We start from the raw sequence: 144,179 nt of genomic DNA, 5'->3' as shown, positions 1-144,179 counted from the left end.
AGTCAGCTGTGCGTTCTTCTCATGCCGGTTTAAGTAGTACTTTGCCTGCCGTCTAGCAACAAGCGTCAGACGTGCCAGGGGGTGTGTCAAGCTGTGTGTGTCCGCCCTCCACTCAAGCAGCGTCAGCTGTGGTGGACCGGGGTCTGAGCACACGAGCCTAGATCAAGGTGCCTAGTGCGAGCAATTACAGTGCAACAGAAAGGTAAAGCACAGATTAAAAGATATTTTTTTAAAACAAGTATTAGCGCTAGCAGCACTCACATAAGTCCGCATTGGAGTCGAAATTTTTGTAGTCGATATTTTCTTTTCTTTTCATTTCCATATTCAGAACATAGATGTTTTTAGCATTGATGTTGTGTCAGTGATCCCCTGAAACCTCTTGCCCTCCTCTAATTCATGCCCTGGAAGCCGAGACACTAATATTTGCATGTCATCCGCATATGAAGTAAGATGATAGCGAATGATCTAATCAACAAGGCCAGGGAGGAAACATGCAGATTAAAAAGGATTGGGCTGAGGGACGACCCCCGAGGAATCCCACAGGGTAAAGACAAAGTATTAGAGCAGTATTTGTCCAAGGCCACTATTTGAGTCATATCCGTCAAAAAAGATTTCAATAGCTTCCAGGCCTTACCCTGAATCCCACAGGCTGACAAACGGTCCATCAAAAGATCGTGATGGACTGTATTGAAGGCCGCAGAGAGATCCAGCATAATCAGCACTGCTTTATCTCCCCTATCAAAGGCTTCCCGGATTTCTTCGGTGGATTTAATAAGGGCCATCTCCGTACTGTGACCTTCCCAAAAGCCATATTGGATGGGGTCTAGAATTTGATTCCCCTGAAGGAAAGCATTAAGCTGGCTATTCATAGCCTTCTCCACCATTTTAGCCGGTAGTGGAAGCCGGGAAATTGCCAAACATTATAAGCATTCTTAGGGTCCAAGTTATGTTTTTTCAGCAATGACAGAATGGATGCTATCTTCCATGCTTTAGGGAAATTCCCTGTCACAAACATGGCATTAAAAAGAGGGGTGAGTGTATTTACAATAGGTTCAGGAACTAATGTAATCACCGGCACTGGGCATGGATCATATGGAGAACCTGATCCAATAGAGGGGAGCAGGTTAAAAGTGTCTTCAATAGACAACGCTGAAAAGGTTTCCAAGGTAGGGATTGAGTCTATAATTGTTTTGGCCCCAAGGACTAAACTTCTGGTGCTCTTATCAAGGGAAGGTTAATAGAAGTGAAAATGTGTTCTACCTTCTGCAGAAAGAAAGTGGCTATTTCTTCACATGGTACCTGGCTACTAGGAACTTCCGGTGGGCAGGGAGATGCCAATCTAGACACAGTCCTGAAAAGCTCTTTCGTAGAACATCTGGCCATCTCTATTTGCTTTGCAAAAAACACTCTTTTGGTAGTAAGTAGGAGCCTTCTATAATCAGTAAGACTTTGTTTATACTCCTCTTTCCCTACTTCATTATAGTCCCTTCTCCACTTGTGTTCTAAACGCTTACATCTGTTTTAGTTCCCTTAATTCCTTAGAATACCAAGGAGCAGTAGGCTGAGAGCGTTTAGGACTTGGGTTTTGACTGAGGCTAGTTTCCTACATGCTGTCTCCACCCACTTTGTGTAGCAGGTTGTAGCCTCCTCAACCTCCCAAGGCATCGGCCTCACCGTTTGAGTGAGATACTCATCTAGTACTGTTCCCTTGTATCTATTCCAAGCTCTCAGAGTTATCTGACCTTCAGGGATCTCCTTATAATTGTGTTGATCCGGGAACGTCAGATCAAACTGAATTGCTGCATGTTCCGTCCAGGCAAACGGCAGCGAGCCCGTCCAGGTCAACAATGGATGGTTGGAACAGATCCCTTACAACGTATGACCTGCCGCATGCGTAGGACCGCGCACATGCGTAGGACCGTGCACATGAGTAGGACCGCGCACATGCGTAGGACCGCGCATATGCGTAGGACCACGCACATGCGATGACCTGCCGCATGTGTACGACCGCACACATGCGTAGGACCGCGCACATGCGTAGGACCGCGCACATGCTGAATTAACTCAGCGCTACTCATCATACCCAGAAGGGCAGCTGTGTCAGCCTCAGTAGGCGCTTCAAGATAAAATGTTAAATCGCAAAGCCCAGCTTTAATAAGGTTCCAACCATGGTTAAGACTGTTTTCCTGGGTTCCGGTGGTCTATACTGTAGGATACCCTTAAAAGAAAAATTATGTGACAGGCAAAAACTAAAAGCATGTGCTTCGCCGCCCGGATTTGAGGCTGTCTAAAACGCCGCTTTAATGAGCTGTGGTAGATCACTGCTAATCCACCTTCTTAATGGGCTTATTCTGTGTATAGAATAGAAACCCCAGTGGGGTAGCTTTACCCAAATCGGGCCCTGATGCATCGTCTGCCCGGGACTCAGTGATGAAGGCCAGTTTGATTGTGTGAGCTTCCATGAGTAACGCACATTCCGTTCCATGTTTTACTAGCGCCTAGCATTTAGCAATACACAACGTATCAGCTGAGCTTCGATATTCTCAATATTTGCCCATTTCTGGGGTCGATGGGGCTTTATTGTTCGATATACAATTGTGGGGAGAGGATCCTTACACTCGTGACAAGTAACCAAAGTTATTTTGGGAATATTATAAAACGTTAGACACAGACAAGCACTGCCCTTACCTCTGGTTTTTAAGGCAAATAGTTCAGCCCTGGAGTACCTTAGGATGGACAGAGTGTCTGCCTTGGAAGATACAGGAGGGGAGGCGCTGAGCGCGGTCCGAGCGCGGACGGGAACAGACAGGCTTGCCTTTGGTGCGCCAGCGGTGCGTCTGCTGCGCACTGACGCGCTAACGCCTTGTTTGAAAACTCCCCTATTAAAGGCCACTCGGTCAGCTGGGTGTGAGGTATACATGCTCATCATGTTAACATGTCCTTCTCTGTCTTGACTGGGGAGATTGTTGGACGTTTCTGTAAACTATGCGGAATGCAATGTTTGGGTGATACTGCTACACATTGCTGTAACATTTAACTCACTAAAACACCAGCATTCATACACTAGTAAATCCCTATAGTCTGTGTGGTGCTTTTGATGGGCCCACAGGCACAATTATTTAATTTCATTTACTGCATGCTGTGAGTATTTATGTTTAGGTTTACACTCCTTTAATACCCTTTGTCTTTATGCTCACTTAACTGTTGTAGTTCAGCTATTATAAAAACATATACATGTTATTTTTAAAATATTTAGACATCAAAATTATGCATTTTTATCAAAACATTGTAAGTATTTGTTCACATTTTTTCACCTTTATAATACATTTGTAAATCATTTTCAAATAATTTGTTAAAATATTCTCATCAAACGTGACAGAAATGACACCGCGGGCGGTGTCTCTCTACCAATCTTACTGTTATTCATATTAATAGGAGCAATGTTACGGATAAAGGGTTCTTCATTCAGTGAAGTACTTTCTGTCAATCAATCAATCAGTCAATCAGGGGTTTATAAAGCGCGTTACTCACCAGTGAGGGTCTCAAGGCAGTATGGGGAGGAGGGGCTCCAGCTACGTATCAGTCGAAGAGCCTGGTCTTGAGGCTCTTCCTGAAGGTGTGCAGAGTGGGGGAGCTTCTGATGTTGACTGGGAGCTCGTTCCAGGTCTTTGCTGTGATGTGGGTGAAGGCTCTTCCGCCTGTTCTGGTTCTGTGGATGCGAGGTGTCTCTGTCAGGGCAAGGTTAGCGGAGCAGAGGTTTCTTTTGGGTACATGTAAATGTAAATGTAAATGTGGCATATTTGTATAGCGCGAACAGTGACCCGGAGGCATCCCGGCGCTTGTACTCCTACCACAAGGGAACCCCTCCTGGCTTTTCCTTGTGGGGTGTCCACTCCTGGGCATCCCATGGTGAAACCAGGCATCCCTTGTGCATCGGGGGCCTTTGTGGAGACTAAGCAAGCTTTTGCCAAGAGTTGCAGCGTGGGACCCAAGCTTAGAATCGGCACTGAGGCGAGAATATCCGGTCAGAGGAATTTAAGCCCGAAACCCGCCGAGGCAGGAATCGTACCCTGGTCCCTGGCCAGCGTTCTGCATCAAGGTCTGCCGCTCTAAGCATTGAGCCACACTCCTCCACTACATGGAAGGACACAATAGCATCAGGTATCCCCTGTGCTGACATTGTTGTTTATTAAATACTGACCAACCATGGCAGACGACTGCCTTTTCTGTCCTTGTGGATAAATTAGTAGCCAGTGTTGTACCTACCTTTTCCGGTGAATTATGTCTTCCTTCGGTTAAACTTGTACCTGCCTCTGTTACTCACATTGACGCCAATTCTGTCACATTCTCATACATGTTTTTGAAGCCTATATGGTCACCTGCCTCCCAACCACCATCTTCGCTGTAAAAAAAGACATCTCTACAGAAATGTTGGTCTTTATGAAGAACCATGAACAACAGAGCAATGCAACATTGAAGTGGGTTCTACATACACAGAAATATTCATTCAAATCCAATCCATATCGCGATGAACATAAGGTGCATAGATCTTTTGCTCCAGAGTCCCATCCCTTCCTGACCTCTGCCCCTCCCTCTCCCTCTCCCTTCCCTCATTTTTCTCCCCACCCAGGACTCACATACACCTGCCGTCTGGGGGCTTTTCATCCTATTGACCATTTCTCCTCAAGTTGCTAAGCATCTTCCACTGCCTCACCCCACCCTGTAAGCCTGATGTGTATTTAATCAACTATTGCCCACTCCACCACCACCGGGGTCGTGTTGCCACTCAATGTGTAGCTTTCCGGCACCTTTCCAGCACCACTCCCAGTGCAAACATTCTGGCGTCTATCTTTGTCTGCTGCCAGCTCCGGACAATGCCCAAAGTGGCATTGTTGAACCGAGCTCTCCAGTGCCAGTCCCGTAACCTGTGGTACGTGCAGCACTAGATCTCTCCAGAATCTCACTATATAGGGGCATCCCCAAGTCATGTGGAAGACGGCTCTTGCAATTTGGCAGCATTGGCCACAGATAACTCTGCATATATTTTGGTAAGCTTCTGTGGGATCATGTTGTTCCTCTGTGAATAATGAAAGTGTATAAGCTTGAATCTTGCATTGGGAGACACTTGTTTCACTTGTTGTTGGAAGGGGGTGACCCCAGGGGTCAAGACTGCTCTCCTAACCACCCGAGACCCTCCTCTCCCACAATTCCTGCCGAGTCTTATCGAGGGATGGTCCCCGCCGGGGAGGACTGATCGTACACAGAGACGGCACACCACACTTACGAACGAACACCACACTGTGAATCTTTATCAAGTATGAATTTTATCAAGGTAAAAAGGTAGCAATATACAGTGATCGAGGGATCACAAAAGTCTCGTAACACAAGGGGACGGGGAAGCGGGACAGTCTCAAGGGTCGGCCGGTACGTTGCGTACCCTGTGCAAAGTTCTCAATCCTCGAACTGGTACGGAGGCTGGCGATGGTACTGGCTGTCCTACTCACTTCGGTCCGGAGTGTTTGTGCGGGTAGCGTTGATGGTCTCGCCGGACCAGAGGACTCCTCAAGCCGCGACGAGGTCAGCAGGGCTTGATCCGGAGAGCACCGTAGTGCTCGTAGTTCAGGAGGAGCCGCGACAACGTCAGCAGGGCTCGGGATGGTAGCAAGAGTCTCTTGTTCTTAAGAGTGGGCCGCGACGAGGTCAGCAGGGCTCCGATGGTTCAAGTCTTACTCTTCGAGAGGGAATCGCGACAGCTTCAGCAGGGCTCGGTGGTTCAGTTCCGTAGCTTCGAGGATGAGCCGGGACAGCGCCAGCAGGGCTCGGTGGTTCAGAGTCTGTTCTCCTCAAGGTCAGCCGCGATCAGATCAGCAGGGCTTTCTTGTCCAGGATACAACTGCCGGCTGGGTGGGAGGTAGGCTATTTTATAGTTCCGGGGCCCTTTGATGTCCGGACCCTCATAGGCAGGGGGGCGGTGGTCCGAGGGCCAGGCGGCCGATTGTCTGGGCGGCTGGTTCTTTGATGCTTTGGATCGTGCGTCCAGGGATTCCCAGACGCCCATCGAGGTTTGGAGCCAGCTCGCTAGGAGGCCAAAGGTGTGATCAAAACCAGCCCCCAGGGATAGTTCAGAGGTGTGAGGGGAACCAGTTCCTCGGAAGGGGGCCGGAGGTGCGATTGAAGTCTTGGTTTCGGGTACTTGGTGGGTCTTTCACCCCCCGGGCGTGTCCGGGCGCGCCGGACGCGCATGCCTGTCTGCAGCCAGGAGCGGCCAAAGGCTGCCGAAAGGGAAGAAGGCGGCCGGTCGGCCGGTGTGGCCAAACATGGAGTCTGATGGTCACGTGCACGGGTGCAGGCATGCGGCTTGGAGATCGGCTCAGGTCCGGGGTAGATTCGTCGGGTACAGTTCTGGGCGGACTGGGGTCAGGTCCACCAGTAGTCCTTGGGTTGCGGGGATCAGAGAGGACCACGCCGCGAGGCCGGGTCCAACACTTGTGCACAAGCTGTTCTTAGGGTTCGCCTGCACAGCACTTGCGCTGTGCTCCTGAAATCTATTGTACGCAATATAATCTTAAAAGGGGCTCATATCCCGCTGCCTTGCTTTTCATTGGTTCCTGTGCTTGCTACTTACCTTTCCTCCATTTCTATTGGCTGTAGCATAGTTTCCTGCATTTACCAATGCTTGTTCCTCATGTGCTTCTCTTTTCAGTTTCCCGAACCCGAAGTACTGATTCCTTCCGCTGTTGGGGCACTCAAAATGAGGGGTGAGCACATTTACAATAGGTTCAGGAACTAATTTAATCCCCGGGACTGGGCATGGATCATATGGAGAGCCCGATCTAATGAAGGAAAGCAGGTTAAAAGTGTCTTTAATAGACAATGAAAAAGTGTCTTTAATAGATAATGATGAAAAATTGTCTTAGAAAACAATGAAAAATTGTCTTTAATAGACAACAGTGAAAAAGTTTTAAATGTACAGTACTTGTGCTGTGTTTGTTTACATTATTACGCAAATTCCAGAAAGGGGAGTTAGATGGGGAAGGTAATAAAGGGTATTATTAACAGTAGTTTTTTTATATTTATAACGCTACATTACCCCCTCCTGCAGGTTCTAAATATAGTAAATTATATATTACTATTACCCAATTGATGGTGCTCAGTTTATCAACCTCGGAATGATGGAATATTTTTTTTTTTTTGTTGAAAACCTTTATTGTGCAGTATTAGCATACAGTTATGGGCCTACAACCATCCTGGCCGGCCTCGACATCAATTTGTATCACATACGCAAATTATACGTCAACTCAGCAGTCCACCAATATAAAAACAGCAGATATTCCGTGTAGCACTTAAGGTGAACGTGACCACTGAGATGCAGGAGTAGATAAGGTTCATTTTAAAATTTAAGAATATGAAGGATCAGATGCTATACAATCGAACAAAGACCCCGAGTGGGCAATGCACACATCAGGATGGCGACAAAGCGGATAATCAGAATACCGGTGCTAAAATACACTTAACAGGATAAGGGGGTACATATTCACATGTCGCACCAGTCATTGCCCACCCCATGAACGTGGGACAACCCTAATACCTTTTGCATTACAGCAACGAGCGAAAACAGCAAGAGGCACCACACTGATCCACCATACTGACCCAAAAGAAGAAAGAACAGATAAGGGAAACAAGAGAGAAAGAGAAGGAGAAAAAAGGAGGCCCATAGTAACTAAGAGAGGACGAAACAAAAAGGCCATCCCCCAACCCCCCACCCTGCACCCCTGCAGAGGCTACGGCCTACCCCCCCCCTAGCAGCGGGCCTGTCGCCCATAAAACGAGTACCCGAAATATAGATACAGCAAGAGAAGAAAAGACTTTTAAACTAGATAGAAGGGAAAACCCGTGAAGAAGACAATAACAGAAAAAGAGCACAGCAAAAGAAAGAGGGCCATAGAAATAAGGAATACACAAAACTAAAAACACCACCTCTCCCAACCCCCCACCCTGCACATCTGAAGAGGCTATGGCCTACCCCCCTACCAGCGTGCCTGTCGCCCCCGAAGTGAAAACCCCAAAGAAAGGAAAAAGCGGAGGAGAGCCATCAAAACCGGGCCCCGGCCTTCCCCCGCCCCGCTCGCACTAAGTAGCCCAGGAACGGTCTTAAATAATCCCGGGGAGTGTCAATCGACTATGGCATTATTAAGAACAAAACAATAAAGCACACCCCTCTCAGTCGCTGGCTAGGCATCCGTCCCTTGGCATCTGGAAGAAATTCACACCTGAGTCGCTCTAACCCGTCCATTAGTACACGTCAACTGAACATTCGCCATACAGTACAATCCCACACGATCCGAAGCGCCAGGAAAGCAAAGCAAAACCAACTCCTCGTGAGACTCCAGCAGCAAGGATCCGACAAAACACAACATACGAATGTCCAGGTCTGATAACAAGGTTCCAAGCCACCCTCTCAAATCACGACACAGCCAGGGCCGCAGAGGATAGAGAGCCACATCAACAGGGTGCAAAGGAGGTGCAACTCGGGTGGGCAAAAGCACTGTTCTGTGGAAATGTTCCACCTGCGGTGTAGTTCCAGGCACTCGTGTAATCGGCAGAGTGGAACCCGTCTCTCATACCTGCCAGGGCCCCCCACGTAGCCAACTGTAGTTGTGCAGCAATAACCCTCGGTGCCGGTGCAAAATCGTGAGTGGCATCACTTGTCTGAGGATCATCGGGGCTCCCATTCACCGATGGGACAACAATGGCGTCCAGCTTCTGTCCAAACTCTCTGGCTCCTCTCTCCAGGGCGGCATGGAGGGAGCCAAGAGCAACAAGGAGGTCTTGAACCGTGGGCTCCATTGTGCATGTCTGGGCCAGTCTCCGTCTCTCGTGATGTAGCTCCTCACTCAGTTTAGCACCAAACACCCGGATACCTCTCTCGGGTCAAATCGCCAGACAAAATGCCACTGTCCGAGGCCCCCAAATATGTCGGCGGGGTTCTCTAAGTTCCTAGGAGGGCCACTCCTCCCGGAGGAACTGGAGCAATGGCCGGGCTGAACTATACACCAAAGGTCAATAAACTGTAAAAAGCCCACAGACTTATGGCGCTTAGTCCATTCCCGGAGCGTACCACAGGTCAATCTGAAAGGTCGTTGCTAAGCTCGGGTCGATCGAATCACATTTCCCGGCCGGCCGTCACCTTCCACACTCCAGTGACCGATGTTGACGCTGTGCTGTCCGGCTGTGCTCCGCACGCAGCGCTCCTGTCTCGGCACTAAAAAGGCCGCGTATCTCAGGAGGAGAGTTCTTCGGTGTCCGAGCTCACAGGAATCTCGGGAAACCACCACCAGCGACAGGAAAGCATCGCATTAATAGAAATGCGGTCCTGACTGACTGACTGACTGACTGAAGTACTTGTAAAGCGCTCGAATGCCGCGGCGTCTCGGCGCTGAGTGACTAGAGAGCAGTGTGAGCCAGTCTTAATACGAGGAAAAGAGCCAGGTTTTCAGTGCTTTTCTGAAACAGCTGGCTCAGGATGGGCGTCAGGATGCGGGAGCGGGGCAAGGAGGCCCCCGGAGCCGGGCGTCTAAGCAGCCGTCGCGGTCGCCATCTTGGCTCCTCCTCCGGAATGATGGAATATTGAGCCTGAATTGCAGGATTCATATTCAAACTCCAGAAATCCACATTTTGAAAGCAAGAACCCTTCAGCTCACTGAGCCATCCTGCAGGCATTAGACATGTTCCAGGTATGCCCTGACATCTGATTGACTTTGTCAGGCCCACAGACATTTGTAGGGACTTGTATATAGAAATAAATCAGTGGAGCAGTTGCCTTTCTTTTTCTTCTCATCTTATAATACAAAATCTCTTTTTTCTCCTTCTTCTCCTAAAGTCTTAATGCTAGACACTGTTTTCTCTCTCAGGTTGCCGTGTTGTTTCCCTTCATGGTCTTTTGCTGCTCCTTATTTCTTTCAACTCTTTTTCCCACCGTTTCTTTCTCTCTCTTCTCTCTTCAGAGAACTCTTGTTTACCTTTTTCCCTGCCTCTCCCCTCTCCTTCACCCTTCTCTTATGGCATTTTTTGTTCTTTACCATTGTTCCTTCTAGTTTCCCCTATCACTAGTCCCCCTGTTCTCTCATCTTAGCCTCTTTTCTAATTTCCTTTTCTCACGTCTTCTCCCATCCCTCCCCTCACCGGTTTCCCATCATTACATATGCTGTCTCTATTTTGTGTTTATCTTTACCCCTCTTTCTATCCTTGGCTTGCTCCACATCAATCTCTCCTATGTTCTGTGTAGCTCTCCTTCTTGTCCTTCCTCTTCTCACCTCTACTGGTATCTGACCCTCACTTTCCTTCACTGCCAGAAGCTGACAACCAATGCACTCTCACAGGGGCAGGAGCACCAGGCCTGGTAATAAAATGCCAATGAGGATGGCAAAGGGTGAGTTACATGTTAGCTCAGGCCTTACTCAAGACATAACCTGTGAATGATTCTATTTCTGCACGACAGAACTTTCAGGGACAGGACGGACAGGGCATGGGGTGGGCGAGGAGGGCAGGGGATGTGGGCCAGGTGACTCTGTCTTGGTATAGATCTGCACACTTGACTGTAGCCAGGGAGACATGTGTCATGATGCATGTAAATAATCTCATTATAGGTGCCCCACAGGCTTTAGGGGTCCCCTGAAGAGCACATTACCTGGCAGAGTCATAAAGATGTGGTGGGCGTCCCTGGCGGTCCACTAATGTGTGCCTACTATGCACATGGCTGGATCCGGCCCTAGTATGCACATTTATCTAGTACCGCCCTTGAATGTAGATTTTCATACTGAGAGGCTAGACATAAATAATGCAGCAATATTGTTCCCTGTTAATGAAATATGGATTGCTTTGCAGTACTAGTAAACATTTTTTTTAAACTTGTTTCAATGCTTGACAGACCATATCAAGCATGCAAACTGACAGAACTAATACCTGAAGAGCATCAGTGGCTAAAAACCGCAGTAAACTGTCATGAGGATGATTCCTCTTAAAGAAACACTCTGTGCGAATCTTCACCTGAAAAGAGGCACTTCCTTCCAAGGTATTAATGACTGATTATGATCTCAAAGGTACAAAGGCTGGTTAGAGATGCCAAGTAACACAGAATAGAAGGAATTAAAAGGATAAACGCTAGAAAGGGTATCATTTTTAGGTTTTGCCTGCACAGCGCTTGCACTCTGCTTGTGAAATCTATTGTATGTAATATAATCTTAAAAGGGGCCACATCCTGCCCCCCCCCCTTACTTGTCATTATTTTGTGTGCTTACCACTTATTTTTCCTCATTGCTATTGGAAGTAGCATAGTTTCATACATTTACCAATGCTTACTTCTGTGTTGTTCCTTGTGTGCTTCTCTTATCAGTTTCCTGGTGTCAAAGTACTGTTTTTTTCTGCTGTTGGGGCGCTATTTAAAAAAAAAAAATACAAAATGATTGTCCTCCTGGCTGCACACATTTCAAGTGTCTCCAGTGTGCGCCTCATTGTTTCGTGTCTGTCACTTTCATTTATTCCATGAGACGTGGAACACATGGGTCTCCAAGCCTCGCTTCCAGCCCTGAACCGCGCACCACAAAACAGTAGTTAGCCCCCCTATTTGTGACTTTACTTCGGCAAATCATGTTATTGTGATGTTTGAATGCATCAGCATCCATAGGTGACTTCCTAAAGAATGTGTCACCTCAACATTTTGAAGATGAGCAAGGTAAAGGGGAAAAGGTGACCCCACAAGCCCTTCCCCTCTTCTACATTCTCTTGGAAGATTGTTCCCCAGTTCATCATATGAAGTGTCTTTTGTGTAATGAAAAATAACAAAATGGATGTTGTTCAGCATGAGGCTTGGGAAGCTGGCTCCGATGGAGTGACCAGATGCCCCATTAGTGTGAATTATAAAGGAACCCTGAGGCGTGGGGGGGGGGGGGCCTTCTTGTAATTGCACGCTCAGCTTACAATTCATAAAGGTTTCCTACACCGCATGTCGGCCTGATGTATTGCTGGATGTGGGTGACAAAACCGTCTTCCTGTAGCGGCACTGTGCACGTGAGCTTTAAATATCATATTTATTGAGTAAGGTCTGCAGTGTCTGTGTGCGCTCAGGGGTGAGCGGTTCATTCATGCCACTGGTGTGTGCGGAAATGCCTCATCACAGGTGTGTGCCGAAATGCCTCACCAGAGGTGTGTGCGGAAATGCCTCATTACTGGTGTGTGCGGAAATGCCTCATTACTGGTGTGTGCGGAAATGCCTCATCACTGGTGTGTGTGGAAATGCCTCATCACAGGTGTGTGCGGAAATGCCTCATCACTGGTGTGTGTGGAAATGCCTCATCACAGGTGTGTGCGGAAATGCCTCATCACTGGTGTGTGCGGAAATGCCTCATCACAGGTGTGTGCGGAAATGCCTCATCACAGGTGTGTGCGAAAATGCCTCATCACAGGTGTGTGGGGAAATGCTTCATCACCGGTGTGTGCGGAAATGCCTCATCACAGGTGTGTGCGGAAATGCCTCATCAGTGGTGTGTGAGGAAATGCCTCATCACAGGTGTGTGCGGAACTGCCTCATCACAGGTGTGTGCGGAACTGCCTCATCACAGGTGTGTGCGGAAATGCCTCATCACAGGTGTGTGCGGAAATGCCTCATCACAGGTGTGTGCAGAAATGCCTCATTCCTGGGTCTCTCACAGCAAAACAGTCCTTTCCCATCCCCTCTTCGGTTGGGTGTGTGCAGTGGGGCGGATGTTCTACTGGAAAGTTCGGCAAGTACAGGGCTCGTGTGGTGTCGGGTAGAACACTTTAATGTGGTTTCACGACAGAGAAACATATTTATCAGCATCCAAAGCGCAGTCTGGCTGGGAAAATATGTCAACAATAAACCCTAACGACGGCGAATGATAAGTATGCTTACCAATCAGCATGGCGTGCTAATGATTGTATCCCGGGTGTGGGGAGGCGTCTCTCTCGGAATATTCTGGAAAGGAGTAACCCTGCGCCCTGGAGCGTTGAAGTGTCGCTCACGGTGTTTCTGCGACAAGGGGATCCCTAATTTACAGGCACAAAGTCCCACTTGTTTTCCTCTTGTTTCCTTCTTGCATAGGTTGTCACATTGTTCTTCCTATTCTGCCTGCCTTGTGTAATACAAAAGAGCTGTGATGTATGTGGGTGAAAACAGACATACGATTTCTTGCTCAATTATGTGTATTGTTTTGTTAAAATGATCTGATGTATTTCAGTCATTTCTTAGGACTTGCCTACACTCAGCTGTGTGTGGGCAGACATATTGGGGGAAATATACAAGGCCCTTGCGCCACTTTTGTGTCACTTTTCCCATGATAAAAGTGACGCAAATGTGGTGCAAAGGGCTTCTAAATCATGTTCAAGTTAAAAAAATTTGTATAGCGCACTACTCACCCAGAGGGTCTCAAGGCGCTTGAGGGAGAGGGGGTACTTTACTTATCGAATATCCAAGTTTTTAGTTGCTTTCTGAAGTAGAGGCGGTTCTGTGTAAGGCGGAGGTGGGTGGGGAGAGAATTCCAAGTCTTGGCCGCTAAGAAGGAGAAGGATCTACCCCCCATGGTTGATCTATAGATGCGCGGAATTGCGGCGAGGGCTTGATTGGACGATCGTAGTTGTCGGGTGGGGTTGTAAAAGGACAGGCACGTGTTGAGGCATTCGGGTCCTAGGTCGTAGAGGGCTTTGTGTACGTGGGTGAGGAGACGGAATGTTATTCTCTTGTTGACGGGGAGTCAGTGGAGGTCTCTCAGGTGACCGGAAATGTGACCTTGGCGGGGGATGTCTAGTATGAGTCTGGCTGAGGCGTTTTGGATGCGTTGGAGTTTTTTCTGTAGTTTATCTGTGGTTCCGGCGTATAGGGTGTTTCCGTAATCCAGTCGACTTGTGACCAGTGCGTGGGTGACTGTTTTTCTTGTTTCGGTGGGGATCCAACGGAAGATTTTTTTGAGCATGTGTAGGATGTTGAAGCATGATGATGAGACGGCGTTGACTTGTCTGGTCATCGAGAGGGAGGAGTCCAGGATGAAGCCCAGGTTACGTGCGTGGTCTGTTGGTGTGGGTGCGGTTCCCAGGGCCGGTGGCCACCATGAGTCGTCCCATGCAGAGGGGGATGATCCTAAGATGAGGACTTCCGTTTTGTCCTAGTTCAGTTTTAAACGGCTGTTCTTCATCCACTCGGCTACATCTTTCATTCCTTCGTGTAAGTTAGTTTTGGCGGTGTTTGGGTCTTTGGTGAGTGAGAGGATCAGCTGGGTGTCATCTGCATAGGAGATGATGTTGAGGTTGTGTTGGCGCGCGATGGGACTCATGTATACGTTGAAGAGGGTGGGACTGAGTGATGATCCTTGTGGTACGCCGCCAATGACTTTGGTGGCCTCTGATCTAAAAGGGGGGAGGTGACCCTCTGGGTTCTTCCGGCGAGGAACGAGATGATCCAGTCCAATGCTTTCCCTTGTATTCCGACGTTGCTGAGACATTGTATGAGGGTGCTATGACAGACTGTGTCGAAGGCTGCGGAGAGGTCAAGTAGGATGAGGGCAACTGTTTCTCCATTGGCCAGTAGTGTTCGAATGTCGTCTGTTGCTGCGATGAGGGCGGTTTCGGTGCTGTGTTTGGCTTGGAAGCCGGACTGTGAGGGGTCGAGGGATTTCTTGGATTCGAGGAAGGCGGCGAGCTGATTGTTGACAGCTTTCTCAATGACTTTGGCAGGGAAGGGGAGGAGCGAGATGGGGCGGTAGTTCTTAAGTTCAGTGGGGTCTCCTGTGGGTTTCTTCAGAAGGGCGCTGAGTTCGGCATGTTTCCAGCTTTCCGGGAAGGTAGCGGAGTTGAGGAAGCAGTTGATGACGTCTCGGAGATGGGGTGCGATGATGGAGTCTGCTTTGTTGAAGATGTGGTGGGGACATGGGTCGGTTGGCGATCCTGAGTGGATGGAGTTCATCAGGCGGATAGTGTCTTCAGTGGTGATTGGGTTCCAGGCGCAAAGGTTGTTAGAGGGGGGTTTTGGTTCGGAGGTGGGTGGAGCGGACTGGTCTCCGGACTGATTTTCAAAGCTGTTATGTATGTCGGCGATTTTGTTGTGGAAGAATGAGGCTAGGGAGTCGCAGAGGTCTTGGGAGGGAGTGATGTCGTTGGTGCCGGTGGTGGGGTTTGTAAATTCTTTGACGATGTTGAATAGTTTCTTGCTGTTGTGGGCGTTGTTGTCAAGTCGATCCTTGAATGCTGATTTCTTGGTGGATCGGATCCGTTGGTGGTATTTGCGGGTGGCGTTCTTGAAGGTGGTCAGGTTGTCAGTGGTTGGGTTTTTTCTCCAGGTTTTCTCAAGGGTGCGACAGAACTTCTTGGATTTCTTAAGGTCATTGTTGAACCAGGGGGCTTTTTTGCTACCTTGCTTGATTTGATGGTTTTTCAAGGGTGCTAGTTCGTCGGCGCTGTGGGTGATCCATTGTGTGAGGTTGGTGGCTGCTTGGTTTGGTTCCAATGAATTGGTAGGAGGGTTTTGGTGGAGCGATGCGAAGAGCTGGTCGGTGGTAATTTTGTTCCAGTTTCTTCGGGGAACTGGATGTGTGAGGTTGTGGGTTGTGGTCTTTTTGTAGTTGAAGTGAACGCAGCTGTGGTCCGTCCAATGGAGAGCTGTGGTGTGGTTGAAGGAGATGTAATGCTGGAGGTGAAGATTGGGTCGAGTGTGTGTCTGGCATAGTGGGTGGGGGTATCAACAAGTTGTTCGAGTCCGAGGTTGTCCAGGTTGTCCAGCAGGGTGGTGGTGTTGCTGTTGTTTTTCTTTTCTAGGTGGAAGTTGAGGTCTCCCAGTAGAATGTAGTCCTCGGAGGGGAGGGCGTGTGGGCTGATGAAGTCAGTGATGTCTTCGCTGAATTGTGTGCGTGGTCCTGGTGGCCTGTAGATGAGGGTGCCTCTGAGTGTGGTCTTGGGGTCGGTGTGGATCTGGAAGTGAAGGTGTTCGGCGTTAGCGAGGTTGTCGTCGGAGCTGGCTGTGACGCGGATGGTGTTCTTATGGACGATGGCGATGCCTCCTCCTGTTTGGTTGGTGCGGTCCTTTCGGATGATCTTGTAGCGGTCGGGATGGCTATGGCGATGTCGGGAGCTGATCAGGCGTTCATCAAGGTTTCTGTAAGGAAGGCGACGTCCGGCGATGTAGAGTCGAGTAGGTTCCAAAGGTCAATGGCGTGTCTGTGGACCGAACGCGTGTTGAGTAGGATGCATTTCAGGTGGTTAGTGTTGGAGCTCTGTTTGGAGGTAGTGGATTTGGTGTGGGTCCTGATGCTATCGAACTTGCAGGAGCGGCAGGTGAAGGGTCCATGGATGTGTCCTGGGGCGGCTTGGTAGCAGTTTGGGAATCGGCCAGGGTTAAGTGCTGAGAGGGTAGCGGCGTCGTACGTTATGCGGGTGGAGTGGATTTTGCGGGGAACAGGGGGTCTGGCGCTGGGCGCGGTCCAGGCGCGGACGGGCGTAGACGGGCTTACCTTTGGCGCACCTTTGGCGCGCATGGGGCGCGACCGCTGCGCATGAACGCTGCGCGCAAATGCGTTTGTCATAAGTGGATAGAGGAGGGGGCGGAGCGAGGGAGGAGCAGCTGGGAGGCGGGAGCGGGGTGGAGAGGACGGGCTCCAAGGCACAACAACAACAAAATGGCAGCAAAAGCGAAACCGGAACAGATTGGGGCACAAATATCAATTACGCTGTGGGCAGTGGCACTGGCACAATCAGGCACGATTTATTATTTAAATAAAATCATATAATGCGAGCGCTACTATATAAAACTGGCCCAGACACTCTTTAACCCCTTCCATGCTGATGACGAACCCCAGCCGTCATGCACTACGGTGCTCGTGTGCTGATGACGGCTGGGGTTCGTCACAGCCCGCCCCTGTTCGTGCTGTTTACAGCACACCAGGGGAATTGCGGCCGCATGGAAAGGGTTAAGGCAATTCGGGTGATGTACAGGAAGGCAAAAATACCCCAATGCGAGCAATGCACAAAAGAGAACACAAGCAGGCACTAGTTCTAATTAAGGTAGCAAAGCAAACCAAATACATAGGGGCTTATTTATGAGCACTTGAGTAACTTTTGTGCCACAGATGCATCACTTTTTGTGACGCACCAGCGGCGTACAAAATGCACCTCGTTGCACTATATTTACAAAGTGACGCATCTAGGCAGATTTGTCACTTTGTAAACCCCTTCGCCACATCATACCTGCGTCAGGTATGATGTTTGCAGGGGGGGGGCGTTTCGACGCAAGAAATGGTCATAGAAGTGACGCAGTGCACTACTTCTAGTATGCAAATGCGTCAAGACCGACGCAGGCACATTTAACATGGGACTTACCCATGTTAATGACCCATTGCTGGAGTTGCGTCACACTCCAGCAATGCGTCATTTTTGCGCCTACAGATACGTCCGAAATACAGACGTATCTGTGACTCCGTGCGACATGATGCGTCATACTGTGAATATAACACATCCTTGGTGTCGAAAGGAGGGCGCAATGACAATGACGCATCGCTGTTTCCACGCAGCGATGCGTCACTTTTCATAAATGAGGCCCATAATATGAACTTAGAGTGGGTTTTGGGTCCGCCCCCTGCTCATGAGTGGATGGCGCTTGTTGTCCAGCGCAGGTACGTGCTCTGATCTGCGCCCGCCACCCGAATGACCAGCTGCTCCATTGCCCTCCCCACCCGTTCCCAATGTATTTTTTGTGTGTTGGGGGCGGGTGGGAACCATTCTACTGACGCTCTGTTTGGGGGGGGGGGGGCATAACTGTACTGCATTTTTTTATTCCTGTTGTGGGCAGGGTACTACTTTCGTTTTTAAAAAAAGTTGCTTGTGATTTTAGCCGCTTGATTGTACTTCCTGGATGCTCTTGGCTGAGCTTCCTAGAGGTGCCATTCTATTAAGGCGGCACTCGAATGTTTGCACGTGACATCCCATAAAATAAATGCAGCAGCGACATCAGCGCCATTTACAGTGTCTGGCTGCATGCCCCTGGCTGCCAGGGCCTTATCATCCCTCAAACGTGCCGACAAACGTCCAATGTTTACAGTAGGGATGGCTGGCAGAGATAACCCTCTCTCCTCTCCTAAACAAGGCTGAGCAGAGGCATTTATTGTTTGTTTGCCAAGATGACTTCCTTGTTACACTGCTTAATCTTACCGTGGTACTTCGAGCTCATTTATTGCTGAAGTTAAAACCCTCCTCCAGATGTCATATACTGAATCAATGTTAACAAGGAACCACCTCTGGGTCCCAGAAGTGTAATTTACTGAATGCGTATAAATTGGGCAATGATTCTGTTCTGCCCCTATTGTGTCATTATTTCTGACATGACATAAGGTACGTTGGTGTTTCCGTCACAGGAGGTAAAAGAAGTGTATTTGTATGTACGCAAGCAAAATGCTTTCTAAAAAAAAAGTCATAACACTTTTACGGAGTTTCCTTAACTTATATTGCACAACTGCTCACCAACTTAAAACAACAAAAAAATACTATTGATCACATAGGTGAAACCGAATGCATTTACCAATGCTTACTCTATTCTGTCGATGGTAGGACGCCCGGGCGATCCACGTCCCAGAGCTCCAGTGCAGGTTCCTGCCCCCTCCCTGAACGTCTTCAGGAAGACGCTCAAGACCTGGCTCTTCAGCTGAACGGAGTGGCATTACCTCCCTCTCCCCCTCCGCCCACCCGGCACCTTGAGACAGAGCCTCATGGGTGAGCGCTCATACATTCCCTGATTGATTGATTGGTTGTCTGTCCCCCTCCCTTTACTAAGGGATATCCTCGCCGCCTGCTCGCCAGTTCCAGCATTGTTGCCGTGTGACATATTCCTGAGGTCTGGGACGGGGGCAGGACAGGCAGCTCATGCAGTGGGTGATGTCTGAGCAAACAGCAGCAGTTGTCCCGCAGGGGCGGCTCTAGGCTCATGGCGGCCCTGGGCAGGGAGCATAGGTAGGGGGCCCCTGAAGAGGGGGTCCGCGTGCGGTGGAGCCCCCCGGAGCTATGGAGGGGGGGTCAGGGTGTTAGGCAGTGGAACAGAGCCGGAGGCCGCCAAATCCCAGACAGGGGCTGCCACGCAAATATGTATCCATCCTCAGAGGATTATTATATGAAGGATATATTTTGGCATGGAGACCCCTGGGGTTTGGTGGCCCAGTGCAGTTGCACAGCTTGCACATGCCTAAGGCCACCCCTGTATCCCGGTCCCACTCCATGAAGCTTATGGGAATGGCCACAGGACCGAAATGGTTCATTAAGGGAGAGATTTCATACAACGCCCCTCGCGTTAACACTGCATAACATGTACATATGTTTTTTTTTCATACGAAGGCAGCGATTCCCACAGTGTGAGCCCTCCGGGAAGAACGCTTGGCGGAAGCCCTTGTTCACTACCTTGTAGCACACCTTTGCCAACTGTCAGAAGTCTCTCGCAGCCCCCATTGCCATTAAGACCCCCAAGAGCGTCTAAAGGCAAGGCATGTTTGCTAGAAGGGTTTTTATCAGGATTTGGGGCCATATGTATCAAGGCCAAATGGGTTCGCAAACGCCTTTCGGCGTTTGCGAACTCATTTTCGCAAAATGGTATGTATCAAACAATTTGGGTGCAAAATAAGGAATCGCAAAATTTGCCATTCCTTATTTTGTGATTGCATTTAAGGAATCACAAATTTTGCGATTCCTTAAATGCAATGTATCAAGGAAAAAAAATTCCTAAATGCCCTTAAGGAATCGCAAATTACCACCAACTTCTAGTAGGTGGTAAGTTGCGAATTCTTTTAAAAAAGCATTTTTTTGAAAAACCAATGGTGCCATGTGACGCTCATACATGCCCTTAGGCATGTATGTGCGCCATATGTGCAAACATGTCATTTTCAGGGGTGCAGCAGGGTGTTTTTGAGACACCCCTGCACCCTTGAAATTCTTCTCAATTTGCGATTCGCAAATTGCGAATTGCAAATTTCCCATTCCTTCCAATGGGCCTTCTGGCCCATAGAAATGAATGGGAAAGTATTCCTTAATTGCGAATTCGCGATTTGTGAATTCGCAATTGAGGAATATTAGGAAATCGCAAAAAAAAGCGATTTTCTTGATACATACCAATTTGCGATTCTGAAATAGCGATTTCTTAAAAATCGCTATTACAGAATCGCAAATTGGTACCTTGATACATATGGCCCTTGGTCTTCGTCCAGCCAATGCACCACAGGTTGCAACTGTTTCGCACCGGCGAACAGTGTCTCTCTATTCATTCTTACAGTCAGGGCTTTAAGTGGGCTGGTCCTGCCGGTGTTCTTAAAAGTAGGAGCTGATACGGGTCTCTTTCGGACTCTCCATTTTTGCCCTCACCCTGAGCTATGGAGGGGGGGGCCAGGGTGTTAGGCAGTGGAACAGAGCCGGAGGCCGCCAAATCCCTGACAGGGGCTGCCACGCAAATATGTATCCATCCTCAGAGGATTATTAAATGAAGGATATATTTTGGCATGGAGACCCCTGGGGTTTGGTGGCCCAGTGCAGTTACACAGCTTGCACATGCCTAAGGCCACCCCTGTATCCCGGTCCCACTCCATGAAGCTTATGGGAATGGCCACAGGACCGAAATGGTTCATTAAGGGAGAGATTTCATACAACGCCCCTCGCGTTAACACTGCATAACATGTACATATGTTTTTTTTTCATACGAAGGCAGCGATTCCCACAGTGTGAGCTCTCCGGGAAGAACGTAGGAGATAGGTCTTACATTCTCAGGCTGTTAAGGGTCTAGTTTAAGCTTTTTGAGCAGGGGAAGTACCATGGCGTGCTTCCACCCTTTTGGAACTATGCCAGAGCAAAACGAGAGTTTGAGCAGCTCCGTTAGTACTGGGACAATGTCAGCATTGCCTTTATCCAAGATGGTTGGGGATGTGGGGTTTAGAGGGGTGCCCAATTTGATTCTCAGCATGTGACTGTGCATATCAGCCTCAGCGATGGGTTGTAAATTCTGGAGCTTACCCATAGTGTCTGGCAGGGTATTGGAGAGATACGTATAAAACAAAGAGAGAGTGTCATGCGCAAAAAAGGTCTGTGTATGAGCACAGAGGCAAAGACTGAAAGAAATTCCCTTCTGAGGACACACTGGAACCCTTGTAGGGATTTTTTAGAAGCCCTCACTCACCAACCTGGTTGGTGACATGCTTCATCATCCGGCCCACCAGGAAAAGCCGAATGCCTCCCTGATGTGCTACAACGCCAGATTACTGCAGAGATGGATTTTGTGACAGTGATGTGAAAAAGTGATTTAAAAATGTCTGTAACTGTACCAACCAAAAAATGTATTCACTGGTCAGTCTAGACATGGTTAAAAGATATGTGTGGGAGAACTACCATAAGTTATGATGGACGTTTCCACTTAAAGTGGGGTCGACATGTTTCTGCCCGTTTAAGTGTATGATTTACTGGGCATTCTTCAAGACCGTGTATCGTGTACCTCGGCGGTGTGGGCGCGCTAAGGCCCACCCTAACCAGAGGACGTGAAAGTTAAAATAATGCTATATGTGTAAAAATAAGTGCAAGAAAACAAACCACAAGTTGTGGGAATTACCTCAGTTGTGAGGAACCTGTGAAGTCTGGAAAAACAAAGATACATATGAACATGTAAGACAAACATAAACATTATGCTCATTGAATTAGAATGTTTCTTGCTCGAACAGTCTCTGCGATCCAACTGCTATATATTGGTCAGAAAATGGCCCTTGTGCCATACGTTTTATGTTAGTGCCAGAAACGCTGTATAGTTGCCCAAGGGGCATTACAGGCGTGTGGGCATGCACTATGGCAAAAGAAATGCGGGCCACTTGACAGAGCGGCTGTATTTCTGACATTCGTGAATAGCGATCAATGGGCCATAAATGTATGTCCAAAAAGTACTAAATTCTAAAATAATGCGTGTAACATAAAAGTAAGTATTATGGATCTCACTTGTTTCTTAAAAAATCCACGGTCCATAGGTCTCAGGAGGGGGTGGAGGCGACAATGGCACACCCTGTAGGTAAAGGAAAGGTTGGTAAATTTTACGCGCCAAAATAGTAACTGCTGTTCTCGTGCACCGGCCCACATCCATGGGGTCCGAAGCAGGAGCAGCTAGGTGCCGAGCGGGTGCTAGGCGTTGCGGGCGTAAGGACTCTTCGTGTCATTTACCCAGAGCTAAGTAACCGATCTGTTTGTTACTATTTTGGCCCGTAAAATTTACCAGCCTTTCCTTTACCTACAGGGTGTGCCATTGTCGCATTATTTTAGAATTTAGCACTTTTTGGCCGTACATTTATGGCCCATTGATCACTATTCACGAGTGTCAGACATACAGCCGCTCTGTCAAGTGGCCCGCATTTCTTTTGCCATAGTGCATGCCCACACGCAACCCCAGTTCAGACCCAGCCATATGCAAATCAGCCCCGACATTGTGCCTCATGGGAACAGTCCAGCCTGAACTGCTAAGCCATGTCTTCCCTGGACTGGAAACAAGCATCCTGGAACTGCCCTAAGTTGACAGGTTATGCCCAGACGTGGGTCCCTTGCTCACTTTGCCACTGGGTTCAAGCTAGCCTGCCCCCCCCCCCCAAAAAAAAGAGGATGCTTGTTTCCAGTCCTGGGAGGACCTGGCCTAGCAGTTCTGGTTGGACTGTTCCCATGATGCATAGGGTCAAGACTGATTTGCATATTGCTGGGTCCAAACTGGGGTGGTGATGTGAGCTATACCAATGGATTTAGGCCCAGATCTCTGTACTGGGGTCAATGTATGACATTGTTCTGCATTCTGTCCATCAACTGTTGTTTTTGCATTTGTCATCCTGAGTGAGATGGGTATGCTCAGACGTGAGTCCTGTGCTCTCCATGCCACTGGAATCAAGCTATCCTGGCTGATGAGGGCTGAGAGCCCGAAACCGGTCCCAGGATGCTTGTTTCCAGTCCAGGGAGGACCTGGCTTGGCAGTTCAGACTGGATTGTTCCCATGGGGCACAGGGTCAAGACTGATTTGCATATGGCTGGGTTCAAACTGGAATGGCATGGTGAGCAAAAAAATGATGGGTTTAGGCCCAGATCTCTGTACTGGGGTGAATGTATGACATTGTTCTGCATTCTGTCCATCAACTGTTGTTTTTGCAAGTTACTGTGGTATAAACAGTATTTTTTGTAGCGAGTGATAACCAGGATGCTGTCTTTCATACTGTGTCCTCTGTTGAATGGATGCAGAATTTGGTGCAAGTCTTGGAGCGTCTCTTGGAGCATGACCTGCAATGCTGTTTTTTCATTGGCCTGGGAGCTCTTGTGGCTGGGGCCGCCTGACGATGAGTCTGAGTCTATTCTAGGTTGAGTGTGTGGCTTAAGCTTGATGACTTCATCCGTCCAGATAAACACCTCTTCAGGTTATTCAAGGAAGCTTGTCCACAATTTGTAGGACACCCGCAGCCTGGCCGGGAACAGCAGGGAGTACTGGATTTGTAAATTCTGCAGTCGAGCTTTGTAAAGGATTGTCGACGCTGTCGGACTAGCCTCGTATCGTCCGGAAAAATTATTATAGGATGTGAGGTATAATGGAGGGTCTCCTTAAGCCTGGCTTGCTGCAGGATAACATCCCTCTCTTTATAGTTTAAGAATCTGGCAATTATTATTATATTATAAAGGTTTTTATAGCGCGCTCAATTACTAAAAAATAGTATCCTGGCGCGAATTATAGGCCTGGGGTGGGCACCGGGTGGCGGCTTCTGCAGTAGGGCCCTGTGCACATGCTCGATTATGAAGCAGGAGGACAATGCTCCAGACGGGAGCCAGTCTATCAGCCATTTAGCAAGGAAACCCTCCACATCGACCATTTCCCAACCTTCCGGAAACCCCAGAAATCAGAGGTTATTTCTGCGAGCGCACCCCTCGGCATCCTCAGCTCGTGTCTCCAGACCCTTCATAATTGACTCCAGGGTGGACACTTTCTTTTGAAGGGTAGTCACTGTATCTTCTACCGTCGACATTCTGGTTTCTGCTTCAGTTATTCATTGTACTGCATTGCGAAGATACTGCCTGAGTAACATGACATCTGAGCCAACCCTCCGATTCTGGCCTCTAGTGTTTCTCTGGACTGTGTTATATCTGCTAGTATAGCAGCATTGTCAGGCATGGTTGACATTGAGTCCCCTGGATTAGGTGCCTGTATATTTGTCCATGGTGCTTTGCGGTTGCGCTGGGGAGTTTATCCTTGGTCATGTTGTAAATATTGGAGAAGGAGCAATCCCAATGAGTAAGCCTAATTTGAGATCAATGCGGTTGGGCCAAATCAAATTGGCGGCTCGATCGTGTGGAGCCGTCAGGGCACTGCTGCTACCCCCTTAGGTCACCCGTGAGCCATCTACATCAATTGAGTGAGAGGCCTTGATTAAATGATTGTGAGTTTTAGTGGTGAATTTCAAATATCTGGCCACTTCGGGCACAGTCAACGTAGGAAGTACGCAGGCGCGGTGGCGGGGCCGATATTAGCAGCCCGGCCCCCTCTGTATACCCGAGGGCGCTGGGCATACCCACGGCTGCAACCCACCCCTACAGGTAGACACAAAAGTGGGCCGTCGTTCCACCGTGGGGAGAGGCCCAGGACCCCTTTCCTGTATCGACGCTGTCTCAGCTAGCCTCAATGTAGGGGGGCTGCCTGCCAATGTCCCCAGCCCCCTTATCTTGTTGCAGCCCGCCTCCCGTAACTAGGTGCTGGTTACGCAAGCCGGGAGCCTTGGCCCGCGCAAACACCCATCCAAGGGTGCTGCAGCTGCAGCCTGGATTTCACTCTGGCCACCTGCGCCGATATATGTCCAACCTCGAAGCTAGGTATGGCTGCCGATGTATAGGTGGAGAGCGGTGACCTGCGGTGATAACCGCGTCGCCGTCCTGGCTGCCCACTGCCCGGTTGGAGCGACGGGCTCTACCTGTCAGCGGAGGAGCCCCGAATAAGTTCTCCGAATCGGGTCTCACCTCACTCCTTGTTCATCTGTACAGACTGAGGGCAATTGCACCGCGGCCCACTATAGCTTTATTTAGATGTCAGCTGCTCGCAGCACGACTGCGGCACTCCCTGCGTCTCGGCCACCGGTTGCGTCACCTCAAGGGCATCATTTGCCAGCACCGCGGCCCTCACAGCATCTGAGTCTTGGTCGCTACAGTGCGTCATACGTTCCAATGTCCCCTCTCAGCCGTGGCAGGGTATTTTAGGCCTCAACCGCGCCTCCGCTCTGGGCTGCTTCGCCAGCTCGGGGTGCGACTCCAAGATAGTTTTTGGGGATCATAGGAGTACGGATAATACTCGCATTGGGCAGAGGTGCACTTTAGAGGGCTGATGCAGCAGGATAGACGGACTACGGGAGCTCCTTTATGGCGAGTCCACCATGTTGGACCACGTGGCCATGCCCCCTGCTTGCTTTTTTTTCTGAGTTGACACATTTGCTTCTGATCTTTTCCATTAAGGCTGCTAGGATCCCTAAACTCCAGGCTGGCCATCAGGGCTTTGAGACTGTCCCACATAGGACTGTGTTTCTCTGGGTGTCTCTCCAGCTTGGTTAACTTATTCGCCTTTCCCTCCTTATATCTGAAATGCATTACCGGCTTCAAAGCTCGCCATGTTTCCCCTTCGCCTCCTGCGCTCTGCTTATCAGTCTCCGATGACACCTCAGATTCCCGACCCCAACCACCTACAATGCATCCTGCTCAACACCCGTTCGGTCCACAGGCACGCCTTTGACCTATGGAACCTACTAGACACCATCTCTCCAGACGTCGCCTTCCTAACAGAAACATGGATGAACACCTCCTCCGCCCCAGACATCACCATCGCCATCCCTGAAGACTATAAGATCACACGCAAGGACCGTACCGGCCACACAGGAGGAATCGCTATCGTCCATAAAAAATCAATCCGCATCTCAATCGGCTCTGAACACCTTCACTTCCAGATCCACATCGATCCCAAGACCACACTCAGAGGCACCCTCCTCTACAGACCACCAGGACCCCGCGCAAAATTCAGTGAAGACATCACGGACTTCATCACTCCACACGCGCTCCCCTCCAAAGATTACATCCTTCTGGGAGACCTCAACTTTCACCTTGAAAAGTTCAACGACCGCAACACCACCACCCTCTTGGACAACCTCGCCAACCTCGGACTGAAACAACTGGTCTCTTCCCCCACCCACATCGCAGGTCACACACTCGACCCCATCTTCACCTCCAGCAATCATGTCTCCTTCAGCCACACTACGGATCTCCTCTGGACTGACCACAGCTGCGTTCACTTCACCTACAACAAGCCAAAACCCATCAACCACCTCCAACCAACTCTACAAAGAAACTGGAACAAAATCACCATCGACCAGATCTCCTCATCGCTCCTTCTAAACACCCCAGCCCACTCTTCTAACCCAGACCAAGCCGCCGCCAACTTCACCCTATGGTTATCCAACACCGCCGACACCTTAGCACCACTGAAAAAACGTCAAAGCAAACCTGGCAGCAAGAAGGCCTCATGGTTCAACGATGATCTTAAGAAGTCCAAGAAACTCTGCCGCTCCCTTGAAAAGGCCTGGAAAAAAGACCCAACCACTAACACCAAGGACGCCTTCAAAAACGCCACCCGCACACACCACCAACTAATTCGAAAGGCCAAGAAAACAGCTTTCAAGGATCGACTTGACAACAACGCCCACAACAACAAGGAACTTTTCAACATCGTCAAGGAATTTACCAATCCCTCGGCCAACTCCAACGACATCACCCCCTCTCAAGCCCTCTGCGACTCCCTAGCCTCATTCTTCCACAACAAAATTGCAGACATCCACAACAGCTTCGACAACCAACCCGGTGACCAACCCTCCCAACCATATGCTGAACATTCTCCCCCCCTGAACACCCTCAACGACTGGAACACAATCTCCACTGAAGACACCATTCGCCTGATGAACTCCATCCACTCAGGATCTCCCACAGACCCATGTCCTCACCACATCTTCAACAAAGCAGACTCCATCATAGCACCGCACCTCCGAGATGTCATCAACTGCTCCTTCAACTCCGCCACCTTCCCGGAAAGCTGGAAACACGCTGAACTCACCGCCCTTCTGAAAAAACCCACAGCGGACCCCACCGAACTCAAAAATTACCGCCCCATCTCGCTCCTTCCATTCCCGGCCAAAGTCATCGAAAAAGCTGTCAACAACCAGCTCGCCACTTTCCTCGAAGCCAACAAATCCCTCGACTCCTCACAATCTGGCTTCCGAGCAAAACACAGCACTGAGACCGCCCTCATCGCAGCAACAGACGACATTCGAACTCTACTGGACAATGGAGACACAGTCGCCCTCATCCTCCTCGACCTCTCTGCAGCCTTCGACACAGTCTGCCACAGCACCCTTTTACAACGCCTCAGAAACATCGGAATACAAGGAAAAGCACTTGAATGGATCACCTCGTTCCTCACCGGAAGAACCCAGAGAGTCCGCCTTCCACCATTCAAGTCCGAGGCCACTGAAGTCATCTGTGGCGTACCACAAGGATCCTCACTCAGTCCCACCCTCTTCAACGTATACATGAGCCCCCTCGCGGCCATCGCCCGCCAACACAACCTCAACATCATCTCCTACGCGGATGACACTCAACTGATCCTTTCTCTCACCAATGACCCCAGCACCGCCAAAACTAACCTACACGAAGGAATGAAAGAAGTTGCCGAATGGATGAAACACAGCCGTCTGAAACTGAACTCAGATAAAACAGAAGTCCTCATCTTAGGTACATCCCCCTCTGCATGGGACGACTCTTGGTGGCCGGAAGCCCTTGGAAAAGCACCCATCCCGACAGACCACGCACGGAACCTAGGCGTTATCCTGGATTCTTCACTCTCAATGAACAGACAAGTCAACGCCGTATCCTCATCCTGCTTCAACATTCTCCGCATGCTCAAAAAAACATTTCGCTGGATCCCCACCGAAACCAGAAAAACAGTCACCCATGCTCTTGTCACGAGCCGACTGGACTACGGAAACACCCTCTACGCAGGTACTACCGCTAAACTCCAACGAATCCAAAACGCCTCAGCCAGGATCATATTAGACATCCCGCGCAACGAACACATCTCTGGCCACCTGAAAGACCTCCACTGGCTACCCGTCAATAAGAGGATCACTTTCCGACTGCTAACCCACGCACACAAATCACTCTACGACATCGGGCCAGAATGCCTCAACTCACGACTGTCCTTCTACACCCCCTCCCGCCAACTACTTTCTTCCAGCCAAGCCTTCGCCACTGTACCTCGCATCAACAAGACCACCATGGGAGGCAGATCCTTCTCACACCTGGCGGCTAAAACATGGAACTCACTCCCCACTTACCTTCGCCTCACCCAGAACCACCTAGCATTCAGAAAGCAACTCAAAACGTGGATATTTGACAAGTAATCCCCCTACCCTCCCTAAGCGCCTTGAGACCCTATGGGTATGTAGTGCGCTATATAAATTCTTTGACTTGACTTGACTTGACTTGACTATTTCACTTTTGTGGACTTCACAAGTTTATAGAGCAATGTTTGGGGATGGCGGGGGTTGTCATCTACTTTTTTTGCACTGAACCTCAAAAACACTCTTAAAGAGGGAGTGATCTCAATGCGGTCTGCAGGTTTAGCCACACTCTCCAAATTTTCTTTTATTCTTATACTTTTCACTGGCCGACTTTAAGAAGTCGAGACAGGATTAAGTTCTTTTGTTTGTAGATCAAGGTTCCTTGAGTTTTTGTTAGTGTGGTTAACTTCTCTCCTCTCCCACTGATATTATGTATAGGAGGGGGGAGATAGAGCTAACTGCTGGCTCCTCCCTCCAGTCCTTGCCTCCAAATATATTTTTTATTTCTTAGTGAATACCTTTTTTTGCTCTTCCCAAATCAGCTTCTACAGATCTACAGACCCTCCTACCCCAGGCTACACTGACCATTTTCCTCTTGTTTTCCCTCATGTAGCTGGGGGTACAGGAGACTCTCTGTGTTTCACTCTGCCGCCTGACCCTGCTCATCGTGCTTAGCTCATATGGCGCCTTTCCACATTACACTCTTTCTTCTCTAGCAGGGTCCTCAGAGAGAGATGATAGCCAGCCAGTGCTGACACTTCCTGGAATTACCCAGAAGCAAATCTGTGCTGAGCCTGCCCTATCCCTGCAGAGCCTCCGCACCACCTCTGCCCGGAGACTTGCACCATTGTGCTCGCTGCAGCCATCCTGCTCCGGCAAGAGCCAACTCCGGTCAGCCATCCGAGCACCCCGACCCGCCACAAAAAGTAATCCCCAAAAAGAACCTTGGAATCATGCGGACATTTGCCCCAACACTCGAAGGTAGGAATTAAATTGTTTCCGCATGAAACATTAGAATTGCGTGATTACGACACCAAAGCAAGAGTTCTACCGGCCAGCACTCTCAGCTAGCCACAATGTTCCCCCTCACCCACAGGCTAGCCACGCCCCTAAGGTAGACTACCTGAAGTGAACAGCCAGAGAAGGGTTTCACCATCTTGATTTTTGGTGAAAAAGCGACTTCTGTGTCAGGTTAATCCCCACTCCCCACAGGAAGTGGGCAGGTAGGGGGCATTGTTGCCTTAGTGGTAGGTATACCCTTAAATTGAGTACTAAGGGGTCCTTCAACACCACATCCCTAGATTCGACTTCCAGTGAACTGAAGAGGACAAAGAAGAGCCGACACCACGAGAACCAAGGACCTTCACAGAAGCTGGCACCAAACCCTGCCGCCTTAAGAATTACAGAGCCCTGACTCATCCTGCAAGTGTGCATCCTCCGCAACTCTCATAAGACTATCAAGCACTTTGGCAACCAGCGATCATCTCCCTTGGAGTGGAGGAGCCATCTCTCTGCTTCCGCAGCCACCGACCGTATCTGCCCTGTTCATGGTGTTCCTGGCCATCGGGTCCACTGAGGAAGCATCACTTCAGGAAGAGGACTTTGTGGCTCTAGGAGAACATCCACATCTCTCAGCTGAGGTTCGAGAAGCTAGACCCTCCAGGAGCTTCCCTGCACCAATACCCTGAGTACCGGGTACATGCACCAGACAAGGCTTGCTTCTTGTCCTGCCTGACTCCACCGCCATGTAAGCCTTCTTACATGACAAGGGACATCAGGACAGAAGAGACCGCCGACTAGAGTGGTCCTACTGTCTTGTTTTCTCCCCTCTGAAGATATTCTGACAACCATGAAAGCCTTGAACTCCAGTAGCCAGGCAGCCAAGATCCTCAGCATCCAGGCTCCACAGCCCGGGTCCGAGACGTTTGCTTGTGTTCCCTTGGCCTGGGGCCTCTATGACCTGAACCCCCATTTTGGGTTCACTCTGCCCCAAGTTTCTCTTGACATTGGTGTAGTTTTTGAGGTTACCATCCTGCCCAGCACCTCTGCACCCGGACACACCAGGGCAGGTAAAGGGAAACTGCTGGTTGTATGTTGGCCCCTGGCCCCCTGGCACCTCAAGGTCCAAAGGGCATCTCCGGATTTGGTTTACAAGTGCCTGCTTGCTATGTGTGTTTTTCTCCCATACGATAACATTGTAGTGTTCGAGGCTCATGCCTCAAAAACATTATTCGAGTTATTGTGCCATTTTCATCAAAAATAGATATCTTTGCAAGTACTTGAGTTAGACTAAAGATCTTGTGTCTTTGATTTCTTATTAAGTGTGTGAGCCACTTACTGAATGTGTGTACAACAAATGCTTAACACTCCTCTCTGCTAAGCCTGAGCTGCTCGTCCACACTAAGGTAAGCCCTGTAAACCAATAAGGGTCGTCTGGAATGTGTGCATGGTGTGCCCTTTTATTGGCATCACTACATAAAAAGCCAGCTTTTTATACTTTCAGTTACCATCGCTTACAGGGTGAAGCCCCGTTCCTCTGCTGTGTTTTTTTGTTGGTAATCTCGCTACAGATGGTGTATATTTGCCACCGTTATTTTATTCAAGGAGCTGTTTTGGCATCACAGGTGAAATCACGATCACAATTTTAAATTCAGTCAATGATGAGAGGTTTGATAAGTTTGAAAAACTTTATTCTCAATAAGAGATTAGTACATTTATTTGTATTCAAATAATCAATAAATCTGTAGTAAATTTACAGAAATCTCATAACTCGTCATAATTAGAAGAAATAGTCAAATAATGAATATTTCTAAGCATGTCACATTAAGGTCAAGCTTTCTAGATCGCAGGATGCAGATTTCAGCAACATTCAGTTCACTTTAGTTGAAGAGACGTGTATTTAAGAATTTCTATGGCAGGAACTAATATCTACGACTGCTTAATGCAGGTTGTACACTTTAAATGTGTGTCATTTCAGCTCTACATTTTATGTTATTTGTTGCACATTTAGCTGCTAATCTAAATAATTAGCATTTTAATTACAGGACTTTATCGGTAGCATTTATTGGCAACAGGCTATTTTCATCTTCAGGCTCAAAGTAATTGGACAAAGTGTTTATGGGGCAATTCTCATGGAACAAGCTGACTTCTTGGTTTGTGTATGTGCCTATTTCTGCCTGTAATTGCCCTATAGTGATTGGGTCTACTGTGCCTGTCTTAACATTGTTAGCAATGACGGCCCAGGATTTCACCCCATTCTTTGTGGTAATACAGCAGGCGGCAGCCCAGATCCTGCTGGGGACATTAACCCGTCCATTCGATGTCGTTGTCTTCCCAGGGATGACTCCTACTATGGCGAAAGTCTTTTGGCAATTGTTAGTGTTTTTCTTCATTGTGGCGTCTTCATACTCTTTCCATCGGTGCTGGTTGAGTGTACTGTCCTGTGGCACAATGTTGGTCAAGGTGCAGGTGGACTCGGAGGCGTGTCCATCTTTATGGTGTGAAGTTGGGTTGAGGTGTCCTCGGTCATAACCTGAGTCTTTGTAATCAGCGTCAACAGCCTGGCTAGCCGCAAGCTTGGTTTTATCAATTTCCGTGAGGACATGGTCTTCCATTTCCTTGCTGTACTTGGGGTCCACAAGCTGTAAAATATAGAATGGGGCAAGTGGTCAGAAGTCTTCTCAGATCACTCTTATTTTACATTTTACCAGCTATACACTTAGGGGCAGATTTACAAGCCCCTTGTGCCACTTTTGCGTCACTTTTCCCATGGTAAAAGTGACACAAAAGTGGCGCAAGGGGTTTGTAAATCTGCCCCTTATTATTTTTTGTGAAAAAGAGATCATATGTACAGGCAGTTGTGTGCTTTTCTTTCACATAAAGCATTTGGCAGCTAAGCAGTGAAGCAGGGGACCAGTTGGTGCCTAAACCTGAAATGCTGTTTCCTCCAATGATTACATTTCATACTTGGAGATACTTCCAACTCAGTTCCCTGATTGCACCTGGGCAACCTTGCAGGGCCGGCCTTAGGCATGTGCAAGCTGTGCACCTGCACAGGGCCACCAAACCCCAGGGGCCACCACACCAATATATATCCTTAATATATTTATCCTCTGAGGATGGATACATGTTTGTGTGGCGGCCCCTGGCAGGGATTTGGCGGCCTCTGGCTCTGGTTCCACTTCTAAACACCCTGACCCCCCCTCCCCCCCTCTTTACTGGCCTCCGCGCTCTGCCCCACCCGGACCCCCTCTTCCGGGGCCCCCTACCTACGCTCCCTGCCCAGGGCCACCATGACCCTAGAGCCGCCCCTGAACCTTGCTTCATAAAAGGGCAGTTGTGTTTAAATGTAAATGTATTTGAGCTTATATAGCGCACAGCTACCCACAGTGGGTTTCCCGGCGCTTGCTTATGGAACCCGTCCTGATATTCCCCTGTGAGATAGCCCCGGCAGAGTATCCACAAGGTGAAAGCCAGGCATCCCGCCGCGAGGGGCCGTTGTGGAGATTAAGCAAGCTATTGCCCAGAGTCGCAGAGTGTGAACCCGTGAGTCAAGAAGGCACCGGAGCGAGAATTATCGAGTCCGTGGAATATTTTGAGCCCAAGACCTGCCGAGGCGGGGAATTGAACCCTGGTCCAGGGCCGATCTCAGCTTCCGGGTCTGCCGCCTCTAACCCCTGAGCCACACTTCTCCACTATATATATTATACTCATTGTTTCAAATATGACACAAACCGTATCTTGGAGCAATAAGATGGTTTTATATAGAAGTGCTGTTACATGAAATGTCCTTCTAGTGACCACAGAGAGCCAGTGGTGTGTGCTGATGCTGGTGAGAGACGTGACGTCTTTGCCACCCTCTGCACCTACTACTCCATGTCCTTGAGAAGGGGCAAAAGGCAACGGTGTCAGAGTGTACGTTGTAATGAGGAAATGCCCCTATGAAAGCGGGAGGGCGATGAGGAGCAAAGGTGGCACAACACGCCAGGCAACATAGAGAGTTGCGGACACTGCTTTATCAACTGGTCACCTAGAGATGGTTCAACAAAAACAACTAGAACCCTTCAATTAAGAGCCTATTGAGCAAAATACTCTCTGTAGCTTTTATGTCAGAATATTGTTAGCTAAATATTGTTTAAGAGAAATGTTGTTTACAAAAATATAATACCCCAATGGGTGTAGATTTTTGTCTTATGAATTCCGATGGCACATTATTTTTTAAACACATTTCGGACATTGAATTTTTGTGACAATAGTCTGCTACTATATCCTTTACAGCCAATCAATAAATCAATCAATCAGGTGCTTTAAAGCTTGCTACTCACCCGTGAAGGCCTCAAGGCACTGGGGGTGGGGTGAGAGGGGGTGGAGCTCGGGTTCACCCGAAGACCCAGATCTTAAGGCTCTTCCTGAAGGTGTGCAGAGTGGGGAAGCGTCTGATGGTGACTGAGAGCTCGCTCTGGGCTTTGGCCACGATGTAGGAGAAGGCTCTTCCACCCACTCTGATTCTGCGAATGGGCTGGGTTTCTGCTAGGGCGAGGTCGGCTGAGCGTAGGTTCCTTTTGGGTACGTGGAAGGAGACTCTTTCATTGAGGTATTTGGGTCCGGTGTTGTGGAGGGATTTGTAGGCATGAGTGAGTAGCTTGAAGGTTACTCTCTTCTCGACGGGGAGCCAGTGTAGGTCTTGCAGGAGTTGACTGATGTGCTTATGTCGTGGGATGCTGAGGACAATTCTGCTTGTGGTGTTCTGGATGGTCTGGAGTTTGCGTAGCAGGGATTTGTTGATTACCGCAAAGAGGGCATTTCTGTAGTTCAGTCTGCTTGTTATGAGTGTTTGGGTGATGGTCTTCCTCGCTTCGAGGGATCCACTTAAATTTCTTGCGGAAGATGCTGAGGGTGTTGAAGCAGGTGGAGGTGACGATGTTGATCTGTCGGGTCATGATGAGGGTGTAGTCGAGTATGCTGCTGAGGTTCCGCCCATGGTCCAGGAGCTGATGGGGTGGGCCCAATCATGAGGGCCTCTGTCTGCTCTGAGTTGATTTTCCGACAGCTGCTGCTCATGCAAGCTGCAACGTCTTTCATTCCTTCTTGGAAGAGAAGTCTGATGGTTTTGGGGTCCTGCATGAGGGAGAGGATGAGCTAGGTGTCATCGGTTTAGGATACAATGCTGAGTCTATGCTGTCTGACGATGGCGGCGAGGGAGGACAGGTCGGTGTTGAAGAGCGTGGGGTGAGCGATAATCCTTGTGGCACTCCAGAGTTGATCTCTGTGGGTTCCGAGAGGAATGGAGGGGGTCTGATCCTTTTGGTTCTGCCAGCGAGGAAGGGGTGAAGCCAGTCGAGGGCAGTTCTCTGTATTCCAGCATCATGGAGTCTGGCTGCGTAGAGTGCGGTGTGCGACGGTGTCGAGGGCTGCAGAGAGGTCGAGTAGGATGAGGGCTGAGGTGTGGCTTTGGACTAGGAGCATGGAGCTGTCGTCTGTTGTGCCAAATAGGTCAGTCTCGGTGCTGTGGTTGCTGCGGAATCCGGATTGGGAGGGGTCGAAGATGAAGTTCTCTTTGATGAAGTTTGTTAGCTGGGTGTTGGCGATCTTCTCAGTGACTTTGGCTGCGTAGGGAAGGAGGGAGATGGGTCAGTAGTTCTTCAGGTCTGTCCGGTCTGCAGAGGGTTTCTTGAGATGGGGCTTGACTTCTGCGCGTTTCCAGTCCTCGGGAAAAAGCCAGATTCGAAGGAGGCATTGATGGTGTGTCATAGCTCGGGCACTATGGTGGCGGCAGCTCTGTGGAAGATGTGCGGGGGGCAAGGTCAGTGGGGGCTCCTGATTAAGTGTTCTTAATGGTCTTGGTGGTACCGGGATCCAGGCGGTGATGGTGGGCTGGCTGTTGTCACTGGAGGGAAGGGTGGTTTCTGGAGTCTGCTCGCTGAAGTTGTCATAGAGTGCCTTTATTTTCAGATGGAAGTAGGTGCCAAGCTTTTTGCAGAGGTCCTTGGAGGGAGTGATGTCTGAGGCTTCGCTGAGGGGGTTTGGTGAATTGCAGGAAGATGTTGAAGAGTTCCATTGAGTTGCTGGAGTTGGTGAGGATTTTGTTCCAGATGAAGGCCTTCTTTGTGGATCTTATGAGTTGGATGTATTCTGTCAAAGCATTCTTGTAGGTGGTCAGGAATTCTGAGGTTTAGCTGTTTCTCCATTGTTTTTCGAGTCATCTGCAATAGCGTCTGGCTCCTTGGAGGTCAGAGGTGAACCAGGTGGCCTTCATGGGCATTGTCTGTCGGTGGTGCGGAGTGGTGTGAGCTTATCTGCGCAGTGGTGATCCAGCGGTGTAGTTCCTTGGCTGCAGAGTAGGTGTCGGTCGAGGAAGGGGGTAGGATTGTGGATGAGGGTGAAGTTGAGGTGCTCCTCTGTGACCTCCAGTCAGTACAACATGATCATTTTACCTCTAATATGAAGACTACAACCTTGAAAGTTTACACATGTTTTAAGCCCTGTGCTGAGATCCCTGCTGTAGCTCCTGCTTGATGTCTGCTCTGCCTTCACGATATCTGCGTACGTTACAAAGCTGTGCTCCAGCAACCTCGGGGCTACTTGAAAAACACAGGTGCATTCACATGTGGTATTCCTTCTGTGTTCAGAAAGACATTCTAGGCTGCAGATTGCAAATACCAGAAAACACGAACTGAATCATTTCTCTCTTAGAAATTTTGAAACTGTCTTAATTTCAGTCTGAGATTAGCAACAAATATCACATAATATTCCCCTTCAGAAAATATTCAAGGCGCCATCATTGTCTATGGAGTTTTATTTAAAATGCATTGATTTGAAGGAAAAAAGAGAAAACATTTTTTTCAGGCTACAACTGTCCCACACTGCTGACATGCCAATGAACAGGAAGCTACGTTTTAGCGCTCGGCTCTAGGCAGCGTGCATGCGCTGTCTCAAAAAGAGACATGTTGTATCTCCTCTGTGGGCTTCAGCCCACCCATAGGCTTCCGATTTGCTGACTCCATTTCGCTCAATTATTCGTTATCCTCATTTGTCCATTGCATGCATACGTCATGGCTGTTCTAGAGTTTATCCCTCCCCAAGTGCAGCAACCAACTACTCCTAAACATATGCAGCAGCCATTTTAGGGCATTGTTTCGGGACAATTTTTTTTATTTCTTTAAGAGACTTTTTCACAAGCGCTGCTGTTTTGATTTTTTTTACTCGCATCATTCTCAGTTGCAACTGTTGAGTGATCCACCGCGGTTTGTTTTTCCTTTCTGTTTTCACAGGTGAGTTGGGGGTTCAAACAGGCCCTAGTTCTTTGTTTTGGAGCACTCCATACAGTGCTTTCGTTTTCAGTTCATGCAATTTGTCCTCCGTCTCTTTTTCTTTTTTTAATGAAGTTTTATGTAACAAGAATACCAACCGAATGAATTATTAGAGCGCTTTACGTGAGCACCAGTCATTTTACACAAGGACACTTTCGATTTTGTAGGAACAGAAAGATTAAGGGATATGCCCAACATCACAGGATATTGTGCCGATGCTAAAACTCTAACCCAGTTTCCCAGCTCCATAGTCGGCAGCTCTGGCCATATCATCATATCCTCTCCTCCTGACCCTCCAACTCCCAGGGCTGTTCGCATTTTTTTTAAACGTTTAAAGACTATCACTTTGATCAAGTACCTCTCAGTGGTGTGCCATAATGTGCCATATTAATATCTAAGTTTACAAATGTTAAAGAGATACATTCTTCGAGTATTTGATAAACCCTATGGGTTGCATTATCTACATTGCAAACCCTTTCAGAGCTTTGAGCGGGTGTTGGCTTGCCCATCTCTAACCATGGTAGCTACAGCTCTTGCAGTTTAGAGCCCCAATCTCAGCTGTCACTGGAATTTTATAGGGCAATAGAAGGCACGGGCATCTATTTCTCCATTGGGTACGGCAGAGCAAGCGTGATCTGGAGTAATTAGCCACCGGATCTGAACTCAGGAGCTGGGAGTTAGTGCTTCGGCAAGCATCATTGAGTGCGACACTGAGCATTAATATGCAAGATTTTGAGGAATTCTTTTCCCTCTGGATATGTTTACCATCAGCAGGCAGCAAAGCAGCTGACTGGCCTGCCTATTACATGGGCTGACGGCACTTGATACAAGCCTTATTTATTTATTTGACTTATAAATTCATCTTGGCTTCCCTAGATGGCCTGCTGTAAGGGTTGCCAAGCAATGCTTGCACCTGTCTTTGTCAAACTTGACACTCTGACGTTTTGGGCTTTGTGTGGGCTCTTGTTAAGTGGTTAGATGGCTTCAAAGCAGTAAGTTAAATGAGCCCTGAGAAGCAGACATATGCACCCCATCTTGCCCCATCTTCATTGCTTGAAAGTTGCTGTTTCAGGCTCTTTCTCCTGCAGTCGCTTGCTCCCTCCTGTGTCTTCACATCTGCTTGTCCCTTATCTCTCCCACCATCATGGGGTGTTGTTTGCTACTGCCCTCCTGCAGCCTGTCGTATTGCTTAAAACTGCAATTAGCCGTTTTCCCCCTAATTGTCAGCCAACTGGTGGGACACAGTTCCAGGTTTGTTTTAATAATCTACCACATGAACTGCTGCAAAACAGTATGAAAGTGTGTATTGTAATTTAAAAAATGCTATAGTTATATCAACAAAAACTGCAACTGGAAGGAATTCCAGTAATAAGCACACACGTTTTGGACACCGATGGTCAATTTTATGGAATGTATGGCCTTTTCAAAATGTTTTTCAACTTCACATAATTTCACTCTACTCAATACAAACTAAATACACCCCCACATAAAACCACTCAATGCCACATAGCAACAATCTACATAAATACACTCCACACCATGCAGCATATTTCCTCTTAACATATTTTCACACAGTTCCACACCACATAATTGAACTTCACACATCTCCATTCCACACCACATAATTCCACAACAAACTACATAATTCCATTCCAAAATACAATTCCACTCTACACTACATACATCCAATCCACACTACAGAACTCCACATCATGTCACAATATTCAACATTACACCACTTAATTGCACTCCATTACATGCCATTCCACAGCACACAATACCACTCCACAAAATCACACTCCATAACACATACTACCACTCCACATAATTGTAGTACACTTAATATCACATCATTACTATCCACATATTTCCACTGCAGAAAATACCACATAATTCCACTACATATAACTCCACTCAATACCACACAATTCCACGCCTCACAATTCCACAACAAACAATTCAAATCCAATACACATAGTTCCACTTCATCCCACTTACATCCATAAACATAACACATTGCTGAAAGACATTGTCATTGACAACTCTAATGACTCTCAGATTGCCGAGACCTATTGGCTTTGCAACTGCTTGTTTGGTCTGACTGTAAGGTATAGGGTGCACAGAGTCCAGTGGATCCCCAGAGGCTTTACAGGAGCTAAAGTAGATAATAAGGCACTCTTTTGTGGTTGCGTGGGTGAGCAGTTAGTCTTATCAGATGGCTGTGTTAAACATTTGTTCTATACACTCAGGCAAGAAATGATTACACACACTTAATGACTAAATCCAAGAACAAATATTTTGTAAAAAATATGACTTTGTTAATTTTATTACTAGAACCAAAAAGGCTTTTTTGCAGGTAAGTACAGTTTTTAAACTGGCAATACTCCTAAATACAGTAAATCAATACTTAGTGCAGGATTTCAGTTCAGTAGTTACATACAGTCTTTAAAAACAGCAGTACAGTTCAAGAAAAATACACACTTAGTGCAATGGTTCAAATGAGCAATGTTATTCTATGAGAGGAAAACAGAAATGCAATTTCATAGGTAAGTACTTCACTCACAAAGCCAATCTTCAGGGTTTAGGTCAACACAGGGCAAGGTTCAAGTGAGCACCAAGACTGCACCACCGGTTGACTGGTGTGGAGCAGCCGAAAAAGAAGTCTATTGTAGTCGGAGATGCCCAGAGAAATGGAGCAAGTGGATGGAATACAGGGGGATCTGAAATGGTACATGATACAAATAAAGTAAGGCATGCAGTTAATTGCTAGCCCAAACAGCCCAAACATGGACGACCCGAAATATCTATCCGGGTGGGGGGGGGAAAGGGTCATGAGAACACCGGGGATGACGGGAAGCTAACTCTTTTTGAATTTCTACATGTTATAACTGCTACAGTTGATTGATGATGTATGTAATGCATCTGCAAGGTCAATAAAAAGATTTTTTTAAAATACTGCACCACTAGCGGCACTGAGGCAGCTGGGTACAGAGTTCGGATTCGGACTCGGGTGCCCAGTGTTAACCAATGGAAACAGGGTGCACTCGAAGCCGTGCCAAGTACAGGTATGTAAAGCAGTTTTGGAGGGCAGCCTCCGGGGTCAGGACAAGCACTGGGGAGGCCACGAGGTAGCACCAAACACACACCTTCAGTGGCATAGAGGCAGCCAGGTACGGATATTTAACACTAGTACGACTGTAGGATTCCTTTTCATGCAACATTTAAATAAGTATGTAAAAGTTACATTTGTTTTACTCTGGTCTTAAAATGTGTGTTGTTCTTTCTTGTTTTAATCTGCACTGGTTTTAATGAACTATGCAAAGAAACTGATTTTGCTGAGAGGGACATGATCTGGACAGGGGATTTCAACCTCTTCTGGTGAGGTCTTCAGGACATAGTTCAAGCTCCAGTCCTCCCTGGCATAGATGGAGACAGGACCCCGCTCAGCGGCATCCCAGGGACCACTCGCTCCCCTGAGTTGTATCCTTAAAGCAGCAGGGCGGCTCAGCAAGGGGCTGAAGGAATCCCACCATGTCACCCTTGTGCTAGAGGGTCTTCACCGGCTCTCCTCGCAAGCTTGGGTTTCTTTAACATTTGCTGCAAGACCCTCTGCACCAAGCCCCCTCTCTGCCAAGCTAACAAAAACTGGAGGCGCACACCAGACGAGGAGCTCAGACGGTGCCAGATGTGATGGTGCAGGATCTGTAATGAGGCCCGGCCGCTGTACAATGCCCCATTATTAGCTAACTAGATGCACACTTCAGAAACACCAGCCATACGTGGCACTCTGGTCAGATTGTACACAGGGAGAGGCTTGCTTAAATGCTTTCTTGAAATGTCTTTGGAACCTGTTAACTGTCTTGGGGTTGAGGGACATGTATATCCATAATGGAGAGGCTTTCCAGAACATGTGCCTTGGAAATGCAGAGACTAGGATCCCCTCACTCAGCCTCCTTTGACAAATGGCACGTTTTTTCTCTTATTACATTCACATCGACCCCAGGTATGCAAGACTCGTTTCAATATGGAGTGAACAGTTTTCCATATATTTAAGGTCGCGATCGTATACGCAATAGCAAGAAAGCCATGTTGCTGTGGATAAGGTAGCCCAATATGCTGTCATAGCTGCAAGGAGTTCTACCCAGTAGGGTCTTATGGGTTGGCAGTACAACCATATATGCTTAAATTATCCATAGGTTAAGGTGATAATGCTCCTTGACCATGCCACTGATTTCATGAATTTCTTTAAGAGAGTTAGTTCTCTCATTATGTTATGTGTATTTGTAAAGTGCACAATCACCTGTGATGGTCTCAAGGCACCTCCTCTAACCATGGTGTGCGTGCATCACTTAGTGTGTTATATGTGTGTTATATGCATGTAGTGGAACAGCTTCTCCTCTACCACCCTATAATATATCTTACAGGCTTCCAAGGACCCTTTTACCCTTTTAAACAGGTCAGACATCATGAGACCACATCCTATCATCCATCAGACCTAGCTGGAGCTCATGAAAGAATGATCATTAAAATGAACTAGAGGGGGCGTGGCTTGGCGCCTGACGGGAATGGCGGCGCCTTGGTGAGGCTCTTCGGGGACTTCTGGCGGCTTCACGTTTCCAGCTGCACTTCGGCGCCACGACCATTATATTTCGACATCGGAACACCTCCTCCTCATTCTGCAATGCCTGCGGATGCATTTCACGGCGCAGGGGTGCCTTTTTGGATGCCGTGAGTTTACATTCTTACCGTCGTAGTATCGCGACCGCCATTTTGTTTTTTCCGCGAGCGCTGAGGTGCCGATTTTTGTTGCTTTTTTGTGGAACTGTGGCTCCCTATTATTCCTTGAAGAAATGTGACTTATGATGCTGTTCATTTAATGCTGCAGGCTTGTTTTTTGACATGTTTTTGCACCTCTGAGCCTATTACATGCCATCTGGATCATTGGAAGACTATCTCACAGGCTTTGATCACGCCAGCCATTTTGTGGGTTGATTTTCACCGATATACTGGCTCCTTTTCCTCCTTGACCTTAGAGTGACGTGCCCTTAAACATATTTTCTTGACCTGAATATCTCATGAATGACTATTTTTGCATGCTTTATTTAAATATTTTTTACTGAGGAAGCTTTTACAAGGACCTCTCTGTAGCAACCATTGTGAATGGTCCTGTGAACTCATCTCTAGTGCGCACTGAAGCACGACAATCAGTAAGTGACGCATTTCATCTTGCTTTCCTTGGTCTTTATGGGCAGAATTAAAGGCGTTCATCCTATGAAAGCTTCTGTGAAGCACGTCTTTGTTAAAAACTCCCCAAAATTTTCTGAGTTTTCTAAATTGGAAGAGTCTTCGTCATCCTCTTCTACGGATACTGTGGCGGCTACAGATCCTGCTGCAACATCATCAGGAAAATCTCTCTCCAAACGTCTCAAACAAAACCCTCCATCTCCGCCTAAGGGGACCTCACCTGTATCTATGGAGATACTATAGGAAGAGATTAGGGCACTTCACGGAAGATACCAACGCAAAATTACAAGTCCTTACTGACAATTGGGCACAACTTGATACAAGAATGACTGCAGTTGAACACTCTTTGTCTTCTGTTACAGATACTTGTGCTAAAGTTTCTCCACTTCAATCTCAAGTCACTGTGCTCCAACGACAGGTTGAGGACCTTGAAAATCGTAATTGGCGCAATAATCTTCGCATTTATGGACTAGTGGAAGGTGCAGAAGGGTCTAAACCAATTGCGTTCTTTAAATCCTTCCTTCCCAAAGTCCTCCACTTGCCAGATACTACCGTTCTTAACATCCAAAGAGCACACAGATTGGGTTGCCCCTCTTCTTCTGCTTCTCCTTCCTAGAAACCAAGAGTAGTCATCATATACTTTTTGGAGTATACGGATTTGTTACGAATTTTAGCAGCGGCTAAATCCTCCCAACGCATCACCTGGTCTGGCTCTACTTTATTCTTTGCTCTGCATTACGCCAAAGGTACCACCAACAGAAGGAAAGCTTTCCTTAATATGAGACCGGACCTTAGCGCAATGGGTGCTCGTTTTGGTCTCTTTCATCCGTGCCTCATTAAGGTCACATACAACAACAAAACTACGACTTATGAAGATCCGATACGCCTTCAAAGTTTCATAAATTCTCACAAAACAGATGCCATGGACTCTTCCTCTTCAAATGCTGGTTGATTATGTGAATTCTTCTGCTGATGTTATTTCTCTTTTCTTATTTTTCACTTAACTAGGTTTATTTCCTATGCCTGTTCCATATTTGCTTCATTATTCCCATGTTATTGTTTTTTATTCCCGCAGTTCTTCCCTCTTCCTGACGTGATGCGTCCTGGTACTTCGTTTGGTCCGCCCTGGTTGTATCGTCCATCCTGTGTGGATCTATCCCTCCCCTTGTCTCGTTGAATCTTCCTTGTATAGGTATGTTCTTGTTTCTACGTCATGTTTTGTTTTGGTTTTTCTTGTGTAGTATTCTTTTATTGTTTCCTTTTTTCACTGCTTGCTTTTTCTCCTCTTTTCTTCTTTTTAATTCTTCTAGGTTTGTTTTTCTTCTCTTCTCTATATCCTTTTATCTGCGATCTTCCTATCTCCTGTTACTTTTTGTCTCTTTCATCATTCTACTCATCTTTACTTTCCACAAATCTCTTCCCTATCATTTCTCTATTTTCAAATGTACTCTCTCTTGCACAATGCATAGTTTACTGTTTACAATTGTTCATTACATTGTATGCTTTTTGACTAATGTTCTTATCTTATCTCCGACACATTCAGAGTTACTACATGGAATGTTAAAGATTTAAATAATCCCATTAAAAGACAACGAGTATTATCCCATTTAAATAACTTAAAAACAGACATTGCCTTGTTACAGGAAACCCACTTATCAGATACTGAATCTTCTAAATTAAAAAGATTTTGGGTAGGTAATGTTTATTCTTCCCCAGCTTTGGGGAAAAAGAATGATGTTGTCATCCTTTGTCATAAAAAGTTTAATGTTTCTATTGCCCACCATGAAATTGATTCTGATGGTCGTTGGGTGATTATCAAATTGTTAATAGATAATGTATCATTGGTTGTTTTTAATGTTTATGCTCCTGTTTCAGTTGATAATCAATTTTTGGTACAGATTTCAGACAAATTGCTTTCTTTTGATAATGACTATCTTATTTTTGGTGGAGATTGTAATCAAACTCATGATCCAATATTAGATAGACTCTCCCTAGTTAAATTTGTACACTCTAAAATGCACACCCAATTTACCTCTGCCATTCGTCGTAAATCCTTAGTCGATGTTTGGAGACTTTGTCATCCAGATTTTTTGGAATATAGCCTTTTCTCCCCCCCACATAAAACGCAGTCTCGCATTGATTATCTATTTTTTAGCAGATCCCTTGCTCAACATGTTCTACATTCGGAGATAGGTTCTATCTTAATCTCTGATCATGCCCCGGTTTTTGTTGACTTTGATCTAATTCCCTTTTTTTACCGTCCTCTGGCAGATGGCGTTTTAATAATTCCCTCCTTGCAGATCCTAAATTTTCCACCCAATTTAGTTCTTTTGCTACAGACTTTTTTACGATTAATACCGTCTCAGATTCTTCTCCAACTATGATTTGGGATTCTTTTAAGGCAACTGCGAGAGGTTTCATAATTAATTATGTCTCTCAAAAGAAAAAGAAATTCGAAAAACAGTCTATCCAACTTCTTACTAACATTAAAAAACTTGAGTATGTCTATTACTATTCTTTTTCGGAATCCTCTTTAAAAGATCTTATCTCCGCCAAAGTTACTTTTAATAAATTATCCACTGAAGCTGCAGCTTCTTATCTTCTGATAAGTAGCGCACGATACTATGGAGGTCAGAATAATCTGGAGAAACTCTTAGCTACCTACTTAAAAACCCGCCGCGACAGAACTAGGATCACTTCCATTACCAATCCTGACGGTGCTTCTCTCTTTAAGGACGACGAGATCTTACAAGAATTTGTTACTTTCTACAAACATCTTTACACCCCTGAAATACAACCTCTTCATTCTGATACAACCTCCTACTTTCAATCACTCACTCCTCCTCCCTTCAACAAGGTTAATTTTGATTTGCTGCAGACCTATGTAACCCTGAAAGAAATTTCTCATGCCGTTTCAGTCTTAAAACGCAGTAAAGCTCCTGGACCTGACGGTTTTACCATCGAATATTATGACCATTTTTCGAAACTTCTTCTTCCTCACCTTCTTCTCCTATTTAATTCCTTTGTCACGGCTGGTTCCTCCCAAGGAACTTTTCAAGAAGCTATGATTTGTTTAATCCCCAAAGATGATAAGGACCACTCTTTTTGTAAAAATTATCATCTTATTTTGCTTGTAAATACAGATTATAAGATCTTTGCAAAAATTCTCGCTTTAAGTATCGACCCCATACTACCTGAACTTATTGGACCAGAACAATCCGGTTTCGTTAAAGGACGCTTATCCTCCGATAATTCCAGAGTCGTCTTTAAGGTTCCTAGTAAAGCATCTTCTTTACATTATCCACTTGCCGCTATAACTTTAGACGCTGAAAAAGCATTTGATAGGATGGGTTGGGATTTTATGTTTCACGCTCTCAAATGGATCGGTTTTCCCCAAAAAATTATCTCACTTATATCCCTATTGTATTCGGGCCCTAGGGCTTCTATTTTTGCCAATGGGAAAATCTCAGATTATTTCTCTCTTTCTAGGGGTGTTTGCCAAGGTTGCCCTTTGTCCCCTTTGTTATTTATCGTTGCGTTAGAACCCTTTTTGACTAATATAAGACAGGATAAACTAATTACTGGTTTCCACCTTGGTTCCGATCAAATTAAATTGTATGTATGTATGTATAGGCATTTATATAGCGCACTACTTACCCGTAGGGTCCCAAGGCGCTTCGACCGCTGCGAAACCCTTCCTGGCTTCCCTGAGAGATGGTCCCTTAATGGGTATCTCCAGGGTGAGACCAGGCATCCCCGGCGGTCTGGTGGGGCCGTTAGTGAAGATGAGGCAAGCTAATGCCCAGAGTTGCCGAGTGTGATCGCTGATCAGAGTGGGCACCGAGGCGAGAGAATTATCGAGTCCGCTGACCCTGGTCCAGAAACCTGCCGCGCCGGGAATCGAACCCTGGTCCCGGGCCGTCCTCTGCTCTCGGGTCTGCCGCCTCTAACCAGTGAGCCACACTACTTCACTTTTGTCTGTCTATGCTGATGACATTCTGCTCTACTGCTCTAACCCAGCTACCTCTCTTCCTTCCTTTTTTCATCAGGTTGATACCTTTTCGCAAATTTCAGGCTATTGCCTCAATCTGGATAAATGCGAAGTTCTACCCCTTAACGTTTTATGTCATTGCCACTATTTTACACAAACCAGTTTTTCCTGGCAACCGACTAAATTAAAATATTTGGGATTATGGTTTTCTTCTAATATTTCTGACTCCTTAAAATTTAATTTTGAGTACATTACCAAAAAATTAACTGATTAATGGTGGGGAAGAGTGTATTCTACAAAAATGATGCTAGCTCCCATAATTTTATATTCTCCTTCTATGATACCTGTCCACATCCCTGGATATTATTTTAAAAGAATAGATTCAATCTTGTCGAAATACCTCTGGAAAAATAAGACTCCCCGGATAGCCTTATCTAGTCTCAAAAAAGATAAAATCGACGGCGGTCTTAAATTCCCTGACTTCAAATCTTATCATTTTGCATTTTCGCTTAGACAAGCTTCTCGATGGTTATCTGATTATCCACCAGTTTGGTTATTCATTTAAAAATACTTTGCTTCGCCTTTTAACTTTCTTGAAACTCTTACATTTACTGCTGATACTTCTTTTTTGCATGCTTCCGTTATTGCTCATACTCGTCAAATTTTGACTTCCCTTTTACGTGCCTCATACCCTTCTCTCACTACGCTATCTCAACAACCTATTTAGCATAACAAATCTTTGCTCATTAAAAATCGCTCTTTTTGATGGAAATCTTGGAGGTCCAGAGGATTATCATGGATTTCCCAAGTTCTACTTGATGGCAACCCTTTATCATTTTCCGACCTTCAGTCCCAATTTCTTCTTCCTAATTCTTTTAGAAAACAATACGATCTCCTACTTCCTGCTCTTCAAAGTTATCTTCATTCACTTTCCTCATCTTCTGTTCTGCCCATTTTGTGTTCCACAAATTTTCCTCTCCTGAGTTCCTTTCCTTCTGCCTCTAGTATTTACAAATGTTTTTTATCAATTTTGGAAAAGGTGATGGACAGAGTTTCTGAATGATGCAGAATACTCCTACCCAGTCAAGAGATCAGGGATTGATCCATCACCGTTTTTTAGCTCACTGCACCATCCCAGCTCAGAACCTGACTATATGCAAATTAGTCTGTTCTTGTCCCAGTGCATGATGGGAACAGGGCAAACCAAACTACACAAGCCAATTCTTATACTGGAAAGGAGACAAGCTACCGGGGACCGGTTTCTGGCATTTCAGCCGTCTTCGGCCCGGCTTGCTTGAATCCTGATGGTGCAATGAGCTAGGGACTCACGTCTGAGCATACCCTCCCACACTTAGTGTGGATAAAATCAATTTTGGAAAAGGTGATGGACAGAGTTTCTGAATGATGCAGAATACTCCTACACAGTCAAGAGATCAGGGATTGATCCATCACCGTTTTTTAGCTCACTGCACCATCCCAGCTCAGAACCTGACTATATGCAAATTAGTCTGTTCCTGTCCCAGTGCATGATGGGAACAGGGCAAACCAAACTACACAAGCCAATTCTTATACTGGAAAGGAGACAAGCTACCGGGGACCGGTTTCTGGCATTTCAGCCGTCTTCGGCCCGGCTTGCTTGAATCCTGATGGTGCAATGAGCTAGGGACTCACGTCTGAGCATACCCTCCCACACTTAGTGTGGATAAAATCAATTTTGGAAAAGGTGATGGACAGAGTTTCTGAATGATGCAGAATACTCCTACCCAGTCAAGAGATCAGGGATTGATCCATCACCGTTTTTTAGCTCACTGCACCATCCCAGCTCAGAACCTGACTATATGCAAATTAGTCTGTTCCTGTCCCAGTGCATGATGGGAACAGGGCAAACCAAACTACACAAGCCAATTCTTATACTGGAAAGGAGACAAGCTACCGGGGACCGGTTTCTGGCATTTCAGCCGTCTTCGGCCCGGCTTGCTTGAATCCTGATGGTGCAATGAGCTAGGGACTCACGTCTGAGCATACCCTCCCACACTTAGTGTGGATAAAATCAATTTTGGAAAAGGTGATGGACAGAGTTTCTGAATGATGCAGAATACTCCTACCCAGTCAAGAGATCAGGGATTGATCCATCACCGTTTTTTAGCTCACTGCACCATCCCAGCTCAGAACCTGACTATATGCAAATTAGTCTGTTCCTGTCCCAGTGCATGATGGGAACAGGGCAAACCAAACTACACAAGCCAATTCTTATACTGGAAAGGAGACAAGCTACCGGGGACCGGTTTCTGGCATTTCAGCCGTCTTCGGCCCGGCTTGCTTGAATCCTGATGGTGCAATGAGCTAGGGACTCACGTCTGAGCATTCCCTCCCACACTTAGTGTGGATAAAATCAATTTTGGAAAAGGTGATGGACAGAGTTTCTGAATGATGCAGAATACTCCTACCCAGTCAAGAGATCAGGGATTGATCCATCACCGTTTTTTAGCTCACTGCACCATCCCAGCTCAGAACCTGACTATATGCAAATTAGTCTGTTCCTGTCCCAGTGCATGATGGGAACAGGGCAAACCAAACTACACAAGCCAATTCTTATACTGGAAAGGAGACAAGCTACCGGGGACCGGTTTCTGGCATTTCAGCCGTCTTCGGCCCGGCTTGCTTGAATCCTGATGGTGCAATGAGCTAGGGACTCACGTCTGAGCATACCCTCCCACACTTAGTGTGGATAAAATCAATTTTGGAAAAGGTGATGGACAGAGTTTCTGAATGATGCAGAATACTCCTACCCAGTCAAGAGATCAGGGATTGATCCATCACCGTTTTTTAGCTCACTGCACCATCCCAGCTCAGAACCTGACTATATGCAAATTAGTCTGTTCCTGTCCCAGTGCATGATGGGAACAGGGCAAACCAAACTACACAAGCCAATTCTTATACTGGAAAGGAGACAAGCTACCGGGGACCGGTTTCTGGCATTTCAGCCGTCTTCGGCCCGGCTTGCTTGAATCCTGATGGTGCAATGAGCTAGGGACTCACGTCTGAGCATACCCTCCCCCACTTAGTGTGGATAAAATCAATTTTGGAAAAGGTGATGGACAGAGTTTCTGAATGATGCAGAATACTCCTACCCAGTCAAGAGATCAGGGATTGATCCATCACCGTTTTTTAGCTCACTGCACCATCCCAGCTCAGAACCTGACTATATGCAAATTAGTCTGTCCCTGTCCCAGTGCATGATGGGAACAGGGTAAACCAAACTACACAAGCCAATTCTTATACTGGAAAGGAGACAAGCTACCGGGGACCGGTTTCTGGCATTTCAGCCGTCTTCGGCCCGGCTTGCTTGAATCCTGATGGTGCAATGAGCTAGGGACTCACGTCTGAGCATACCCTCCCACACTTAGTGTGGATAAAATCAATTTTGGAAAAGGTGATGGACAGAGTTTCTGAATGATGCAGAATACTCCTACCCAGTCAAGAGATCAGGGATTGATCCATCACCGTTTTTTAGCTCACTGCACCATCCCAGCTCAGAACCTGACTATATGCAAATTAGTCTGTTCCTGTCCCAGTGCATGATGGGAACAGGGCAAACCAAACTACACAAGCCAATTCTTATACTGGAAAGGAGACAAGCTACCGGGGACCGGTTTCTGGCATTTCAGCCGTCTTCGGCCCGGCTTGCTTGAATCCTGATGGTGCAATGAGCTAGGGACTCACGTCTGAGCATACCCTCCCACACTTAGTGTGGATAAAATCAATTTTGGAAAAGGTGATGGACAGAGTTTCTGAATGATGCAGAATACTCCTACCCAGTCAAGAGATCAGGGATTGATCCATCACCGTTTTTTAGCTCACTGCACCATCCCAGCTCAGAACCTGACTATATGCAAATGAGTCTGTTCCTGTCCCAGTGCATGATGGGAACAGGGCAAACCAAACTACACAAGCCAATTCTTATACTGGAAAGGAGACAAGCTACCGGGGACCGGTTTCTGGCATTTCAGCCGTCTTCGGCCCGGCTTGCTTGAATCCTGATGGTGCAATGATGGAAATCTTGGAGGTCCAGAGGATTATCATGGATTTCCCAAGTTCTACTTGATGGCAACCCTTTATCATTTTCCGACCTTCAGTCCCAATTTCTTCTTCCTAATTCTTTTAGAAAACAATACGATCTCCTACTTCCTGCTCTTCAAAGTTATCTTCATTCACTTTCCTCATCTTCTGTTCTGCCCATTTCGTGTTCCACAAATTTTCCTCTCCTGAGTTCCTTTCCTTCTGCCTCTAGTATTTACAAATGTTTTTTATCTCCATCAGAAAGGCATAAAACAAAGACTGAATTGGCTTGGGGACATGATCTGTTGCTCTCCTGGCCCATTTCCTTATGGGATAACTTATGGTTAAAGATTCATAAAACCTCAGGAGCAGCCAATGCTACTCAAACCCTTTATTTTATTTATCATCGCCTGCTATACTCTGCAGCACGATTGGCATCCTTATCCCGGGACATTTCGTCCAATTGTTGGTCTTGCCCCTGCACAAGTGCTGATTTAACCCCTATGCTTTTTCATTGCCCTAATATCCACACCTTCTGGCAATCCACTAGGTCACGTATAAACACCATCTTTAACATAAAAGTCCACTTCTCTCCCTCAGTTATTTTCCTAGGTTCACTATCCCCTTCTCTGCCTCCAACCCCTTCACACTTTCAGTTGCTTGACTTACTACTGGCTGTTGCACTGCACTTGATAACCTCCAACTAGAAAGATGCGTCAAAAGTTACTTACTCAGCTTGGTGGAATGCCATATGCTTTCACCATAGACTCGATACTAATTATGTTTCTCCCATCTCCCTAGAAATTAAGAGACTTATTGTGGATCCCTCTTACTACTTATTTATCCACCTTATCTTCCCCAATTCCCTCCACTGTTTCTCATGCAAACAAATCAGATGATGTTCGCAAACCACCATGATTAATCCCTGTTGTCTTTTTTCTCTAGTTATTGCCAAATATTATTGTTACATTTATATTCACATTTGCTTATACGTTTACCTCTTAGGCACTTATCTGCATACAGTGTTTATACTTAAATCTATTTTTACTCTGTTTATTGCTGAAATTCCATATACCATTTTTCTTTTATCTCCCTTTTCTTTTTTCCCTTCCCCCTTTCAGATTTTATTGTTTATTGAATCCTATTTTTTAAGCATCTTTTGTATGTATTTTAAAATTTCCTGTATACTCTATATTGTTTGGATGCCTTGCTTTTTTATTTCTTGTTATACTTGGTTTCAATAAACTTGAACTTAAAAAAATGAACTGGAGTGCGCAGGGAGGGGAAGCCATCAGTCTTGGCTGTTGTACTATCATGGCCACTATTTGCATAAAAACTGCAAGTCAACCAACCTAATATATCTCATTGAGTGTTTTTGTAAACACAGGTACGTAGGCATGACAACCCGGAAAGTGAGGACAAGAATTGTAGAGCACCGAAGCACCATTCGCTGCAAGAAGACGCAAAGCAAACTTATGGACCAATACCTACAAGAAGGACATACCCCCAACGATATGTCCTGGACAGTGATTGAACATATGCCTTATCACACCAACAATAATGACAAAATCCTATTGGCTAAAGAACAGCGTTGGATATACTGCCTCTCGACCCACACCCAAGGGTTAAATGATAATATACCTTAGAACAGTCTCAGTCGTTGAAACTTCAAACCCCCTGGGGATGAACACATACACATCATGAGCTAAATACGGTTCATGATAGTGCCCCGTATAACACCTACACAACCTCCAAGACCCACTAACACAGGCCTTTATGATGCCAATATGTCGCTCACCACCACCCACCTAGTTTTTCTGATCTGCATCCCATTACCGCCCTTGAGCAGTGGCCTTGAATGCCACACCCCGCTATGATCTCAAACAAAAGAGCATATGTCCACATATGATAATCTGGGAACCCACTGATTATACGGCACTTTAAGCAGACGCATTTGTTGCTTAATATGTGGTTAAAACGCTCACCTAAATTGACTCCAAAAATGGCCCTAAAACACATCTTAATGTTAACTGCCCCAAGTTGCATTTAAATATATTCTTTTAGTTCATCCCAATGCTCTTAACACCCGAAAATATAAGCTTTGCCACAATTGTCTAGTCTTCGGCATAAACATTATCCGATGAATACCGATTCAAAACAGGCATTCACACACGATGACTCTACATGGTGGTAGTCTGTTGTTTGTGTTCCTTTTTTCTGTAGATGCTACTCATGCCACAGAGACATGCCTTCCGCTGAACTCGCTACAGCTGCAGCGTCTAGTTGCTATTTAAACACCAACAGAAACACCGCAAAACCATCAACGGAGTTCCTGTTTAGCCGAAGTAGGTTGAGAAGTGGGTCCTGATCAAGCACCAAGTAAGTGATACCCGGGAGACCGCTGGACATTGGATATGCCCCCATGAAATGCCCCGAACGAGCCAGACCGGGTGGCTCTTACTGATTTTAGAATGCATACGGCGCCCACTTTAAGGCACAGGGTGACGCCTCATTTTTTTTAAACTCTCTGTTCTCCACCGGAGTGCTACCTTCAAATTAGACACCCTCCAGGGACTCATGTAGTTTGTCCTCCGGAATATAAGAGTAAGCACATTATTCGACCATTGTTGTGGTCAAAACCTTAGTCACAATTAGGTTATTTTCATTCCGCCTCTAAACTATAGCACAGTACCGCACAGTTGCGCGACTCAGCAGTTTAATTCACACGCCGACACAAACCACAAAACGCCTCCGGTTTTCTTCCGATTAACACTTAGACCCAACACAATGGAGTCACTGATAAAACCGTACCTGAGATGGTCCTCATTTATATGTGTGTGTCTTTGTTGTTTTGTCCACTTTTCCTTACAGGTATAAACTTAGAGGAAACCTGACGCAAGCCAGATTTAACACAAGGCCTGGCTGAAACTAGTTGACCACACCGGATGTGGGAGCCCATAAGTCTCTCCAACCACATCCACTAGCCTTGCTTTTAATACTGCCAAGGGCCCACAAATAAATTATCCTGTGGATACTGGGACCGTTAGGACAGGTTTTACGTACACCCTCAACACCTACACTGCACACTCGCTTGACACTTTCTGCTCCGCTGTAAACAGATGTCGCATCACACCCGAGGCACACTCGAAGCCTTGGGTGGGGCCCGATGATGAAGCATGCCATCAACTTGGTTGGTGGGTGAGGACCTTCATAAAAACGAATATGTTTTTCTGACGCGCACTACATGAGCATTACTAGTATAGCTAGCTATTTTTGATTATCGCTAATATCATACGGGGAAGTGAACTAGCTACCTCCGTTCCTCACTCTCCTTTTTTTGATACATAATATTACTTTTTGATAGTTAAAATGTTCTTGTCCTAACCATTTGAGCCTTCTGTCAGTGAATGGCTCTGCTCTTGAGGTTTGTATAATCCTGCCAGACAGTAAGACAACAGTGACTGGATGTAAGCAGGATGGCTAGGAGCAGAGCTGTGCCCTGCCCCATTTGTACTTCAAAAGACTTGCTTCAAGCACCCTCAAAAGGCTCTGACACTGGAAACAACCTTTACACCGCGGTCATCACATCGTGTTACCTTTACAATGCAGTACCATTACAACGCAAGTAGATGGTATTAGATGGTATTCTAAACTAAGGAATAGTATACTGTAGTATTCGAACACCTTCCCTACTGTTGCACACACGGGAGCTGGAATAGTAACTTATGCTATTAAGTCCAGCGCGCCATATAGAGCAAGCCGTTGTAATGACTTGCGTTGTAATGGTACTGCGATGTAATACCTCACGCGCGTTGTAATGAGACATATTCCTCTGACACCCACCTATTGTCGCCCTAGACAGGGTGGAGCCTGTACATGGGGAAGAAAGAACTTTCCAGAATCCGATCTGATGATAGGACAGGGTGTTCGCCCCACACACAAAGTCTGGGACCAGGTATAAATAGTGGATCACCTGAACAACTCTTCAGTACACTCCTGAAACTAAAGACATTACAGAAGATGGACTGCCTTTCCTACTAAGGACTGCTTTGTTCCCCAGAGGCCTGTCCTGCTGCTTGCGGCCTGCCTTGTTCCTCAGAGGCCTGCCCTGCTGCTTGCGGCCTGCCTTGTTCTCCGGAGGCCTGCCCTGCTGCTTGCGGCCTGCCTTTTTCCCCAGAGGTCTGCTTTGTTCCCCAGAGGCCTGTCCTGCTGCTTGCGCTCTGCCTTGTTCCCCAGACGCCTGCCCCGCTGCTTGCGGCCTGCCTTTTTCTCCAGAGGCCTGCCCTGCTGCTTGCAGCCTGCCTTGTTCCCCAGAGGCCTGTCCTGCTGCTTGCACCCTGCCCTGCTCCCCAGAGGCCTGCCCTGCTGCTTGCGGCCTGCTTTGTTCCTCAGAGGCCCTCCCTGCTGCTTGCGGCCTGCCTTGTTCCCCAGAGGTCTGCTTTGTTCCCCAGAGGCCTGTCCTGCTGCTTGCGCTTTGCCTTGTTCCCCAGAGGCCTGCCCTTCTGCTTGTGGCCTGCCTTGATCCCCAGGGGCCTGCCCTGCTGCTTGCAGCCTGCCTTGTTCCCCGGAGGACTGCTCTCTGAGATGAAAGACTGGACCTGCTCCCTTCTTCCCAGGGTACCAGAGTGACTCCAATAGTCAGCTGGCAGACCTCCTGTCTGAGCTATAGGGACATAACAAGCTCTAGAGGCCTCCCTGCAACTGCCCAGCTGACCTGCTGCAACTGGACCTGCAACTGGATATGCCTGAGGCCTACTGGCCTCTGTTGAAATGGATTCCTGATCCCCAAGAGGTGCCAACCCAGGTCATGACCCTTGGCTGGCATCAGTTGACCTCCTCCTGTAAAGGAAAGTAGAAAGCTTGAAGTTGTGGGTGTTTCACGATCACACACTGGCCCATCCGCACACTGACTGCCCACACGAAGCTCTGATGAACCCAAGTTTTTGCAATAAAGTGCAAGATCTGCACTATGAATTACAGCAGTGACAACCCACGGTGCCCACCAAGGAAAACCTCTAGTGAATACCGTTCGCGGCTCCCGATCAGCTCCTCTCTTTGCAGCGGGGATCCGCCGCCATTCCTCTCCCTGCTCCTTGCGGTTGCTCCAGCGCCCACAGAACTCTGTGTCAGACTTTGAGAACATTACCTAGTCCCTGTATCTGGCCTGCGCGGCATCAAGGTCGACCTGAACCTGTGACTTTCCCCCAGTCTCGCACGACCAGATGACTCTGAGTGGCTTTTAGGTGCTGTTTTAACCTGAAACTTTGACAATGCATATCTTCAGTTCTACTAATTGGATTTTTGTAGTTCTAATGTCATTTTGTTTCTTAAAATGTACTATAGTTTTGTAAATTAGCATGGGATTTTAATTGGGTTGTGTTTTCACTTTATTTATTACTGTTTGTGTGCTTCATAAATACTTTACACTTGCTTTTAAGTTAAGCTGGACTGCATTTGAGCCAGTCTACCAGGGGGTTAAGCTTAGGTGAATTTATTGACTTTTCAGGGTCACCCAGACAAGAATTGCGGTTGTTGCTTGAGAAGGGTTTCCACCCCCAAGCTCCAATCAATAACCCCATTTTGTAAAAATGTTTTTCAATGTGAATGCCTGCATCAATCTATTTATCAGATGTATTGGTTTTAACTGGAGTTTTATGAAAGGGACAGGTTCTGTTGTATAGCATTTTAGGACCCTTCTGTAATTGTCCCGATTCATGCCCTTATATAGGTATAAATCACCATATCCTAATAGGCATAGCAATCATAACCATATTTAGACATAGCTCATGCAGCCCAAATACAGCAGGGCTACTTCCACCAGTTCCGAAAATCCACAACGATTTCTTGAAAAACTCGACTTCAGCAGCTAGGGACTTCCCCTTGCTTGAATACTGACTTGTCCAAGAACTCGTGGAGTTTTCAAAGAACTGATACTCTTTGATGATGTTATTATGTCCACCTTTACGTCAAACTCAGCACCTTCAAGGTATAAATATGCCCACACTTGCCATAGCAAACACACAGTGGTTTGGAGCGGTTCAACTATCTACTTGCCCGACGCATCCTGCTACAGCAAGTGCCGAAGGAAGCCGACCCTCCAGCAGACGCACTGAGAGAGACGCTGTCTTTTCTCTCACCGAGAAATCCAGCTTCAGTGTTTCCAAGCTACCCTTGTGGGTTGTTGGGAAATCGAGTGCTGAGCCTGACCTTCTTCATTCTAAACCAAGGTACGGAGCTGATTAGACCCTTAGATAAATCTTGGATAGATTCTTGGCAAAGAATACTAAATTTATGCTACACCTCACTTACTTCTTCCCTCGTACTAGACTTAAGTTAGGTACATCGGGGTAGGCGTATTTTAGAAGCACCAGTTGAGTACATTTCAGCCTTTGTTATTTATGTATGTATTTATCTATGGTCTAGGAACCATACAATGCTCTTACAGTATTATTTTATCCTACTCTTTTTACTGTACGCATTATACTTTGCAACCAGTATTACGATTGTAGAAGTTCATTTCTTATGCATGAGAAAGAAGACTGTTCAGTAAATACATTTTATTGAAAACGCCCGTTTATCTACTTCTCTGAAAACTCTGGTGAAACGAAACATGCATGAATGACTGAGTAAAATATATATCTATTGTTTCCATGACTCTGAAGATCAGTTTTATCTTGGGGAAACAAAGTTGTCATGTTTATGCAGTTGTCTGAAACTAAATCTCTTCTTGTGAACTCGAGAAAGTTTCTAGTGAACTCTGAGCTAGCTGGCACTCACAATTAAGTCTAACACATTCAATAGAGACCTAGTACACGTAAGTCCTAAGTCACATCTATAGGATATATTATTCCAATGCGCAGAGCGTATTGGGAATATAGGAACTACACTACAGTTCCTTCATGCTGTGTGGGATGAGGTAGAGGTTACTGTGACTTAGGGTTTGTCTTATTAAGAATCTGTAGCAATCATTCCAACCATTCTACTAAAATGATTAATCCTAGTTTGTAGTAACTTCCTAAAAAGTTAGAGAAACAATTTAAAACAAATATGTGTAATTAAAAAACCTGGTGTAAAATCAAGGCCAAATATTTTTTAGAGGTTGTCAACACTGATTTTTAATTGTGATTATTGTTTAGGCATTATAAATCAATTATCAAATGAAATTTTACTACCAGAGTATCGAGATTTAAATGCTAGAATACTGTGAAGGCAAGTATGTAGAAGTAAGGAAAGGTTTACTATAATTGCCTCTACATGTATGTACCTTGACGGTATGCACATGTTCTAGGTACATTGATGCAGAATTGAGAACAGCACATCTACACCTACATACTATTACCTACACAATATTGTGATAGTCGATATTTGGCAGGGGAGATACAACTCAAGTTAAACACTACAGTGTGCTTATGTCCTGGAGGTGAAGGGCTGCAAGGATTCACACAACGCCCATTGAATCTCCTGTATCAAAGGAGCTACCAGAGTCTGGCTCAGCAAACCGCCCAGATAGATAATCAGAGACACATACCTACGGCTCCATCATCCAGTCCAGTCCTCTCCTCCCCTCCTCATTCTTCATCGCTCCTCCCCGTCCCATATGTTCCATACCCTCCCATCTCCTTACACTCCCCAGAGATGGTCCACACCAGCGGCTCCATCAACCGTTCACTCCTACCCCCTCCTCCCCTCATCTTCCATTACCTCTCCACCCCTCCCTTCAGCATCTGCCCCCTCCCCAGAGATGGCACATACCTGGGGCTCTATCATCCAGTCTGTCCTCTCTACTCCTCTCCTCATCTTTTATCATCTGTCCGCCCCTTCCTTTAGCATCATCCCCCTCCCCAGAGATGGTTGATACCAGCGGCTCTATCATCCAGTCTGTCCTCTCCACCCCTCCCCTCATCTTTTATCACCTGTCCGCCCCTCCCTTTAGCATCCACCCCCTCCCCAGAGATGGCACATACCTGCGGCTCTATCATCTAGTCAGTCCTCTCCACTCCTCCCCTCATCTGTCCACCTCTCCCTTTAGCATCATTCCCCCTCCCCAGAGATGGCACATACCTGAGGCTCTATCATCCAGTCTGTCCTCTTCACTCCTCCCCTCATCTGTCCACCCCTCCCTTTAGCATCATTCCCCCTCCCCAGAGATGGCACATACCTGCGGCTCTATCATCCAGTCTGTCCTCTCCACTTCTCCCCTCACCTGTCTGCCCCTCCCTTTAGAATCATCCCCCCTCCCCAGAGATGGCACATACCTGCGGCTCGATCATCCAGTCACTCCTCTCCACCCCTCCCCTAATCTTTTATCATCTGTCTGCCCCTCCCTTTAGCATCCACCCCCCCTCCCGAGAGATGGCACATACCTGGGGCTCTATCATCCAGTCTGTCCTCTCAACCCCTCCGCTCATCTTTTACCACCTGTCCGCCCCTCCCTTTAGCATCATCCCCCCTCCACACAGATGGCACATACCTGCGGCTCTATCATCCATTCAGTCCTCGCCAACACTCCCCTCCCCTCATCTTTTATCACCTGTCCGGCCCTCCCTTTAGCATCATCCCCCCTTCCTAGAGATGGCACATACCCAAAGCTCTATCATCCATTCAGTCCTCTCCTCCCCTCCCCTCATCTTTTATCATCTGTCCGCCCTCCCTTTAGCATCCAGCCCCGCCCAGAGATGGCACATACCTGCGGCTCTATCATCCATTCAGTCCTCTCCACCCCTTCCCTCCCCTCATCTTATATCATCTGTCTGCCCTCCCTTTAGCATCCAGCCCCACCCCCCCAGAGATGGCACATACCTGCTGCTCTATCATCCAGTCAGTACTCTCCACCCCTCCCCTCATCTGTCCGCCCCTTCATTTAGCATCATCCCCACCTCCCCAGAGATGTCACATACCTGCGGCTCTATCATCCAGTCAATCCTCTCCACTCCTCCCCGCTCCTGTCCGCCCCTCCCTTTAGCATCATCCCCCCTCCCCAGACATGGCACCTACCTGGGACTCTATCATCCAGTCTGTCCTCTCCACTCCTCCCCTCATCTTTTATCATCTGTCCGCCCCTCCCTTTAGCATCATCCCCCTTCCCAGAGATGGATGATACCTGCGGCTCTATCATCCAGTCTGTCTTCTCCACCCCTCCCCTCCCCTCATTTTTTATCACCTGTCCACCCCTCCCTTTAGATTCATCCCCACCTCCCCAGAGATGGCACATACCTGCGGCTCGATCATCCAGTCACTCCTCTCCACCCCTCCCCTAATCTTTTATCATCTGTCTGCCCCTCCCTTTAGCATCCACCCCCCCTCCTGAGAGATGGCACATACCTGGGGCTCTATCATCCAGTCTGTCCTCTCAACCCCTCCGCTCATCTTTTACCACCTGTCCGCCCCTCCCTTTAGCATCATCCCCCCTCCACAGAGATGGCACATACCTGCGGCTCTATCATCCATTCAGTCCTCTCCAACACTCCCCTCCCCTCATCTTTTATCATCGGTTCTCCCCTCCCTTTAGCATTCATCTTCCCTCCACAGAGATGGCACATACCTGAGGCTCTATCATCCAGTCCCCTCCCCTCCTCTCCACTCCTCCCTTCATCTGACCGCCCCTCCCTTTAGCATCCCCCCTCCCCAGAGATGGCACATACCTGGGGCTCTATCATACAGTCAGTCCTCTCCACCCCTCCCCTCCCCTCATCTGGTATCATCTGTCTGCCCCTCCCTTTAGCATCATCCCCCCTCCCCAGAGATGGCCCATACCTGCGGCTCTATCATCCAGTCTTTCCTCCCCACTCCTCCCCTCATCTTTCCGCCCCTCCCTTTAGCATCCATCCTCCCTCCCCAGAGATGGCACATACCTGTGGCTCTATCATCCAGTCCCCTCCCCTCCTCTCCACTCCTCCCTTCATCTGACCGCCCCTCCCTTTAGCATCCCCCCTCCCCAGAGATGGCACATACCTGGGGCTCTATCATACAGTCAGTCCTCTCCACCCCTCCCCTCCCCTCATCTGTTATCATCTGTCTGCCCCTCCCTTTAGCATCATCCCCCCTCCCCAGAGATGGCCCATACCTGCGGCTCTATCATCCAGTCTTTCCTCCCCACTCCTCCCCTCATCTTTCCGCCCCTCCCCTTAAGCATCCATCCTCCCTCCCCAGAGATGGCACATACCTGAGGCTCTATCATCCAGTCCCCTCCCCTCCTCTCCACTCCTCCCTTCATCTGACCGCCCCTCCCTTCAGCATCCCCCCTCCCCAGAGATGGCACATACCTGGGGCTCTATCATCCAGTCTGTCCTCTCCACTCCTACCCTCATCTTTTATCACCTGTCTGCCCCTCCATTTACCATCCATCCTCCCTCCCCAGAGATGGCACATACCTGCGGCTCTATCATCCATTCAGTCCTCTCCACCCCTCCCCTCCCATCATCTTTTATCACCTGTACTCCCCTCCCTTTAGCATCCACCCCCCTCCCCAGAGATGGCGCATACCTGCGGCTCTATCATCCAGTCAATCCTCTCTACCCCTCCCCTCCTCATGTCTTTTATCATCTGTCCGCCCCTCCCTTTAGCATCCATCCTCCCTCCCTCCCTCCCCAGAGATGGCACATACATGCGGCTCTGTCATCCAGTCAGTCCTCTCCACCCCTCCCCTCATCTGTCCGCCCCTCCCTTTAGCATCATCCCCCCTCCCCAGAGATGGCACATACCTGAGGCTCTATCATCCAGTCTGTCCTCTTCACTCCTCCCCTCATCTGTCCACCCCTCCCTTTAGCATCATTCCCCCTCCCCAGAGATGGCACATACCTGCGGCTCTATCATCCAGTCTGTCCTCTCCACTTCTCCCCTCACCTGTCTGCCCCTCCCTTTAGAATCATCCCCCCTCCCCAGAGATGGCACATACCTGCGGCTCTATCATCTAGTCAGTCCTCTCCACTCCTCCCCTCATCTGTCCACCTCTCCCTTTAGCATCATTCCCCCTCCCCAGAGATGGCACATACCTGAGGCTCTATCATCCAGTCTGTCCTCTTCACTCCTCCCCTCATCTGTCCACCCCTCCCTTTAGCATCATTCCCCCTCCCCAGAGATGGCACATACCTGCGGCTCTATCATCCAGTCTGTCCTCTCCACTTCTCCCCTCACCTGTCTGCCCCTCCCTTTAGAATCATCCCCCCTCCCCAGAGATGGCACATACCTGCGGCTCGATCATCCAGTCACTCCTCTCCACCCCTCCCCTAATCTTTTATCATCTGTCTGCCCCTCCCTTTAGCATCCACCCCCCCTCCCGAGAGATGGCACATACCTGGGGCTCTATCATCCAGTCTGTCCTCTCAACCCCTCCGCTCATCTTTTACCACCTGTCCGCCCCTCCCTTTAGCATCATCCCCCCTCCACACAGATGGCACATACCTGCGGCTCTATCATCCATTCAGTCCTCGCCAACACTCCCCTCCCCTCATCTTTTATCACCTGTCCGGCCCTCCCTTTAGCATCATCCCCCCTTCCTAGAGATGGCACATACCCAAAGCTCTATCATCCATTCAGTCCTCTCCTCCCCTCCCCTCATCTTTTATCATCTGTCCTCCCTCCCTTTAGCATCCAGCCCCGCCCAGAGATGGCACATACCTGCGGCTCTATCATCCATTCAGTCCTCTCCACCCCTTCCCTCCCCTCATCTTATATCATCTGTCTGCCCTCCCTTTAGCATCCAGCCCCACCCCCCCAGAGATGGCACATACCTGCTGCTCTATCATCCATTCAGTACTCTCCACCCCTCCCCTCATCTGTCCGCCCCTTCATTTAGCATCATCCCCACCTCCCCAGAGATGTCACATACCTGCGGCTCTATCATCCAGTCAATCCTCTCCACTCCTCCCCGCTCCTGTCCGCCCCTCCCTTTAGCATCATCCCCCCTCCCCAGACATGGCACCTACCTGGGACTCTATCATCCAGTCTGTCCTCTCCACTCCTCCCCTCATCTTTTATCATCTGTCCGCCCCTCCCTTTAGCATCATCCCCCTTCCCAGAGATGGATGATACCTGCGGCTCTATCATCCAGTCTGTCTTCTCCACCCCTCCCCTCCCCTCATTTTTTATCACCTGTCCACCCCTCCCTTTAGATTCATCCCCACCTCCCCAGAGATGGCACATACCTGCGGCTCGATCATCCAGTCACTCCTCTCCACCCCTCCCCTAATCTTTTATCATCTGTCTGCCCCTCCCTTTAGCATCCACCCCCCCTCCCGAGAGATGGCACATACCTGGGGCTCTATCATCCAGTCTGTCCTCTCAACCCCTCCGCTCATCTTTTACCACCTGTCCGCCCCTCCCTTTAGCATCATCCCCCCTCCACAGAGATGGCACATACCTGCGGCTCTATCATCCATTCAGTCCTCTCCAACACTCCCCTCCCCTCATCTTTTATCATCGGTTCTCCCCTCCCTTTAGCATTCATCTTCCCTCCACAGAGATGGCACATACCTGAGGCTCTATCATCCAGTCCCCTCCCCTCCTCTCCACTCCTCCCTTCATCTGACCGCCCCTCCCTTTAGCATCCCCCCTCCCCAGAGATGGCACATACCTGGGGCTCTATCATACAGTCAGTCCTCTCCACCCCTCCCCTCCCCTCATCTGGTATCATCTGTCTGCCCCTCCCTTTAGCATCATCCCCCCTCCCCAGAGATGGCCCATACCTGCGGCTCTATCATCCAGTCTTTCCTCCCCACTCCTCCCCTCATCTTTCCGCCCCTCCCTTTAGCATCCATCCTCCCTCCCCAGAGATGGCACATACCTGTGGCTCTATCATCCAGTCCCCTCCCCTCCTCTCCACTCCTCCCTTCATCTGACCGCCCCTCCCTTTAGCATCCCCCCTCCCCAGAGATGGCACATACCTGGGGCTCTATCATACAGTCAGTCCTCTCCACCCCTCCCCTCCCCTCATCTGTTATCATCTGTCTGCCCCTCCCTTTAGCATCATCCCCCCTCCCCAGAGATGGCCCATACCTGCGGCTCTATCATCCAGTCTTTCCTCCCCACTCCTCCCCTCATCTTTCCGCCCCTCCCCTTAAGCATCCATCCTCCCTCCCCAGAGATGGCACATACCTGAGGCTCTATCATCCAGTCCCCTCCCCTCCTCTCCACTCCTCCCTTCATCTGACCGCCCCTCCCTTTAGCATCCCCCCTCCCCAGAGATGGCACATACCTGGGGCTCTATCATCCAGTCTGTCCTCTCCACTCCTACCCTCATCTTTTATCACCTGTCTGCCCCTCCATTTACCATCCATCCTCCCTCCCCAGAGATGGCACATACCTGCGGCTCTATCATCCATTCAGTCCTCTCCACCCCTCCCCTCCCATCATCTTTTATCACCTGTACTCCCCTCCCTTTAGCATCCACCCCCCTCCCCAGAGATGGCGCATACCTGCGGCTCTATCATCCAGTCAATCCTCTCTACCCCTCTCCTCCTCATGTCTTTTATCATCTGTCCGCCCCTCCCTTTAGCATCCATCCTCCCTCCCTCCCTCCCCAGAGATGGCACATACATGCGGCTCTGTCATCCAGTCAGTCCTCTCCACCCCTCCCCTCATCTGTCCGCCCCTCCCTTTAGCATCATCCCCCCTCCCCAGAGATGGTACATACCTGCGGCTCTATCATCCAGTCAGTCCTCTCCACCCCTCCCCTCCCCATGTCTTTTATCATCTGTCCACCCTCCCTTTAGCATCATCCCCCCTCCCCAGAGATGGCACATACCTGCAGCTCTATCATCCAGTCACTCCTCTCCACCCCTCCCATCCCCAAGAGAGCCTCAGCTAAGAGTGCGCTGAAAACTCTGCACTGGCTGCCAATTAAGGAACTTGTGACTTTTAAAGCCCTCTGCGTAGGCCATCGTATCCTACAGGAAAAGGGCCCCATGTACCTACATAACCTACTCCATTCATACCGACCTACCCGACAGTTACGTTCAAGTGGGACCGGGCAGGTTCATGTCCCAAAGTTCAACTGAGTGAGAATGGGCGGGCGCTCCTTTAGAGTCATGACTGCCAAGAAGTGGAACAGACTGCCTTGCCTAGGAGGCTCCGCCTGGAGACATCAGAGGCAGTCTTCCGGAAAGAGCTGAAATCCATCCTGTTCCCCAAAGATTAAGATGAGGACTTTGGGTAGCCAGAACTTAAGAGCTTCAGGAATTAGCCAGGTTGGATCTAATCATCGCGGGGACACACTAGCTAGTGTAACCAGGCGCTTTACAAGCTTCATAATAAATAAATAAATAAATGTCTTTTATCATCTGTCCGCCCCTCCCTTTAGCATCATCCCCCCTCCCCAGAGATAGCACATACATGCGGCTCTATCATCCAGTCACTCCTCTCCACCCCTCCCCATGTCTTTTATCATCTGTCCGCTCCTCCCTGTAGCATCCACCACCCCTCCCCAGAGATGGCACATACCTGCGGCTCTATCATCCAGTCACTCCTCTCCACCCCCCTCATCTTTTATCACCTGTCCGCCCCTCCCTTTAGCATCATCCCCCCCTCCCCAGAGATGGCACATACCTGCGGCTCTATCATCCAGTCAGTCCTCTCCACCCCTCCCCTTTCCAGGTCTTTTATCATCTGTCCGCCCCTCCCTTTAACATCCACCCCCTCCCCAGAAATGGAACATACCTGCGGCTCTATCATCCAGTCAGTTCTCTCCACCCCTCCCCTCATCTGTCCGCCCCTTCCTTTAGCATCATCCCCACGTCCCCAGAGATGGCACATACCTGCGGCTCTATCATCCAGTCAATCCTCTCCACTCCTCCCCGCTTCTGTCCGCCCCTCCCTTTAGCATCATCCCCCCTCCCCAGAGATGGTTGATACCTGGGACTCTATCATCCAGTCAGTCCTCTCCTCCCCTCTCCTCATCTTTTATCATCTGTCCGCCCCTCCCTTTAGCATCATCCCCCTCCCCAGAGATGGTTGATACCTGCGGCTCTATCATCCAGTCTGTCTTCTCCACCCCTCCCCTCCCCTCATTTTTTATCACCTTTCCACCCCTCCCTTTAGATTCATCCCCACCTCCCCAGAGATGGCACATACCTGCGGCTCTATCATCTAGTCAGACCTCTCCACTCCTCCCTTTATCTGTCCACCCCTCCCTTTAGCATCATCCTCCCTCACCAGAGATGGCACATACCTGCGGCTCTATGTCACTGTCAATGTCATAAGTTTTTATAGAGCGCCATTATCACCGCAAGGTCTCAAGGCGCTTGCAGCATAAGAACCGGGTAAGAAAAGACAAAAACAGAAATGGCATCACAACAAAGAACAGGGGCCCCCTGCTAAAGAAAAAGCCATCTATCATCCATTCTGTCCTCTCCACCCCTCCCCTCCCCTCATCTTTTATCACCTGTTAGCCCCTCCCTTTAGCATCCACCCCCTCCCTAGAGATGGCACCTACCTGGGACTCTATCATCCAGTCTGTCCTCTCCACTCCTCCCTTCATCTTTTATCACCTGTCCGCCCCTCCCTTTAGCATCCACCCCCTCTACAGAGATGGTTGATACCTGCGGCTCTATCATCCAGTCAGTCCTCTCCACTCCTCCCCTCATCTGATCACCACTCCCTTTAGCATCATCCCCCTCCGCAGAGATGGCACATACCTGCGGCTCTATCATCCATTCAGTCCTCTCCACCACTCCCGTCCCCTCATCGTTTATCACCTGTCAGCCCCTCCCTTTAGCATCCACCCCCTCTCCCCAGCGATGGCACATACCTGCAGCTCTATCATCCATTCAGTCCTCTCCACCCCTCCCATCATCTGTCCGCCCCTCCCTTTAGCATCATCCCCCCTCCACAGAGATGGCACATACCTGAGGCTCTATCATCCAGTCTGTCCTCTTCACTCCTCCCCTCATCTGTCCACCCCTCCCTTTAGCATCATCCCCCTCCCTAGAGATGGCACATACCAGGGGCTCTATCATCCATTCAGTCCTCTCCACCACTCCCCTCCCCTCATCTTTTATCACCTGTCCGCCCCTCCCTTTAGCATCATCCCCCCTCCCTAGAGATGGCACATACCCGAGGCTCTATCATCCATTCAGTCCTCTCCACCCCTCCCCTCCCCTCATCTTTTATCATCTGTCCGCCCTCCCTTCAGCATCCAGCCCCCCAGAGATGGCACATACCTGCGGCTCTATCTTCCATTCAGTCCTCTCTTCCCCTCCCCTCATCTTTTATCATCGGTCTGCCCTCCCTTTAGCATCCAGCCCCACCCCCCCAGAGATGGCACATTACTGCGGCTCTATCATTATCATCCAGTCAGTCCTCTCCACCCCTCCCCTCCTCATGTCTTTTATCATCTGTCCGCCCCTCCCTTTAGCATCATCCCCCCTCCCCAGAGATGGCACATACCTGCGGCTCTATCATCCAGCCACTCCTCTCCACCCCTCCCATCCCCAAGAGAGCCTCAGCTAAGAGTGCGCTCAAAACTCTGCACTGGCTGCCAATTAAGGAACGTGTGACTTTTAAAGCCCTCTGCGTAGGCCATCGTATCCTACAGGGAAAGGGCCCCATGTACCTACATAACCTACTCCGTTCATACCGACCTACCCGACAGTTACGTTCAAGTGGGACGGGCAGGTTCATGTCCCAAAGTTCAACAGAGTGAGAATGGGCGGGCGCTCCTTCAGAGTCATGACTGCCAAGAAGTGGAACAGACTGCCTTGCCTAGGAGGCTCCGCCTGGAGACATCAGAGGCAGTCTTCCGGAAAGAGCTGAAAAACATCCTGTTCCCCAAAGATTAACATGGGGACTTTGGGTAGCCAGAACTTAAGAGCTTCAGGAATTAGCCAGGTTGGGTCTAATCAGCGCGGGGACACACTAGCTAGTGTAACCAGGCGCTTTACAAGCTTCATAATAAATAAATAAATAAATGTCTTTTATCATCTGTCAGCCCCTCCCTTTAGCATCATCCGCCCCTCCCCAGAGATGACATATACCTGAGGCTCTATCATCCAGTCACTCCTCTCCACCCCTCCCCTCTTCTTTTATCATCTGTCCGCCCCTCCCTTGAGCATCTCCCCCCTCCCCAGAGATGGCACATACCTGCGGCTCTATCATCCAGTCACTCCTCTCCACTCCTCCCCTCATCTTTTACCATCTGTCCTCCCCTCTCTTTAGCATCCACCCCCCCTCCCCAGAGATGGCACATACCTGCGCCTCTATCATCCAGTCACTCCTCTCCACCCCCCTCATCTTTTATCACCTGTCCGCCTCTCCCTGTAGCATCAACCCCCCCGCCCCAGAAATGGATCATACCTGCCGCCCTATCATCCAGTCAGTCCTCTCCACCCCTCCCCTCAGCTGTCCGCCCCTCCCTTTAGCATCACCCCCCCCTCCCCAGAGATGGCACATACCTGCGGCTCTATCATCCATTCAGTCCTCTCCACCCCTCCCCTCCCCTCAACTTTTATCATCTGTCCGCCCTCCCTTTAGCATCCAGCCCCCCCCAGAGATGTCACATACCTGCGGCTCTATCATCTAGTCTGTCCTCTCCACTCCTCCCCTCATTTGTCCACCCCTCCCTTTAGATTCATCCCCCCTCCCCAGAGATGGCACCTACCTGGGGCTCTGTCATCCAGTCTGTCCTCTCCACTCCTCCCCTCATCTGTCAGCCCTTCCCTTTAGCATCCACCCCCTCTCCCCAGCGATGGCACATACCTGCAGCGCTATCATCCATTCAGTCCTCTCCACCCCTCCCCTCATCTGTCCGCCCCTCCCTTTAGCATCATCCCCCCTCCACAGAGATGGCACATACCTGAGGCTCTATCATCCAGTCTGTCCTCTTCACTCCTCCCCTCATCTGTCCACCCATCCCTTTAGCATCATCCCCCCTCCCGAGAGATGGCACATACCTGGGGCTCTATCATCCAGTCTGTCCTCTCAACCCCTCCGCTCATCTTTTACCACCTGTCCGCCCCTCCCTTTAGCATCATCCCCCCTCCACAGAGATGGCACATACCTGGGGCTCTATCATCCAGTCTGTCCTCTCAACCCCTCCGCTCATCTTTTACCACCTGTCCGCCCCTCCCTTTAGCATCATCCCCCCTCCACAGAGATGGCACATACCTCCGGCTCTATCATCCATTCAGTCCTCTCCACCCCTCCCCTCCCCTCATCTTTTATCATCTGTGCGCCCTCCCTTTAGTATCCAGCCTCGCCCAGAGATGGCACCTACCTGCGGCTCTATCATCCAGTCAGCTCTATCAGTCTTCCCTGGTTCGTAGATGTAAGCGGAGTAGAGTGGAATGCGGAGAGCACGGTCATACATGGTGGCAAACTGATACTTATTCTCATAGACTTGGCAAATCCGAGCTGCATTTGTAGGTTCAATTCCAGAGGGCTCTGTTCCTTCGTAGAAAAACTGAGGGCAGCCATCTTTAAATGCGTTCTGTATAACCTCTGCATTCCCCAGGATGAGGCTGCACAAGATCACAGGGAGCACAAGAGGCAGATGCATGATGAAGTCGTCTCTCACTAAAAAACATTAAAAAAATGAACTGGTTAATTTTGAGAAGAAATTATTGCCATTGAGCTGTTCATGGATGTGTGAGTAGGAGGAACTATTGCTTAGAGCATTGCTGGCATAATTTTAAAAAGCATTGGAGACCACCAGGAGCTACATTACAGCAGAGTGGCACCAACACCTGGCACTGTATTATACAAAGGGCACTGCAGGCGGGTGCCTCAGAGAGAGTACAAGGAACTGCCGAGAATACACTCAACTTCTCTGCATATGAACCAAGAACACATCAACACAGGTGTTCAACAAACAGTGGCTACTGAGAGTCAAACTTTATAACTATAAATACCCACCAACATATCTTTCTCCTTAACAAGAGGGACACTTTTATCATTTTCTAATAGGAAAAGAAATTGATGTCTTAAATAAGAGAAGAATACAATATGTAGATGTTAAATCTGCATATTGTTTAGTTTAACACTAGCTCTTCAAAAACTCAGTCATATTATAGCTTTGCATAAGTATGAAGTAGGATTTTCAGTATCATTAGAACCTTATTCCTCATTAAGCAACATATTAAACTAATTTGCTTCATTCAAATTCATCAATCCAGTCATAGTCACAGTGCAGAGTACATTCCATGACATCTTTCTAAATCTAGGACCAAGAGGAAACGTGGATACACTATCTAATCTACTTGAATCCCATACATCACCAGCACTCCACAATGCGGAATTGCAAAGAGCCTATCACTCTTATAGCTGTGAGTGTACCTACAATCACCCGACATGCCATCTTGTCATTCTTAACTCTCACAAAATCACCAACCTTTTACCCCCTTTTTGTTGTCACACCAGGATTTGTAAACCTCTGGTGCTTACATTTATTGATTTCAACTGTATGGCGTTTGTTCTCTAAAGTTTTCAAAACATCTTGAAGCTTCTAGCATAGTTTTACCCCATGGCTGAGATGTCATCCTAAAAAAGCATCATTTCACTCACACCTTCCGACAAATTAATCATAAGTAATTGGAACATTGATGACACCCAAGCACGGCCGAAGAACACGCCCCGAAACTGGAAACATCTGACAGACATAATGAAAGTTGTCAACCTCTTACTACCAGCAAGCAGTGGTACCTGATGGTAAGCAGACTAGTGGAAAACCATTGAACTCCTTTCGTGAGAGACGTTTCATGTGTTACTGGTAATGGGCATTGACCTACCAGAATGTTTTTAGTCAACTCTCTAAAATCAATACACAGTCTAACACTGCTTTTGGCACTTCTTCCCACAAGAGGAGACACCCATTCCGTAGGCTCCACAGGTTCTATGACACCATTCTTTGCCGAAGATTTTTTATTCTGCTATAGCATCTTCCCTGATAACAATGGATTATGCCTCACATTATGTACACATAGGTCAGCATCCGATTTCAAAAAGATTTTGTAAAAAAGAAGGATTACCAGGCCTATCTTTCCAGAAAAAGCCTTAGGAAATTCCCCTAGTAGAACACATATTTATTTCACTTCCTTCGTGCCATAAATCCATTAAAATTAACAGCTTCTAAGTATTTGCATGATAAATGTACTGTAAAAATCCACAAGAAGTTCAGAATAATTACATTGTCAAAGTTGTTGCAAATTTCAAAGAGAGCAACTCCATTTACGTAGATCCAGGTGAAATGCCAATTAACACAAAATAATGCCTTGTCTAATCTATACCAAAACGTTCCTCTTTTGTGTACAAATACCTCATCAAATCCTATAACCTGATGTTCCTGTGGTGTGCAGAAAATCCTTATTTTACTCTTTGACTTTAAACACTGTAAAAAACCATCCATGATGCATTTCATACAGTGACTGTACGTTGAAAAAAAGATGACGTGACAGAAGTGTCATGTGGAGTAATGGTGAATTAGATTCCACAATTCTTACGCTCAAGACGGTGGAGATAGAAGCAGTGCGGGCCCTGGGAAGAGAAGCAAACCCTAGGAGAGACCACAATGAATCAACACTGAGGGGCAGGAGCACGGAAAATCACACACCGAATTGGCCGTTGTGGTTTAAAGTAACCAAAAGGGCAGAAGGGGTGGAGCCTTGTCATGCACAAAGGCTTGAAGTAGCAAGCAGCATACGCTGTTGCCTGAATCCTCGTGCTGAATCATTTTGTTGTGTCTTCTGGCCTGGATCACCGCCGTTGAGCCCGGAGCATCTCAGCGAAGGATTGTTGCAGCCAGAGCATCTTGGGAGCTGAACGGGAGTACAGTTTTGCCACCACCAGTACACAGCCTTCTCCAGGGTCCACGAACGCCATGCTGCAGCTGCCCTGGAAGCTCGGCATAGTCACATCAGGGCCACATGAACCCCCGCCCCACATGCCCAAACCCGCAAATAACACAAAGACACAAGTGTTAGGTTTGGGTAAAAATTGCTGCAGGTTTATTCCTTTCAACATATGTAATGACGGTGGGTTAGCTTACGGGCGATCCTAGGGCAGGCCGCATTCTCGCCACCTGCCCGCCTGTTGAGCCAAACAACACAGTGGCGAACCACCCAACTGTTGTACAATTACCATAATTATACTGACACGCCCATTGCGGGGCGTGACTAGGCAAACCCCCGGTTGCACAGGCCCACAACCGCCCGAAGGACTACTGGGGCGCCGACACGAATTCCTGCACCTCCCATGAGGTTACAGGTTAGGCTCTGAGGTTATGCTCTGGCACCCCTATGTGCCCGCTGACGTCCAGCGTTTGCACCTCTCTTCTTCCGGATCGCCCAGTAACTCCGCCACAGCCCGTGAGGTGGTTCCCGCTGCCGCACGGGCCCCCCCACCACTGCTACTGCTCTTTTACCTGCAACCTTCACCTATAATTGCTTCCTTCAGATAGAGGAGGAACAGGGCAACGCCCAAAGGCGTGGGGTGACACCATTAATCCCTGTCCAACAAAACTAGCTCGGTCAAATTCCTCGTCAGTCCCAGGAACACGACCACGCCAGTTGCGGGCACCCTATCCTCCAAGAAGAGCCCAAGGCCGCTGACATGACCATGCATGCCCGAAGGAAAGAAAGGTCCCTTCTGCCCCCAATCTGCCGGCCCCCCCGGGTCCTTTCACCAAATCAGAGAAACCAAAGGGATAGTAGGGGCCCCTACTTCTGAAAGCCCTTTGTATCAAGAAATAGGCTGTCCAGCACATGTCGCTGGGACGCCAACATATCCCTTCGCACAAGCGTGACGGAACTACCAAGGTGAAGTCACAGCTACTGCTGCAACGGCGACTTCTGCACCATCATAAAGGAAGTGTGCTTTCATGACGCTTGTGCTGCCAACCTCCAAGGAGGACCGGGGAATTCGGGGACTCACTGCATCTTATCAACTTGGGCAATACCCAGATTAAGCTAAAGGGTATACAGGAAAATCCAGCCTCTTGGGTTTTCGTCTGGAAGCGGCATAGCCATGCTACCATTAAGTTAGCTAGTCTGTAAAACGACTTACGACCACCTCCACGGGCAGCTGGGACTGCAACCCAGAGCCCCCAAGCTCCAGACCTGCACAGAGACTCGCCTGTGGAAACCAGCACAACTCCGACACCAACGGTGCAACCACCCGGGTACAAACCCTCTACAGCAATAGTGTAGACTATCCCAGGCAAGAGACCAGGTGATGAGGAGGGCTTCCCCTGCTTATATCCCTCCCTAACATACAAGCGCAGTTCACTTTGTAACTGCAAGTTTACGCTTGTGCAACTAAACCCCCAAAGGATACAGAGGTCTACTGCAGAGCGCAAATGCATATATATTGTGGAAACCTGTGACGTGGACTTACATGTAAATACGGAATGCCACGGTGCCCGCCGGAATCACATGCCCCCTAGTTAGCCAGTAGACTGCAAGTCTATGCTACCACAGGGATAGCTTGTCTTAAAGGTTAACATAGGACCCCCCCTGGCAAAGGGAGCTCCTCCAAAGAAAACAAGATAGAGGGGCCGAGTGTGGGGCCACCCCATAGGGATTAATGGCAAACCATGCTCGAGTTGTGGGAGCCACAGATGCTCTACTGACACCTGACTTGAGTGTTACACTGCGGGCTGCAGACCGCAGGTGGGCTGCCTACGGATACCCAAGCCTTGGATGAACAGACAGACCCCAAGATCATGAAGGAAGGGGAGCAATAACTATTGACATGTGACCTTCCCTACTCCAAAGTGGAATAACCCATGTACCGATACCAGGGGTGGAAGGTAACAGGGCTAGCTGTACCTCAAGGTTGAGGTCCCAGGAGAAGAAATGCACCAGGGGCAAACCTATAGTTTAGGGCTGGGCCTGGAGCTTGCTAACAATCCTAATTTGGCACATCCACGACTGTCTTCCATGTAGCCAAGCCTAACCCGCAGTCAGATAAGACCCCCAGGTGTGAAGGTCCTACCCAAATGAGCGTCACAGAAGACAGCAGCGAAACTGTAATGTGAAGGAAAATAAGGTGCCACACAAATTTCCCACAGCCAGAAAAAGTTGACATGACGTGGCTCAGGGCTTCCCCCATAGCACCCAGGACATGAGAATCTATGTAGTGCCTATACTACCGTGTTAGACAGACCAAATTACGTAGAATGCATGCTAGGTGACTAAGAATTAGCACCTAATGCACACTGATACCCCACTGTAGAGATTTACATACCTGCTGATCTGCCCGTCACAACACCATCATGTTTGAGATAACGATAAATGGAGTCCTGACAACTCTCCCAATGGCCAACTCCCCCCCCACATAAAAGTATGCGTTCCTGTGATGGGACAAGGCCCTAAGTGCCGCACACAACCAAGATAGAGTCTGATGGCAGTGACAAAAACAGGTCGACCACCACGTTCGCAAAATAAGGGGGGGCAGGTGGCAATTGAATTACATGTTCTAAGAGTAAGTGAGAAGGACTGCTGCATTGTTATTTCACTTACGAATTAACCTGCCCCTGCTATTGTCTAAAAGGAGCCTGTTATTGTAGGATATTAAATTCCCTGGCTCAGGGGGTCCTCCCAGGGAGTACAAATGGAATGAAAGTCTGCCCCACAATCTGCTAATCAGCTTGTCACCTTCTCTCAGAGCTAGGGCCACTACAGAAACCGCGCACTTCACTCTCAAAATACCCCACTACCTGCACATAGTCTACTCTTGCAGCGTGCTAACCAGGCCCTTTCCTCCTGATAGGGCCCAAAACACACTCCTGATGTATGCTCAGGGAAATGGGTCCAGATATAGCGCGACACAGCGGCCCAATCTGGTGGACTTTAGAATAGTGGGTACAGGGTATCCGAATCCTCAAGTGACTGTACAGGACGCACAACTTGGCAGTGCCTACCCCCACCTGTGGAGCAAAATGCCCCGCCGCCCTACACATGTATGAGAGGAACCATCAAACAAATACATACCATTGAGAGAAGGGCTATGGATAGGAGGAGGGGGGGGGGGCACTGCACTGTTTGTTTATGATAGTGGGAGGGGGAGCAACACGGAACCCCCACCTGGCCGTCCAGTCCTTCCTACACAAAACAGTCAACTTAAATTAGATACACCAGCAACTTCTTGACCCGATGCACAATTGTGAATGAAAAGGTGGGAACCATAAATGTCCCTGGACTTAGTGTCACTTTAAACCAGAATAAAACACTGGGATGGAAAAGGGGCACTGGAGTATTTTCTTAGCAAAGGCACACTGAGGCTTTATCCACATTAACACAGCAGGGAAACCTTCCCTAACACAAATAATAGGACAGGCGATAGTCGCAGAAAAATTTCGAAATCAGGAGGTTCTACTTATACCAAGGGGGGGGGGGGGCATAAGATGATGGGCATAAGGTCTGAATAAGTGACGCTGAGATGAGGAGAGAAGTGGTCGGGTAAAGAAAAATATCTTCAGAGGTAAATTACGATCCCCCAAGGGAACACTTGTTCGAATATTGTGGCTTACCCATTTCCGTTAAGGTTGGAGTGTTACAATATTCAGGGTACCAGCTAGGACATGGACACATAAAGTAATAGATTATTAGAACTAGGAGCAGGGCTTCGAAGAATCAGTCTATAATGAAGCACTCGCACCCCCCAACGCAGACAGAGAAATTATTCCGCTAAACTCCTGATGAAGCCGACAGAATATCCAATATTTATCTTGGATAATATGATCGTGAGCATGTCATTTGTCACCTTACGAGCCTCACATTGCAGTGTAATGATTGGACAACTTATAACAAGATACCATTGGGACAGGATGTTGCACATTCAACGTCGAATTCCCACTGAGCCGTGCTCCCAAACATAAGCAAATTGGGGAACCGGGGACAATGAAGTGGAAAAATCATAACGGCACATCCCACAAGATGAACCATACTGTTGACGTTTTAAGGCTTGTGCCCTCGCACCTGTTCCTGGAGGCATCACCAACAAAGCAACACCATCTCAGTGTCAGGAGACGGGCCACACAAAGAAACACAGTGCACTGCATCAGAGGCACCGGGCCTCACTGCAGCACAGCGGCATCGCCAACAGAGTGATGTGATTTCACTGGCAGGAGCCGAGCCACACAAAGAAACATAGTGCATCACTAGAAGAACAATGACCGTCCCACGCCACACAAGGAGATACATTGCATCACTGGCAGAGCGATGACCATCCCATGCCACACAAGGAAACACACTGCATCACTGGGAGAGCAATGACCATCCCACACCACACAAGGAAACACACTGCATCACTGGCATAGCGATGACCGTCCTATGCCACACAAGGAAACACACTGCATCACTGGTGGAGCGATGACCGTCCGACGCCACACAAGGAAACATACTGCATCACTGGTGGAGCGATGACCGTCCCACGCCACACAAGGAAACATACTGCATCACTGGGAGAGCAATGACCATCCCACACCACACAAGGAAACACACTTCACCACTGGCAGAGTGATGAGCGTCCCACGCCACACAAGGAAACACACTGCATCACTGGCAGAGCGATGACCGTCCCACGCCACACAAGGAGACACACTGCATCACTGGCATAGCGATGACTGTCCCACGCTACACAAGGAAACACACTGCATCACTGTCAGAGCGATGAGCATCCCACACCACACAAAGAAACACACTGCATCACTGGGAGAGCGATGACCATCCCACACCACTGAGAGAGCGATGACCATCCCACACCACACAAAGAAACGCCCCGCATCACTGGCAGAGCGATGACCGTCCTATGCCACACAAGGAAACACACTGCATCACTGGTGGAGCGAATACCGTCCCATGCCACACAAGGAAACATACTGCATCACTGGCAGAGCGATGACCATCCCACTCCACACATTGAAACACACCGAACCACTGGCAGAGCGATGACCATCCCACTCCACACATTGAAACACACCGCATCACTGGCAGAGCGATGACCGTCCCATGCCACACAAGGAAACACACTGAATCACTGGCAGAGCGATGACCATCCCACGCCACACAAGGAAACACACTGAATCACTGGCAGAGTGATGACCATCCCACTCCACACAAGGAAACACACTGCATCACTGGCAGAGCGATGACCGTCCCATGCCACACAAGGAAACACACTGCATCACTGGCATAGCGATGCCCATCCCACACTACTGAGAGAGCGATGACCATCCCACACCACACAAGGAAACGCCCGCATCACTGGCAGAGTGATGACCATCCCACTCCACACAAGGAAACGCCCTGCATCACTGGCAGAGTGATGACCATCCCACTCAACACAAGGGAACGCCCTGCATCACTGGAAGAGCGATGACCATCCCACACCACAGAAGGCTATACACTGCACCACTGGCAGAGCGATGACCGTTCCCTGCCACACAAGGAAACACGCTGCACCACTGGCAGAGCGATGACCGTCCTACGCCACACAAGGAAACACACTGCAACACTGGCAGAGAGATGACCATCCCACTCCACACAAGGAAACACACCGCATCACTGGCAGAGCGATGACCATCCCACACCACACAAGGAAACACACAGCATCACTGGGAGAGCGATGACTGTCCTACGCCGCATAAGGAAACATACTGCATCACTGGTGGAGCGATGACCGTCCCACGCCACACAAGGAAACATACTGCATCACTGGCATAGCGATGACCGTCCCATGCCACACAAGGGAACACACTGCATCACTGACAGAGCGATGACCGTTCAACGCCACACAAGGAAGCACACTGCAACACTGGTAATTTCCCTTGTATCCCAGTAGTGGCACTGTTACGTGTTGGCTCACTGAGTTAAGAACTCAATCATTTGAATTAGTTTGTGGGTCATTTTTGGTAGAAATCAACTCCAAAAAACAACGAAACCTAGGCTGCTCCTATATTGGTTGCGGTTCAAATTGAGGTGGACTTTTTTGTATAAACAAAGTGATTAATTAATCACCTTTAGTTTTTTTGTATATATTTTCCAATGTTCTTTCTGTGTATTGATTTTTCTAATGATGCTTGTAAATGGAATTTTGAAATGATTCAATTGAAGAAGGATATTGATCTAAAAATAAGAAATACTTGAAAAAGAAATACATTGATGTACATTATAACATGGTGGTGATCTCATGAGGTAATTATTTTATGAAAAGATATCAGTATTGTAGTTTTCTTTATTATTAGGGCCTAGCCTTACTGATTATGGGCCAGACCTTGAGTAGGTCTATTGATTTATACCAAACAGAAAGAGGCAGGAGTTCAGCTCACCTACAAACTGTGAAGGGAGCGATAGGGAGGTTGAGGAGCAGGACTTCAATTTAAATCACAGGTCTCCTGGTCCCAACTCAGCGGTGCCCAGTAGAAGTGGCCCTGCAGGCCGCCGGACTCTTCAGGGTCACTGGTACCCAGAGCCTACACAGCAGTGTCTGGCAATGAGTGCCTGGGCAGAAGGCCCACACCTCGAGCTCACACAGCAGGCACGACCACAGCAATTGAACAGACCCCTCAGGTCGCTCCCCACGCTGCTCCCTGATCATCCATTTGGTATTGTAGCGCTCACTGCCAGACTGCTAATTTCCATCTATTCCGCATTGCTCGCACTGCTTGGCAAAACTGTATATTACCGATTTTCTGTTATCGTAGCGCTATACTGCCAGACCGTTGCTTGATAATTTTTGCCCCATTGTGTATCGCTCGTTTTGCCTGCTCTGATTATTGTGCTGGTGCCACTGCCCATTCATAGCGTTTTACAAAGTTGTGCCCCAATATCGTCCTGTTTAGCTTCTGGCTTGCTGCCATTTTGTTGTTTGTTGTGCCTCCCAGCCCGGCTCTCCACCCCGCTCCCGCCTCCCAGCTGCTCCTCCCTCGCTCCGTCCCCCTCCACTATCCACTTATGACAGACGCGTTTCCGCGCAGCGTTCACGCACTGCGGACACCCCATATACGCGCCGAAGGTGCGCCAAAGGTAAGCCCGTCTACGCCCGTCCGCGCCTGGCCCGCGCCCAGCGCCAGACCCCCTGGTCCCCACAAAATCCACTCCACCCGCATAACGTACGACGCCGCAACCCTCTCAGCACTTAACCCCGGCCGACTCCCAAACTGCTACCAAGCCGCCCCAGGACACACCCATGGACCCTTCACCTGTCAATCCTGCAAGCTCGACTGCATCAGAACCCACACCAAATCCACAAACTCCAAACAGAGCACCGACACTAACCACCTAAAGTGCATCCTGCTCAACACCCGCTCGGTCCACAGACACGCCATTGAACTCTGGAACCTACTCGACACCACATCGCCGGACGTCGCCTTCCTAACAGAAACCTGGATGAACGCCTCATCATCGCCCGACATCGCCATAGCCATCCCGAACGGCTACAAGATCATCCGAAAGGACCGCATCAACCAAACAGGAGGAGGCATCGCCATCGTCCATAAGAACACCATCCGCATCATGACCAGTTCCGACGATAACCTCGCAGCCTCTGAACACCTTCACTTCCAGATCCACACCGTCCCCAAGACCACACTCAGAGGCACCCTCATCTACAGGCCACCAGGACCCTGCACACAATTCAGCGAAGACATCACGGACTTCATCAGCCCACACGCCCTCCCCTCGGAGGACTACATTCTACTGGGAGTCCTCAACTTCCACCTGGAAAAGAACAACAACAGCAACACCACCACCCTTCTGGACAACCTCGCCAATCTCGGACTCAAACAACTTGTTGATACCCCCACCCACTATGCCGGGCACACACTCGACCCAATCTTCACCTCTAGCAAGCACATCTCCTTCAATCACACCACAGCTCTCTATTGGACGGACCACAGCTGCGTTCACTTCAACTACAAAAAGACTACGACCCACAACCACCCACAACCAATTCCCCGCAGAAACTGGAACAAAATCACCACCGACCAGCTCTTCACATCGCTTCACCAAAACCCTCCTGCCAAATCATCGGACCCAAACCAAGCAGCCACCAACCTCACACAATGGATCACCCACAGCGCTGACGAATTAACACCCTTGAAAAACCATCAAATCAAGCAAGGTAGCAAAAAAGCCCCCTGGTTCAATGATGAACTTAAGAAATCCAAGAAGATCTGTCGCACCCTCGAGAAAGTCTGGCGAAAAAACCCAACCACTGACAACCTGGTAACCTTCAAAAACGCCACCCGAAAACACCACCAACTGATCCGATCCACCAAGAAATCAGCTTTCAAGGATCGACTCGACAACAACGCCCACAACAGCAAGAAACTATTCAACATCGTCAAAGAATTTACCAACCCCACTGCCGACACCAACGACATCACTCCCTCCCAAAACCTCTGCGACTCTCTAGCCTCGTTCTTCCACAACAAAATAGCTGACATACATAACAGCTTTGGTGACCAGTCCACCCCCCACCTCTGAACTAAAACCACCCTCCAACAACCTCTGCGCCTGGAACCCAATCACCACTGAAGACACCATCCGCCTGATGAACTCCATCCACTCAGGATCGCCAACCGACCCATGTCCCCACCACACTTTCAACACAGCAAACTCCATTATCGCACCCCATCTCCGAGACGTCATCAACTGCTCCCTCAACTCCGCTACCTTCCCGGAAAGCTGGAAACATGCCGAACTCAGCGCCCTCCTGAAGAAACCCACAGCAGACCCCACTGAACTTAAGAACTACCGCCCCATTTCGCTCCTCCCTTTCCCTGCCAAAGTCATTGAGAAAGCCGTCAACAGTCAGCTCGCCTCCTTCGTCGAATCCAACAAATCCCTCGACCCTTCACAGTCTGGCTTCCGAGCCAAACACAGCACCGAGACCGCCCTCATCGCAGCGACAGACGACATTCGAACTCTACTGGACAACGGAGAAACAGCTGCCCTCATCCTACTGGACCTCTCCGCAGCCTTCGACACAGTCTGTCATAACACCCTTATTCAACGCCTCAGCAACGTCGGAATACAAGGAAAAGCATTGGACTGGATCATCTCGTTCCTCGCCGGAAGAACCCAGAGAGTCCGCCTCCCCCCTTTTAGATCAGAGGCCACCGAAGTCATCTGCGGCGTACCACAAGGATCATCACTCAGTCCCACCCTCTTCAACGTATACATGAGTCCCCTCGCATCCATCGCGCGCCAACACAACCTCAACATCATCTCCTACGCAGACGACACCCAGCTGATCCTCTCCCTCACCAAAGACCCAAACACCGCCAAAACCAACCTACACGAAGGGATGAAAGAAGTAGCCGAGTGGATGAAGAACAGCCGTTTAAAACTGAACTCGGACAAAACGGAAGTCCTCATCTTAGGATCATCCCCCTCCGCCTGGGACGACTCATGGTGGCCACCGGCCCTGGGAAACACACCCATACCAACAGACCACGCACGTAACCTGGGCTTCATCCTGGACGTCAACGCCGTCTCATCATCATGCTTCAACATCCTAGGAATGCTCAAAAAAATCTTCCGCTGGATCCCCACCGAAACAAGAAAGACAGTCACTCATGCACTGGTCACTAGCAGACTGGACTATGGTAACACCCTTTACACCGGAACCACAGCCAAACTACAGAAAAAACTCCAACCCATCCAAAACGCCTCAGCCAGACTCATCCTAGACATCCCCCGCCAAGCTCACATTTCCGGTCACCTGAAAGACCTCCACTGGCTTCCCGTCAACAAGAGAATAACGTTCCGTCTTCTCACCCACGCACACAAAGCCCTCTACGACCTAGGACCCGAATACCTCAACACGCGCCTGTCCTTTTACACCCCCACCGCCAGCTACGTTTGTCCAATCTAGCCCTCGCCGCGATCCCACGCATCCAAAGATCCTCCATGGGGGGAAGATCCTTCTCCTACTTAGCAGCCAAGACCTGGAACTCTCTCCCAACCCGCCTCCGCCTCACAAAGAACCACCTCTCATTCAGAAAACAACTACAAACTTGGATATTCGATAAGTAAAGTACCCCCCCTCCCTCAAGCGCCTTGAGACCCTCTGGGTGAGTAGTGCGCTATACAAATTTTAAACTTGAACTTGAACTTGAACTTGAGCATCAAGGGCAGGTCATGGCAGGTAGGGCCAGTGGGGTGGAACCAAAGGCACATGAGGGGGCATGATCGAGGGCAGGTGCATCAAGGGCATAATAAACTACAGTACGCATGTGGAGCTTAGGATTTCTACATGGTAGTCCCCCTAGGATTTTCCACATCAATTGGACCAGGGCCATTAAGGACAGACGCGTGGGCAGTATAGTGAGCCTTACCGCAGGAAGCAGCCACGTTCAGTGGCAGGCATGGCTAGCCAAGGCCCTGAAGGGGGCGTGTCACTTCCACATTGCACTCATCAACATGGTGGCCATGGCAACGGATGGTGGGAAAACCTACAGCAGGCATGCCACCATTCGCATGGCCAATGGCAGGATGTTGGCCTAGGACATGGACAATGCAAGGGGTGAAAGGACCCCACAATACTCAATACAAAGAGCCAAGATCACAGTGCAGCCAACAAAGCTGTGGAGCATTCTGCACTAGAAAAGGAAGGACAGGCCAGCAGTGTGGGCTGGTAGGGAGCCTAAAGACACTCCTGCACCGGAGCTTTAGGCAGATGGTGCAAGTTAGGCAGACCAAACCAAGGCATGGGGGGAGGCACATCACAGGGCACAGCCAGTGCCAAAGCTGTAAGCAAATACATTAGACCTCTCGCAGTCGGTCCTCCCTTAATAGCGCGCAGAACTGGGCAAGCCAGCATGCCCTTGAAAAACACTCTGGGTTCAAGTGAGATGGTTCGGTTCTTCCTCAGCAGGGCAGAGGGTAGCAGGCAGCATGGCAGCCCAGCAGAAAAGCAGTTCTTTCAGAGCAGCAGTCTAGGAGAGTGGCAGTCCTTGTAGCAGCACAGCAGTCCTTCCTCCTGGCAGAGTTCTTCACAGGTCTAGTAGTGCCTGATGTGGTGGGGTCGGAAACCCAGTACTTATACCCAGTTGTGCCTTTGAAGTGGGGCTGACTTCAAAGAGATGTCTTTTAAGTGCACAGAGTCCCTTTCATTCCCGACTTGGCTCCAGAATCACTACAGGGGGTATGCAGCCCTTTGTGTGTGGACAGGACAATGCCTATGCAGGTGTAAGTGAGGCAGTGCTCAGCTCCAACTCTCCATCACGCCAGTTAATGGTCCATTAAGGACCAACAAGTCACACCTAAGCTTCCGTTGTTTGTGGCTGTCTAGAGAGAATGCACAAATCTCAGATGTCACCCACCCCAGACATGGAATGCAGACAGGCGCAGGAAAACAGGGCTAAGAGCAAAAAAATGCCATCTTTCTAAAAGTGGCATTTTTCGAGGGTAATTGTTGGACATGACCTTTCTTAAGCGGCTTCCATAAAACTTTATATTTTTTTTCCTCCTAATTCTTGCTGATTCTCTTTTGGTGGCCTTAGGAATCTTGGCCTTTTCCCACTTTAATGCACTGTGAAAGCATGTGCGCCCTTCCAACATACGCTGGGAAGTCGTATTTACCTGATTGATTTAGGTGTTGTACTTGTGATTGCCCTGTAAAAAGGTATACCACATACTCAGGGCAGGAGCTGCACTGGCTATTAGTGGGCCACAGCGCTGATTGTGCCACCGACCAGAATAGCCTTTCAAACATGTCTCAGGCCTACTATTGCCAGGCCTAGGTGCACGTACTTGCAGTTGTGCTCAAGTTGGCATTTTAAACCATGAGCCAACCCTGAGTGTGCCTTTTACCACACCTCTGCCACCCATAGGGTAAGCCCTGAGGGGTAGGTAAAAGGCAGTGCAGGTACATAAATGTGTTCCCTGCCTCGGTAGAGAAAACTCCCCATGTGGGTTTTCCCTACCAAGGAGGACTGCTCTTCCCTTGGGTCAAATTGGGGGAATGGCTATGTTAATATTGATAAATTTGATGTCGATGTATGTCATGATATATGTACTATACTATAACAACGAACTTGCATATCTGTTGTCATATCCACCCAAAATGAGCTTCCCATCAACTCCGAGTCAGAAATACGGGGTCAGGTAGGTCCTGTGACCTTGGCAGCGACACCATAAAGGCCAGAGAGATTGGCCCCACCAATAAAACATGTTTTCACCGGAGAGGTGCACGTTCAAAAAACACCATAAAATCAGTTGCCAAACTAAGTTAGGAAAGCTGAGCCAATCAGAACACAGCATATACACTACACACAATGAACACGTGCTCCCCATGCCGGACATCTGGACACGTATCCACTAACCCCATATTGTGTCAACACAAGGTTGAGACCCACTGGTAGTCAAATTATCCGGCCTGTGACCAGAATTCCATTTCTAAAATAATGTACAAATTCCTTTATGACGTTTTGTGGACTATATACAATTACGGCCCAAACCAATGTACTTTGAGACACTCTTCAGACCCTGACTCTGTTGGCTGTTCTTGTTGTGTGTTTCCATTAGGGCCCACTTAGTTTTCATGTATTTTAGTTAGCTTGCACATTAAGGCTGCTTTGCCTTGCACGCATTAAGCTTGACATGTTTATTTTTATGCCACATTATTTTGGAAAAGCACTGCACAGGTTTTTGTTAATGTTTCAGACTGTCTGAACATCTTTTCCAAGGTCAAACAACACTGTTCCCGCTCTTCCTGTGATCGGTTAACAAACGTAACTTGGCACTTAGACACAACATACATTCACATCTACTGTTTTCAAGAAGATACCTCCTAACATGTACACCGAGACGGGCCATTTTAAAAGCGGAGAGAAGACAGTCTAGCAGAGCAAAGGTCTTGACTAGAGAGAGATCTACTATTTGAGATGTAAAACAACTACCTAAGCTTAGCAGGTTTGAGGTTCACCACTAAACCCAACGATCTGTAATAGTGAGGGTAGGTTGAGTCAGATAAATAATGCACCATGGTAGGGATTCTTAATGTTTATAGGTTACTTGTAACACTCCTCACTCTGTTGGGATGCGTATGTTTTCTAGCTGCAGCGCAGATGTTTTATAATAGACCACAAAAGTTTTCAATAAATATTGTAAACTGTTCTTGTGTCTTTTTTGTTTATTATGGCATGCGTGAGAGAGAAAAAGAAAGATTGACCATCTTTCCATGGTTCCTGAGGGGACTAGAGTGTTGTGTTCTGGGGTGTTAACTCGCCTGTCACTCTGGGAAGGTTAGTAGGACAGGTAAAGCACTATGAGCTGGTCATGATTGGAGCTCATAGGTACTGATGTGGTATGGTGACTCAGTCCCTACATACTGAAGTATTGTGGTCCCAGGCATAGTTCTGATGCATAGAATTCTGCACCATTCTCCCAGTTGCTGTGTTTAATTAGACCAGCTGTTCCTTGTTTTGCCAAACGCCTCTTGTCTTTCCTTTTTTCAAGGTAATTTCATATTCGAGCATCCTAAATGGTCAACATGTCTCTGCCCATAGGTGACTTAATGAGGTTCAAGGGCACTCATCAGGACCAAAAGGTGTAATGTCACTCTGCAAATATAATAAAATGTCTATTACTAGTCATACATTAGACTTGGTAGATATCAAGATGGCCCTTCACGGACGTCAGTGTCTACCTAGAACACAAGAGCGTGTATCTAAACTTCACTCTCAAGCATCAGATCCCACCTACACTGCAGAGCTTATGTGCTTCTGCTTGCCGAATATGTTTGTAATTGGCGCTGATAAGTATAGTACTGTGAGAAGACAAGCAATTTTTCTCCACCTTCTTGATGTTGAAGGGCAGTAGCTGTATGAAGATTTGCCTGAAATTTCTTTGGGAATGGAAGATGGGCAGCCTACTAATGCATATGAGATGTCTTTGCAAATAATGGATTCACGCTTTACGGCAAAAGTAAACACTGCATTAGAGCATCATGCATTTTTTTCTAGGGTTCAGAGATCAGATGAGGACATTGCATCTTTTCTATCAGCATTGTGAGGGTTATCATTGATGTGACAGTTTGAAAACTTGAGCAATTCCTTGATTAGGGATCAAATAGTGCGATGCAAAAACAATAAAAGAGTAAGGGAAAAACTGTTAACACTTAAATGTGGATAAAGAAAATGTATACCAAGGGAAATGATGGACGGAGCATTTGAGCAAATCAAACATTCACTCCCAGTCAACTGATCTGGGTTTAATCCATCATCATTCTTTAGCTCACTCCACCACCCCAGTTCAGACATGGCCATATGCAAATCGGTCTGACCCTGTGCCTCATGGGAACAGTCCAGCCCGAACTACCAAGCCATGTCTTCCCTGGACCAGAATCAAGCATCCTGGGACCGGTTTCTGGCTAATCAGCCGTCATCAGCCAGGCTAGCTTGATTCCAGTGGCAAAGTGAGTAGGGACCCACGTCTGGGCATACCCTGCCAACTTAGGGCAAAAAAAGCGATACCAAAGGGGATGATGGACGGAGCGTTTGAGCAAATCAAACACTCACCCCTAGTCGACACTGATCTGGGTTTAATCCAACACCATTCTTTAGCTCACTCCACCACCCCAGTTCAGACATGGCAATATGCAAATCAGTCTGATCCTGTGCCTCATGGGAACAGTCCAGCCCGAACTGCCAAGCCATGTCTTCCCTGGACCGGAAACAAGCATCCTGGGACCGGTTTCTTTCTAATTAGCCGTCATCAGCCAGGCTAGCTTGATTTGGGTGGCAAAGTGAGCAAGGGACCCACGTCTGGGCATACCCTGCTAACTTAAGACGAACAAAGCGATACCAAAGGGGATGATAGACGGAGTGTTTGAGCAAATTGCACACTCACCCCCAGTCAACTGATCTGGGTTTAATCCATCATCATTCTTTAGCTCACCCCAACTCCCCAGTTCAGACATAGCCATATGCAAATCAGTCTGACCGTGTGCCTCATGCGAGCAGTCCAGCCCGAACTGCCAATCCATGTCTTCCCTGGACCAGAAACAAGCATCCTTGGACCGGTTTCTGGCTAATCAGCCGTCATCAGCCAGGCTAGCTTGATTCCAGCGGCAAAGTGAGTAGGGACCCACGTCTGGGCATACCCTGCCAACTTAGGGCGAAAAAAGCGATACCAAAGGGGATGATGGACGGAGCGTTTGAGCAAATCAAACACTCACCCCCAGTCGACACTGATCTGGGTTTAATCCAACACCATTCTTTAGCTCACTCCACCACCCCAGTTCAGACATGGCAATATGCAAATCAGTCTGATCCTGTGCCTCATGGGAACAGTCCAGCCCGAACTGCCAAGCCATGTCTTCCCTGGACCGGAAACAAGCATCCTGGGACCGGTTTCTTTCTAATTAGCCGTCATCAGCCAGGCAGCTTGATTCCAGTGGCAAAGTGAGCAAGGGACCCACGTCTGGGCATACCCTGCCAACTTAAGACGAACAAAGCGATACCAAAGAGGATGATAGACAGAGTGTTTGAGCAAATCACTCACTCACCCCCAGTCAACTGATCTGGGTTTAATCCATCATCATTCTTTAGCTCACTCCAACACCCCAGTTCAGACATAGCCATATGCAAATCAGTCTGACTGTGTGCCTCATGGGAGCAGTCCAGCCCGAACTGCCAATCCATGTCTTCCCTGGACCAGAAACAAGCATCCTGGGACCGGTTTCTTTCTTATTAGCCGTCATCAGCCAGGCTAGCTTGATTCCAGTTGCAAGTGAGGAAGGGACCCACGTCTGGGCATACCCTGCCAACTTTAGGTGAACAAAGCGATACCAAAGGGGATGATAGACGGAGCGTTTGAGCAAATCACACACTCACCCCCAGTCAACTGATCTGGGTTTAATGCATCATCATTCTTTAGCTCATTCCACCACCCCAGTTCAGACATGGCCATATGCAAATCAGTCTGACCCTGTGCCTCATGGGAACAGTCCAGCCCGAAATGCCAAGCCATGTCTTCCCTGGACCGGAATCAAGCATCCTAGGACCGGTTTCTAGCTAATCATTCGTCGTCAGCCAGGCTAGCTTGATTCCAGTGGCAAAGTGAGCAAGGGACCCACGTCTGGGAATACCCTGCCAACTTAGGGCGAACAAAGCGATACAAAAGGGGATGATGGACGGAGTGTTTGAGCAAATCAAACACTCGCCCCTAGTCAACTGATCTGGGTTTAATCCATCATCATTCTTTAACTCACTCCACCACCCTAGTTCAGACATGGCCATATGCAAATCAGTCTGACCCTGTGCCTCATGGGAACAGTCCAGCCCGAACTGCCAAGCCATGTCTTCTCTGGACCGGAAACAAGGATGCTGGGACCGGTTTGTGGGTAATCAGCCGTTATCAGGCAGGCTAGCTTGATTTCAGTGGCAAAGTGAGCAAGGGACCCACGCCTGGGCATACCCTGCCAACTTAGGGCAAACAAAGTGATACCAAAGGGGAAGAAAATGGATAAACGTGGTGTAAGTGAACTAGCAATGGATAACCAAGATTTCTGAAATTGGTGGGTCAATAGAAGATATCAAGGAAGTGACATCTAATGTGAAGGTCAAACAACAAGGGAAATCAAAGTAAAAGAGCAAAATCAGTCTATTGTATCAGGATCACATTCCAGAATAATAAAATGTTATCGATGTGAAGCACCGGGACACATAGCATCTAGCAGAAGGTGCGCTGCAAGGAATGTTGTATGCTGCAATTCGGACGTAGAGGTCTATTTGAGAAGGTTTGCAGAATGAAGGTGGAATGTTAAAAGTTAAGTAAATAGATGACACGTGAAAGAGGACATGAAATAGTGCTCACTATAGAGGAGTTAGATAATAGTGAAGAAATGATCACTACAACCCTGAAAGGAAAAGAATTAGAGAAAGAAAGCACCGACAAGTTGGAAAAACCTCACTGCAACCTGCGTTCAGACAGCCATGAAGTGAGAATACTGGCAGGCTCGGGGAGCTCATAAACTTTGATATCGTAGGATACCTATGGAAAACATTGGGCGGATGTAGAGTGGAAATAATGTGACATTAGGCTGTGGGGTGTGGAGGGAAAACCATAGACATTGTAGGGAAAAAATGGATGAAAATTGTTTACCTGCACTATGATTGGTCAAAAGTAATGTAAAGAAAGACGTAGCCATGAGGAGCTACACTGGAACAGAATGGAAAAAACAGGAGCAGCCGAACAAGGAGCTAAACAGCAGCAGAATGACAGAAACAGTCATAGCCACGAGGAGCTACACTGCATAGGAATGACAGAAACAGGAGCAGACATGGCCACGAGGAGCTACACTGGAGCAGAATGACAGACACAGGAGCAGTTATTGCAATGAGGAGCTACACTGCAGCTGAATGACAGGAACAGGAGCAGCCATAACCAGGAGGAGCTACACTGCAGCAGAATGACAGAAACAGGAGCAGCCACGAGGAGCTACACTGCAGCTGAATGACAGGAACAGGAGCAGCCATAACCAGGAGGAGCTACACTGCAGCAGAATGACAGAAACAGGAGCAGCCACGAGGAGCTACACTGCAGCAGAATGACAGGAACAGGAGCAGCCACGAGGAGCTACACTGCAGCAGAATGACAGGAACAGGAGCAGCCACGAGGAGCTACACTGCAGCTGAATAACAGGAACAGGAGCAGCCATAACCAGGAGGAGCTACACTGCAGCAGAATGACAGAAACAGGAGCAGCCACGAGGAGCTACACTGCAGCAGAATGACAGAAACAGGAGCAGCCACGAGGAGCTACACTGCAGCAGAATGACAGGAACAGGAGCAGCCACGAGGAGCTACACTGCAGCAGAATGACAGGAACAGGAGCAGCCACGAGGAGCTACACTGCAGCAGAATGACAGAAACAGGAGCGGCCACGAGGAGCTACACTGCAGCAGAAAGGAAGAAACAAGGAGCAGCCACGAGGAGATACACTGCAGCAGAATGACTGAAACAGGAGCAGACATAGCCACGAGGAGCTACACTGCAGCAGAATGACAGGAACAGGAGCGGCCACGAGGAGCTACACTGCAGCAGAAAGGAAGAAACAAGGAGCAGCCATGAGGAGCTACACTGGAGCAGAATGACAGACACAGGAGCAGTTATTGCAATGAGGAGCTACACTGCAGCTGAATGACAGGAACAGGAGCAGCCATAACCAGGAGGAGCTACACTGCAGCAGAATGACACAAACAGGAGCAGCCACGAGGAGCTACACTGCAGCAGAATGACAGAAACAGGAGCAGCCACGAGGAGCTACACTGCAGCTGAATGACAGGAACAGGAGCAGCCATAACCAGGAGGAGCTACACTGCAGCAGAATGACAGAAACAGGAGCAGCCACGAGGAGTTACACTGCAGCTGAATGACAGGAACAGGAGCAGCCACGAGGAGCTACACTGCAGCTGAATGACAGGAACAGGAGCAGCCATAACCAGGAGGAGCTACACTGCAGCAGAATGACAGAAACAGGAGCAGCCACGAGGAGCTACACTGCAGCAGAATGACAGAAACAGGAGCAGTTATTGCAATGAGGAGCTACACTGCAGCTGAATGACAGGAACAGGAGCAGCCATAACCAGGAGGAGCTACACTGCAGCAGAATGACAGAAACAGGAGCAGCCACGAGGAGCTACACTGCATAGAATGACAGACACAGGAGCAGACACAGCCACGAGGAGCTACGCTGCAGCTGAATGACAGGAACAGGAGCAGCCACGAGGAGCTACACTGCAGCTGAATGACAGGAACAGGAGCAGCCATAACCAGGAGGAGCTACACTGCATAGGAATGACAGAAACAGGAGCAGACATGGCCACGAGGAGCTACACTGGAGCAGAATGACAGACACAGGAGCAGTTATTGCAATGAGGAGCTACACTGCAGCTGAATGACAGGAACAGGAGCAGCCATAACCAGGAGGAGCTACACTGCAGCAGAATGACAGAAACAGGAGCAGCCACGAGGAGCTACACTGCATAGAATGACAGACACAGGAGCAGACACAGCCACGAGGAGCTACACTGCAGCTGAATGACAGGAACAGGAGCAGCCACGAGGAGCTACACTGCAGCTGAATGACAGGAACAAGAGCAGCCATAACCAGGAGGAGCTACACTGCAGCAGAATGACAGAAACAGGAGCAGCCACGAGGAGCTACACTGCAGCAGAATGACAGAAACAGGAGCAGCCACGAGGAGCTACACTGCAGCTGAATGACAGGAACAGGAGCAGCCATAACCAGGAGGAGCTACACTGCAGCAGAATGACAGAAACAGGAGCGGCCACGAGGAGCTACACTGCAGCAGAATGACAGGAACAGGAGCAGCCACGAGGAGCTACACTGCAGCAGAATGACAGGAACAGGAGCAGCCACGAGGAGCTACACTGCAGCAGAATGACAGAAACAGGAGCAGCCACGAGGAGTTACACTGCAGCAGAATGACAGGAACAGGAGCAGCCATAACCAGGAGGAGCTACACTGCAGCAGAATGACAGAAACAGGAGCAGCCACGAGGAGCTACACTGCAGCAGAATGACAGAAACAGGAGCAGCCACGAGGAGCTACACTGCAGCTGAATGACAGGAACAGGAGCAGCCATAACCAGGAGGAGCTACACTGCAGCAGAATGACAGAAACAGGAGCAGCCACGAGGAGCTACACTGCAGCAGAATGACAGGAACAGGAGCAGCCATAACCAGGAGGAGCTACACTGCCGCAGAATGACAGGAACAGGAGCAGCCACGAGGAGCTACACTGCAGCAGAATGACAGGAACAGGAGCAGCCATAGCCACGAGGAGCTACACTGCAGTAGAATGGAAGAAACAGGAGCAGCCACGAGGAGCTACACTGAAGCAGAATGACAGACACAGGAGCAGACACGAGGAGCTACACTGCAGTAGAATGGAAGAAACAAGGAGCAGCCATAGCCACGAGGAGCTACACTACAGCAGAATGGGAGAAACAAGGAGCAGCCACGAGGAGCTACACTGCAGCAGAATGACAGAAACAGGAGCAGCCATAACTAGGAGGAGCTACACTGCAGCAGAATGACAGAAACAGGAGCAGCCACGAGGAGCTACACTGCAGCTGAATGACAGGAACAGGAGCAGCCACGAGGAGCTACACTGCAGCTGAATGACAGGAACAGGAGCAGCCATAACCAGGAGGAGCTACACTGCAGCAGAATGACAGGAACAGGAGCAGCCACGAGGAGCTACACTGCAGCTGAATGACAGGAACAGGAGCAGCCATAACCAGGAGGAGCTACACTGCAGCAGAATGACAGGAACAGGAGCAGCCATAGCCACGAGGAGCTACACTGCAGCAGAATGACAGAAACAGGAGCAGCCACGAGGAGCTACACTGCAGCTGAATGACAGGAACAGGAGCAGCCATAACCAGGAGGAGCTACACTGCAGCAGAATGACAGGAACAGGAGCAGCCATAGCCACGAGGAGCTACACTGCAGTAGAATGGAAGAAACAGGAGCAGCCACGAGGAGCTACACTGAAGCAGAATGACAGACACAGGAGCAGACACGAGGAGCTACACTGCAGTAGAATGGAAGAAACAAGGAGCAGCCATAGCCACGAGGAGCTACACTACAGCAGAATGGGAGAAACAAGGAGCAGCCACGAGGAGCTACACTGCAGCAGAATGACAGAAACAGGAGCAGCCACGAGGAGCTACACTGGAGCAGAATGACAGAAACAGGAGCAGCCATGAGGAGCTACACTGCAGCAGAATGACAGAAACAGGAGCAGCCACGAGGAGCTACACTGCATAGAATGACATAAACAGGAGCAGCCATGGCCACGAGGAGCTACACTGCAGTAAAATGAAAGACACAAAAGCAGTTATTGCAAAGAGGAGCTACACTACAGTATAATGACAGAAACAGGAGCAGCCACGAGGAGCTACACTGCAGCTGAATGACAGGAACAGGAGCAGCCATAACCAGGAGGAGCTACACTGCAGCAGAATGACAGAAACAGGAGCGGCCACGAGGAGCTACACTGGAGCAGAATGACAGGAACAGGAGCAGCCACGAGGAGCTACACTGGAGCAGAATGACAGAAACAGGAGCAGCCATGAGGAGCTACACTGCAGCAGAATGACAGAAACAGGAGCAGCCACGAGGAGCTACACTGGAGCAGAATGACAGAAACAGGAGCAGCCATGAGGAGCTACACTGCAGCAGAATGACAGAAACAGGAGCAGCCACGAGGAGCTACACTGCATAGAATGACATAAACAGGAGCAGCCATGGCCACGAGGAGCTACACTGCAGTAAAATGAAAGACACAAAAGCAGTTATTGCAAAGAGGAGCTACACTACAGTATAATGACAGAAACAGGAGCAGCCACGAGGAGCTACACTGCAGCAGAATGACAGGAACAGGAGCAGACATAGCCACGAGGAGCTACACTGCTGACAGAACCAGGAGCAGCCGTTGCCACGAGGAGCTACACTGGAGCAGAATGACAGAAACAGGAGCAGTTATTGCAATGAGGAGCTACACTACAGTATAATGACAGAAACAGGAACAGCCACGAGGAGCTACACTGCATAGAATGACAGAAACAGGAGCAGCCATAGCCACGAGGAGCTACACTGGAGCAGAATGACAGAAACAGGAGCAGCCACAGCCACGAGGAGCTACACTGCAGCAGAATGACAGAAACAGGAGCGGCCACGAGGAGCTACACTGCAGTAAAATGAAAGACACAAAAGCAGTTATTGCAAAGAGGAGCTACACTACAGTATAATGACAGAAACAGGAGCAGCCATAACCAGGCGAAGCTACACTGCAGCAGAATGACAGGAACAGGAGCAGACATATCCACGAGGAGCTACACTGCAGTATAATGACAGAAACAGGAGCAGCCACGAGGAGCTACACTGAAGCAGAATGACATAAACAGGAGCAGACACAGCCACGAGGAGCTACACTGCAGTAGGATGACAGGAGCAGCATTAACCAGGAGGAGCTACACTGCAGCAGAATGTCAGAAACAGGAGCAGCCGAACAAGGAGCTAAACAGCAGCAGAATGACAGAAACAGTCATAGCCACGAGGAGCTACACTGCAGCAGAATGACAGACACAGGAGCAGACATAGCCACGAGGAGCTACACTGGAGCAGAATGACAGACACAGGAGCAGTTATTGCAATGAGGAGCTACACTGCAGCTGAATGACAGGAACAGGCTCAGCCATAGCCAGGAGGAGCTACACTGTAGTAGAATGACAGAAACAGGAGCAGCCACGAGGAGCTACACTGAAGCAGAATGACAGGAACAGGCTCAGCCATAGCCAGGAGGAGCTACACTGTAGTAGAATGACAGAAACAGGCTCAGCCATAGCCAGGAGGAGCTACACTGTAGTAGAATGACAGAAACAGGAGCAGCCATAGCCAGGAGGAGCTACACTGTAGTAGAATGACAGAAGCAGCCACGAGGAGCTACACTGCTGACAGAACCAGGAGCAGCCGTTGCCACGAGGAGCTACACTGGAGCAGAATGACAGAAACAGGAGCAGTTATTGCAATGAGGAGCTACACTACAGTATAATGACAGAAACAGGAACAGCCATAGCCACGAGGAGCTACACTGTAGCAGAATGACAGAAACAGGAGCCGCCATAGCCACGAGGAGCTACACTGTAGCAGAAAGGAAGAAACAAGGAGCAGCCACAGCCACGAGGAGCTACACTGCAGCAGAATGACAGAACAGGAGCAGCCATAGCCACGAGGAGCTACACTGCAGCTGAATGACAGAACAGGAGCAGCCATAGCCACGAGGAGCTACTCTGCTGACAGAACCAGGAGCAGCCGTTGCCACGAGGAGCTACACTGCAGCAGAATGTCAGAAACAGAAGCAGACACAGCCACGAGAAGCTACACTGAAGCAGAATGTCAGAAACAGGAGCAGCCATAGCCAGGAGGAGCTACACTGTAGTAGAATGACAGAAACAGGAGCAGCCATAGCCAGGAGGAGCTACACTGTAGTAGAATGACAGAAACAGGAGCAGCCGTTGCCACGAGGAGCTACACTGCAGCAGAATGTCAGAAACAGGAGCAGCCACGAGGAGCTACACTGCATAGAATGACAGAAACAGGAGCAGCCATAGCCACGAGGAGCTACACTGTAGCAGAATGACAGGAACAGAAGCAGACATAGCCACGAGGAGCTACACTGCATAGAATGACATAAACAGGAGCAGACATAGCCACGAGGAGCTACACTGCAGCAGAATGACAGAAACAGAAGCAGACACAGCCACGAGGAGCTACACTGCAGTAGGATGACAGAAACAGGCTCAGCCATAGCCAGGAGGAGCTACACTGTAGTAGAATGTCAGAAACAGGAGCAGCCATAACCAGGAGGAGCTACACTGTAGTAGAATGACAGAAACAGGAGCAGCCATAGCCAGGAGGAGCTACACTGCAGCAGAATGTCAGAAACAGGAGCAGCCACGAGGAGCTACACTGCAGCAGAATGTCAGAAACAGGAGCAGCCACGAGGAGCTACACTGCAGCAGAATGACAGAAACAGGAGCAGCCACGAGGAGCTACACTGCAGCAGAATGACAGAAACAGGAGCGGCCATGAGGAGCTACTCTGCAGCAGAATGACAGAAACAGGAGCAGCCACGAGGAGCTACACTGTAGTAGAATGACAGAAACAGGAGCAGCCATAGCCAGGAGGAGCTACACTGCAGCAGAATGTCAGAAACAGGAGCAGACATAGCCAGGAGGAGCTACACTGCAGCAGAATGTCAGAAACAGGAGCGGCCACGAGGAGCTACACTGCAGCAGAATGTCAGAAACAGGAGCGGCCACGAGGAGCTACACTGCAGCAGAATGTCAGAAACAGTAACAGCCATAGCCACGAGGAGCTACACTACAGTATAATGACAGAAACAGGAGCAGACACAGCCACGAGGAGCTACACTGCAGTAGAATGACAGAAACAGGAGCAGACATAGCCACGAGGAGCTACACTGCAGTAGAATGACAGAAACAGGAGCAGCCGCGAGGAGCTACACTGCAGTAGGATGACAGGAGCAGCATTAACCAGGAGGAGCTACACTGCAGCAGAATGACAGAAACAGGCTCAGCCATAGGCAGGAGGAGCTACACTGTAGTAGAATGACAGAAACAGGAGCAGCCGCGAGGAGCTACACTGCAGTAGCATCTCCAAGACAGAAGCAGCTGTAGTCACTGGAAGCTCCATTGCAATCCCAAAGATGCAACCAGGAGCAGCGGTAACCCTTAGCATAAAAAGGAACAGTAACAGTGGGAGACTCTGTTAGCTCCCCTGTAGGTGCAAAAAGCAGAGGTGCATGCCAATGTACTGTGCTGCACAGCCAGGCACCTTCATTAACGAAAAGATTCAGACAAAATGTGTGACCTTGAATAAGAGAGGAAATGTTGACTTTTTTAATGAAAATTCTGGATGAAGAATATTGTAACTACTGATTCCCATACTCAAAATTTACAAACAAAATGAATTCACATAAAAAATTCTGATTTTACACTAGAGAGTGTTTTAATCAGTTCTTAAAATTTGCAGAACTTGTTAATATATATTTTTTTAAAACAGAAAAGAATAGAACATCTTTTGAAAGTTCCCATGAATATTCAGAGTCAAATTTTGTAAACATATCACAAGGATTTGGTTGTGTAAGTGTCTGAAAATAAATACAGCGCACTCCTTTACCTATCAAACTAACCAAGCTTTTGATTTGTTACACTATAGTACCACCTAAAAGAAAATATTTAAAAAAAATGTTGTAGGGAGACTCAGCAATAACAATCACAAAATGTGATTATCAAAGTTACAGTAAGACAAACAGACTTGGTCCAATATGATATTTCATGTGAAGAGAGAGCACCCCGAGGAACGGGAAAGGGGTCTGGCCCATTTGGGCCACCCCGCCGGCCAGCGCCTTTGCAGTCCCTTTGAGGTTAAAACCCTCTGGAATTGTTCATTTAGGAGATAATTAACTAAGTGGGGTTGTCCCCTACCCAAACTATTAACAGTTGTTAATTGCTAGCCCTGCAATTATGGACCCCTGCCAATGGCTGGGGCATATAAGGGGAGGTGTATTAACAGCAGTTAATGCCTGTCAGCCAATGGGCAATAATCAATCAGCCTAACTTAGGTAAATCCTGAAACTTGGAATTGTTGAGGGCCAGGAACACCAGCCAGCAGGAACAGTCTCGCTCTAATCAGAGCCATAATTTGGGGAAAATGTACCAATCACAGGCTGCAGCGGATAACAGAGACAAGTCTCTGGGGTGGCGGAGTCCTGAGTGCTTTCAAAACAACAGGTAGCCTAATCGAATGTGGAATCTTTACCATTTGGAGCACACAGTTCAATTACAGACTTTTGCAGGGTGAGTTTGTTTTTCCCCTAAATCGTACAACCTCAGCACATGCGAATAGCACCGATGAGATCACACCAGTAAAAAAGTTACACCTGGTGCAGTAACATCTACAAAGAAGAATACCAAATATACTACAGGCTTAAGGGATTGGCTTGGACTCCAAGCTGTGTCCCTGCTTTAACAACCCATGAATAAAACTAGAAGAAAGACTTCTTTTACCACAGAGAGCGGTACTCACTACACCTTCATAAAGACTTTGGGCCCGATTCACAGAACTAACTTAAGACAAAATCCTAAACTTACTACTTTTGATATTCACAGAAGTTAGGATTTTGTCTTAAGTTTGTCTTAAGACAAACTTAAGACAGACTGAAGACAAAATCCTAACTTAAGTCTGTCCTAAGTCTGTCTTAAGTTTTTCTTAAGACAAACTTAAGACAAAATCCTAACTTCTGTGAATACCAAAAGAAGTAAGTTTAGGAATTTGTCTTAAGTTATTTCTGTGAATCGGGCCCTTTGTTTGCCAGGTACTCACCCACACCTTAACAAATACTTATTTTACCACATTGAGCGGTACTCACTCACACCTTAACAAAGACTTCTTTTACCACAGAGAGCGGTACTCACCCACACCTTATCAAAGACTTCTTTCACTACAGAGAGCGGTACTCACCCACACCTTAACAAAGACTTCTTTTACCACAGAGAGCGGTTCTCACCCACACCTTAACTAGACTTATTTTACCACAGAGAGCGGTACTCACCCACACCTTATCAAAGACTTCTTTCACTGCAGAGAGCGGTACTCACCCACACCTTAAAAAAAGACTTATTTTTACCACAGAGAGCGGTAATCGCCCACATCTTAACAAAGACTTCTTTAACCACAGACAGCTGTACTCACCCACACCTTAACAAAAACTTTTTTTTACCAAAGAGAGTGGTACCTACTCACACCTTAGCAAAGACCTCTTTTATTACAGAGAGCGGCACTCACTCACACCTTAACAAAGACTTCCTTTACTACAAAGAGGTACTCACCAAATAAATCGTAAATCGTAAATCGTAAATCATACGTTCTTATATAGCGACCTTCACTGTAAGGTCTCAAGGCGCTTGCTTTGGGAACCCGTTCTGGCTTTTCCCTGCGAGATAACCCCTACTGGGCATCCCCAAGGTGAAAGCCAGGCATCCCATCGCGGTGGGGCTGTAGTGGAGATTAAGCAAGCTATTGCCCAGAGTTGCAGAGTGTGAACCCATGATTCGAGTAGGCACTGAGGTGAGAATTATCGAGTCCGTGGACATTTTGAGCTCAAGATCCTGCCGCGTTGGGGATTGAACCCTGGTCCCGGGTCTGACCTCTGCGTCCGGGTCTGCCTCCTCTAACCGGTGAGCCACACTTCTCCAAAAGCTTAACAAAAACTTCTATCACTACAAAGAGCGGTACTCACCCACACCTTAACCAAAAGACTTCTTTTACCACAGAGAGGTACTCACCCAAAGCTTAACAAAGACTTCTTTTACCACATTGAGCTGTATTCACACGGATCTATGACAGAATTTCGACAGACATAATTTCGACTTACACATATATCGGCGCAATTATATCGATTGCAAGAATATCGACGCCCTATGTACAACATGGTAAGTACCAAAATATCGAAAAAATAATATCGATGTTAAAAATATCGTTGTTAAATATATCGTTTTTTTTTGGGTTTAAATAAACATGAAAAATACTGTAAATAATACTTATAAATTACTTAAACATATTTAAATATATTTAATAATGTTAAAAAAAATAAATATTACATATTTAATTAAAAAAAAATTACAAATTAACAAATCATATATAATATATACTTACTTAACAATAATTACTATTCCCACTCCAGAGGGTGCAACAGTAGGGAAAGTGTTGGATAGCGTAAGGGTAGAAATTACTATTCCCACTCCAGAGGGTGCAACAGTAGGGAAAGCGTTGGATAGCGGGTGGGTAAAAATTACTATTCCCACTCCAGAGGGTGCAACAGTAGGGAAAGTGTTGGATAGCGTATAAGTATAAATTACTATTCCCACTCCAGAGGGTGCAACAGTAGGGAAAGCGTAGGATAGCGGGTGGGTAAAAATTACTATTCTCACTCCAGAGGGTGCAACAGTAGGGAAAGTGTTGGATAGCGTAGGGGTAAAAATTACTATTCCCACTCCAGAGGGTGCAACAGTAGGGAAAGTGTAGGATAGCGGGTGAGTAAAAATTACTATTCCCACTCCAGAGGGTGCAACGGTAGGGAAAGCGCTGGATAGCGGGTGGGTAAAAATTACTATTCTCACTCCAAAGGGTGCAACAGTAGGGAAAGTGTTGGATAGCGTAGGGGTAAAAATTACTATTCCCACTCCAGAGGGTGCAACTGTAGGGAAAGTGTTGGATAGCGTAAGGGTAAAAATTACTATTCCCACTCCAAAGGGTGCAACAGTAGGGAAAGCGTTGGATAACGATGGGTAAAAATTACTATTCTCACTCCAGAGGGTGCAACAGTAGGGAAAGTGTTGGATAGCGTAGGGGTATAAATTACTATTCCCACTCCAGAGGGTGCAACAGTAGGGAAAGCGTTGGATAGCGGGTGGGTAAAAATTACTATTCTCACTCCAGAGGGTGCAACAGTAGGGAAAGTTGTGGATAGCGTAGGGGTAAAAATGACTATTCCCACTCCAGAGGGTGCAACAGTACGGAAAGCGTTGGATAGCGGGTGGGTAAAAATTACTATTCTCACTCCAGAGGGTGCAACAGTAGGGAAAGTGTTGGATAGCGTAGGGGTAAAAATTACTATTCCCACTCCAGAGGGTGCAACAGTAGGGAAAGCGTTGGATAGCGGGTGGGTAAAAATTACTATTCTCACTCCAAAGGGTGCAACAGTAGGGAAAGTGTTGGATAGCGTAGGGGTAAAAATTACTATTCCCACTCCAGAGGGTGCAACAGTAGGGAAAGTGTTGGATAGCGTAAGGGTAAATATTACTATTCCCACCCCACCCTATTCCCCTATAAACACACAACACGCTCCAGTACTATCACATAACATTTAATTGAAAATTAATTATCAATTAAATAATTACTTAATCAATTGAAATAATTAATTGCAAATAATTTTTTTATTAAAAAATAAAATATACATAAAAATATAATAAATTATTTGTTATTAAATCAGTCCCCACCCTATTCCCCTATAAACCGACAACCCGCTCCAGTAGTAACACATTACATTTATTTAAAAATTACATTAATTACCAATTAAATAATTACTTTATCAATTAAAAATATTAATTACCAATTAAAGAATTAATTTATCAATTAAAAAAATTAATTACCAATAAATAATTAATTTATCAATTAATAAAATTAATTACCAATTAATAATTAATTACACATTAAAATATGCTTAAAAATTATTTAATTAATTACAATTAAATTACTTCCCACCCTATTCCCCTATAAACCCACAACCCGCTCCAGTAGTAAAACATATAATTTACTTATAAATATACATAAATTATCAATTAATTAATCAATTAATCAATTAAAATAATTAATTGCCAATTAATATTTAATTACAAAATAAATAAATCATTAAAAAATTATTAATTAATTACAAATAAATTACTTCCCACCCTATTCCCCTAAAAACCCACAACCCGCTCTGGTAGTAAAACATATAATTTACTTTTATATATATTTTTTATATATAAAATATTAAACACATATTATAACAATTAATTTAAATACTTAACTAAAATTTCTAACACATATTAGTAAATCGAAATTACTTACATCGATATATATGCTATCGATATAAGTAATGTCGATATTACTTACATCGATATATATGCTATCGATATAAGTAATTTCGATATTACTTACCTTAGGGTCGATATTCTGTCCATCGATATTCTGGACATCGATATTCTGTCCCTTCGATATTAGCAACTCGATATAAGTGTAAGTCGAAATTAAAGATTCGATATTTTGACTGAGTACCATTCACACATTCACAAAAACGTATTTTACCAGAGGGAGTGGTTCTCACTCACACCTTCACAAAGACTTATTTTACCACAGAGAGCGGTACTCACCCAAATCTCAGTAAAGACTTATTTTACCACATTGAGCGGTATTCACACCTTAACAAAGACTTCTTTTACCACAGAGAGCGGTACTCACCCATTCCTTAACAAATACTTCTTTAACCACAGAGAATGGTACTCACCCACACCTTAACAAAGACTTATTTAACCTCAGAGAGTGGTACTCACCCACACCTTAACAAAGACTTATTTTCTTTTTTTTTTTTATATTTTATTGAGAGTCTCTGGTACAAAAATATATACAAAGTTCATTATTCAAAATCACCCCATCTGTCTCACCCCATTAGTCTGCTTCATAAATATACATAAATTATACAAGAATCCGAATCCCATTATAAAAGATAAAACCTATGTTACAACATTTCATAAATTCATATACATTATCTCAATACATTATCGAAAATCAACACTGATCATTATTATAAGGGATTAAAAGCACACCAATATCAAAAACTCATTCATTTTTTAGATTCTTAAATCTCGCCACCTTTTAATCGGTCCCCACATGCTCCTGCCCAAATCTCGGGTTTTCCTACCCTTATACTCATACAAACACAATTCTATATTATGCATTCCCAGCAGTCTGGCTAGCCACATTTGGAAAGATGGAGCTACGGTATCCTTCCACCCAGCCGAAATGAGAATCCTGAGTATCGCCACTGATATAAAGACCAAGGCTTCTACATCTTTCTTCAGTTCCAAATTGTTATCCGTGCTCAATATCATCAAAGTAAGAGTTAAATTAATTTTACAGGCTAACACCCCCTCCCAAAATTTCATAATTTCCCTACGAATTGGAATTAACTTATCACATAGACAGAACATGTGTGCCAAATCCGCAGGGCCCTGATTGCACCTAGGGCAGTTATCATCCCCCTTTACCCCCCAAACATAGAGCTGCTGGGGTATAATATAGACTAAATAGAGTCTTGTAAAGCTGTGCCCTCAGGTTTGATGAACGGAATAACTTTTTGTTTAGGAGTAGGGCCTTATCAAGATCGACATCTGGATCCCCCAATTTCTCCGCTAAAGATGCCTCCATTTTTTCCATATCATCCTGTATTCCTGATAACAGGAAGTTATATACTATTTTAATCTTTTTACCCCCCTTTGATAGATAATCGATCAATGCATTACTATTCCCCAAGGAGATCCGCGGTCTAACAGCAGCCAAAGTTCTAACTATCTGGGCATACAGAAACCACTGATTAGAAGGAATATCAAACTTCTGTTGTATACTTTCAAACCCGAGAATCGTATCCCCTATCATAATATCACCCAGCGTTTTTACTCCCCTCTCTTTCCACATCAGGGTGTTCCAATCTGTACCCAGTTGAGGGAGAAGGCTAGAGTTCCAAAGATGGAGGTAGGAATTTATTTTTGGGATATTTATCAATTTTTTTTGAGCCGCATTCCAAACCCTCCAAGCCCCTTTAATTACCTTGTATCGTGATCTTTTATAATAGCGGCGGCCCACCTCAGACAGCAATACACCCATAGCCTTTCTCCCCAATAATAACTCAAAGATAGAAGGTGGAGATAGAATACCTTCGTTTCCACTATTCGAGTTCTCGCCTGATTGAAAAAGTTTAGTCATTTCAGTCAGCAGGCACGTCCAATGGTAGAGCCTAAGATTCGGCATAGCCAGCCCACCTCTTTCCCGGGGCAATGACATAAATTTTGAAGAGCGCCTGATCTTCCCATACTGCCATATAAATTTTATAAATATTGCCTCAATCCTTTTCATCAATTTCTCTTCCACGAAGAGAGGAATTGCCCGAAACAGATATAGTATTTTAGGGAACATTGTCATTTTTAACGCATTAACCCTACCAATCAGGGATAAGTGTAGCACATCAATTCTTTTCAAATTATCCTCTATGTTCTTCATCAGAGGCACATAATTATCCCAGACAATTTTATCAACAGATGCATTTATTCTCACCCCTAGGTATACCCCGAATCTACAAATCTATCATCAGCCTTAATCATATATTTGGTATATATTATTTGCGTCTTTCCTTCATTCAATAAATACCCAGACCGGGTACCAAATTCCTTAGCTAAACGAACCAGAACTGGAAGCGCCTGCTCGGGATCAGGAGTTAAAACTGCTAGATCATCAGCATACGCCAATAATTTATTTTCATAACCATTAAATATTACTGGGCTAATCTGTGCACAACCTAAAATCTTCAGAATCAAGGGATCAATATATAGAGAGAAAAGAATCGGCAAGCTGGGACACCCTTGACTCGTCCCCCTCTTAATTGTAATTTTATCTGATCGTTCCCCCATTACTTGTACTCGAGCTGTTGGATCTTGGTACATTGCCTTGAGGGCGCTCATGATCTTAGGACCAATACCTCTACCAGACAGTATACCCCATAGATGTTTCCATACCACACGGTCAAAGGCTTTTTCAGCATCGAGGAGGATCATGGCCATCCCCCCCCCCCCCGAGACCGCATGGGCATCGAACAGCGTTATAGCACGCCTGGTGTGATCGGTGGTACCCCGCCCTGGAACGAACCCATGCTGCCACGGAGAGACAAGACCCCCAATGACCCTCCCCAATCTTCTAGCCCACACCTTTGAATAAAGCTTTGCATCTGCATTTATGAGCGAGATTGGCCGGTATGCCCCCGGGTCTTCCTTTGGTTTTCCTTTCTTGTGAAACATGATTATATTTGTTTCTGTCCAAGATTCTGGTGTTATACCTGTATATATAATCCCGTTAAAGAGATCCAATAACATAGGGGCAATCTCCAATTCGATACTCTTATAGACTTCCAAAGGAATACCGTCGGGCCAACAGCCTTGCCTACCGCTAGATCCTGTAGGGCCTCTTTTATCTTGCTCATTGTCAGGCCCTTATCCAGCTCCATTCTCTCCTGTTCCCCCAGACCTTGACCTCTATTCCAAGGCTCCTCACAGATACTACTAGCATCCCTTTCTTCATTATAGAGTGATTGATAGAAGTTTTTAAACACTCGTAGAATATCCTTTGGTTCCGTATAACCCGTCCCTCCCTCCTTTATACTAGAGATAATATTCTTCGTCTTATCCTGTCTAATTTTTAGCGCCAGTGCTCTACCCGCTTGTTCCCCAGTTTCATAGAGTTTGTCCCTAGAGGATTGATAATCGCCAATGGCCTTCTGTGTCATTAACACCTTATCAAAGACTTCTGTTACCACAGAGAGCGGTACTCATGCAAATCTCAGCAAAGATTTATTTCACCACATTGAGCGGCACTCACACCTTCACAAAGACTTCTTTTACCACAGAGAGCGGTACCCACCCAAAGCTTAACACAGACTTCTCTCACTACAGAGAGCGGTAATCACCCACACCTTAACAAAGACTTCTTTTACCACAGAGAGTGGTACTCGCCCAAATCTCAACAAAGACCTATTTTACCATATTGAGCGGTACTTACTCACACCTTAACAAAGACTTCTTTTACCACAGAGAGCAGTACTCACCCACACCTTAACAAATACTTCTTTAACCACAGAGAGTAGTACTCACCCACACCTTAACAAAGACTTCTTTAACCACAGAGAGCGGTACTCACCCACACCTTCACAAAGGCTTCTTGTACCAAAAAGAGTGATACTCACCCACATCTTAATAAGGACTTCTTGTACCACAGAGAGTGCTACTCACCCACATCTTAACAAGGATTTCTTTTATAACAGAGAGTGGTACTCACCCACACCTACACAAAGACTTCTTGTACCACAGAGAGTGGTATCGTAACAAGGACTTCTTGTACCACAGACAGTGGTACTCACCCACATCTTAACAAGGACTTCTTGTACCACAGCGAGCAGTAGTCACCCAAAGCTTAACAAAAACTTATTTTACCACATTGAGCGGTACACTCTCACACCTTAACAAAGACTTCTTTAACCACAGAGAGTGGTACTTACCCACACCTTAACAAAAAACTTGTATTTACCACAGAGAGTGGTACTTACTAACACATTAGCAAAGACCTCTTTATTTACAGAGAGCGGCACTCACTCACACCTTAACAAAGACTTCCTTTACTACAGAGAGGTACTCACCAAAAGCTTAACAAAGACTTCTATCACTACAGAGAGCGGTACTCACCCACACCTTAACAAAGGCTTCTTTTACCACAGAGAGGTACTCACCCAAAGCTTAACAAATACTTATTTTACCACATTGAGCGGTCCTCACACCTTCACAAAGACTTCTTCTACCAGAGGGAGTGGTACTCACTCACACCTTATCAAAGACTTCTTTTACCACAGAGAGCGGTACTCATCCACACCTTAACAAAGACTTCTTTAACCACAGAGAGAGGTACTCACCCACACCTTCACAAAGACTTCTTGTACCACAAAGAGTGGTACTCACCCACATCTTAATAAGGACTTCTTGTACCACAAAGAGTGGTACTCACCCACATCTTAATAAGGACTTCTTGGCCCACAGAGAGCGGTACTCACCCACACCTTCTGCGTCTCCAAGTAAAGATGTTTCCTGAGTTCCTAAGTGTACTGTATTTATACAGTGCCATATCTGGACCCCATCCTTACACAAACATGCCCTGGCGGTCTGGGCGATAACAGGGTGCTATCACAGAGCCATTAGTCAATTTTCCATATCAAACAACTTCTTAGGAAAATCACTTCCATCAGAAGAAGGACCTTTGGAATTTCAGACTTGATGCCTCCTACAGGGGAGTGAGGGCAGCAGAGTTACCAGCACAAGGCAATCTGAGCAAACAGTGTTAGGCAGAACTTTATGTAAACCATGGAGTGGGCGAGCCAGCAACCTAGCAGGGAGAGCCGAGCCAGAGCCGAGCCAGGGGGGTCAAACTGAGCTCAAAGTGCCCCTGATCCAGCTGAGCCAGCAACATATTGGGGAAGTAAATCGTGCACCAAATATCCTGCAATCACAGAAAAAGCAAGTTTCCCATTTCGAAAAAGTTTTCCTTCTAACGTTAGGAGCGTTTCACTTCAGTACCTAAGTTTAAATCGCTGAACTGAGTCATTTGCTAAAAGTGATCATCACTTAAGGTGAACTTAGAAACATTCATTTTACCGCCCTGCCTCAGTGCGATGCCAGTAAGAACCAAGAGGCAAGTCAGGCGCCTCCTGCCTCCTATATGTAGTTAAAGCACAAGAGAGGATTTGACATAGTGCATAAACTAAACTGATGCAGTTCAAGGCGCTGCCAAATGCGCTGACGAAGGGGAATGGGGCAGAGTAAAATAACATAATACCTTTGTATATCTCACACAGATTGTTCAATCTTCGTGTACAGTCTCCTGAAACAATATTCAAATAACAGAGAAGTGTTTTGTAAGCCAGGTTTTTGGGAAAAACACACATTGCACAGTTTCATGGATTAGACTTTTGTAGCCAAACACTCGGGGTTATTTTCAGACTTTTTTCACTTGAATTTTTAAAAAAGAAACAGAAAGGATTCTTTATCAAAGTCCTATATGGGTGTTTGTAAGGGGAAACAACCTTTAAAATGAGGTCAGAACCACGCAATACCATTACCACGCATCCATTACAACGCATGCGCCTTCACCACCCAAAGTTTTACAAACCAAATGCCTTTACCATGCACGCCCTTACAAAGAATAATGAAAGTATATATATATATATGTAAGCCAGAGGCGCGTAAGAGTATTTAGGTGGCCAGGGAATTTTTGGGGGTTTAGGGTGCGTATGGGTATTTGGGCAGGAAGGAGATTTTTTAGGCTTTCAGTAGGGTAAGGGCATTTGGGTGGCAATGAGATTTTTAGGGTTCAGGGGGGTTAAAGGTATTTGATTTCCGCAGGATTTTTAGGGTTTAGTGTGGAAATGGTTATTTGGGTGGCAGGGGATTTTGGGGGGTTTAGCTTGGTTATGGTACTCCGGCGGCAAAGGGATTTTTAGGGTGTCAGGTGAGTAAGAGCATTTGGGTGGCAAGGGGACATGTAGGGTGATTAGGATGGGCTCGGGTATTTGGATGGCAACAGTGGGTAGGGGTCTTTAGTTGGCAAGACTGTTTTTAGGGTTTAAAGTGGATAAGGGTATTTGTGTGGCAAGGGGATTTTTTGGGTTTAGGGGGCGTAGGGGTATTTTGGTGGCAAGGAACTTTTCAGGGTTAAGGGTGGGAAGTGTATTTTTAGGGTGGACAGGGGTACTTGGGTGGGAAGGGTAATTTTAGGGTTTAGGGTGGGTAAGTGTCATTTGTGTCACAAGGGTATTTTTAGAGTTTAGGGCAAGTAGTGTTATTTGGGTGGCAAGGCAGTTTTTAGGGTTTAGGGTAGGTAAGGGTCTTTGAGTGACAAGAGTATTTTGAGTGTTTCTCAGGTAGTTGTATTTTTGTGCCAGGAGTGATTTTAGGGTGTGTGCGGGTTAAGGTTTGGGGGTTGATAAGGTAATATATATATATATATATATACTAGCAGCCCGTCCCGACCTTGTCCGAAGGCAATCATGCTTCAGGACCCTCGCCTGCCCCGACGTTGTCCGTGGGTCCCCCGGATCGTTCCTTCATATATTGCAGTATTATACCTCTATGTTTCCTTTGTACGCTTTTGTAACCTGCACACGTCACATTTTGCTTATGTAATGCACCGTTTGCTAGCTGTTGTATTTTGTTGGCTCACGATTCTCACTTTTGTAATGCACTCACTTTTGTAATGCACGGTGTGCTACATCTTTTGCTTCATTTAATGCTCACTGCTCATCCCCTCCTGTATTTCACCTAGGCTCACCGCTCCTCCCCGCCACTTTTTCCTCATGTAATGCACCGTTTGTTACCTCTTGTATGTTGTTGGCTCACGATTCTAACTTTTGTACGATTCTCACTTTTCTAATGCACTCACTTTGTAATGTCCGTGGGTCCCCCGGAGCCTTCCTTCATATATTGCAGTATTATACCTCTATGTTTCGTTTGTACGCTTTTGTAACCTGCACGTGTCACTTTTTCCTCATGTAATGCCCCGTTTGCTAGCTCTTGTATTTTGTTGGCTCACGATTCTCACATTTGTAATGCACGGTTTGCTACCTCTTTTGCTTCATTTAATGCTGACCGCTGCTCCCCGCCTGTATTTCACCTACGCTCACCGCTCCTCCCCGCATGTATTTCACCTACGATGACCGCTCCTCCCGCCTGTATTTCACCTACGCTCACCGCTCCTCCCCGCCTGTATTTCACCTATGCCCACCGCTCCTCCCCGCCTGTATTTCACCTACGCTGACCGCTCCTCCCCGCCTGTATTTCACCTACACTCACCGCTCCTCCCCGCCTGTAGCTTTTGTATTTCACCTACCTCATCCGCCGCTCACCGCTCCTCGCCGCTCCTCACCACCTGTCCGCCGCTCCTCCCCGCCTGTCCGCCGCTCCTCCCCGCGCTGATGTCCGCCGCTCCTCCCTGGCTCCTGATGTCAGCACGCACGTCGCGGCCGGCCGGCGCTACTTCCAAGGGACTACTTTTTTTTTTTAGGTAAATATTTTAAATAACGTATATTTTTTTATTTTATATAGCCTATGTCCATATACAGACCCTGCCAATTACAACGATGTATCGGGTGTTTAGATTGGCGCTGTGGTTCCCAAGTTTACCCGCCTCAAAGGTTCAAAGTTCTTCCTTTATAATAGTAGTATATATAATATATATACGGGCTGCTAGTATATATATATACTAGCAGCCCGTCCCGACGTTGTCCGGGTATGAATTGCTGCCAGCCAGTAGTATATTTTTTGTACGATTTCGTTTTGATAGCATTTCTTATCTGTGACAGGCCTGTGAAATGCTCCGATTCACAGTGCACTGCTGATGCAGTTCACTGCGCGTTCAGTAGTGTGTGAACTCGAGTTTCCCTACTTTATTTTTCCTTACAATATTATATAGCGCGAACTCGACAACATGGCATGAGTACAATTTACATTACAGAAGAACACATTCATTTGTGGTAGGCACGGGGAGACAAAGCGATTTGCCTGGAATCACAGGATGTTGATCTGATGCCGAGATTCGAACGTAGCTCCCCAGCTCTAAAGTTCGCAATTGTAGAACTTGTGGCGGGAGGTGTGTCTAAAAGTGTATGTCGGTGCTGGCCATCAATGAGAGAGACCTGTGCATTTCTCGAATCGATGATGAAAAAATATGAATATGTTGCTGGAGATGTGGGCCACCGTGCCACCAATGTACTTACCGGGGGAGGGTAAACACCCATTATTCCGCAACTTTCTTTCTGCATACCATCACTCTGCATACTTTCATTACGAAAGTACCATGACTCCGCAATGCCATTATAACGCATGGCATTACATTTTATATGCTTTTACCACGCATACATTTACAACGAAATTCGTTGTAAATACATGAATGGTAAAAGCATATTTTTTTTAAATGTTTGGATAAGGTAAGTATGGGTATATGTTTTGGGGTACTGAGGTATATGTTATGGGGTGTTTGGGTATTTTAAGGGTTCAGATAACGTTTTGTGTTATGGGGTACGGGGTAGTTTTAGGGTTTAGGGATAGGTATGGGTTTTGGGGTACAGGGGTATTTTTAGGGTTCAGGGCTAGGTTTAGGTTTTGGGGTATATATGTATTTTTACGGTTCAGGGCTAGGTTTGGGTTTTGGGGTACAGGGGTATTTTTAGGGTTCAGGGCTAGGTTTGGGATTTGGGGTACAGGGGTATTTTAGGGTTCAGGGGTAGATTTGGGTTTTGGGGTACAGGGTTATTTTTATGGTTCAGGGCTAGGTTTGGGTTTTGGGGTACAGGGGTATTTTTAGGGCTCAGGGGTAGGTTTGGGTTTTGGGGTACAGGGGTATTTTAAGGGTTATGGGCGAGGTTTGGGTTTTGGGGCACAGGGGTATTTTAAGGTTCAGGGCTAGGTTTGGGTTTTGGGGTACAGGGGTATTTTTAGGGTTTGGGGTAGGTTTGGGGTTTGAGGTACAGGGGTATTTATAGGGTTCAGTGCTATGTTTGGGTTTTGGGGTACAGGGGTATTTTTAGGGTTTAGGGATAGGTTTGGGTTTTGGGGTACAGGGTATATTTATAGGATTAAGATGGGTTAGTGTTTAAGGGTGTTTGGGTAGTTTAAGGAGTAAGGGTGGGTTATGATCATGGGGTGCAGGGGTATTTAAAGGGAGCAGGGTGGACACCCGGAGCTGGAATGTACAGAACCTGGGAAGAACAATGAAATATTGGGCACAACACTCGCTTTTTTAATCCGTAATCCCGCGCCCGCGCCCGCGCCCGCACACGCCCACGACCCCAGCACACGCCCACAGCACACGATATGAGACATGGCATGAAGGGCGGAACCTACCACACGCCCCCAGCGTTTGTCATGCCCCCAGCACACGCCCACAGCACAATGCAGACACGCCCACAAGGGACTACTTTGCTGGCACGGTTCTTTTACCTTTTAAATGTATATGGCGGGCGTCTGCATAGCCTATGTCCTTCTGCTGCAACTGCCCTTTCCAACGCTGTATTGGGTGTTGTGATTGGTGCTGTGGTTCCTGAGACTACCCGCCTCAAAGGTTTGGGCTCTCTCTTTATTATATTAGTATGGATATATATATTGTTACATCAAATCTACTAATAAAGAGTATTTAAAAGCTAATGACAACCTACACAAACTACTTCTAAAATATCGCAGAGAAGGCCTCATCTCAGCAGATGAATATACATTTATGTACAATGAACATCCAGTCCTGCCATGTCTCTATTTAATTCCAAAAGTTCACAAAGGGATATCACCAATTCCCGGCAGGCCCATCATCTCCGCCATAAATAGCTGTGGAGAAAATGTGGGCCAGTACATTGACTTTTTTCTGCAAGGTTGGGTCAGTAATCTTCCCAGTTTTGTCCGGGACACAACCGACTTTTTGGCCAAAATAGAGGATTTGGAATGGCAGGACGATATGTTGCTCATTACTCTTGACGTTGAACAATTATACACCAGAATTGCTCATTCTCATGGTTTAAATGCAATAACATATTATCTTGGCCAGCGACCTGTTGATCTTTACGAACATAACAAAGTGATACTAGGTTTGATTGAATGGTGTCTGAGCAATAATTATTTTTCGTTTGGTAAGGAAATCTGGAAACAACTAAGAGGTGTGGCTATGGGGGCCTGCTTCTCCCCCAGCTACGCGTGTTTACACGTTGGCTGGTGGAGGAGCGGGTCCTCAATGTAACACACCAAACATGGGTACGGGAGAAAATTGTAAAATATCTTCGGTATATTGATGACATTTTTATTGTGTGGCAAGGGGATGAGTACGAGGCACAGTTATTCATTGCTGAAATTAATAACAACCCCCTTAATTTGAAATTCACTTCCAACATCAGTGCTAAACAAGCAGAATTTCTGGATGTCAAAATATACATTGATGATAATAACCGTATTCAAACCACCTTACATAGAAAAGCCACGGCGGGCAATACTACGCTTCATGCCTCCAGCCTTCATCCTAAGCACACTATCCATAGCATACCTTATGGAGAAATCCTAAGACTAAAAAAAATATGCAGTACTGCTGAGGATTTTCATATATGTGCCTTGGAATTAAAAGCCCGAATGAAGGCCCGTGGATACTCAGACCATGTGTTCAACCAAGCATTAGCCAAATCTGAAAGTCTTTCTAGAGCCAGTCTACTCTCTAACACTGCAAATAAGATCAATGCGGTCACTGATGGGACCGAAATAAGTAATGTAGATTGTCCTAGATTCATCACAGACTTTAGCAGTCAGGAGAAAAAAATCAGGCAGATAATTAACAAACATTGGCCTACTGTTCAGACGGATGCTGTTCTAGGATGCATGTTACCTGACAAACCTTTGGTCACTTTCAGGCGGGCACAAAGCATGGGTGCAGTTCTAGACCAAAGCATTCCAGAACTACAACAGAAACCTAATTGGTTAATATCAGCAGGGTTCCGCAAATGTACAACTTGCAGAGCATGCAAGTTTAGAGTTAACAAAACTCATTATAGAACTCCCTTTTCCACTGTTGATATCCCAATTAAAGGTAGCCACACCTGCAAAACCGAATATGCTGTATATGTCCTGACGTGCACTTGCTGCCTTAATTATATAACGATTCAGAAAAGGGGGTGGTGATGAACAGAGTGTCTGAATTAAGCAGACCACTCTTACCCAGTCCAAAGATCAGGGCTTGATCCATCACCGTTATTTATCTCACTGCACCATCCCAGCTCAGAACCTGGCTATATGCAAATCAGTCTGTCCCTGGCCCAGTGCATCATGGGAACAGGGCAGACTAAACTACCAAGCCAATTCTTCACCAGAAAGGAGACAAGCTACCGGGGACCGGTTTCTGGAATTTCAGCCGTCTTCGGCCCGGCTTGCTTGAATCCTGATGGTGCAGTGAGAAAGGGACTCATGTCTGAGTATACCCTGCCACACCTATAGTGGCCAAAAACGATTCAGAAAAGGGGGTGGTGATGAACAGAGTGTCTGAATTAAGCAGACCACTCTTACCCAGTCCAAAGATCAGGGCTTGATCCATCACCGTTATTTATCTCACTGCACCATCCCAGCTCAGAACCTGGCTATATGCAAATCAGTCTGTCCCTGGCCCAGTGCATCATGGGAACAGGGCAGACTAAACTACCAAGCCAATTCTTCACCAGAAAGGAGACAAGCTACCGGGGACCGGTTTCTGGCATTTCAGCCGTCTTCGGCCCGGCTTGCTTGAATCCTGATGGTGCAGTGAGAAAGGGACTCATGTCTGAGTATACCCTGCCACACCTATAGTGGCCAAAAACGATTCAGAAAAGGGGGTGGTGATGAACAGAGTGTCTGAATTAAGCAGACCACTCTTACCCAGTCCAAAGATCAGGGCTTGATCCATCACCGTTATTTATCTCACTGCACCATCCCAGCTCAGAACCTGGCTATATGCAAATCAGTCTGTCCCTGGCCCAGTGCATCATGGGAACAGGGCAGACTAAACTACCAAGCCAATTCTTCACCAGAAAGGAGACAAGCTACCGGGGACCGGTTTCTGGCATTTCAGCCGTCTTCGGCCCGGCTTGCTTGAATCCTGATGGTGCAGTGAGAAAGGGACTCATGTCTGAGTATACCCTGCCACACCTATAGTGGCCAAAAACGATTCAGAAAAGGGGGTGGTGATGAACAGAGTGTCTGAATTAAGCAGACCACTCTTACCCAGTCCAAAGATCAGGGCTTGATCCATCACCGTTATTTATCTCACTGCACCATCCCAGCTCAGAACCTGGCTATATGCAAATCAGTCTGTCCCTGGCCCAGTGCATCATGGGAACAGGGCAGACTAAACTACCAAGCCAATTCTTCACCAGAAAGGAGGCAAGCTACCGGGGACCGGTTTCTGGCATTTCAGCCGTCTTCGGCCCGGCTTGCTTGAATCCTGATGGTGCAGTGAGAAAGGGACTCATGTCTGAGTATACCCTGCCACACCTATAGTGGCCAAAAACGATTCAGAAAAGGGGGTGGTGATGAACAGAGTGTCTGAATTAAGCAGACCACTCTTACCCAGTCCAAAGATCAGGGCTTGATCCATCACCGTTATTTATCTCACTGCACCATCCCAGCTCAGAACCTGGCTATATGCAAATCAGTCTGTCCCTGGCCCAGTGCATCATGGGAACAGGGCAGACTAAACTACCAAGCCAATTCTTCACCAGAAAGGAGACAAGCTACCGGGGACCGGTTTCTGGCATTTCAGCCGTCTTCGGCCCGGCTTGCTTGAATCCTGATGGTGCAGTGAGAAAGGGACTCATGTCTGAGTATACCCTGCCACACCTATAGTGGCCAAAAACGATTCAGAAAAGGGGGTGGTGATGAACAGAGTGTCTGAATTAAGCAGACCACTCTTACCCAGTCCAAAGATCAGGGCTTGATCCATCACCGTTATTTATCTCACTGCACCATCCCAGCTCAGAACCTGGCTATATGCAAATCAGTCTGTCCCTGGCCCAGTGCATCATGGGAACAAGGCAGACTAAACTACCAAGCCAATTCTTCACCAGAAAGGAGACAAGCTACCGGGGACCGGTTTCTGGCATTTCAGCCGTCTTCGGCCCGGCTTGCTTGAATCCTGATGGTGCAGTGAGAAAGGGACTCATGTCTGAGTATACCCTGCCACACCTATAGTGGCCAAAAACGATTCAGAAAAGGGGGTGGTGATGAACAGAGTGTCTGTATTAAGCAGACCACTCTTACCCAGTCCAAAGATCAGGGCTTGATCCATCACCGTTATTTATCTCACTGCACCATCCCAGCTCAGAACCTGGCTATATGCAAATCAGTCTGTCCCTGGCCCAGTGCATCATGGGAACAGGGCAGACTAAACTACCAAGCCAATTCTTCACCAGAAAGGAGACAAGCTACCGGGGACCGGTTTCTGGCATTTCAGCCGTCTTCGGCCCGGCTTGCTTGAATCCTGATGGTGCAGTGAGAAAGGGACTCATGTCTGAGTATACCCTGCCACACCTGTAGTGGCCAAAAACGATTCAGAAAAGGGGGTGGTGATGAACAGAGTGTCTGAATTAAGCAGACCACTCTTACCCAGTCCAAAGATCAGGGCTTGATCCATCACCGTTATTTATCTCACTGCACCATCCCAGCTCAGAACCTGGCTATATGCAAATCAGTCTGTCCCTGGCCCAGTGCATCATGGGAACAGGGCAGACTAAACTACCAAGCCAATTCTTCACCAGAAAGGAGACAAGCTACCGGGGACCGGTTTCTGGCATTTCAGCCGTCTTCGGCCCGGCTTGCTTGAATCCTGATGGTGCAGTGAGAAAGGGACTCATGTCTGAGTATACCCTGCCACACCTGTAGTGGCCAAAAACGATTCAGAAAAGGGGGTGGTGATGAACAGAGTGTCTGAATTAAGCAGACCACTCTTACCCAGTCCAAAGATCAGGGCTTGATCCATCACCGTTATTTATCTCACTGCACCATCCCAGCTCAGAACCTGGCTATATGCAAATCAGTCTGTCCCTGGCCCAGTGCATCATGGAAACAGGGCAGACTAAACTACCAAGCCAATTCTTCACCAGAAAGGAGACAAGCTACCGGGGACCGGTTTCTGGCATTTCAGCCGTCTTCGGCCCGGCTTGCTTGAATCCTGATGGTGCAGTGAGAAAGGGACTCATGTCTGAGTATACCCTGCCACACCTGTAGTGGCCAAAAACGATTCAGAAAAGGGGGTGGTGATGAACAGAGTGTCTGAATTAAGCAGACCACTCTTACCCAGTCCAAAGATCAGGGCTTGATCCATCACCGTTATTTATCTCACTGCACCATCCCAGCTCAGAACCTGGCTATATGCAAATCAGTCTGTCCCTGGCCCAGTGCATCATGGGAACAGGGCAGACTAAACTACCAAGCCAATTCTTCACCAGAAAAGAGACAAGCTACCGGGGACCGGTTTCTGGCATTTCAGCCGTCTTCGGCCCGGCTTGCTTGAATCCTGATGGTGCAGTGAGAAAGGGACTCATGTCTGAGTATACCCTGCCACACCTGTAGTGGCCAAAAACGATTCAGAAAAGGGGGTGGTGATGAACAGAGTGTCTGAATTAAGCAGACCACTCTTACCCAGTCCAAAGATCAGGGCTTGATCCATCACCGTTATTTATCTCACTGCACCATCCCAGCTCAGAACCTGGCTATATGCAAATCAGTCTGTCCCTGGCCCAGTGCATCATGGGAACAGGGCAGACTAAACTACCAAGCCAATTCTTCACCAGAAAGGAGACAAGCTACCGGGGACCGGTTTCTGGCATTTCAGCCGTCTTCTGCCCGGCTTGCTTGAATCCTGATGGTGCAGTGAGAAAGGGACTCATGTCTGAGTATACCCTGCCACACCTATAGTGGCCAAAAACGATTCAGAAAAGGGGGTGGTGATGAACAGAGTGTCTGAATTAAGCAGACCACTCTTACCCAGTCCAAAGATCAGGGCTTGATCCATCACCGTTATTTATCTCACTGCACCATCCCAGCTCAGAACCTGGCTATATGCAAATCAGTCTGTCCCTGGCCCAGTGCATCATGGGAACAGGGCAGACTAAACTACCAAGCCAATTCTTCACCAGAAAGGAGACAAGCTACCGGGGACCGGTTTCTGGCATTTCAGCCGTCTTCGGCCCGGCTTGCTTGAATCCTGATGGTGCAGTGAGAAAGGGACTCATGTCTGAGTATACCCTGCCACACCTATAGTGGCCAAAAACGATTCAGAAAAGGGGGTGGTGATGAACAGAGTGTCTGAATTAAGCAGACCACTCTTACCCAGTCCAAAGATCAGGGCTTGATCCATCACCGTTATTTATCTCACTGCACCATCCCAGCTCAGAACCTGGCTATATGCAAATCAGTCTGTCCCTGGCCCAGTGCATCATGGGAACAGGGCAGACTAAACTACCAAGCCAATTCTTCACCAGAAAGGAGACAAGCTACCGGGGACCGGTTTCTGGCATTTCAGCCGTCTTCGGCCCGGCTTGCTTGAATCCTGATGGTGCAGTGAGAAAGGGACTCATGTCTGAGTATACCCTGCCACACCTATAGTGGCCAAAAACGATTCAGAAAAGGGGGTGGTGATGAACAGAGTGTCTGAATTAAGCAGACCACTCTTACCCAGTCCAAAGATCAGGGCTTGATCCATCACCGTTATTTATCTCACTGCACCATCCCAGCTCAGAACCTGGCTATATGCAAATCAGTCTGTCCCTGGCCCAGTGCATCATGGGAACAGGGCAGACTAAACTACCAAGCCAATTCTTCACCAGAAAGGAGACAAGCTACCGGGGACCGGTTTCTGGCATTTCAGCCGTCTTCGGCCCGGCTTGCTTGAATCCTGATGGTGCAGTGAGAAAGGGACTCATGTCTGAGTATACCCTGCCACACCTATAGTGGCCAAAAACGATTCAGAAAAGGGGGTGGTGATGAACAGAGTGTCTGAATTAAGCAGACCACTCTTACCCAGTCCAAAGATCAGGGCTTGATCCATCACCGTTATTTATCTATTTATTTATTTCTGCTTAATTCAGAGACTCTGTCCCTCACCACCCCTTGTTGTAAATATTTTTGTCCACCCTAAGCGTGGAAGGGTATTCTCAGATGTGAGACCCTTGCTCATTGCACCATCAGGATTCAAGCAAACCGGGCCGAAGACGGCTGTAATGCCAGAAACCGGTCCCCGGGAGCTTGTTTCCTTCCCAGTGTAAGAATTGGCTTCTGTAGTTTGGTTTGTTCTGTTCCCATCATGCACTGGGACAGGAACAGACTAATTTGCATACAGCCAGGTTCTGAAACTGGGATGGTGCAGTGAGCTAAAAAACGGTGTTGGATCTAGCCCTGATCTTTTGACTGGGTGAGAGCTTTCTGCTTAATTCAGAGACTCTGTCCCTCACCACCCCTTGTTGTAAATATTTTTGTCCACCCTAAGCGTGGAAGGGTATTCTCAGATGTGAGACCCTTGCTCATTGCACCATCAGGATTCAAGCAAACCGGGCCGAAGACGGCTGTAATGCCAGAAACAGGTCCCCGGGAGCTTGTTTCCTTCCCAGTGTAAGAATTGGCTTCTGTGGTTTGGTTTGTCCTGTTCCCATCATGCACTGGGACAGGAACAGACTAATTTGCATACAGCCAGGTTCTGAAACTGGGATGGTGCAGTGAGCTAAAAAACGGTGTTGGATCTAGCCCTGATCTCTTGACTGGGTGAGAGCTTTCTGCTTAATTCAGAGACTCTGTCCCTCACCACCCCTTGTTGTAAATGCCTTAATTATATAGGCAGTACAAAACAGCAAGTGCGCGTCAGGATCCTGCAGCATATTAGAGCCATCCTACACAGTGATCAGGCATACCCAGTGGCTCGCCACTTTGAGAGCACCCATAATAAAGACATCAATTGCCTCTCATACTATGTAGTGGCTTCTGTTCCCAAGCTCAGAAGAGCAGGCAATAGGTAGCTTAAACTAAGGCGGCTAGAGTCGAGTTTGATCCTCGAATATGACAGCAAATGGCCCAATGGGCTTAATAATACTGAGGATCTTCGTCATTTTCTTTAAAAACTCACTCTATATTTAAATGCCAAGACAAGAAAATGTGTTATCCTAAACAGCATCCTATCTGCTCCCTAGATATGTCAGGTTCCCTGTGATCTAGAGAGTTGTCCTATTCTTAAGTACTGTACCTATATAGTATCATGTTCGTATATACTGATGTAAGTGGCTGGTCAAGTTCCTTGTCAGCCACTTCTATGCACATTTCATCATGTTCTGCTTCTTCTTTGTACATAGTATTCACTTTTATATGGATATATTTAAGAATTTTAGATGTGAGATTTTTTTAGCACTTATTTTACACAGGGTGTTTTTTATCTAATCTTTTTCACATGAAGATGTATTTATACTGGTATTTAATGTTTTTATGTATGCTTTTAATATGACATATAGGAAGATGATTATTCTCCTTTAACGTCAAAATCAGCATTTATGCATTGTATACACAGGTCAATATCATCATGCACTCACAGCACTTTTTCCTTTTTCCTTCTCCCTCCAACTGTATTGTTGCACAGAATGCAATTGTTGCACAGAATATAATTTACTCTATGAATTGCAGACTGTGATTCAATGAACATTTGTTATTTGCACTTCCACTTTTACCCGCTCCCTCGTTGTTTACAGGTCGCTAATTTGCACATAATACAATATTTGCACAGGGATTTATCCCAAAATAACTACAAAAGAAACGTTACATATATATATGTTTTTCTTAAATGGAAATGTCTATTTATTATTATAAGTTATTTTTGTGATGTCAATATAACTTGTGTAGTACATTTATTGTATTTGATCAGCTATATTGTAGAGTCTTTTCTCTACCTCCATGCTCACGTGACCTGTTTGAAAATTGGCGGGGAGGCGGGCTTCACTGCATTACAAAAACAAAATGAATTCATTGAGTCATTGCATGTGAACAAGGGCTTTGTAAGCCGGAAACGCGTCTTGCCCTCTACTTTCCAACCTTCTTGCAATAAAGACCTGTGAATCCTGATTGCGGTCCGTCTCCTGCTTGCCTCGTGGGTCCTGGGCCGTGCTAGGATCAGAAGTGGCGTTCTTGGGAGTTTGCGCACATTGGATATATATATATATATATATATACACAGTGTAAATTCCTAGGGCAACTCAAAAATGATACCACATTAAATTGGAACAATTCTATTGTATGGAGAGACCCATCCGGCTGTCTTTACCACGCGTGTTGCATCTACCTACACTCGGCGTGGTTGGCTCGAGGTGGCACATTGACCCAGATCTACATCACTTTGAAGGAGCCCGAGTCCTAGATATTTATCAGACAGATAGAAATAACAGAAGTTTTCAAGCGACTGGCTACCGAGTCTATACATAAAAACACTCCAGAAGCAGCTTCTAAGTGGACTCTGTTCACTTTTATGACCAGTGTATGTTCCCCTTTTAAGTAGGACATTGGTTACCTTCTTGAATGTCCAGGTGGATAGCCTCCGCAACATATGATATTACCTGTATCTGCTGTCGCTTTTCCTGAAGAAGGCATGGTTATGCCGAAACAAGCGTAGAAACCTTCTGGAGTCACAGCCACTCAGACACAGATACGAATTTAGGAACTAGAAACTTGCATCTATGGCTCACCTTTAGAAAATGTTTAAATCAATATCATAAGGACAATATACAACTTTTGACTATGTACATAATGTACTGTGCCCGTGATGTATGCATTATGACTGCTTATTATGAATGATGACATAGATGGGGTGTGTCTGTGGTGTGTTTTAGATTTAATCTTGAATATTTATTATAACATTTTCAATAAAGAACTACTTTTGTACTTTTCAACATACACATGTTGGTTCTTGTCTAGAGGAACTCCCTATTAGTAGCAGGGTGCCATATATATATATATATATATAAACCACAGTTTTCCCTTGTTGGATAAGAATCCACACGCACTCACGGGTATGTCTGATGTTGCGCTCTTCGTTTTTATTTAGGCAGCAACATTTTCCGACAAGCTACAATAACCCAACGCGTTTCAGTCTGCCCTCAGACCTTCCTCACTGGTGACAAACCCTTCAGTTAATCCTTTATTTGAATTCATCACATGATGTTATGTCACATCCTTATTTGAAGCGCTTGTCATTCTGGTAATTGGAGTATAATCTTTTTTTTATATACATGACAAGTGAAATAAAACTACATTTTTGTGCAAAAGAAATGAATAGCGTGTGATTGTAACACAGGTTACAACTTCACATTTGCTGTCCTATATACAATAATAATGTATACTTTCCGTTCTTTTCCTAGTTTTACAATTAGGATTGTTTTATTCTGCCCACTGGTGGGCAAACCTCCTGAATCATATTATATAACAAGAATGTTCCAAAACGCGTAGGGGTTTGAAATGGAACAAGACACTGCCTGCTGATTGCCGTAATAAAGGACAACGTGAAGAACAAAGCGAGTCCTTGGGCGCATTCTCAAGCAGGGCCAACTCTTTTGTGAAAAAAAAAAATATATATATATATATATATATATATATATCTCACCCAATCCAGGAACCCTCGAACTCCAAAGTACACCGGAGCGCTTCAAGGCCAGGAAAGAGGAGCCGACCCAAGGTTTGCAGGAAGCAAATTTAGTTTTCATTCGCGGAAGCTCGCCCTGCCATCATAACGTTTCGGCCTTCACAGAGGCCTTGGTCACATGACGGCAATGAGGGAGGGGGGGACTATTTAAAGTGCTAGTGCAACAGGAAAAAAGGGATGCAATTGGTCAATCGAATACATCGTTCAATAACCACAAAAAGAGGACATAATAACCACATGAATGTACATTGCGCCTCCCATTGCTATACATTAACAAATCTATATAGAATGTTAAAAACATGTAAACATTGCACTCAAGTCCCCTCATAAATGAGGACATAAATTATCTTAAAATATAGATAAAATCATTTGTTACCAAGGAAAATAAAACCTACAATGGCATAAAATACACACCAATCTTTAAAAGCTCGTAATTTTGTCAAATACAAAAACGACTTCAATAATGTGCAAAATGCGCCAGGCAACAAACTGCAAGTGCAGCAACGAATATCTGACTATGCATAACATGGTGTCAAATAAGTATGATAACCAAATAGCCTGAAAAAAGGCAGCATTGTACAAATATGCAAGTGGCTAAGCTATTTTTGGACAAAATGTGGCCCCAGTGGGCTCATATGCAAAACCCTTAAAGTGCAGCAAAAAGTGCGAAAGTGCATGTGAATAAAAACGTTTTTTTATGAAGTTTTTTTTAATATTATATGTGATTGCATTAAAATAGTCAAGTTCAAGTTCAAGAATTTATATAGCGCACTACTCACCCAGAGGGTCTCAAGGCGCTTGGGGAGGGGGTTCATTATTTATCGAATAGCCAGGTTTTAAGTTCTTTTCTGAAGGAGATGTGGTTCTGTGTAAGGCGGAGGTGAGTGGGGAGTGAGTTCCAGGTCTTGGCCGCCAAGTAGGAGAAGGATGGTGGATCTTTGGATACGCGGAACTGCGGCGAGGGCTTGATTGGAGGATCTTAGTTGGCGGGAGGGTGTGTAGAAGGACAGTCGAGTGTTGAGGCATTCAGGTCCTAGTTTGTAGAGGGCCTTGTGTGCGTGGGTGAGGAGACGGAACGTTATTCTCTTGTTGACGGGGAGCCAGTGGAGGTCTTTCAGGTGGCCGGTAATGTGATCTTGGCGAGGGATGTCCAAAATGAGTCTCGCTGATGCGTTTTGGATGCGTTGGAGTTTTTTCTGTAATTTGACTGTGATTCCGGCGTAGAGGGTGTTTCCGTAGTCTAGTCGTCTCGTGACCAGTACGTGGGTGACAGTCTTTCTTGTCTCGGAGGGGATCCAACGGAAGATTTTTTTGAGCATACGAAGTACGTTGAAGCAGGAGGATGAGACGGCGTTGACTTGTCTGGTCATCGAGAGTGAGGAGTCTAGGATGAAGCCAAGGTTACGTGCGTGGTCTGTGGGTATGGGTGCTGTGCCCAGAGCCGAAGGCCACCATGAGTCGTCCCAGGCAGAGGGGGATGATCCTAGGATGAGCACCTCCGTTTTGTCTGAGTTAAGTTTTAGGCGGCTGTTTTTCATCCATTCGGCTACTTCTTTCATGCCTTTGTGAAGATTGGTTTTGACTAATTGTTTTTTAGAAAATCATATTCAACAAGTGACTGCGGTTTTGAAAACAGGCAATAAGGTAGAAATACAGCGGCCTGACCTTATATATACAACAGATAGGAAATATACCAACCACCACACTCGACTGCCTGTCAACCGGCTGAGTCATTTATTTTACATATCGTCGAGTTTAGTTGTCAAGACCCTCTAGATTGAATCAAAGGCAAGTGTAGAAATCTTCTGTGGCTTTGAGGCCACCCGGGGTCTTGCTGTCCAATTTTAGGAAGATATTTTGTTTCAGTGAGTCGTAAGAGTGCCTCTCTAGCACCCCCTCTCCTTAATGGGCCAATCGCATCCACAACATAATATTGTAAGAGTTCACTCTTATTGTCATGATGATGCTTAAAATGCCGTGCAACCGGATACGATGCATCACTGGTGTTAATGGCCCTAATGTGCTGGAGTATCCGCTTGTGAACCTGCAACTTGGTGCTCCCAACATATTGCAGGCCACAGGGACACTCCAGCACATAGATTGCAAACTCCGTTTTACACGTGAGTTGCTTAATGATTTTGAGAGGAATATCGGAAAAGGGGGTGGTTAGCTCAGTTTTGTTAACACCGTGTTTGCAGGCTTTGCAAGTCGCACACTTGCGGAACCCTCTGCTCGTGTTAAGCCAATTGATGGGGGCAATAATTTCAGGGCTGGATTTAACCAGCTCATTGCCCAAAGAGCGGGCTTTTCTAAAGGTGATCAAATGTTTTATTGGCATGCTCTCTCCGATTGATGGATCATTACGGATGAGGCTCCAATGTTTGTTAACAATTTTCCTCAATGCACCATGTTGTTTATTGAAAGACCAGATCAATCTGGTTTGCCGCTGGGGCTGCCCATGGCTCTTGCTCTTATCTTTCTTATATATCAGTGCCTCCTGTCTAGTTAGTGCATTTGCGAATTGCATTGTTGATGTCTTTCTCTTTATAGCCTCTGGCCAAAAATCTACAATGGCTAGCTTGCTGGGCAGACTCACACTCCTGATCTGTGCTACAAATGCGTCTTATTCGCAGCATCTCCCCGTAGGGGATGCTGCTTATAAGATGGGGTGGGTGGTGGCTGGTGGCATGCAACAAGGTGTTGCCGGCCGTTGGTTTCCTATACAGTTTAGTTTGAATGTGGTCATCTACAATCAAAATTTCTACATCAAGAAAATAGGCTGTTGTGCGGCTTATATTGGCAGTGAACTCAAGATTAAACACATTGACATGATATTTTTTACAAATGTCTCTGCCTCCTCCAATGACCCGCGCCAGATTAAAAATATATCATCGATATATCGGAACCACTGCAGGATATTATTGCAGCAAATGTCTTTGAAGTCACGATGGAGGAACTGTCTCTCCCAGTAGCCCATGTGCAGACAGGCATAACTGGGAGAGAAACAGGCCCCCATGGCAACTCCTCTGACCTGTTGGTAGTACTGCTTATTGAACATAAAAAAGTTATTGTTCAAACAATGATTGATCATGGCAATTCATTTTGTTGTGCTGTGACATGGTTGCTGGTCTAAAATCAAGAAAATATTGGATTGCTCTAGCCCCATCCTGATGATGGATACTCGTATAGAGCGATGTGATATCCAATGTTATTAACCAACAGTCAGGGTCCCAGCTGATGTTACTGATTTTTCTAAGGAAATCACCAGAGTCTTGGATAAAAGAAGGTAAACCACTCACAAAGTCTTGTAAAAAAGAATCAATGTAGATGGTCGTGTTTTCCAGTAACCCTCCACAAGCCGAGATGATAGGCCTGCCAGGCGGTATACTATCGTTCTTATGAATTTTAGGAATGAGATAAAAGACTGGCATAATTGGATGCTCATTCTTTAAAAATTTCAGTTCTTCCATAGTCAATAATCCAGTACTACGCCATCCCAATAGTAAGGAGTAAAATTCAGTCTGTGATTTAGTAACAGAAATCTTATCACAACGCCGATAGCACAATGGATCATTTAATTGTGAAAGGGCTTCCTGTAAGTATAACATACGAGGCCATAGTACGACGTTGCCGCCTTTGTCCACCTGGCGGATAATTATATTTTTGTCTCCTTGGATTCTCTTAACCAGGTTAGTGTGTTGATTGTTACGTCGAACCTGCTGGCGAGTGGTTTTCAAGACTTTAACATGTAAATTCTTGATTTCCTTAGTAGCCATTTCATGAAATACATCTATGTTGTCATGAATCATCACTGGTGTAAATGTGGACCGAGGTTTAAATTTTGTCATCCCTGCAGTACTTGATCCAACCTGTTCCTCTGTGCATTGGGAACTGGATTGCTCCGATCTTAATGATTCCAAGTTATGCACTGCACGCAAATCATGAGTATTCAGCTCCACTATATTACTGATGGTCTCCATTGCTGGGTGGATTCATGGGCTCTATTGTATGCAAAGTCATTTTGTAGCTTTAATTTGCGAACAAATTTAAACAGATCCATCCTAGTTTTTGGGTAGTCAAAGTTGCAAGTAGGGCTAAAGGAAAGTCCCAATGCTAGAATGTTCAGATCTGACTTGCTGAGTGCAACCTCTGTTAGATTAATAACTGATAATTGAAGTTGAGAATCATGTGCTGTTACTTGCGCTTGTTGTTCCATTTCTTCTGGAATGTTTTTTTCTTTTTTGGGATAGCGCCTGTTTCGGGCTTGCCTGCGTTTGCGTCGCTTGAAGTTGATTGCTGTCCTCCTTGCTGCCAGGGTCTCCGTGGACGCAAAGTATCGCGTCAATCTTGGCGCAGGCAATCCACTTCTTGCGCCAACGAAAATCGGGTAAACCCCAGCTGAGCATTACTTCTCGCTGCATCTGTATCTGACCCGCTATCACACATTGAGCTTAGGTCGGACCTAGACGAGCTCCCGGATGGCACAGACGCGGGGATAGGTGCCAGATGGCTGGATGAAGAGGTATTGACAGAGGACTTAGAGTCAGCTGCTTTAATGGCATCATATTTTTTGGTGAACGTGAAGATTCGCCCTTCTTGATAATCTACCTTATCCCTCTGAAATTTGTATGCTTTTCTTTTTTTAATCACTTCCTCTTCCTTGCTTAATCTGGCCAACATGTCATCTTTCAATTTAATGTACTCTGTTGAGTTGCCCAAATCCATTGCTTCTATTTCAGCATTAATTTAATCTATTTGTGCTTCCAAGGCAGCCCGATCACTTTCCACGTATTGTACCAAGATGGTCATAAGGCGGCGGGAAGATTCCAGTTTGCACTCTGCCCAGTCTTTTAACATGTTTGGATCCGGAGCCTCATAGCTCGGGCGAGCATGATTCTTAATCCCCTGGGAACCCGGTTAACCTCCAAATATCTGCTGAGGGACCGGTGTTCCCACCATTTACCTTGTTCTTTGTGCATCAATGTTTCCAGTTTCTTTATTTTGTCACGTAGGGTAGTGCCGCCCTCATTGCCTGCATTTGCTGCCGCAGTCGCACACGACCCCCCAGCCGGGGAGTCATCAAACAAATCAAGGGCTGCCAGCTCTCTCCCCCTCTCAGCGTCAGCTGACATGGCCAATAGCTTCTAAAATGTACAAACGCTAATGCGTACTCATGGTTCTCAAGGCAGCCTGCAGTGGTGGTCCGCACCCTGAGGCCCTCGCAATGTACTCCTTCTTCGGACTGTGTGGCCGACACCTCTACTGCAGCGGAAAAAGGACGCTAACAAAACAGCCGTCTTGTGGCTCCATCCCCGGTTTCAGCTAGTTGGTGTCAAATGCAAATGTCCGAGGGCTAGAACGGTATCTCTCCAACGAGAGTTACGAATGACTTCCGGGGCACCAGAGGTCGCAGCTTCCTGCCGTTCCGCCACTAAGATGAAGGAGGGGTCAGATCAGACCGGAGAAGCCAAAAACCGGTCGAAGGTATGCAACGCACCCAATCCAGGAACCCTTGAACTCCAAAGTACACCGGAGCGCTTCAAGGCCAGGAAAGAGGAGTGACCCAAGGTTTGCAGGGAGCAAATTTAGTTTTCATTCGCGGAAGCTCGCCCTGCCATCATAACGTTTCGGCCTTCACAGAGGCCTTGGTCACATGACGGCAATGAGGGAGGGGGGACTATTTAAAGTGCTAGTGCAACAGGAAAAAAGGGATGCAATTGGTCATTCGAATACATCATTCAATAACCACAAAAAGAGGACATAATAACCTCTATATATATGTATATATATATATACACACTCATACATATATATGCATGCCTGTGGGTGTATTATATATATATATATATGCTGCTCCTGGGTCTCCCACAAGTCGAAGGATCACTCTAACAGCTGATAAAGGTATGGCCCTTAACCTTTATTTAAATGGTATGAACAGTTCACGCGCGCAGCCAGGAAATGCAGGACCTCCGTCTGCCTGACGCGTTTCAAAATACATTTCTTCCTCAGAGGCTTAAATGACGAAGTTCACGTGCGCCACTCCCACGCACTGCTGAATGGGACCTGTCACGCCCAAAGCCTTGTGGGAGTAGTAGTGTTCTGTACCTCAGATGGTTGCACTGGATTTACTGCCGCTCAGAATGAGCCCAAAGCTCCGAATGAGCCTCCGCCCGCAATCAGCTGCTCCAAAAGAGAATGGTGAGATTCCATTCTCCTGGCCCCGTGTTTGTCAGGGTGGTGCTCCTTCACGGCAGGGCTGCCGCTTTTCACATGCTGCTCCTGGGTCTCCCACAAGTCGAAGGATCACTCTAACAGCTGATAAAGGTATGACCCTCATACAGAGCGGCAGTAAATCCAGTGCTACCATCTGAGGTACATTCCCTGTTTTTATTTTTGTTCTGAAAAAAACATAAAAAAAGAAGAAAAAAAACAGTTCTTTTTAGAACTTCCTCCAGTTCTCAAAAAAGAGCTATATTCTTATCAAATTCAAAATGAGTAACTGAAGTGGAGTGCAGTGAGAGTGGGGAGGAAATGAAAATGAGTGAGAAAGCAAAGAAAGGGACGAGAGGGGAAGGGAAGTGAAGTAGGGGGACTGAAATAAGGTGAGTGTGGGGAACGAGAGTGTGGAGAAGTAGAGTGAACATGGGAAATGTGGATAAGTGAATAAAATGTAGTAAAAGAACGGTGGTGTGGAAGGGTAAGAAAAGACTGACGCAAGCCCTTTCACATTATACCTGCGACAGGTGTAATGTATGCAAAGGGGGCGTATTGACGCAAGAAAGGGTCGTAGAAGTGACGCAGTGAAATCTATGAGATTTCACTGCGTCACTTTTAGGACACCATTGCGTCAAAATCTTGCACATTGATGTCATGAGTGATGTCACTGATGAAGTCATGAGTGATGTAATATGTGACGTCATCAGCAGTGCGTTGCAGGCGCGCTTGTTATAGTGAGTCCAACTAACTATAACGTGGGAATTTCAATGGTTTTAGGTCAGTAACATTTCCAGCTAACTATAACTGGTGTGAAACCTATGGTTTTTTCAGTGAATATACATATGAAGGCTTTATACTTACCTGCAAAATACTTAAATTTTCATTGTGAAGGCAGCCGTGGTAAAGGCGTATGCATCGTAAAACCCTTTGTTGTATATCAATGCATGGTAACGATGCATGCGTTCTTAAGATCAGGTTGTTAAGGCATGTGTTGTAATGGCACGCGTGGGTCAGTCATACATTCATGTATAAGGTGCATATAAAGTAGAAGTGATGTTCCACAAATTAGATTAGATATCGCAAAGTGCTTACGAAGTGATCGGTAGTTATCTTGCCAGCAGGAGGGAGTTTAGTGAGAATTTCAGTGCTCACTTCCATCCAGGCGCGCGCCACGCAGACAGAGGCTGCACAGAGGGGAACTGCCCTTTGCTCAGCTGCTGACGGGGCAATTTGTATCCTCGAAGAATTCCAGCTAATTTTGAAGGTTGTGATTCTGATACGATTGTATGGAGTAAGCAATGTCAGCACAAACCTGCTGTGGTTTGACTAGCTGGGATGGGAAACTAAAAAGCACACCACGGGGCCATAGCCACCGGCCCGGTGAGGCAGTGGGGGAGGGGTTTAGAGGATATTCGTTTAACACAGTCTACTATTTAGGTCCTAAGAACCAGATAAGACATACTGTCCTGTTAAATGTAGAATATAAAATGCAAAAGCAAACCAGTGTCTAAATTGCACAATGTGAAGCTAGGAAAACTTGGGTTCAAATCCCAGCTCCCAGCCTTGACGAAATGTATGATCTTAGTCAAATTACAAATCAGTGAGCAGCACAGTCAGCGTCGCCGTGCATGGCTGTCATGCCAGTGGTACTGCTTCTAATACGCAGGTTAACAATGGCTTACACCGGGTGTACATCCTATTTGTGGCGATTTGCTATCCAGCACAAATCAGGATTTGGGTTATTATCCAAAATTTACAGAAAGTTGTGCTATGCGCAGCTTTGCGTTACTTTGCGTCAACAGAGCATTGCACGGGTGGGGCATGGACGTTCCTGTGCAACCACTCTTGGGTTTTGATGCAAGCTCACTATCTACAAGTATTGGTGCAAAATATTACAAACCACCCCCCATTCCTGAGCCAGCCATAAGAAGAAGAAATAAAAAATGTTGCCTTGTTTTTTCAACTTGTCATGTGTGCTCCATCGTTCACCACAGATACAAAGTGGGTAAGGTCTTAAAGCGTAGTTTTTGTTCTGGAAATTGTTTTTGTTCTGGAGGGATACCGTCCATTACAGAATAGATGCGTCAGAGAACGTACACTCCCTTCAACTATGGCACATGGGTGTGCGTTAGCGGCTGCAAAATGTGTTCCAGTGCTGGGGAAAGAAGGAGATAATGCACATTTCACCCGTTCTCTTTGACGCAAGGCAGCGCAGCATCGCTGAGGCAGCATTGGGTCAAATACAAGTAAATCTGGGCCTCTGGCGGCATTTGCAGCACGTGCCGCTGCCTGCCTCCCTTGATGGACCAGCAGAAAGTGCACGTGCCTTCCAGGCGCTCCCATCACCAGCCCCTTAGTACTGCTGAGACTGCCAAGATCACCTCCCCTGTTAGGTGGCATTGACTCCTGACTTCTCTTAACTTTGTACTTTTTGTAAGAGAGAGATGTCTTGCATCTGATTAACCCGTTGTGTGCTTCTGTCGACCAACGGCCGTCGCGAGCACTACCTCCGTAGTGCTGTGCACATCCGTTGGCTGACGCGGCCCCGCCCGCTTAATAGAATGTTGCGCACTGGCACGGAACGCTCGAAGCAGTTAAGGTGTTAATTTACCACGTGATAAGTGTTTTTATTTACCACAGTGAACTATAGAGCTCTGGGAAGAATTCAACAAAAGCTCTGTCCTTTCGTGTTAAACTAGAGAAGAAGAAATCGATCCAGTAACTAAATTGCACACATGTAATGAGGAAACATTGGGTCTGAATCACTGCTTCTCGCATTGACAGAGTAGTGTGATCTTAGGCAAAAAGCTGTGATCCTATTTTCTCGTTTTCCTTCATAGTCTCGTTTAAGAGCCCCCTCAAGTAATTGAAGTTGGGATGTGACGTGTGTGTGGTTTAATCACTATGGGCCTGATGGACAAAGGTAAAGTTATACTTTCAATCCATGTTTATTTTTTTTCATTTCAAAAGAATTTTATTATTAGAAAAAAGCAAATAGATATACACAATACATGAAAAAGTGATACAATCAATAAAAAATAAGAAGCAATTAGAAATTGGAATTCAAAAATGAGTCGTAACCAGGACATCAATAAACAAAAGTAGCCTGCCAAAAACTGATAAATGGATGAAGTGAAATAAAGTAAGTGGCTAGGCAAAGTCTACAATCAAAAGTATCACTATCAGCTGGTATAATCAGGGGAGGAGAGGAAAGGAAAAAAAGAAAGAAAAAAGAAAGAGAGGAAAAAGAGAAAAGATGGGAAAAGGAAAGAGGACAGAGAGGGAGAAGAAGAAAAAAGGAGAGAAGGATTTCCGCCAAACTACCTCAACAAACAAGACGCCAGTCATACAGACAAATCGAAGGGAAATTGTGCAACCAACCCTTTTGCTGACAAATCCATATAGTTATCCAGGGAATTCCAAACTCCACTAGAAATAGGAGGAGAAAGGTGAGCATGATCGACCGAAGTATGAGCACTTCGTAAAAAAGAAACCCAAGCCCACCAGGTGTGATAAGAAACAGCGGAAAAGGATTTCCAATCCATAAGAATTACTTTCACTGCAATAGTCAATAGGAGATCCAGCAGCTGTAAATCCATGGTATCTAAGGGAAGTGGGACTGGGGCAGCTAGTGGACCCAGAAGAATTAATGGAAAGGAAAGTTGGAACTTAATATCAAAGATGAGCATTAGGCGTTTGTGAATGAGGTCCCAAAAGGGTAGGAGGAGGGAGCATTCAAAAAACATATGCGGAAAGTCACCTGGTAGCAAGCCACAGCTCCAACATAGGTTATCCTCTTTGAGATTGAGCGAATGTAAATGAACAGGAGTACAATGAATGAGGTTAATGGAAAAAAATTTAGATTGCATTAACGATGGGGCGATCTTATTGCGAAGAGAAAATTTACCAATCATCTGCCAGGTGTCGGACGAAATATGGTCAGTAACACCATGATCAAAATGATGCAACCACTTATGTTGAGCAGCCGTGTGAGTAGGTAATGAAAAGGTTGATAAGAATCTGTAGATTTTAGAGGCTACATGACCAGATTTAGTCCATATTTGAAAGAGAGAAATCGTAGGGGAAGTAGGATGAAGATGCACCTTAGCAAGAGCTACTTTGATTTTAAGAAAAGTATAAAAGTCCAAATTAGTTAAAGAATGTTGTTGAGCTAAGGATGAGAAAGGAAGTGGCTCATTATTAGAACCATAAAGGTGTCTAACAAGCGATATCCCCTTAGTAGCCCAATAAGACATCAGAGAAGGATCAATATTAATTTTGATTTTAGAATTCCGCCAAATAGATGACCACCTGGATTTGTGCAGTGGTATAGCCACTTTCTTGTCTACCCTCCGAACCGCAGCAAGAGTATCAAGAATAATCGAGCGGGAGAACAGGATAGACAGGGTAGATGCAGTGCAAAAGGAGGCAGTCGGTAATGGAGACGCCAATTCCTGCTCTATTAACAGCCAAGAAGGAATATGAATAGGGGGAACAGAGAACCAAAGAGCACCTTGAGACGCCAAAAAGGCAGTTTGGTACTTTTCCCAATCAGGAAGATTGCAACCTTCCATATCATAAGGCTTTCGCAAGAATTTATATGCAATCCTAGCCCGTTTGTCATTCCATAGAAACTTAGAGGTCAGAACATCAATTTCGTGAAAGAAGGAGTCCGATAACTTTACTGGGAGCATAGATGATACAAAATTAATAATAGGTGTAATCATCATTTTGAGGGTCTGAAGGCGACCCCACCAGGAAATGTGTTTAGGCGACCAAGTATCCAAGAGACGTCGTACTTTAAGAATAGTCTGAGATTCATTATAGGCAATTGTAGCATATAAGGTAGAGCCAAAATAGATACCCAAATATTTTAACTGCTTAGACTGCCATTTGAAACCAGCAGAGCCCATATGCGTAGAAAAACAGTAGGCATTCAAGGGGAACATCTCAGTCTTATCCCTATTTAGGGTGTATCCTGAGACTTTCGAAAAAAGGGAAATCGTATCTGAGATCGCCGGGATAGCCAAAACAATATCATCTGAGAAAATAAGAACATCATCCGCGTAGGCCGCAGTTTTAATACAATGAGGTCCAAAAGCAAAAACTTTAATATTTGGATTTATTTCAATCAATCTGAGGAGAGGGTCAATGGATAATAGAAACAAAAGTGGAGATAACGGACATCTCTGTCTGGTACCCTGGCGAAGATTAAAAAAGGACGAAGTAGCCCCATTGACCCTTATATTAGCCTTAGGTTGAGAATATAGGGACATTACCATATTAATGAAGGAGTCACCAAGATTATGTGCACACAAGACAGCTCGAAGAAAAGGCCAAGAGACCTTGTCAAAGGCCTTTTCAGCATCAAGGGCCATGGCCGCGGCAGGGAGAAGAGAACGTTTAGCTGCACCAAGAATATGGCAAAATGTACGTATATTATCGCGCGCAAGACGGCCTTTTACAAAGCCCTTTTGAGAGGGGTGAACCAATTTAGGAATGAAGGACTCTAATCTCTCGGCCAAGATTTTAGCAAAGATTTTAGCCTCCATGTTAAGAAGGGAGATAGGACGGAAGTTTTTGGGCTCTGAGTGATCTTTCCCCTCCTTTGGAATCACGACAATGGTAGCCTCAGCCGCCGTGCCAGAGACAGATCCATCCTTAATAAAAGCGTCAAAGACAGATTGAAGCTTGGGAACAATCACTGGGAGAAAGGTTTTATAGAACAAAATAGGGTAACCATCAGGCCCTGGAGCTTTCCCAGAACGAGTAGCTTTAATTGCGGCAATGATTTCTTCAGGAGTTATCGGACCATTTAAAGAAGTGCTATCTTCCACGGATATCGACTTCACCGGGACAGTTTTCAAGAAGTCCTGACACTGCTCAAAAGAAGCTTGATTAGAAGGGGTATATAATTTATCGTAGAACTCACAAAAGACTTCAAGAATTTCCCCAGTCTGAAATTTTTTAAAACCAAGATGATCATTATAGAAGAGATTTGAGAAGACTTAAAGGAGGAATCCTGAAATTTTAATGTGGCCGCGAGAATCTTCCCAGCACGATTTTTTAATAATAGTCTTTTGGATTTTTGAGCTTGAACCCCAATATGGGCTCTTTTGGTAACTATAGTATTATATTTGTACTTTAATTGCTTGATAACCTGTAGACAAGATTTATCCTTAGAGTGTCGAAAGGAAGACTCTAGAGATTTTATTTCAGTTGCTAAATCTGAAAGTTCTTTTTTAATAGTAGCATTCCTTTTCGACATACATTTAATAAACTGTCCACGGAAGGTACATTTAAACGAATCCCAAAGGACAACTGGGGAAGAGACCGAGCCTTCATTCTCAAGGAAAAAGGTTTCGATAGCCGTAGAAAATTGATCCACTTGGGCCTCATTATACAACATTTCTGTATTAAGTCTCCAGGAACGAGCTCTTGATTTAGGAGCAAAGGACAACAAAGTAAAAGTAACCGCGGCATGATCAGAAATCAAGATAGGATGAATAAGCGGAGAAGAGGAAGCCGAGACTAGAGAGGAGTGAACCAATAAATAATCAATACGAGAAAAGGTAGAATGAGGTGAGGAAAAGAAGGAAAAATCACTACCAGTGGGGTTGTGAAGACGCCATACATCTTGAAGATGAATTAAGGAACACATGTTAAGCATTTGTTTATGAGATTTTTGAGGGCGAAATTGAAAAGCTGAATTCCTATCAAGCATGGGGTCCATTGGTAAGTTAAAATCTCCACCAACGATAAGATTCCCAGAATGAGGTGTGTCATTCAATTTTTTGGTAACCGTTTTCCAAAAGGACGGATCATCTTTGTTAGGGGCGTAAATATTCATGACATAAAGATCCGTATTGCCATCAGACAACTTAGTTAATAACCACCGACCCTCAGTATCATGATCAGAAGAGACTATGGATAAACCAGAATTTTTTGAAATTAAAGTAATGACCCCATTTTTTTTACCATAAGCATCGGAACAAACAACAGCTGAAACCCATTCCTTCTTCAGGAATAGTGCCTCTCTAGTAGATACCTTAGTTTCCTGAAAAAGGACTAGATCTGATGAGAGAGATTTGCAATAATCTAAGATTTTTGATCGTTTCACTGGATGATTTAAACCCTTAACATTAAGGGACAACACATTCAAACCGGCCATTAATATACATAGAAAAGGATAACATAGACCCTAAATGGAAAATAAAAGAAAACAAACAGCACGAATAGAAGCGTCCAGACAACAAACAAAACTGGCGAAGAGGAGGAGTCCATGGGGGAAATCCGAAAGGAGAAGAGAGAGAAAATAGAAGAAAGAAGAAGAAGGAGAGGGACCAGCAGGGGAGGTCTGAAAAAGACCAACTTCATACTAGGGGGAACGTGGGAAGGCGAGCAAGGAGACCGTCAGGAGGATAAAATTCAATCAATAATAACAACAACAACCCTAATACAGTGTATAAACTGGTTAAGCTTAATGAGGAGAAAGCAACATCTGAAAAATTAACTAAAACCATTAGATTATATGCAAAAACAATTCATAATGTGGGTCTATAAAGTCAGTAAGCATGTAGCAAATTAATACATAGGTAATATAGCGAGTATATCATAGACAAGTTGCATAGGAAGAAGAGAGAAAGACATCTAGCAGAGAAAATAAATAGTGAAATTGTATATGTCAAGTCATAAATAAAAGAAAGAGCCAAAAACATAGAGAAGTAAACGAAGATTTAGATAGAACAAAATCAGGATTTAGATAGAACAAAATCAAGGATACAAATAGAAAAAAACGCTATTTCAGGCACATGAATATGCAAGAATTAACGACAATCAATTAAGTAAATTCAGTAAATAGATATAACTTGTAATACGTAATTTGATTTGTTTAAAATATAAGAACATATTAACTATATATTAATGAAAAATAGGAGTGCAGGAGACTAGAATATGGAGAATAAGTATAATAAACTTAGAACTAGGATAGAGAGGCAATTATAATACTAGGTAACGAAGCAAGTGATGAGACTTATCATAAGCTAGATATATAGACAACTTATACAATAATAGGAATTGAGCATTAACTATATAGGCATACATAAAAAGCATCTATGAAACAGTTTATCTAACCAATGTATAATATCATGCATTAGTAAGTAACGATGTAAACATTGAAGAACAAACCACATGACAAAAATGTCATACGAAATGATCATATAAAACAACAACAACAGTAAAAGAGATACTAATTAGTGTCAAAGGAAAGAGAAGAAGAAAAGAGGGACATAAGACCAAGACTCACACATAAAGGAGAGGGAAATAAAAAGAAGCTAGAAAAAGAGATACTAGAAGAACCGGAAACTAACTCGAGCAGAGAACAAGCAGAGGGAAGGAAGAAGACGAATAAGTACAACAAAAACAAATAGGAATATGGACAACATAAAGAAAAGGAATAGCACCAAAAAAGGTTAGAAGAGAAATAAATAAGATATACCGAAAAGAGTGGTAAAGTACAACATAGAAATAGAAAGAGCATAGAGAAGGGAGAGAAGAAGATAGACCGTAAATCATTAATTGACAAACCTCACACAGGATAGTAAAAGAATACAAACAACAGTGAAGAGTAAAAGTACTATACAGAACAAAAAGAAATAAACTTAATGAACCTGAAAGAAAAACAAGTCATTGCATATAACAAACCACCCAATTGGTAAAGCCAGAAACAGACAACCGCAATATATCCACAACAGAGGAGCATCAAACCACCAAACAGATCATAAGAGACCTATAGATCAACAGATCTGAAACCAAAAGAGAAAGCAGAGAAGATATAAATATACAATTCAAGTGCCAGAAGCACTAGGATCAAGAGAAGTTGCCATTTGAAGCTCCATCTGCAGTTCCATCTGATTGTCCAAGAAGGAGGTTAGGTCAGCGGGTTCGTCAAAAATTCTGGAGCGACCTTTGAAGGTAATACGAAATTTCGATGGACCATGTCAGAAAGACGTTTCCGAAGATTAAGGAAGCCTTTTCTCCTTATCACTGTATCCCTGGCGAAGTCCTGAGAAATTGAGATTCGATGACCTTCCCAGATAATAGCTTTAACCTTCCTCATGTGGGCAAGAATCTGCTCCGTGTGTTGGTGACGCAGTGGTTTAAAAATTATGGCTCTTGGCTGTGTGGCAGATTTAGAACGAAAGGTAGGAACACGATGAGCCCTTTCCAATTCAAAGTCTCTCTGGAAGGAGATTTGTAGAGTAGAAGGAATCCATTGGTATAAAAAGTCAATCATAGAAGAGGATGATTTCTCTGCATCTTCCGGCAGCCCAAAAATGCGCAGATTGGATCTGCGATTACGATCCTCCTGCTCCGTGAGATCCCTTCGCAATGCCGCCATTGAGCGCTCCATGCAGGAGAGAGACCTAGATTGCTTCTGCATATTATCCTCTGCCCCACTAATACGTGATTCTGTGGCCGAAACACGGATGGAAAGAGCCTTAAAGTCATTCCTGATAGCAGACACCTCCACTTGCAGTAAATCTGTATTAGTCTTTGTGGACTGCGCAATATCATGAACCTCATTAAGTCTGGTCAAGATTGCATCAAGAGTGGTATTGGTATCCGATTGAGAAGACTCAGGCGTAGGGGAGTGTGATTTGAGTCTTTTAAGAGAGGCACCAGGATCTTTAGCATCTTTAGTAGTTGATGACCGTCCCATATTTGAAGCCATGGGATACCAGCCACAGAAAAAAAAGAAAGGCCACTTGAGGTATAATAGAGGCAGGCAAGGAATGTCAAAGGTAGAATATTCCTACAAAAAGTAAGGAATATAGCGCATTGGAAGCACGCAGGCAGAATAACCCAAAAAGGCAGACTTATAATGCATTCAGTCTCAGGAGATAATAGCAGAGAATACCAAAAACTAGCAGGCGAAAGCAGAGAAACACAGAAGAAACAAAATGCAGCTGCAGTTTGAAACTAATACACCATGGTAATCCAATGCGTCATTAAGCATAAATCGCCACAAAATATCAGCCAAGCAGCGCAGAGAAAAAAGAGAAAATAATAGATAGTCACAAAGTAACCAAATATGTGTAATGGCACCTGTGAACTCGTTGACCCTGCAAGAATGTGTCCATGTCGTACTTTCTGAGAGGAAATTGCGAGCTCCGTCACCAGCAGCTAAAATGGCGGTCGCAGACAGAGATAACAAGCGTCACCGCTATCTGTCATAAATCACACACGGAGGGCTGGAGAGCGACGGAAATGTAAACAGACCGCTCTCGGCATATTCAGCAGACCAGGAGAGGATTTCCACCGCATAAGGGCAGCTGGAAACGGATGAAGGAATCTCCAACGGACCTCGTCGCCCTGGAGCTCAAGCGCGACCTGCCATCACTCAGCGGCGCGCAAGCCACGCCCCCCTTTCAATCCATGTTTAGATCAAAGGTCTAACTTTATGACTTTTGGGTATTCACAAAGGTAAGTTATGGATAGTATCTTTACGTCTGCACTCAGGGTGGAATCTTCGCACTGGGGTCGAATCTGTGTGGAGGTTGGCCCCAAGTGTGGAATTTCCGCCCGAGTGTGGATGTAAAGATACTACTCATAACTTAGACTTTTGATTTAATTTTTCCTTTGTGAATCCGGCCCTATATTGTTGCCCATCTATAATAACAATATGGGCCACACGTAGGATAGCACTTAACTGACTCACCTCTCATGACATCATCATACAGTGAAGAAGGGTGGGCAGAGAAAGGGCTTTATGAATGTTTTTAAGTTTGTATTTAGAAACTTTTGATTTTAATAAATGTCACTAAATGCCAGTGATGTCATCTGGTTGCACAATTAAAACCCTTCTGAATGTTAGTGAAACACATTTAAAAAAAAGACTATCATATTGCACACTTTTGTTGTGTAATTTACATGCCAAATATTTTGATGGTTCGCCTAATGCTTTAACACTTAGGGGGAAAACAGTCCCTTGGTTTGGTTCTGGCTCAGCTGTCCCTATTCATGTAGCCTTGGGTATGCTTACCTCTATTCCGGACTCCATCCAGCCATACATTAACACTATATGGATGAGGGCTTTACAATAATACTTTTAGGATTATAACTGTACAGTTTACAGAAATACCCAAGGGTGGTTGTTTATGACATTTCTTTGAAACTGAGGACTGTATCTGTTATTTATATAACACTTTCCGCACCCCTCAAGGGGCCTGAGGAGCTTTCCTAGATGGTTCATGTAAGAAAACGGATTATTATCAATAAACTAAAGTAATATTTACAACCTATGTGAGGGTGAAGGCTCAAAGTCACTAAATTACCCTGAATTCAACCCCTGGTAGCTATGGCTTAAGGTAGGGCCCCGAGGCAATGAGTAAAGTATTGATGCAGAAACAAAACAGTCATGAAATCAAAGGCAAAGCAATAAAAACTCTAGCATCCGGGGCCAAAAATGATTATTTTAGGGAAGGGGTTATGACCGCTACGCCCCCCCCCTCACCCCAGATCCCAAATAGGCCCCGGGGAACCCATACCCGGGCCAAGGTATGATAAAAAGGGAGGGGGCATTTTTCGCCCCCTCCCGACCCTTAGGAGGCCCAGGGGACCCCATCCCTGGGGTCACCCACTGTTAATATGGATAGGGGTGTGTGGCCTCCTCCCTTAGCTTTAAGAGTGCGCTTTGACCCTATCCCTGGACCCAACCACTAATAACAGGGGAGGAGGTAGACTGCCCCCCTCCCTGCTCCTTATTCGGTCCCAGGGACCCCAACCCATGGAGCTAAATTGTATTATTATGGGGAGGAGACATGCTACCACCCTTCCGAGCTTTGTTGGGTCCTGGGGACCCCATCTCCAGAGGCCAAATGTCAATACAAAGGGGAGGGGGCCAAAACACCCCCGAGCTTCAATAGGCCTCAGTAACCTCATTCCCAATGCCACATTTTTCTATTAAGGGGAAAGGGCATGTGGCCCCCTCCCACAGCCTTATTAGGCTCTCTGGACATTATCCCCGGGGCTAAATGCAAATAAACAGGAGAGGGCGGCTGCACTTACCACAAGATAGAGACTGCAGAAAGAGCCCCAGGGCCCGTGACTCCAGTCGGCTCCCTGCAGAGTGCGGGAGTCGGCACTTCTCCCACCCGGAGGGACCAGCTATTTATGCTTGCTTCCTCAGGGCCCAAGCAATGTCTGTTTCCTTGCCCACAGGAGTGCGGGCAGGAAACCAGAAGCCTGCTTCCACCCAGCAGGAGGTACGGAAGTCATGTTTGCTCCCGTCTGGCAGGAGATTTAAAAATACTCCCGCCAGGCAGGAGCAAACATGTGTTTCCTTGCCACGCTCATACATACAGGGGAACTACTGGGTCTAATAGGTGGGCTTCCCGGGACATAGTCACTGAGCCGGCCCTGGGGATGGGGTCCCTGGGGTCTTTTAAGTCTCAGGGAGTGAGGCCCCATGACCTCCCTCCCCTTTTATATAAATTCGGCCCGGGAATGGGGCTCTTGGGGCTCAATAAGGCTCATGGAGGGGGGCTCCGTGGCCCCTCCCCTTCCCTTAATTAAGATACCTGGTCCCAGAGCATGGTGTCTAGTCACACCCCCTCCCCAAATATTTATAGCAATATCGCAGGCTGCCATTTTCTTTTTTCCGCAATCCCGTGGGAATCCTATACGATTGCGGCAAAAACATTGGATTTTTTAAAAAAGTTTGGTCTCAGGGGTTGTCCCCTGGGTCCCTTTCCCAGAGCATAGGGGTGCAGGGTACGCTTACCATACCCCCTTATAATATTTTCTTTAAATAATTGCAGGACAGGGGACTAAGTCCGAGCCCTGTAATGGCTGCCAGCAACATTTTTCTCATGTTGCTTGCAGCCAATAAGAGCACTCACTTACGTGGGCCTGACTGCCACAGGAGCAAACTGGCTGAAGGGAAAAACCGCCTAGGCCAATCAGAAGGCTCTAGTTTTCTAAAATTGATTTTGAGGAACCCCTACAAGAACCTCTCGAACCCAACCGTCCAGATATGCATATTTTCAACCTAATTTTCTAAAAACGGCTGTACAGATTACACTACATCTGAAAAATTATGCTTTCTGGTCCAAGATCAGGCTTCCTGACAAATTTGGTGTAATTTCGTAGCAGTTTTTGCAGTAGCGCTTCTTAAAAAAGTCCATGGAAACGGCATGAGGGTTTTCCGTTTTGGATGCCCTCTTTTCTCTTATTGATGGATCACCTCAAAACTTTCAATGCACAACCTAAACAAAAACGAGAAACTTGTGTGTGCATGCATGTGCGTGTGTGTGTGCATGTGCGTGTTCATGTACATGTGTGTGTGTGTGTGTGTGTATTTGTTCACTTATAACTTGGTGCCATTATGCGACTCTTCGCAAACCTTTCCCAAAAAGGTTTCATTCACCTCAGCTTCTGCTTGGAAAGGTTGAAGGTGATTAACCCCTCCCATGCTGCTGAGATACAGTTGTGCTGTACTCATGACGAGCTGAGCTCGTCAAGCCGTTGGAACGTTCGCACGCGGGGATAATTTCCATGCTGTGCTGAACGTTCCAAAAACGGGTTTGGTTGTGACGGTCATGACGGGTTGAGCTCACCCCCCCCCCCACCCGCACAGCGGGGGGAAAAAGCCCCGCAGCGAAGGGGTTAAGCAAATAAAAGTAAATGAAAACACATAGGGGCAGGGTAGGAAAACCCTGCCCACCATAAGTCTGGTTCTGGAGAATATCAGGATTGTATTCTGGAAAACTTTGGCTGCCGAGGAAATGCCAAAGTTAAGATGCTTGTACCTCCTGAGATCCAATTGAGGGGAAGAGGCGGGTATGTACCGGAAGGTGGGAACTAGTTCAAGCTGGTGTAACCCTTCATTAGGATCCAGATGGGCGCAACTTGAAGTTCATGGAAGATTGCTGCATTCGGAAAACACATATCCCACAGAGGTGCATGGTTCAAGGTTGTCATGGCTTGGGCATTACAACCAGCAGGGCACCCACAGGGTAGGTCCAGATACCTTTTCTAATACACCAGGCTGTTCCAGTGTTCATAGCTCTTTCTCTTTATGGGCTTCAGGGTGCAAGGGGCAGATCAATGATGCAGTGCCATGGGGTAGACTTTTTAATCTATTTGTAGCTTAAGTTGTCCGTCTTTTAGTCAGTCATGGCCCTGGAAAAGGATTGGAAAGTACTTCATGATGTCTCCTGCATGGTTGTCATGGTGGGCTGGGCAAAGAATAGCAGCCCTTGATCTTCAGCGGTGGAAGCAGCCATATGTTTTCCTGCTTGCACTATTGCTGGCAGGGAAACTACTGTGTTGTGCTCCCATTGACACAATATTTGAGCCGGCTCCATGGGATGGGTTCCCTAGGACCTATTGATGCTTGGCGAGGTCACCACCTTGACCTTTTAATGATGACGACCCCAGGGGATATGCATATAGAGAGAAAATCTACTTTATGTTGAAGGATATATTCTGCAGACAAAAGCAGGGGACAGAAATGGTAGCCTGATTTGTTCCCAGTAAAGTCAGTTTATTCCTGGGGTGATGGAAGCAGCAGGCTGCAGAGCCAATTGATGATTTCCACTCCCAAGTGGTTATGTGGACTTGTTACATAGACAATCTTTTCATCATATGAAAGGGACGGAAAGAGAAGCTAGTGATTTTGTCAAGAAACTGAATGATAATCCTGCCAATATAAAATTACCTCTCTAGTTAGCTAAACAAGATTGAATTCTTGGACATTACACAGGAAGTTGTAGATAACATACTCACTTCCAGGTACTGACATGACCCTGTGAACTCATGTATGTGGGCAACACAACACACCCTGTATAGAAAAGGATACTAGAACACGCATAAGCAATACCTAATTTAGACCAACCATAAACCTGTACCTCATAATTTTAACATCTTTCAGAATCGAGACCCCACCAAACTCAAATTCTTTGTAATCAATCAGATACCTTGACAATGGGGAGGAGATGAAAGGGTTTGTGCTTTAAGAAGAACAGAGTCTTGGTACATTCTAAAACTAAATACCAAAATTCTGAAGGGGTTGAAGAATTGCATAGCCATAGCAACTATAGTTTTATTCTGTCATCTTTCCTTTGATAAGTTTTATTCTGTCCTCCTTTAGTGCATATACTGTAAAACTAATCATAAGATTTAACCTTCATATTATTATTATTCACATGTTTTACTCACCATTGAAGTCATCCTTTCTTTTCCTCTTCTATCCCGGCACTTCACCAATTCTATTTTTACCTTGCAATGTTACGCAATACAGGAGATGACTTCTTGTCATTCTCGAGCGACCAGGAATCTAAGACATCAATTTGTTCTTTATTTCTTTACTTTGAATGCTCTAAATGTATTCTGCCCACTTGGGCTTCATCACTTGTATGCAGTTTATAATCACTGGTACTACTGTGGAACAACACTTGTATTATTTCCATTTTTCTGTTGATCAGTCAGCCTTGGTATATATCCAACCTTGTATATATATGTCATATATTACCTACTGGCGGTCACCAATAGGTAGTTATAGTTAAGACCAAGTTTCCATTAGGAAGAGCATTTTCTGTTTTGCCTATAACTTTGACATCGTTTGATGAATCTTCATGAAATTTTCCAAACTAATTCTTTCTCATTCCTAGGACCTTCGCTCTGGAATTCAATGCCACATACATTGCGGTCTGAGTCGAATTACATCAAATTCAGAAAAGCCTTAAAAACATGGCTCTTTAACATCTAGTTTTCTGTAACCGCATTGCTACTGGGATCTGCCGCGCCGGGAAACCCTTTGTTGGGTAGCTGTGCGCATTACAAATGTAAACAAATAAATAAATAAATAAATTTGTTCATATCAGCTCCTATGTTGAAAGTGTGGGGGTGATTTGTCAAGGGGGCCCAAGAATAAATGGGGTCCCAAAACGTGTTTTCTCAATGCAATTTCCATTGGAAACTTAGACAAGGCTACAGGTTGAAAGGGTAAACTGAATTGTTCCAAGTTTGGCAGGGAGAAGGGTCTTGGTCTAGAAAGCAAGCTTTTGTTTATTTGGCATAAATCCATTCTGGAGAAATATCAAAATTTACAGATATCGATATTTGGGAATTCTGCCATCTGATTGGCTGAGGTGTTACGAGCACAAGCTTGCTGCTTATAGGCTGCAAGCTGTTGCAACTAGGAAGTGTTGGCAGCCATTTTGTGATTCTGTTGAAATGAGTAAAGGGGAAAAAGGGCGAAAAGAGTAGGAAACAAGAGGATAGGAACACTGTAACCTCTGTGGGGGAGTGCGAAGCGAAGTAGTCACTCCTACCAGTCTGAAACTGCGCTGTTGCTCAGAGTGACATGGTGCTGAGATGAGATGCTGCTACACTTGGGTATGAAACCGAGAGCCTAAACCGTGAGCTCATTGCTGTAAAGTGATGTGCTCTGTTCTTTGTAGCATACGTGTGCACGTATTGTTAGTTGACGTTCATACCATACAGGGAGTGGGAAGCAAACTACTGACCCCCACCGTGCGTTTATACTATACTGGAAGTGGGAAGCAAAGTACTCACGCCTACCAGTGTGAAGAATCGGGGATCAAACCGAGCTGATTGCTGTAAAGTGATGGGTTCTGGGCACTGTAGCATACTGGCTGCTGTAGTATAACTGTGTAAGTAGTGTTAGTATGCGTTTATACAGGGAGTGGGAAGCAAACTACTCACCCCTACTGGTATGAAGACTCGGGCATTAAACCGTGAGCCTAAACCGTGAACTCATTGCTGTAAAGTGATGTGCTCTGGGCTCTGTAGCATAACTGTGAAAGTAGTGTTCGTTTGCGTTTATACAATACAGGGAGTAAGAAGCAAACTACTCACCCCTACCATTCTCAAGACTCGTGGATGAAACCATGAGCTCATTGCTGTAAAGTCATGTGCTCTGTGTAGTATTCCAATGTAAGTCATTGTAAAATGTTAGTATGTAATGCTACTAGAAGTATATAATATTAGAATGTAGGGCTGTCATGAGGGGAATCTTGAAGAGTTTGTATACGGTGCTCGAGAAGATGGTTGCCTTCCTTTCTACTCCTGTTGGTAGCTGTTTAAGCTGTCTTGTTTTCCTGCAATAAATTTACTTATCAGATCCACTGCTCTCTGCCTCTTCACTACATAAATTTGGCGATGAGCGGGAGAAGGTAAAAAGGTAGCACTCACCAATATTTCGAGCTTCCTTGCGTTCTGCTGAAGACCCGTTTTCTTCGTGAAGCTGTTTCTACTCATCCCAGGGCGGTCGGCTCATCACACTATGTCATCCGACCTCTGGTATGATTTATAATTTTTGATTTTGGGCTTCTTCTGCCTCTTCACTACACTCTGGTCGCTGTACTACATGTGTGCAAGTAGTGTTAGTATGCGTTTATACTAATTCTGTAGTTATGCAGTAACCAATGCATCATGGCCCTATGGAACGCCACCACCCAGGCGCAGCTCATACAATGTCCTGGGGTGTGCATCCGCGGGACATTTATGTTTGCTATTACAGAGCAGGAGTATCGCTTCCACCCTGTGATAGCAAATCCTTGTTTGCCTCGTTGAAGCGAGAGGAGGAAAACCTTGTATCGCTTCAATAAAGCAGATCCAGATGGTAAAAATGGAAAAGAAAAATGAAGTGGGGTCTCACCCGTTCATTTAAATGAGCCCCCTGGTGGGTAATGTTCAGGGGCCAATCCTATTATTATATTGCAGTGTCTCTGCAGCACTGGGACCTTAATCTCACATGTAAAATA

At 46.7% G+C, this 144,179-nt stretch overlaps 1 protein-coding gene and 1 long non-coding RNA gene across 3 annotated transcripts; both read right to left on the bottom strand.

Annotated features, from left to right (window-relative positions):
- Positions 1-31,121: 31,121 nt before the first annotated feature.
- LOC147725669 (endonuclease domain-containing 1 protein-like) lies at positions 31,122-105,279 on the bottom strand. 2 transcript variants are annotated; one of them, XM_086964343.1, is made up of 3 exons: positions 105,011-105,279; positions 68,257-68,555; positions 31,122-32,089 (listed from the first exon to the last, which is right to left on the bottom strand). In XM_086964343.1, the coding sequence occupies exons 2-3, from the start codon at positions 68,536-68,538 to the stop codon at positions 31,487-31,489; spliced, it is 885 nt and encodes a 294-aa protein (XP_086820469.1). In that variant the 5' UTR covers positions 68,539-68,555; positions 105,011-105,279; the 3' UTR covers positions 31,122-31,486. The 2 variants fall into 2 exon arrangements, with proteins under 2 accessions (XP_086820469.1, XP_086820468.1); XM_086964342.1 differs by having other exon boundaries at positions 104,965-105,045.
- LOC147725670 (uncharacterized) lies at positions 46,359-56,942 on the bottom strand. The gene is made up of 3 exons (XR_015309798.1): positions 54,585-56,942; positions 50,208-54,193; positions 46,359-46,920 (listed from the first exon to the last, which is right to left on the bottom strand). It is a non-coding gene; the product is annotated as an uncharacterized LOC147725670 (long non-coding RNA).
- Positions 105,280-144,179: the final 38,900 nt, after the last annotated feature.

Source organism: Lissotriton vulgaris, chromosome 3_2 (genome assembly GCF_964263255.1).
Source record: "Lissotriton vulgaris chromosome 3_2, aLisVul1.2, whole genome shotgun sequence".
Lineage (NCBI taxonomy): Eukaryota > Metazoa > Chordata > Amphibia > Caudata > Salamandridae > Lissotriton > Lissotriton vulgaris.
This window is presented reverse-complemented; position numbering and strand designations above follow the sequence as displayed.

Bases quoted from the DNA above. Each gene is read 5' to 3' on its own strand.
- LOC147725669 (XM_086964343.1), bottom strand. From the start codon at position 68,538: ATGCATCTGCCTCTTGTGCTCCCTGTGATCTTGTGCAGCCTCATCCTG. The intron at 32,090-68,256 runs GTAGGTGCCATC...TATATTTTACAG, and splicing joins ACTGGATGATAGAGCCGCAG to CTTGTGGACCCCAAGTACAG.